This window comes from Schistocerca cancellata, chromosome 2 (assembly GCF_023864275.1).
Source record: "Schistocerca cancellata isolate TAMUIC-IGC-003103 chromosome 2, iqSchCanc2.1, whole genome shotgun sequence".
Taxonomy (NCBI): domain Eukaryota; kingdom Metazoa; phylum Arthropoda; class Insecta; order Orthoptera; family Acrididae; genus Schistocerca; species Schistocerca cancellata.
The window spans coordinates 846,943,675-847,079,658 of NC_064627.1; the positions used below are offsets into that span (position 1 = coordinate 846,943,675).

Here is a 135,984-nt window from a genome sequence, read left to right on the forward strand (position 1 = left end):
GAAGCGAGGTGTAGCAAAGCTAATGCAGTGAGCGCTCAGCTACGATCTACTCTCTTCTGCAAGAAGGAAGTCAGTACCAAGACTAAGTTATCTGTGCACCGTTCAATCTTTCGACCAACTTTGTTGTATGGGAGCGAAAGCTGGGTGGATTCAGGTTACTTATCAACAAGGTTGAGGTTACGGATATGAAAGTAGCTAGGATGATTGCAGGTACTAGTAGATGGGAACAATGGCAGGAGGGTGTCCACAATGAGGAAATCAAAGAAAAACTGGGAATGAACTCAATAGATGTAGCAGTCAGGGCGAACAGGCTTAGATGATGGGGTCATGTTACACACATGGGAGAAGCAAGGTTACCCAAGAGACTCATGGATTCAGCAGCAGAGGGTAGGAGGAGTCGGGGCAGACCGAGGAGAAGGTACCTGGATTCGGTTAAGAATGATTTTGAAGTAATACGTTTAACATCAGAAGAGGCACCAATGTTAACACTGAATAGGGGATCATGGAGGAACTGTATAAGGGGGGCTATGCTCCAGACTGAACCCTGAAAGGCATAATCAGTCTTAAATGATGATGATGATGATGATGATGATGATGATTGTAAATACTTTGACATGTCCTATATCCTTGTAAAAAGAGATCTACAGATGAATAAAGCTACTACTACTACTACTACTACTACTACTAACTACAGCTGTAGTTACTTGACACCTTGAGACAACAGCACCTTCTGACAGAGTTATTATGAAACACATTAAATTGCAAAGCACAGCACAGAAAATCTGGAGCAAAATCATAAACCACCCCATAGACAATCAAACAATTTGTCAAACTGCACAGGCATGAATGCTCCAAATTTCGGTGACCAATAGCGTAGATATGAAGATAGGTAGCAAGAGAGACAGCTGTGTCACCTGTTGGACAATGAACACATGCACAGGGCCTGTCAATCATACTGTGCACTGCCGTCAGCTGCCCCTGCGCCCTCTGCCGGGAACCACCTGCTGAAATACGTCTGCGCTTGCATGTGCCCATCTTTGCCATTGTCAACCAAATACCTATGTCGCCACTGCAGCATTATTCTGTGTAGAACCAACAGTTCTTCTTTGTATTTGCTGTGATTTTAACTAGCCAGCACTGGATCCTATGTTATACTGAGTGGGTATCCTGTGACTCTGTTAAGCAAATCTGTCAAGCTTCAAATTTCAACTGCTGCTTTAATAATGCTGTCATAGTACAAAGACATCAATGACAGAAATTTGGTGCTGATGAAATACTGTAGAATCTTCACAGTGACATCTGACATCTCGCTCGAGAACCACATTTACAAGACAACCTTTATTTGATTCACTCTACCAGTATCAACAGTTTAAAGTACCATCCTGAGAACTGAAACAGGTTCATATCATTGGTAAACTAAAGTCAAAATAAGATTCGGATGGTAGTGTTCTACAAAGGATTGGAAAAAAGTAGAGCAGGTATGTTAAGAACAAATATACAAGTAAGATGAAAGTCAATCAACGTACTGGTGCCATGAAGGGCCTTGAACACACCTATATACAAAATGGGAGCACTGGTGTATATATAATATATATGAACTGTAATAAAGCCTACAACAGCTGAAGCACAAGCATTAATTAAACCTTATAAAACCACATAAAATGACCGACAACAGCATTTAAATGGACATTATCCATGGACCAAGGTTAGGCAGAAAGACATATAAAAGATAACATCATTGCTATGTAAAGGGAGCTAAACAAAGGAAGATGAACTGTTCAAATTTTATTATTCTTAACAATAAATATGACCTCAGTGTGGCATTTACCATGAATAATGTCATTAAGCATATTTTTATATTTAACACGACAAATATCTCACATCTGGGAAGCATAAAAATCAGTGCAATGTGTGCTTGAGCTTTTATGTAGGACTAACAGGGAGGGCTTTTAAAACTCACTTTCACAAACACTTACTCAACAAAGACGGTGAGAATTTTTATACAGAAACTTTTACAGAACATCTTAAAATTGAAAAACGGACTACCCACTCGATATGGAAATTTTACATATAGTCAACAAAGGGTTCAAAATGAACCTTCTAGAAGATGTTGAAAGTAATAAACATTCCCACTTTCACTCCAAGGATTTGCTGAGTGATCAGCTCACACTGAAAAACTGTTTTGTGATTGTATAGCTCTTCTGTTAAATGATTTACAGTGACCTACTTCATGTTCAACTATTCTTGTATCTGATTACACATTCATTCGAAGCTGGCTTGCTCACAGATTTTAAAGTAATTTTATTTTATCATTTCTATCCGATAGGTATTAATGTCTTTTATGAAGCACAGAATTAATTCCCCCCCCCCCCCCCCCAGCCGTGAACTACTACTTATATTTAATGTGTAACTGTCACATGCTGACTTGTTAAAACACCTACCAAGGTGTATTAGCTGTCACGCAGTAGCTTTTACTTAGTGTCTAGATAAGCTACAGGCATGTTTCCACATCCCAAGTCAACTTGTAGACATGTGCTGAGGTTTGTGGCATCTCTGCTATTGAAGCTTGATTGCAGCTCCCTTATTTGTATTTTCTGCTAACACACATCTAGTGTGCCCAGTGGCCAGCATCGTCTCCAGGATACTGAACTATTCAATGTATCGTTGCTGTTCCAGTGGCCCAAGGCATCACCATAAACTGATAATGAAATTTGAACAGTTTACATTCCTTTGTTTAGCTCCCTTCACAAAGTAATGATGTTATATTATTGTATGTCTGTTTGCTTAACTTTTGGTCCTTGGTTTATTGTCTTTCTAAATGATTTTGTTAATAATTTTATATGACTGAATAGGGTTTAATACATACTTGTGTCAACTGTTGCAGGCTCTATTACAGTTTATATGTTCAATGCCATTCATGTCACCAGTATTTTAGTTGACTTTTGTTGCACATATTATTTATGAATTGTTTTGACAGTTCACTGTTTCACTGTTTGCCTCTCACCATGCATATCACACATTTTTAGTGATGTCACACTGTTTTATTGATTCTGTAGCAAAGGTAAATTGTGTCTCTCAAGCTTAGCTATTTTATATTTGTTTTAACAAGCCTGTTTTACTTCTGCTGTTCAATCTTTGTACATTTCTTTTTAACATACTTGTTTTACGTGTATATATTTTTAGCCAATCATTTGTAGGGTACTACCATCTGATTCTTATTTTGACATCAGCTTACCAATGATTTGAGCCTATTTCACTTCTGAAGATGAGAGTTTAAGCTGTTGAGACTCATAAAGTGAATCAAATAAAAATTGTCTTGTGCAGCTGATGACTGGCTTTTTAGCTTTGTTGAAATATTCTGCAGCTGCTGAACCTACAGCTATGAACAAAATCATGAATTTATTGTTCCTGTAAGCTTGAATAACTTTGGCATGGACACAGTCTGTCAAACGGCTCAATGATTGTCACATTAGAGGTACTAGATAAAGAAGATATTGACAGGTCATATAATGACCAGAGCCACAAGCAAACTGTTGATGCAGCAGCGTTACATGAAAAAGAGGGTCCCCTGCAAGATAGTGATTGGCAGGCAATGGAAGCTTTCCTACTATGTTTTACACACAACACTGGTTACCCACCACTGTATAACTATAGCTAATAATGCACCAGTTTACAGAAAGCTATACTACATAGTGAAGCATCATCAACCCGTATAATGCACCAGTTTACAGAAAGCCATACTGCATAGCGAAGCATCATCAACCCATTATGGAGGAGTTTACAGAGCAATAATTAGCAGAAGGTATAATAGAGTACAATGATAACCCATGGGGTGCAAATGTTGTTATCATTCCAAAAAAGTCATCACTGGTACTAAGAAGTATAGATCCTGTTATGATTACTGCTATCTGAATGTAAAGAACATGATGGATGCGTATGCAATCCCCAATTTTATGGAAACTTTACATAATCTAGGAGAGGGCCATTGTTTTTCAACAACAGATCTAAGAAGTGGGTTATACCACAGAGCTAGTCCCAGAAGATAGAACAAAACCCGGCTTCACAGTCCATTGGGACATTACCAGTATAAAAGTATGAAGTTTGGCCTGAAAAGCACACCAACCACATTGTAGAAGTTATTGGATGGGATCTTACATGGTTTAAAATCAAAAACTAATGCTAAACAGACTAGTGCCAGTTTGTGCAAATCCAGGTAAACTAAAAAAAAGTTTCTAGTTTCTCACTGACATATGACACTAACACTTTTTTTTTTACCTAGTTTACTAAACACACAAATCTTTCTACTTGTTTTAGTTGCCTTTTTACTTGGGTAATCATTGTTGCTACAACTGTCTCTTGGTCACTGGTACCTGTGTCAATGATAACATCCTCAAAGAGATCAGGGCTATTTGTTGCCATTACTTCTAATATATTTCATCATGAGTGGGGTTCAGAACCATCTGTTCTAACACGGGAAACTCCTCTACACACCTCTTCAGATTTAGTGTAAAATGGCTCAATGGATAGCCCATCAAAAGGCGAACACAGATCAAGCATGAAAACAGGATGAATGGGTACTAAACTGTGAAAAAAGAAGCAAAATCAAAACAGTAAACAGTTCAAGCTGAAGATGTGCAAAACTAAGTGAATCTGAATAGCCACGGCATAGTGGTTATGTGGTCACGGTGTTCGACTGCAAAGGAGGAGATCCATGCCTAATTTTTTTTAAACTTTTTTCACAAAATTATGAACTGTCCATCTGGTCATTGATGTGTCTGTTCACTGTATTCAAATTTGTGTTTGTGTCATGGTGTAACTTCCATTTTGCAACAGCATGGTTAAGGAAGGGACCTCCAAATGTACGTACTTCTTATTGGTTCTACACAAATACCTCATGTTATTACTCTTGTATTATGTAATGGAAGATTTGACTCTTCAATTCCTTTGTGTAACATAGTTCACACCTGTATATTTGTTGTTTTCATTTCAGTGAGAGGTCTATGCAACATCTCACCTGCTCTCACTATTTACTTCCAACAGTAATATATTCTTACCATATGGCTCATATTCTATAACCAATGTATAGTATGACAATTGCCAAGGCTACTGAAGAAGAACAGACATGTCAATGACTGGAGAGAAAAAGAGTGTGTGTGTGATGGGGGGGAGGGGGGAGGGGGGACGGCACAGTGGAGAGTTGAACACAGATCTCCCACTCTGCAGTCCAGCACCGTGACCACACAGCTATGACGTCATGATTCTTGCAACTCGCTCAGTGTTGCACACCTTGAGCTTGGACCGTTCACTGTCTATTTTGCTTCTTTTTTCACAGTTCAGTACACCTTCTTCCTGTTTTCATGCTTTTTGACGGACTATCCACTGGGCCATTTTACCACTAAATCTGAGGTGGGGGGGGGGGGGGGGGGTGCAATGGGGAGTTTCCTTTGTAAGTAGTTTCCATCACAGAAGACATTAAGTAAAGTTTCACAGGATGTCTTGGTACACCCACCACTAACAAAACTGTAAATTTTCCAGTTGATTGTTAGGTGAATAAAGTCTCCATCAATGATTACTGTATGACTGGAAAGCTTATGTACAAGCAAACTGAGGTTCTCTCTCACATTTTAGATTACATCAGGAGATGAGTCTGGTGGTTCATAGATTGAACTCCTGCCAATTACTATAAAAAGTGGTCTTTCTAACAAGAAATCACAGATCCAGTCATACAACTGAGATGATACTTTACGAACATGTAACTTTATTAGAAGCTGCTTGGGAGGAACAATGTCAAAAGCCTTCTGTAAATCTAGAAATATTGAATCAAGTTGAGATCCCTTATCAGTAGCACTCATTACTTCATGTGAATAAAGACCCAGCTGAGTATTTCAAGAATGATAACTGTGAACATAGTTATATACCAGCTACAATTTAATTTTTGCACAGCCTTTTACATAGGCATTACCTCACATCAGCTATCCACCTAAATAAATGATCAGTGCCAATCTGTGGCCAAGAACAGAGTTGACCAACTGGTAGCAGAACATCCCTCTGAGCACAATAGGCTTGACTTAAATGACTGCTTCATAATGACTGAAACTTCCTGGCAGATTAAAACTATGTGCCAGACTTAGACCCGAACTCGAGACCTTTGCCTTTCGCAGGCAATTGCTGTACCATCTGAGCTACTCACGCACGACTCACGCCCTGTCCTCATAGCTTCACTTCTGCCAGTACCTTGTCTCCTACCTTCCAAACTTCACAGAAGCTCTCTTGCTTGGGTAGCTCAGATGGCTGAGCACTTGCCCACGAAAGGCAAAAAAGGAAAGATCCCAAGTTTGAGTCTCAGTTCGGAACACAGTCTTAATCTGGCAGGAAGTTTCATTTCAGCGCACACTCTGGTGCAGAGTGAAAATCTCATTCCAGAATCATTCTGTCTGAACTGCCAGAGTTAGTGGTCATGTGTGTGTGAAGTGTGCCTGCTTGTGTGACTGAATGGTGTGTGCTTCACTTTCTGATGAAGTCTGTGGCCGAAATATTATGTGTGCCTTTTAATCTGCAATGTACAAGTCAGTGATCAGTTCAAGACATGCAATCAGCCTAATGAACTTACATGGAAAAACAACTTGTGTTCTTTGACTCTAAGTGGGGCTTTTAATGGGCTATGCATAAATAATCCACATAGTTGCCCAATAGTCAGATATTTTTGTTCATTGTTTCGAAGTCTTTTTAAAGCTTTTTAGATTTATTTAAACATTAAGTACACCAAACACAAACATGAATTTTAGAAAGTTTTATTTTCCTCTTTGTCCAGAGTCAAACCATTAGTACCTTCATGTAAGTGAAGATGTGTCGCAGTGTGCACATACATATACACACAAGAGGAAAAGCATAATTTTTATAAAATGATGGAAAATCTGGGATACAATAAAAACAATATGGAATAGAATAGACCAATAACTCCCACCTCCAATTCTTTAAGGAATCAGTCTGTCATGTATAAAACAGCTAGTTTCAAATGCATCTCAATGTTTATGGTGTCATACCTTCTGAACTATGTGCCATACAATGACAAAATTTTGCAGCTACATTCAGTGATATACGTTGATACTGTTTGCAAAATGTGTTGCAAATAGCATTAATATTAAAGTAGTAATACATTGAAACATCATGCCTGATGCTGAAGTGAAAATGTAGTAAATTTTTTTCCCTTTCATTATTCCACGGAGGGGAGAGGGGGTTGTATTAGTGATAAAAAGTTTTTAAAAAGTTTGAAATTATGCGCAAAGTTTGCTGTAAGTCAGTAATTGCTCCTATTTTCAAATACTGGATAAATACAATATGGGTAAGTTGTGCACCATATACTTGTATATGTAAGTATGGGTGAGTTGTGCACCATATACTTAACTTAACAGTGATAAATGTAAGATAGTAGCTCTTAAAGAGAAGATTATGACAATATTTTAAATGTGATCGATAATTATATGACATAACAAAAATCTAATTTTTATTGCCCTTGGAAGCCATTAGATACGCAATTTTCAACTGGCCCGGATGACCGTTATACTATTTAGTAATACAGATTGTTACTCACCACTTGGAGAAGGCTCTGAACAGCAGACTGGTGCACTGAAAGAGGACTGTTAGATATTACAAGCAACTCGATAGAGTTCAAAGACCTTCCTCAGATGCCGACAAATGTGCACGCAACCCAATTTAGACCTCAGTGCATGGAGACAACAGTAGCATGGTTGTATGAGGTGTGTGTGTGTGTGTGTGTGTAATTAACTGCCTGCAGCACAGCCTCATCCAACAGGAATCATCAACCCTTCAAGGACCTTTTTAAGGGACTGAAGGCATGATAATTGCTTGGGGAGAGGGCAGGACTAATCACATCATCAACTGCTCACTTGTTGTTGTCCATAATGGATGAGGCTGGCCTCCCAAACTGACCAGCATCTTCTGTTGAATCACAACCAACACTTCAACTTCATGCACCATTCTACAATGGCAGTTTTTATCAGACATGCTGTCCCACACACATTCTTCTTTGTCTGATGGATGTCTACCGGTGCTTGTCCTTGGCAACCAAGAAAAGAATAACAGCATGTTGGCACTGTTTGGACGCATTTGGTAATGATGTCGCCACAGTTCACGTTCCCACATTTAGCACACATATGCCGGAAAGACATGACTTCCACACTAATTCCTTGTCTACATGATGGTGCTTATATATCCACAACAGAGGCACATTATGTTGCATATAAGCTGTGGCAACACCCTCAAACAGAAACTTTCTAGTTGCACCTTATATGTAGGAACTTCAGAAGGTAAGTTACACGTCTTCCCTCATTAAGACCATTGCGTGACAGTAGTGGCACACTGTCAGAGGAGAATAAATGTTCCAGATTTTCCACAGACACAATTCAAAAAAATGGTTCAAATGGCTCTGAGCACTATGGGACTCAACATCTTAGGTCATAAGTCCCCTAGAACTTAGAACTACTTAAACCTAACTAACCTAAGGACATCACACACACCCATGCCCGAGGCAGGATTCGAACCTGCGACCGTAGCAGTCCCGCGGTTCTGGACTGCAGCGCCAGAACCGCACGGCCACTGCGGCTGGCAGACACAATTCTGCTGTGGTATGGATAACAGACGTGTCACAGTGTGGAAGCAAAATAGCACAGAAATTTGAAACATACTTCAAAGTTGAAGTATGCAGGACAGTATGATTCTTGCAGCTAAAATGTCTAAATTGCACACAGATACACCGTGAAATTCTTGTGATCAAATACTATGTCAGGTCCAGTCGTAGTGAAATGGTGCCAACAATTTGACCAGGGCCAGACAGATGTGGGTGAAGCTGATGCGAAAGGTCAGATCTTGTGCTATGCGATTTCCATCTTTTTGGCCAGCTGAAAGAACATCTGGGGTGAAAGAGATTTTCCTATGATGACAGTGTCAACACAGTGCTTCTTGAACTGCTCTGTGGCCTAGGAATAAATTTCTATTTTCAACGAACTGAACAACTGCTAACATTCTGACTTTTTTTGCAGACTTGGTGACTATGCTGAAAAATAGTGTGATGCATTTGTGTCAGTTTGAAATGTAGTGCGGGATTCAGTAAAAAGGTACTTTTCCTAGCTTAATAATGTGTAGTGTGCTTTTTAAAGTCCCCTCATCTTCAACAGTCTTCTTTCACTAAACCAGTCTGCTGCTCAAAGCATCCTCTATGTAGTGAGTAGGAATCTACCCTATTTCATATCATTAATACTTTTTATAATTTTGGTTTCCATCTGCTCTGACTATAAACACAATACTTATGTGCAATACACTTTGAATCTCATCTGTTAGTAAATTATTACTTATAATCCTTGATTCAGCTGTTCCTATTGATAAATTGATAGTCTTCTTCTGGCAGAAATACTCACATAATCCAAAACAAGTTTACATGCAGTATTTTCTAACACATCCACATACATCACTATATGTGTACTGGCTATACAGGATGTGGTAAAATTTGCTCTGCAAGGACAACAGTGTACATATAAAAATTAAAATCAAACAATGGAAAATTGTGGATGGAATGTAACAATATTGTGAAAAGGGAAGTTGCAACTCACCATATAGTGGAGATCCTGAGTCACAAATAGGCCCAACAAAAAGACTGTCACAAATATAGTTTTTGGGCAGTACAGCCTTCATCAAAATTAGACAACATACACACATACAGGCAAATGCAACTCACACACACACACACACACACCTGAGTTTACAATTTTGGTTTCCATCTGCTCTGACTATAAACACAGTAATAATGTGCAATATACTTTGAATCTCAACTGTTAGTCAATTCTTACTCATAATCCTTGCTTCAGCTGTTCCTGTTGATAAATTGATGGTCTTCTTCTGACCAAAATACTGACATCATCATGAACATTTGTGTGTGTGAATTGTGTTTGTGTGAGTGTTGTCTAATTTTGATGAAGGCCGTACTGGCCAGAAACTATATTTGTGACAGTCTTTTTGTTGGGCCTATTTGCGACTCAGCATCTCCGCTGTATGGTGAGTAACAAATTTCCTCTTCACAATATTGTATGAAAATTAAAACTTATTTAACTGTGAAGGGTGCACTGAAATAAAGAGCAAATACATTTCACCATTCATTTTTGACAAAATATGTATATTTTCATTTTGTATGTTCAGTCTGTTGAAAAGTGATCACAATTTCCAACACACACACACACACACACACACACACACACACACACACACACAGTGATCTCAACAATGATCACAATACTAGCTGTAGAATCATTTTTCTTCAGGGGTGACTTCTGTGATTCCATAAACATCAGTGAGAAGGCGCCCATAGTTAAGTGGAACTGGTTCCTTTGGTGCAAGGTATGGCCCCTGGTCACCAACATACACATATCTGGCAGCAGTCAAGAATCAATACATAATTAACAACAGCAGTCTGCAGAAAACATGGTAGTGTTTAATGCATAGTTTTACAGTCTTAGAGCTTTGGGTCTAAACTGCAAAATATAAAACACTTTGGATAAGAATATTAATTTCCATTTTCAAATTATGAAGAAATTTCAGGCACATAAATAAAGATTTTATTGCTTTGGAATACACAATGGTAAGGTTAGTTATTTGTTATTATCCAGGCAATGACATCTACATCTCAATAACTAAACTAATTTACAGGGTAATGGAAAGCCCTGGTGGAACATAAATAATTTTAGAAGTACTGCTGAAAACTCAATGAATAGTAGAGGTGCTGATTTGTCGTCAAGAAGCACTTATAAAAGACTGAAAACTTCGCTTGCTTCCAGATGAACCTCATTCAGAGCAACACAAATGCGCACACATACATGTGTGAAACAAACACAAACACAAACACACACCCACACACACACACACACACACACACACACACACACACACAAAGGCTACAATGTCCCAGCATTAGAGCTGCAAAAATGTAGCCATACAGGTGTGTGTTGGTGGATGTACATTAATACTCTGAAAAAGAATTCCTCTAAAAGCTAGCAGAGTTCTCAGTCTCTTTTTATGTGCTAATCCGTTTATGTTAATATTTCCAGTTTTAAATTAATCAACTGAAACATACGCCCAGTCTTAATGTACCCTAAATTCCGCTGCAGCTATTCAGTTAGATATAGCTGCTGTTTCAAGAGTGTGCACTTCTGTCAAATTGCCTGTTGAAGTAATTTGGTATAAATGATGGATAACATCACACATTGTACTGGACATTGAAGACGGTTGGGCAACATGTGCATTATCATTGAATTAGATCATGACCAGATCTTGAGTGCTCATTGCAAGTGACACTCCCTTACTGAAGTACATACTGGGCTCTGCATCTATGGCCCAATCAAGAATGTACCTCAAGTACCCACATTAGGTGAGATCCACCACTGCCACAATCAATCTTCAATTTATTTTATAGGCTTCCTGTTTCAGTGATATTATACATCATCATTAGGCCCTTCAATGATGCATTTCCTGTTGTATTCAATGGCTGCCATTGTCTTCATAAGATGTATTTTGTCATAATAGAAGGAAACATTCCACGTAGGAAAAATATACCTAAAAACAAAGATGATGTGACTTACCAAATGAAAGTGCTGGCAGGTTGACAGACACACAAACGAACACAAACATACACACAAAATTCAAGCTTTCGCAACAAACTGTTGCCTCATCAGGAAAGAGGGAAGGAGAGGGAAAGACAAACGGATGTGGGTTTTAAAGGAGAGGGTAAGGAGTCATTCCAGTCCCGGGAGCGGAAAGACTTACCTTAGGGGGAAAAAAGGACGGGTATACACTCGCACACACACACATATCCATCCACACATATACAGACACAAGCAGACATATTTAAAGACAAAGAGTTTGGGCAGAGATGTCAGTCGAGGCAGAAGTGCAGAGGCAAAGATGTTGTTGAAAGACAGGTGAGGTATGAGTGGCGGCAACTTGAAATTAGCGGAGATTGAGGCCTGGTGGATAACGGGAAGAGAGGATATATTGAAGAGCAAGTTCCCATCTCCGGAGTTTGGATAGGTTGGTGTTAGTGGGAAGTATCCAGATAACCCGGACAGTGTAACACTGCGCCAAGATGTGCTGGCTGTGCACCAAGACATGTTTAGCCAGAGGGTGATCCTCATTACCAACAAACACTGTCTGCCTGTGTCCATTCATGCGAATGGACAGTTTGTTGCTGGTCATTCCCACATAGAATGCATCACAGTGTAGGCAGGTCAGTTGGTAGATCACGTGGGTGCTTTCACACGTGGCTCTGCCTTTGATTGTGTACACCTTCCGGGTTACAGGACTGGAGTAGGTGGTGGTGGGAGGGTGCATGGGACAGGTTTTACACCGGGGGCGGTTACAAGGGTAGGAGCCAGAGGGTAGGGAAGGTGGTTTGGGGATTTCATAGGGATGAACTAAGAGGTTACGAAGGTTAGGTGGACGGTGGAAAGACACTCTTGGTGGAGTGGGGAGGATTTCATGAAGGATGGATCTCATTTCAGGGCAGGATTTGAGGAAATCGTATCCCTGCTGGAGAGCCACATTCAGAATAGGATCCAGTCCCGGAAAGTATCCTGTCACAAGTGGGGCACTTTTGTGGTTCTTCTGTGGGAGGTTCTGGGTTGGAGAGGATGAGGAAGTGGCTCTGGTTATTTGCTTCTGTACCAGGTCGGGAGGGTAGTTGCAGGATGCAAAAGCTGTTGTCAGGTTGTTGGTGTAATGCTTCAGGGATTCTGGACTGGAGCAGATTCGTTTGCCACGAAGACCTAGGCTGTAGGGAAGGGGCTGTTTGATGTGGAATGGGTGGCAGCTGTCGTAATGGAGGTACTGTTGCTTGTTGGTGGGTTTGATGTGGACGGACGTGTGAAGCTGGCCATTGGACAGGTGAAGGTCAACATCAAGGAAAGTGGCATGGGATTTCGAGTAGGACCAGGTGAATCTGATGGAACCAAAGGAGTTGAGGTTGGAGAGGAAATTCTGGAGTTCTTCTTCACTGTGAGTCCAGATCATGAAGATGTCATCAATAAATCTGTACCAAACTTTGGGTTGGCAGGCCTGGGTAACCAAGAAGGCTTCCTCTAAGCGACCCATGAATAGGTTGGCGTACGAGGGGGCCATCCTGGTACCCATGGCTGTTCCCTTTAATTGTTGGTATGTCTGGTCTTCAAAAGTGAAGAAGTTGTGGGTCAGGATGAAGCTGGCTAAGGTAATGAGGAAAGAGGTTTTAGGTAGAGTGGCAGGTGATCGGCGTGAAAGGAAGTGCTCCATCGCAGCGAGGCCCTGGACGTGCGGGATATTTGTGTATAAGGAAGTGGCATCAATGGTTACAAGGATGGTATCTGGGGGTAACGGATTGGGTAAGGATTCCAAGCGTTCGAGAAAGTGGTTGGTGTCTTTGATGAAGGATGGGAGACTGCATGTAATGGGTTGAAGGTGTTGATCTACGTAGGCAGAGATACGTTCTGTGGGGGCTTGGTAACCAACTACAATGGGGCGGCCGGGATGATTGGGTTTGTGAATTTTAGGAAGAAGGTAGAAGGTAGGGGTGCGGGGTGTCGGTGGGGTCAGGAGGTTGATGGAGTCAGGTGATAGGTTTTGTAGGGAGCCTAAGGTTCTGAGGATTCCTTGAAGCTCTGCCTGGACATCAGGAATGGGATTACCTTGGCAAACTTTGTATGTGGTGTTGTCTGAAAGCTGACGCAGTCCCTCAGCCACATACTCCCGACGATCAAGTACCACGGTCGTGGAACCCTTGTCCGCCGGAAGAATGACGATGGACCGGTCAGCCTTCAGATCACGGATAGCCTGGGCTTCAGCAGTGGTGATGTTGGGAGTAGGATTAAGGTTTTTTAAGAAGGATTGAGAGGCAAGGCTGGAAGTCAGAAATTCCTGGAAGGTTTGGAGAGGGTGATTTTGAGGAAGAGGAGGTGGGTCCCGCTGTGACGGAGGACAGAACTATTCCAGGCAGGGTTCAATTTGGATAGTGTCTTGGGGAGTTGGATCATTAGGGGTAGGATTAGGATCATTTTTCTTCGTGGCAAAGTGATACTTCCAGCAGAGAGTACGAGTGTAGACAGTAAATCTTTGACGAGGGCTGTTTGGTTTAATCTGGGAGTGGGGCTGAAGGTGAGGCCTTTGGATAGGACAGAGGTTTCGGATTGGGAGAGAGGTTTGGAGGAAAGGTTAACTACTGAATTAGTGTGTTGTGGTACCAGATTGTGGGTTCCACGACCGTGGTACTTGATCGTCGGGAGTATGTGGCTGAGGGACTGCGTCAGCTTTCAGACAACACCACATACAAAGTTTGCCAAGGTAATCCCATTCCTGATGTCCAGGCAGAGCTTCAAGGAATCCTCAGAACCTTAGGCCCCCTACAAAACCTTTCACCTGAGGCCATCAACCTCCTGACCCCACCGACACCCCGCACCCCTACCTTCTACCATCTTCCTAAAATTCACAAACCCAATCATCCCAGCCGCCCCATTGTAGCTGGTTACCAAGCCCCCACAGAACGTATCTCTGCCTACGTAGATCAACACCTTCAACCCATTACATGCAGTCTCCCATCCTTCATCAAAGACACCAACCACTTTCTCGAACGCCTGGAATCCTTACCCAATCCGTTACCCCCAGATACCATCCTTGTAACCATTGATGCCACTTCCTTATACACAAATATCCCGCACGTCCAGGGCCTCGCTGCGATGGAGCACTTCCTTTCACGCCGATCACCTGCCACCCTACCTAAAACCTCTTTCCTCATTACCTTAGCCAGCTTCATCCTGACCCACAACTTCTTCACTTTTGAAAACCAGACATACCAACAATTAAAGGGAACGGCCATGGGCACCAGGATGGCCCCCTCGTACGCCAACCTATTCATGGGTCGCTTAGAGGAAGCCTTCTTGGTTACCCAGGCCTGCCAACCCAAAGTTTGGTACAGATTTATTGATGACATCTTCATGATCTGGACTCACAGTGAAGAAGAACTCCAGAATTTCCTCTCCAACCTCAACTCCTTTGGTTCCATCAGATTCACCTGGTCCTACTCCAAATCCCATGCCACTTTCCTTGATGTTGACCTTCACCTGTCCAATGGCCAGCTTCACACGTCCGTCCACATCAAAACCACCAACAAGCAACAGTACCTCCATTACGACAGCTGCCACCCATTCCACATCAAACGGTCCCTTTCCTACAGCCTAGGTCTTCGTGGCAAACGAATCTGCTCCAGTCCGGAATCCCTGAAGCATTACACCAACAACCTGACAACAGCTTTCGCATCCCGCAACTACCCTCCCGACCTGGTACAGAAGCAAATAACCAGAGCCACTTCCTCATCCTCTCAAACCCAGAACCTCCCACAGAAGAACCACAAAAGTGCCCCACGTGTGACAGGATACTTTCCGGGACTGGATCCTATTCTGAATGTGGCTCTCCAGCAGGGATACAACTTCCTCAAATCCTGCCCTGAAATGAGATCCATCCTTCATGAAATCCTCCCCACTCCACCAAGAGTGTCTTTCCGCCGTCCACCTAACCTTCGTAACCTCTTAGTTCATCCCTATGAAATCCCCAAACCACCTTCCCTACCCTCTGGCTCCTACCCTTGTAACCGCCCCCGGTGTAAAACCTGTCCCATGCACCCTCCCACCACCACCTACTCCAGTCCTGTAACCCGGAAGGTGTACACAATCAAAGGCAGAGCCACGTGTGAAAGCACCCACGTGATCTACCAACTGACCTGCCTACACTGTGATGCATTCTATGTGGGAATGACCAGCAACAAACTGTCCATTCGCATGAATGGACACAGGCAGACAGTGTTTGTTGGTAATGAGGATCACCCTGTGGCTAAACATGTCTTGGTGCACAGCCAGCACATCTTGGCGCAGTGTTACACCGTCCGGGTTATCTGGATACTTCCCACTAACACCAACCTATCCAAACTCCGGAGATGGGAACTTGCTCTTCAATATATCCTCTCTTCCCGTTATCCACCAGGCCTCAATCTCCGCTAATTTCAAGTTGCCGCCACTCATACCTCACCTGTCTTTCAACAACATCTTTGCCTCTGCACTTCTGCCTCGACTGACATCTCTGCCCAAACTCTTTGTCTTTAAATATGTCTGCTTGTGTCTGTATATGTGTGGATGGATATGTGTGTGTGTGCGAGTGTATACCCGTCCTTTTTTCCCCCTAAGGTAAGTCTTTCCGCTCCCGGGACTGGAATGACTCCTTACCACTCTCCTTTAAAACCCACATCCCACATCCTTTCATCTTTCCCTCTCCTTCCCTCTTTCCTGATGAGGCAACAGTTTTTGCGAAAGCTTGAATTTTGTGTGTATGTTTGTGTTCGTTTGTGTGTCTGTCGACCTGCCAGCACTTTCATTTGATGTATTTTGTCATGAATATAGGTTCAGGTTTGTCTAATTACCTGGTACAACATGTCAAACATAGGTTCATCCATCCTTGTTCAATGTTCAATGTATAGACTGAGTAACAATGATAACAAGTTGTAAATGGCCTTTCGCTCCCTGTATTTTATGCCTGCTACCTTCAGAATTTTAAAGAGAGTATTCCAGTCAACACTGTTAAAATCTTTCTCTAAGTCTACATATGTTATGAATGTAAGTTTGGCTGTCCTTATCTTCTAAGACAAAATGTAGGGTCCGTACTGCCTCGTGTGTTCGTAGCTTTCTCCAGAATCCAAACTGATCTTCCCCAAGGACAGCTACTACCAGTTTTTTCATTCTTTTGTAAATAATTTGTGTTAGTACTTTGTAACCATAACTTATTAAACTGATTGTTCAGTATTTTTCACACCTATTGGAAACTGCTTTATTTGGAATTGGAATTATTATATTCTTCTTGTAGTCTGTCTCGTACACCTTGCACACCAGATGGAAGAGTTTTGTCATGGCTGGCTTTCCCAAGGTTATTAGTAGTTCTGACAGAATGTTGTCTACCCAGGGTTCTTGTTTCGAATAGGTCTTTCAGTGCACTGTCAAATTCTTTTTGCAGTATTGTACCCCCTCTCATTTTCATCTATGTCTTCTTCCACGTTACCTTTAAATTCATCTCCCTTGTATATACCTTCTATATTTTTCTTCCACCTCTCAGCTTTTCCTTCTTTCCTTAAGATTGGTTTTCCATCTGAGCTTTTGACATTCATACAGCTGCTTCTCTTTTCTCCAAACACCTCTTTAATTTTCCTGCAGGCAGTATCTATCTTTCCCCTAGTGAAATATGTTTCTACATACTTTCATCTGGCATCTAGCCATCCTGCTTAGCCATTTTGCACTTCCTGTCAATCTTATTTTTAGGCATTTATATTCCCTTTTGCTGCTTCATTCGCTGCATTTTTCATATTTTCTCCTTTCATCGATTAAATTCAATATCTCTTACGTTATCCAGTGATTTCTATTATCTCTGCATTTCACAAAATCTTTGTCTATCATTTATAAGCCTAACTGAAAATGATTTTGTGTTTCAGCTGTCATTGTTTTTAATGAAAACTGATTTTTAAATGATTTAATACATTTTTATGCATATTTTCTCAGGCAGAGCGAGCATTTTCTCTGTAAATTCAGTCTGTTTCCAGTCTGGCATCCAATATTTTAAAGTTTGTGTCATATTAAAATTGATATTTATTTCATCACAAATGAAACAAAATGAAAATGTATCAGCATTACACCTCTCTCTATCATCTTGACTTTCCAAGACTGCTTGTAAAAGATGTTACCAACACGCATTTCGAAATAAAGGTTTGGACACACCCTTGTAAAATTTTACCCAGTAACTTAGAATACTGAACTGGATTTTTCACCCTTATGTTTTACCACTTTAGGTGACTGTTGTCGTGAGGTTATTGTGACAGTCCATTTTAAGTGATGGTTGGCAATTAGTCAAAACAGTCTGTTGACAATGGCATTCTTGTTGGATTTCTGTGAAATAAGAGTTTCTTTTTTCATATTCTTACATCCTCCACCATCTCTTCTGAATTACACACTTGAAAACACTGTTATGAGACGAAAGAGAGGTTTCCCACTGCACATTACATATATAAAACAGCATGATTATAATTAAATAGTTTTCTTTAAATACTTAAAGGAATCAGACATAATTTTTCCTTACTCCACATTAGATATCCTATTACAAAAAAAGTCCTCTGTTTGTGACAGGATAAAAAATGAAACTAGAAAAACCAACAAATAACTAAAATGTGTATACAGAAAATTATCTCCTGATAGAAACTACAGTCAAGACAGGAAAGATGTACCATGTAACAGGTAACTGCAGGTGCAGACAAAAACACATGGTGACAAAAACCCTAACTTCCAGAACCAAATATTCTCACCTAGACCTGCTGCCACCCTTTGGCCACTTGACATCCCATGCAATACCTGAAAATTGCAGTTTCTGTCAACTTTTTCTCTATTTTTGGCAGACAAAGCAGCCTATATATTCTACTAATTGTGTCCACACCTGATGTCTCTGCCAGTTAAAACTACTTCCTTTAAAATACTACATCAGTAACAGAAATATGACCACATGAGATATTTATAAAAGGATACGGTAATCGGAGAACCCAATATGCACTTTGCGAAAGCCTCAGTGGTTGATCACAACCAGTTACAAATATAGGACATGGAGGTGGTGCTGGCTGGACACGTGGATTCAGAGTGACATGTACTGGTGCCTTTGGTGTCACTACATGCACTCGCATCAGTTGTGCTACTAAAGGTTTCGTTGTCCTGAAATAAACACACAGTATGTTGAAAGCTGATTATAATGACATCACAAGCTAAAGGGCATATATCAATGTGTAAACAAAACATTTTTAACATACCTGCATGGACAAGGAAAATACAGTGGCATATCACTGCCTGTCACTTTGTTGCCATTATCTTTGACTAGACCAGAACCTGTAGTCTTTAAAACTTTATCTGGAGCTGCACACATAAAACGGTGACCCCTTGGGCATTCATACTCCACTCCCACAAAGATTTTTACGACAAATTCAGAAAGATCTGCAAATTCATAATATATTATAAATCCATATCTAGTTTTAAGATTTTAAAAATATGATGGGAAGCAATAAATAAGTCCTGTTGATTATGTCACATTATTACTATTTTTCACTACATGAAGCCAGAGAGAAACAGACAATGATAATGTTCTATATACCAGCAAAAGTGAGCATGGTTTCTCAGAAATACCGAAGAAGTCACTCTGAGAACATAACTTTTCAATCTGAATGGAAATGAACTGGAAATTAACAGTTCTTATTAATTTGGAGACAAGACTCCTGCCCTTCTATGACCTTCTGCAGAGTGTGCAAGAATATCACATAATTTTCAGTGTGATAAGGTCTGCAGCTGTGGTGAATTTTTTGAATGATTTTCTGATACCTTCAGCTGCCATTCTCTTTATTTTATGTATGATTGTACAATTTTGGCATAGACCATTTTCAGGTATCTAAAACAGAAGCATTATATGGCTCTGAGCACTATGGGACTTAACATCTGTGGTCATCAGTCCGAAGCATTATACGTTGGATACATTAGTGTCACTTGTGATTTTAACATAGGAACATGTCAAGTCGCTAGATATACTAGGCACTGTATAACTTACTTTATGGACAGTGCCTTAGTGGTATATTATGCCATATACATTCTTGCTCACTTAACTGCATGTAATTGTCACAACATAAATTAGAGAAGGTTGTTTAAGTATGTTAAACCACTGACCTTATACATGAGAGCTTTGCAACAAAGCCTCGAAAGTAACGTACTTCTAAAATAGCAAAATATCTTTTCTAATTTATTTTAAGTAAATTACCTGCAGTCTTAGGAGCAAGGACATACACAGCTTAGTATACCATTAAAGAATTGTCCGTAAAATAAGTTATAGGATGCATAGTATACCTAAGAGATATGACTTGTTCCTATGTTAAAATACAAGTGACACTAATATATCCAGTGAATAATGCTTCTGTCTTAGGTACTTGAAAATGGCCAAAAGCCGAAACTGTACAATTGTACATAAAGAGGATGGCTGCTGGAGACATCATGAAACTGAGGAATCATGAAAGCATTAAAAAATCACATAATGTAACTGTATGCAACTTATAATGGTGACATTGTGTGGTTTTTCACAGTTTGTACAATTTATTGTTCATTTACACACAAAGCAGAAAATGGGGAAAATGAGAAAAAATGCAAAGTTATAACACGTAACTGTGTCAAAAACAAATACAATAATTCTTAATGAGAAGAAATGGGGGAGGGGGAGGGGGTGGGGGGTTTCTACTGAGGAAAAATTAGAACAACACGTGCTGTTCCAACAAAAGGGATTATGACTGCAGAAACATAAAGCAAAATAATACAGACCTGTGTTATTTTATTCCTTGAGGAAATACTACTGAGTGGTGCATAAATATGCATCTGTATCTATAAACACTGTAAACATTCGTCGTTACTGAGTATACACTGTGTGAGTGTGATTTGGCCCTCAGTACTTTGTACCATCGCCATGCTTCCATTTTACGAGCATGGTCTTATTCTATGCTACTAAAAATGATGACTCATGTCACATGAAGTACTCTGATTGACGATGCCCTATTGGGTGAAACATGTCATTTTTTTAACCAATCAAGACCATTATGCAACTATTTTTTATGTTAAGATGCAGTACAGTCACCAAGGATCCATGCTCCTTTTTCTGCTCTCCATTTTTAATACTTTGCGCTCTACAGTCTATGAGACTATGGTTACTTATCAGCAATGTCTGCACAGGCGGCTGTTGGAAGGGCATGACATTCACCTTATCCCTTCTAATGTAATACAAATTTAAAAAACCTGTATTTCCCCTGGCCTTCCCAGGGTACCATAAGGGAAAAAATATGTAAGTATCACTTCAACTGATGTATAAACTCTATGGTGTACATTCTCTACTACCACAATCAAGTATGGAAGTAATCCCAATTTACTTTGTCTTTCATTTGCACTATACGCTACATAGAATTTATGTTCAGATCACCTATTACAAGAGAAAATTATATTCTAACTAGATAATATTTTAGAAAGGCTAAAATAATTTTTCCTTGGGGCCATTCTAATAAAATGAAAGATTAATCAGGGTTGTGAAGCCAACAGTTTGATGAGGTGCTCCTGAAATTAAGCTCACAGATAACACTGAGGCATATGCAGTACAACTGAAGCAGTTCACTTTTTATAACTATAATGAAATGTCTTAACAATATAATCCAAACTAGTGAAGGTAGGAAAAATTAAAATCACCTTTGTTTCCCCCTTTTGATTTGCGTCCACGTAGAAGGTTGCTGGACATATGAGGACTGGAACATGGATGCTTCCCTCTGTATGAGTCACCAACAGCTGGCCAACCACTGTTGCGATCTCTGAAGGAAAAAATTGGAACAGAATTCCTCTGATACTGCTATATTGCTACTTAAAACTACTAAATGTGTAAAATTTCTTTTGCTCTTTTAATGCCTCAGATACACACTTTTTCTTACTGACACTTTTATAATTTACACTGATGCAAAATCTTTGCTTCAAGACAACTAGATATATGAGGATAGATCACTAATCACCAAATCAGAAGGTGTCAACAACAGGAAGGCAGACAGTACTAACAAAATTATTATTATTTTTTTTATAAGTAGTAACAGTAGTAGTAGTAGTAGTAGTAGTAGTAGTAGGATCATTACTTGCTAAATTTTTAGACAAAAAACACAACACAACACAACACACACACACACACACACACACACACACACAGGCGCACATGCGCGAAAAACTGTTCTCATCCAGTAATGCAGCTCAACTTTGACAAACAGAATGATACTCTTTAAAAGAGTTGTATTTCACACAGTTTAAAGTTAGTAAGTTTTTTTCATATAATTGTTAATATTTCCACTGATATATTTTACTTGTGTCATCTTTCAAACTCGTGCACCAGAAAACAAGTAAACAGACATTTGTTACATTTTCTTTAGTGCAGTTATGTCATGTTTGACTGTCAAGAAAAAAAAAAGGTTTGACACTATTTCAGTACAAAATTCTTGATGCTTTTTTTCATGGCAATTTGTTGCCATATTGTCTGTTAACTTCTGTCTTGAGTTCTTCAGCTGATATTTAACAATTTCACTGATGTTTCATCAGCAATTGAGGGTGAACTGTTGTAATGCCAGCCACTTCTGCTGGCAAAATGTCAGGAAAATCATGAAACAAATGTCAGCCATGTACCGGTAGACAGAAGTCAACAGGCAATACTATTTCAGTCATTTGCATGTCACTATGATTAATGTAGCTCCCCTCAAAATGCTGAATGGATATTGCTTAACTATTCCAAATAATTCAGTGTAATCACTAGAGATTGAATGTTTTATAAATCTTTCGTGCTAACCGCTAAGATCACTTTCCTTCTTCCCTCACATATTCCTTATGGCATCTTCACATTTGGTAGTTTATCTTTTTAAATATTTTAACATCATTCTAAAGCACCAAATTCAAATGCTTTCAGTTCCTTTCCCAAATTTCCATTTTTCATGTTTATTCCATACAGTGCATGGCTGAAGATGTAGATTTCTAGAAACTTGTTTCTCAGTTCTAAATCAGTATTTGAAACCAGCAGAATTCTTTTGCTGGAAAAATCTTGGTATCTTCCTTTCTTCAACCATCTTATATAATTTTGCCCTCTACCTATCAGAATGCAACTAAAAATATAAATTACTATAATCCATCACAATCATGATAATAATTTGTATTTTCAATTGATGTTCATTATGGTCATGGTCAAGCCCACTCTACCAATTAAAGTATGTAAGAATTGTTTTCTTTCTTCTACCACTCTCTCTTCTCTAGTTTAATAAGTCTACATGCTTTATTCTATTCATCGTCAGTTTAGTATTATCTTTGTTTAGCCTTAACTCAAATTTTGTGCTAAGTAATATGTCCCCCTCATTCAACAGATGCCTTACTTTTAACCCAAAGAGCCATCATATGCAAACCTTAGCACTGGAGCTATTCCTCCTGCATTTTGATTTCTCTTGTGAAATACTTGTTTCACACACTTATGAGCTTATTTTACACACAAGTTACAAAGCAGTGGCAATTACTACAAGCCTAACTTAATCCACTTCTTATTATGTCAACTGTCAGATATGGTATACAGCCCTATACAAAGACAGCGCCACATGCAGTGCCAGTTTCCAGTGTGGTGCCATGTAGTTATGGTCAGCCACCAGAGAGGACACACCTAACAGGGACCATATTACGCCTCCACCGTAAATAATACAAATACTCTGACACATCCACCATAGTTATGCTCTGATGCCACAGAGGGCACTGATAACTAGGACTACATCCTGCCTCGCCTGATGTCAGACAAATACTGAGCACACGAACATCCATCCACCAATCATGGATAAAAGTGAACACACAACTCCATTTGGCCAGCTGTCGCAGTTGCCATCAGTTGCCAGCAGCCACTGGACAGTTACCAGTTGCCTTCAGTGCTATTGCATCACCACTTGCTGCAGTCATCGCAAAGTGTTGAAACATCTGCCGAGTATCACAGTGTGCATTATTAACTGTCACTGACATAACAGCTGGACTGGAACTACTCTTAGTCAGTAAGTTCGTTGTCTCAGTTAAGTTTAGACCAGACATTGTGGTACCAATATTATTTTTGTTATCGTTCATTTTTTTTCCCTGTCACAACACTAACTGCAATGTGTAAGCACACCACCTCAATACAGCAATTACTTCAGAGAGAGAGAGAGAGAGAGAGACAGAGAGAGAGAGAGAGATTGGAGAGTGGGGAGGGGAGATGGTGAGACAGTTGAAAATATGCTACACTTCGTATGTCGAGAGAGGAGCTCTGACAGCTGGCATCGTAGTTGCCAGTATTCAACATGGACGGGCAGCGAGCCAGTAGCAGTCGTCCAGCACTAGGCAACAATGGGGCATTACCACAGTGACATAAACAAAAGCTCACGATCTGATTGGCCGTCATGGATGTGCGAAGCACGTGCACTAGGGCTGCGTCAACTATCAGAGCTCTTCTCTCACCGTATGTACTGTGAACGAATTATGTCCAAGAGATGCAGTGTTTACTTTCTGATTCAACATACGCAAAGTCAAAGCTAACCCCACAAAAAGTGTTGAGAGAAAGACTAACAGCATCGTGAAGAAAAGTTCATTGTCACAGGAGGCTATCGGGAGCCTTAATTCTTACTGTGCTGGCCCCTCTCAGGTTGTATGCCCTTGAAGATCCATGAGGAAGGAGTTCCTCTTAGACCAATTTTGAATAACATTGGTTCTCCAATACACTATGTAGCAATACACCTTGCTGCTCTCTTGCCCCCAATAGTAGGTCAGTATGAGCATCACATTAAGAACTTGGTGGATTTCTTATGTCGATTAGAGGGAATGTGTTTGAATGATTCTGACATTCCGGTAAGTTTCAATTTGGTCTCTTTCTTCACCCATGTTCCTCTGTCTGATTCATTACTTTTAATTGAAGTCAGGTTTGGTGTTGAATTTATGAACCTATTTCGACATGTGTTGACTTCCACTTACTTTTTATTCAATGACCAGTGCTATATGTAGAGAGATGGAGTTGCAATGAGAAGCCCATTGTCACCTATTATTGACAATTCATTTAGGGAACACTTCAAGGAATGTGCCTTGGAGTCAGTGGCTTTCAAATCTGCGTGTTTCTTCAGATAAGTAGATGATACTCTTATTCTTTGGTCTCATGGCAATGAGCATTTGAATGAGTTTTTAGAACATCTGAATTCAATCCATCCGAATAACTGTTTCAGGATGGTGGTGGAAAAGAATGACTCACCCCTTCCTTGATGTGTTGGTCTGGAGAAAGGCTGATCGTATGTTGGGAAATTCCATTTATAGAAAGCCTGCTCATGCTGACTTGTTATCTGTAGGCTGAACTTACCATCATCTGGGTCAGCATGAAGGGGTACTTCATACTTGGTTCACAGGGCTCATGTCATATCAGAACCTGAGAGTTTCTCAGTTGATTTAGCCTGTCTTGAGGTCACCTTTTATCAGAATGGTTATAGTGAAAGAGAGATCAGACATGTGTTGCACTGTCAACCAAACATGCACCACGTATGTAACGATAATACCAAGGTGGCACCAAAGTTTATGACCTTTTTGTCTTAAGCAGAGAGCATTTCCAACAGGAATGTTCGTATTTTGTGGAAATATTACGTGAAACGTATTTTTCGACCACCGTCTTAAGATTAGGGTACTTTTAGGTTCCATAAAGGATTATCTTGGTTTGCATACAGTGGGTGTCTACCATATTCCCTGAGGCTGTGGCATTTCATACCTTGGTCACATTATCAGGACAGTGTACCGAGCATAAAAATCACACGTTTACAACAGCTGTGCAACTCTGCTATTGCAGAACACTATCTTGGTACCAGTCATCGTACAGAATATAACAACATGGAGATTCTGGTATGCACTTCCAGCTATGGGGATAGTGTTATTAAGAAAGCAGTTAAAATGAAATTAGCAAGTGACCTTATAAGTAGAGATGGAAGTTTTTGCCAAAATTCATCATGGAATCCTGGTTCTCCCCATTAATTTTCACTATGAGCAGCTTCTGATGCTGGTCATCTTTATTGTGTAATGATGTGCTAGTGTTTACAGTGTGTGTGTGTGTGTGTGTGTGTGTGTGTGTGTGTGTGTGTGTGTGTGAGCACCTACATCCTTCTGAATCTCCTTAGTGTATTCATCTCTTGGTCTCCCTCTACGATTTTTACCCCCCACGCTGCCCTCCAATACTAAATCGGTGATCCCTTGATGCCTCAGAACATGCCCTACCAACCGGTCCATTCTTCTTGTCAAGTTGTGCCACAAACTCCTCTTTTCCCCAATTCTATTCAATACCTCCTCATTAGTTATATCATCTACCCATCTAATCTTCAGCATTCTTCTGTAGCACCACATTTTGAAAGCTTCTGTTCTCTTCTTGTCCAAACTATTTATCGTCCATGTTTCACTTCCATACATGGCTACACTCCATACAAATACTTTCAGAAACGACTTCCTGACACTTAAATCTATACTCGATGTTAACAAATTTCTCTTCTTCAGGGACACTTTCCTTGCCATTGCCAGTCTACATTTTATATCCTCTCTACTTCGACCATCATCAGTTATTTTGCTCCCCAAATAGCAAAACTCCTTAACTGCTTTAAGTGCCTCATTTCCTAATCTAATTCCCTCAGCATCACCCAACTTAATTCGACTTCATTCCATGATCCTCGTTTTGCATTTGTTGATGTTCATCTTATATCCTCCTTTCAAGACACTGTCCATTCCGTTCAACTGCTCTTCCAAGTCCTTTGCTTTCTCTGACAGAATTGCAATGTCATCGGCGAACCTCAAAGTTTTTTATTTCTTCTCAATGGATTTTAATACCTACTCCGAATTTTTCTTTTGTTTCCTTTACTGCTTGCTCAATATACAGATTGAATAACATTGGGGAGAGGCTACATCCCTGTCTCACTCCCTTCCCAACCACTGCTTCCCTTTCATGCCCCTCGACTCTTTATAACTGCCATCTGGTTTCTGTACAAATTGTAAATAGCCTTTCACTCCCTGTATTTTACCCCTGCCACCTTCAGAATTTGAAGGAAAGTATTCCAGTCAACATTGTCAAAAGCTTTCTCTAAGTCTACAAATGCTAGAAACGTAGGTTTGCCTTTCCTTACTCTTTCTTCTAACATAAGTCGTAAGTTCAGTATTGCCTCACGTGTTCCAACATTTTTACGGAATCCAAACTGATCTTCCCCGAGGTTGGCTTCTACCAGTTTTCCCATTCGTCTGTAAAGAATTCGCATTAGTATTTTGCAGCTGTGACTTATTAAACTGATAGTTCGGTAATTTTCACTTCTCTCAACACTTGCTTTCTTTGGGATTGGAATTATTATATTCTTCTTGAAGTCTGAGGGTCTTTCGCTTGTCTCATACATCTTGCTCGCCAGATGGTAGAGTTTTGTCAGGACTGACTCTCCCAAGGCCATCAGTAGTTCTAATGGAATGTTGTCTACTCCGGGGGCCTTGTTTAGACTCAGGTCTTTCAGTGCTCTGTCAAACTCTTCACGCAGTATTGTATCTCCCATTTCATCTTCACCTACATCCTCTTCCATTTCCATAATATTGTCCTCAAGTACATAGCCCTTGTATAGACCCTCTATATACTCCTTCCACCTTTCTGCTTTCCCCTCTTTGCTTAGAACTGGGTTTCCATCTGAGCTCTTGATATTCGTACAAGTAGCTCTCTTTTCTCCAAAGATCTCTTTAATTTTCCTGTAGGCAGTATCTATCTTACCCCTAGTGAGATAAGCCTCTACATCCTTACATTTGTCCTCTAGCCATCCCTGCTTAGCCATTTTGCACTTCCTGTCGATCTCATTTTTGAGACATTTGTATTCCTTTTTGCCTGCTTCATTCACTGCATTTTTATATTTTCTCCTTTCATCAATGAAATTCAATATTTCTTCTGTTACCCAAGGATTTCTATTAGCCCTCGTCTTTTTACCTACTTGATCCTCTGCTGCCTTTACTACTTCATCCCTCACAGCTACCCATTCTTCTTCTGCTGTATTTCTTTCCCCCATTCCTGTCAATTGCCCACTTCTTCAGTTTTAATCTATGGTTCATAACCAATAGATTGTGGTCAGAGTCCACATCTGCCCCTGGAAATGTCTTACAATTTAAAACTTGGTTCCTAAATGTCTGTCTTACCATTATATAATCTATCTGATACCTTCTAGTATCTCCAGGATTCTTCCATGTATACAACCTTCTTTTATGATTCTTGAACCAAAGTGTCAGCTATGATTAAGTTATGCTCTGTGCAAAATTCTACCAGACGGCTTCCTCTTTCATTTCTTACCCCCAATCCATATTCATCTACTATGTTTGTGGCCTTACTTAAGTAATGCAAATAATGTGTTAACTATTAAGGAGGACTATTTTATATAGACGTCTTTTGTAGACAAGCATATCCTTAAGTGTCAATCCATAAACCTTCTTACAGCATAAAATGGATAACCATAACAATGTGGTGTTTTTAACCTCATGCCTCAAAAACACAATCATGAAATTTGTCAGCACTGAAATTCAGTTGCCATCAATACAATCATCATAAAAACTAATTTCACTGCATTAAGTCAGTATATACATCTCTTAACAGTATGGAGACAACGTCAGTTTCAGCATGAAGACTATCTATTTTTTTTTTTTTTTTTTTTTTTTTTTTTTTTCCCCCCCTGTGAAGGAACTGGTTGGGCTGGAGTTGTGGTTCCCTAGGTAATTAATATTATGTAACTAACATTTTTATGTGAAATGCAGTGATCACCAATGTCACCTGTGATTTCAGCTCTCTGGGAAAAGATGTTGCTAAATAAAATCAAGTAGTGATTGGGGGTGATGGGAACAGTTTGGACCAGAACCTCCACTACGAAATTTAGGAGGACATCAGGGAGATCGCTGGGAATGCTATTCACATTACTGTGTCAATAGGACAACTCCTGGATGAAGTTTTCCGCTGAACATGTAAAAGCAAAGCATTAGGAGCTGCTCAGCAGAGTGGCATGATCACATCTGAATGTGTCTGATGTGTTGTCCCTCACACAGCATGTCCTGTGTCTGAATATTTCTGGTAAGAGGTTACTTGTATATCTAATTTCCAAAAGCCTTCAGTGCAACCAGGGCACTACCTGCCCAATCTTTGTGATTTTCAATAATTTCAGTTGACCTTTTTTAGGGTTAATGTTTTTCAAAGATAGAGTTGTCAATTTTACAATCTCCACACACAATTCTTTCCAAAAAGGCAGAAAAACAAAAATGGCAACATGGATGAGACAATTGGTAACAATCATAATAAATTTATACTTTTCTATCAAAATGCAATAAGTCTTCCTCATATCACTACAGAAAACTTAAAGATCTCAAAATATTTCTACAGATGTTGCAACTTAGCACAAATAAGTCAGAAATGATTGTATGTGGAGATTTTAAAATTGTTTTCATAAAGGATGGTTTTGATGAAGAGCATCTAGAGCTACTGATGTCCATACTCTTGTTTCATCCCACTGAAACATCCCAACAAGAATAAGAGCACAGTGCAACAGCGACTGATAATTTATTTATATCTCTCATGAAATATTGTGAATCCTATAATAGATGGTTTATATAACCATAATGGTCAAATGGCAGCAATATAGAACCCCATCAATCAGGTTTAACTGACAAGGGAACAGTACTATTCCACAGAATCATAAATGCTGATTCAAGTACACTATTAAGAAAGTATTTACAGGATGAACAAGGGAAGTTTCCCACGGACACAAGTGCTTATGAAAATCAGTGAAGCTCACGTATACTAGCTACAGAAAGCTGGTTGAAACCTGAAATTGATAGCAGTGAGATTTTTGGGGAAAATATAAATGTATATCAAAAGGATAGGCAAATGAGAAATGGAGATGGCATATTTGTCACAGCAGACAAACTCAAATCCATCAAGATAGAAATTGAAGCTGTATCTGAGACTTTTTGGGCAAGACTCAGTATCAGGGGTGGGCATAAAATGGTAATTGGAGCCTTCTATCACCCAGCAGACTCATCTCTTCATGTAACCAAAAATTTCAGAGAAATCTCAGTTCACTTGAATAAAAAATTCTTGGGTTTCCAACTGTGTCAAGTAATTAAAATTACACAGGCTTTCGGCCAAGCATTCCTTGGCCACTGTCAAGGGGTATGACTACCAGTGGGCTGTTGGTACACCCCTTACATACACTACTTGAAGGACTGTAACGTCACTGGTGCCTGCAGCATTGCCATACGTGGGCAAATGTTGATGCATCATTCAAAACACCTGCTTCAACCGTGTGATCACAGGATCCCACATCACACTGCACCATCTCTATTTAGGGTTTTATTGGTGATTTTTATTTCAATGCCTTCTTTAATTACACAATCCCAGAAGCCACCTGTGTGAGCCATGATGGATGTTTCGTCAGACTTTATCCGGTGTCCGTTTTCTAACATGTACTCAGCTAAAGCAGGTTTCTCAGGATAGCATAGGCAATAAAAAGTCTCATGCTTCTTCCTGCATTGTTCCAGTGCTTACTGTTTGTCCAATATAAGACTGGCCACATTCACAAAGTATCTTGTAGACCCAAGGCATTCTGAGACCTGTTGCGTCTTTAACTTGTCTCAGTAACTGACTGATTTTGGTCGGAGGCCTGAAGATTGATTTGACCATGTGTTGTTTCAGCAGTCAGCTTATCTTACCTGACACAGAGCCACAGAAAGACAATACAGCAAGTTTCTTCTCCTGGTCCTCGTCAGTGGCCTTATGAGTCTTGCTTGAAATCACTTCATTTATTTGATTGACATTATAGCCACTGTTCCTGAAGACCTTGTGTAGGTGGCTCAGTTCATGCAGCAGGTCATCAGCATCTGATATCATTCTTGCACAATGCACCGATGTTTGTAAAGCAGTGTGGTTCTGTACCAGGTGATGAAGGCTGATGGTAAACAAGTAAAGATCAGTGTGGGTGGGCTTTCTGTAGACGCTGTGGCCAAGGCATCCATTTCGTTTGTGGCAAGTGAGAACGTAGAGAAGATGGTGGTGCACTGCGTTTCCTTGATGCTCTGAGTATTACAATTATCATTTATCCCTATGTAGGCAAACATCAACAAAATATTTTCATATTCAGAAGAAAAATGGTAGTGATTGAAACTTCATAAGAAGGTCCTGTGGCAATGACAACATCTTAATTTTAATGATTGCCACCCAACTCGCATACCACACCTTTGACAGTCTCTCCCCTATTTTGTGATAACACAAAATGAACTTCCCTTCTTTGAACTTTTTTGATGTCCTCTGTCAATCCTATCTGATGTGCAGCAATACTCCACAAGAGGAAGGACAAGCACAGTGTAGGCAGTCTCTTTAGTAGACGTGTTGCATCTTTTAAGTGTTTAGCCAATAAAACACAGTCTTTGGTTTGCTTTCCTTACAACATTATCTTTGTGATGGTTCCAATGTAAGTTATCAGTAACTGTAATCCCTAAGTATTTAGTTGAATTCACAGCCTTTAGATTTGAGTGATTTATCGTATAACCGAAATTTTGCAGATTTCTTTTAGTACTCATGTGGATGACTTTTCATTATTCAGAGTCAACTGCAGCTTTTCACACTTTACATATATCTTGTCTAAATCATACTGCAGTTGATTTTGATCAGTAGACCATTTTTAAAAGATTGTAAATGACAGCATCATCTGCAAACGATCTGTGAGGGCTACTTGGATTTTATCCTTAATCATTTATATAGATTAGGAACAGCAGACAGCCTCCAACACTTCCTTGGAGAACACCAGATATCACTTCTGTCTTACTCAATGACTTTTCACCAGTTTCTATGACCTGTGAACATTATGGCAGAAAATTGTGAATCCAGTTGGACAACTGGGGTGATATTCCATGGGCGTGCAATTTAATTAGCAGTCAGTTGTGGTGAATGGTGTCCAGAAATATGGAATCAACTTGAGATCCCCTGTTAATCGCACTCATTACTTGGTGTGTGTAAAGAACTAGTTGTGTTTCACAAGAATGATATTTGGTGAATCTAGGGTGACCTTTTCTCAATAAATAATTTTCTTTGAGATTATTTGTAATGTTTTGTATGTATTTGTACATTTTAGTACCAGCCAACATTTCAGTACTAAAATGTTGAAAATGCTTTCCTTAGATTATGTGGTAAGTTTACAGTGTTCATTTTCCACTATTTGGCACATATTTTCTGTGTTCGACTTATGAAATTCATAACCTAACATTAAACCCTTTCGTGACAGGAATATGCATTTCACCTCATTCAGGAGAAGAAATAAAACATGTATTAAAACAAAGTACACTTGACAATGGACCCACAGGGTCCGAAATGCATTGTGTAGTTAATAAAACATGAAAAAGTTGTGACTGAAGGCGTTGTTTAATTCATACCTCCAATGTTGTGAATACAGTCACATTTTAAGCTGCAAAATATGGATAAAATTAAACTGTCCATTTTGTTCAACTGCTCTTCCAATTCCTTTGCTGTCCCTCACAGAATTATAATGTCATCAGCAAACCTCAAAGTTTTTATTTCTTCTCCCTGGATTTTAATTCCTATTCCAAATTTTTCTTTTGTTTCCTTTACTGCTTGGTCAATATACAGATTGAATAACATCAGGGATTGGCTACAACCCTGTCTCACTCCCTTCTCAACCACTACTACCTTTTCATGCCCCTTGACTCTTACAACTGCCATCTTGTTTCTGTACAAATCATAAATAGCCTTCTGCTCACTTCATTTTAGCCCTGCCACCTTTAGAATGTGAAACAAAGCATTCCAGTCAACATTGTCAAAAGCTTTCTCTACATCTATAAATGCTATAAACATATGTTTGCTGTTCCTTAAACCATCTTCTATGAGAAGGCTTAGGGTCAGTATCGCTTCCTGTTTTTCTACACTTCTCCTGAATCCAAACTGTTCTTCTTGGAGGTTGGCTTCTACCAGTTTTTCCATTCTTCTGTAAAGAATTCGTGGTAGTATTTTGTAACCATGATTTATTAAACAGATAATTTGGTAATTTTCACATCTGTTAGCACTTGCTTTCTTTGGAATTGGAATTTTTATATTCTTCTTAAAGTCTGAAGGTATTTAACCTGCCTCATACATCTTGCTCATCAGATGGAAGAGTTTTGTCATAGTTGGCTCTTCATGGTTCCAAGCATGTGAAGGTTGGCTTTACTGGTGGAAAAATTGTCACAGAGTTAGCCAAGTTGCTAATTCATGTGAAAAACTTTCCATTGCAGGTGTGGAGTTTGTTCACAAATTTGAAAAAAAAAAACAGTCTCAAAAAATTAACTGGTAGCTGATCAATTATACAACATTGAAAAGACTGGGCTACACTAAAAAATACTCCCTCAAAAAACTCTTGCCTGAAAGAATGAAACAGTCACAGACATGAAACTAGCAAAGGACAGGCTGACCACTGCAACATACAGCAACACAAGTGTTGACCATAAATTGCTGTTGTTTGAAATTGGCAAATCTAAGAAACTATAAGCCTTCAAAAACATAAACACATCAGCACTTCTCATTTATTACAAAGCTAAAAAAAGTGCTTAGATGAAATGTAATTCGTTTAAAGAGTGGTTTTTTGGTGGATTTGGTCCAGCTTTTAAAAACACTTGAAACCTACTATCCCATGCAACTGTATTGCTAGACAATGCCCCTAGCCACCCCACCAAGTCTGATTTTCAATGAGATTACAAAAAAGCTAAATTACTGCCCCACTTCCCTGCCCCCCCCCCCCCCCCCCCGCTCCCAAAGTGACTTCAATAATGCAACTAATGGAGCAGACTTACTGAGTGGTTAAAATGACAAACACAAGAGAGCTGAGATCTTTTTGGAGCAATGAAAAGCCTTGACATAAAAGACGGAATTCACACAGTTGCTCATGCTTGGGAAGAACTCAAAAAAACCACTTTACAAAAAGCATGGAAGAAAGGTTGTAATATCCTCAACCAAAAGTAAGAACTTCCAGCACTAATGAGTCAGACACTGCTGGTTTAGTCACTGATTTTCAAAGTCTTCAGAATTATATCCAGTATGCTGATGTGGGGGAAAGGCTCGAAAGGGCGGCAACATTGGTGCTGTTTGAAGAATCTGAAGATGATCAGATCACCGATTTTGTTTCGCAACAGAAAAGTGTTGGAGATCATCCACTCTGCAGCAAAGGATGCATTTGAAACTGACCTCAAATATTTGGAACAACAGCCAACCACTACAGCTATGGACATATTGTGGGCAAAAAAGTGGCATGATGCAGCCCCCCCCCCCCCCCCAAAAAAAAAAATTATACACACACACACACACACACACACACACACACTCTTTTTAAAATAGATTTTCAGTGTCTAAAATTTTCTGTTTTCATTTCTCCTTATTAGGGATGTAATTTTTTACTTTGATTTATTACATAATTTTGAGCTCTACTTTCATTCTCCTCTGAATATCCGACCTTTTTAGCATTCCAACCACCACCTGGTCCCAAAAGCGGCCATTAATCTAGGTTCTACTGCAGTTTATTTGTTGAATACTATGGAAATGCAGTCAATCTACAAGGAAGATTGGTTGTAAATGACATACAGTCCACCCCAGAATGTGGCTCATGTGTGTGGGACCTTTACCAAACAGAACTAACAATGATATTGAACATACACAGAGTAAAGCAGCACTAATAGTCACAGGTTTGTTTAAGCCATGGGAGAATGTTGTAAAGATGCTGAAGAAACTGAACTGGCATGCTTGAAGGTAGACAAAATCTATAACGAGATGGCTACTTACAAAGTTTCAATAACCAGCTTTAAATTATGACTCTAGGGACCTACTACCGTCCCCTACAAAACACTCCCGTAGGAGTGGTGATGACAAGGTTAGATTAATTACACCACACACAAAGGCGTTTCAATCTTCCCATGTTCCACACGGGAATGGAATGAGAAAAAAGCCCTAATAACTGGTACAATAGGACATATCATCTGCCATGCACTTCACAGTGTTTTGCAGAGTGTAGATGTACGTGCACAAAATGAAATCTTAATTTACACATAGATCCCTTGCAGTGTTCAGACATTCACACAACTTTTCTGTTGGTTTAAACACTGTATCAATACACAGATAGATACCCATACAGAAATTCTAATCACCATCTAAAGCAGACAAGAGGAGTTATCAAAAGATCTGTTGCGTTTTCTGCTCCCAGGAATAACTAAAATGTTTTCACTTTTTCAATCTATATCTAATACAGAATGGAATCTATATCTAATTTAGATGGAAATAAAAGAAAGGTTCACGAGTGGGATTAAAATTCAAGGCAAAAGGATATCAATGATAAGGTTCGCTGATGACATTGCTGTCCTCATTGAAAATGAAGAATAATTACAGGAACCACTGAATGGAATGGACAGTGTAATGAGTACAGAATATGGATTGAGAGTAAATTGAAGAAAGATGAAACTAATGAGAAGTAGCAGAAACAAGATCAGAGAGAAACTTTACGTCAGAATTGCAGGTCACGAAGTAGACGAAGATAAGAAATTTTGCCACCTAGGCAGCACAATAACCCAGGATGGATGGAACAAGGAGGACATAAAAAGCAGACTAGCACTGGCAAGAGATGCATTCCTGGCCAAGAGAAGTCTGCTAATATCAAACACAGCCCTTAACTTGAAGAAGAAATTTCTAAGAAGGTGCATTATTGTATGGCAATGAAAAGGCAAAATTTCATTTAACCTTATATTTCAACTGTTTAATCCTGATTACAATGATGCAGTTTGTTTTGCTAGAATTCAGAGCAATTAAAACTTATAGCTAATTGAAGTTATGACATCATCATACAATTAAAAACATTTTGAGCTAATTGGTAGCATAGGAGGACTGTTACCACACGTCCAGAAGCAGACAATCCCAACTTTCTGAGAACATAGCTTAAATTATCAGATGTAACTTAATTTGCATTATAAAATACATTAAAAGTCCAGATCCTCAAAATTTCAATTGCCTATTTCATTTTAATGCACACAAGATTCGGAACTTCGATGATATATTTTTGTTGCTATATTTTTTCTGAATCAGACAACTCCTCTCACTAATTAATTCTGTCATTAACTAAGATTTTGAATAATTTGGGATCATAAAAGATTTATTTCAAATGGAAGCCATACTCATAAATAGGTGGTTTTAGGTGACAAAAGAATAATAATGTTCTATATACTTTTACAATTTACGAAGTTAATCTGATACATTTGTTCATAAACCAAATAATAATGAAATCTTAGAGTCCATACAGAAGAGTAAAATCTAACCTAACTGATTTTCAAAGCATTAAGTAGTTTCAGAAATCGCATCATACTCTTACACCTGTCTTTAAATAGCAAACCTTTCCCAAAAATAGTTAATCTGCGACTGGTGAGTAACTGAGTGTCACATCCATGATGGATCACATTACAATTTGGCAAGCAATGATGTAACATCTCTCTGTTAGTTCATGAGAGTCTGCAGCCAGGAAGTAACTGGAAAACATCTCTGTATCTTAGAGTCTGTGGCCAGCCAGCACACAGACATCAAATCACATATTAAGTTCGTGATAGTTAATCACATGAGTGATATCTATGTACAAAAGGTCCACCACCGGTATTCAGATTTGTCACAAATATGTCAATTAATGTACAGAGTCTACAGCCATGAAAGTTCTTTTAACTGTAGCATCTTGTGGGAAATAATAGACTTGTAACTTCAAAGTGCTAACATTCCACAAACACTATTTACTGGGCAGTGTTATTATTTCTGGTAGACACACTGCAAACTATATTGTTTGCACCATTAATTTCATGTTCCTGTCACTTTGTATTACACTGCTGTGAAATTCAACAAGTACCTTGGATCTGATTAATGAGTGGGAGAGTTCTCTTCCGGAGGTGTGTGTGAAGGAAGAGATGTGTGTCTATTTACCTGTATGAACTGTTATTTGTAAAACCGTAACTGGCCACCAACAATGTTATGGTGCAGAAAAAGTGGAATGAACCACTTTTAAAATTCATCTATCGTGTGCTGTACATCATTTGGCACTATCCTTCATTGTACCAGTTTCCAAAATACCTTTTCAGTACATCAAGACATGAGACTTCAAGATACGAAAAACTGAGTGCATCGTCAACTACAGGCAAGGGGAGTGTCGCAACCGGGTGAAATGAATCTGTGAACCACAGTACTTGAAAGATGAGCCTGATCATTTAAGAAATGCCTTCAGAAGAAATGCCTACTCTGAGAAAGAGATAAATAAAACACTACATCCTATAAGGTCTCTACTGAAAAGGAACCAATTAAAGAGAAAATTTTCCTTCCACTGGTAAAAACTAACTGACCGCATCAGCAGAGTACTCCAAAAACATAGATTTGATACAATGTTTAAATGAACAAGAAAGGTGTGCGAATATTTGAACATTGCAATGGACCTATGTCTCCTGCTTGCCACAGCAGAAGTATATAAAATCCTGTCGACTTACAGTCAGGTGTACATAGAAAATACAAAAAGAAGCATTAGAACCTGCTTAACGAACAGAAAAGAAATTCTTGCTTGGACCATATGGGTATATCAGCAGTATCAGTTTATACATTGGGATGAGGGAACCACCAAATTTGTTTCTCTGATACTGTGATTTTAGCAAGCTCTAATCAGTACTGCACTATGATGTACACAGAGGTCATATATTGTAAATTTGAAAACCCAAAAACGGCTTTAACAAAAAAGAATGATTGAAATTCGAAAATTTGTGGGCCTTGTTGCAAAATAAAACAAACAGCAGTAACTCCTGCCCATTACAAGCTCAATAACTTATGTCGGCATGACTAAGTGATCTTAGGCAGCAGTCTGATGACATCACAATCCAACCATTGCATGGATACACACAAAACGTTCAGCTTGCTCAGTTTGTCTGAGACTGTAACTACTTTCCAAGTCATTAAAGATTGTGACAATGTCTCTAGCACTGGAAGATGAAATGTTAGGCAAAGAATCATGCCTTGAACCACAGTCTAATGGCCATAACATAAAAATCAGCAATAAAAGCATTTCTTCGAAGATAGCACACAACATAGGTATTATCTCATATTATCCATCTTGCAATGGACACAAAAACTGGTGATAAAATTTCTAACAGTAATTTCCTTAGAAAGTAGTAATATATTATATGAGCTTTCTGTATACTGGGTCAACCAGAACTCTATCAACAAACGTTCAGAGCTTGTACAGGGTTACTTTGTGAGCATTTTGGTGTAAGAAACCCCAAGCATTTGGTGGCTCTTTACAGAATAGTAATGTAGTTTGTTACGACTGTTACCATTGTTTCTGACAAGAAACCTTCACAACAGTGAAAAAGCATGTAATATGTAATCACCAAAATACACAACACAAACATCAGGATTTCGTTTCACATAGCTATGTATAGCTGATGTGACTGGTGTTGCTGTTGTGACAGCTCAGTATAATGTCACCATATTGCTCTTCCAATGCATTCAGTGAACCCACACTCTTCATAGGAAACATGTCCATAGTACTGCTGTGTATCAATGTTAATGCACAGTTAACATTGATGGAAAACAAAACCCTAGACAGAAAAAGCAGTACTGAACACAAACTTGGGTACAATGAGGTAAAGGGAGCATTAATACTGTCAACAGCAGGTGCTGCCAGTGAATGGAAACAAGACACACAGTGCATATCATCGACATTTGCACTGTCATGGGATATTTTCAGTGCAATGCAGTTATTTAGCTAAGTGGGCCAAGGAACCAAACAAAATGAAATAATTCTATAACGAGCCACCAGAAACTGTGGGTCCCTTACAGCAAAATACTCAGAAGATATCCCTGAACAACCTCTGAAAGTTTTTTTGGTGGAATTCCAGTTCATCCTGTATATAATCAATAACCCATATTGGTGGCAATACCTATGATGCTCCAGGCGCACAGTAACATCCCATGGAAGTAGATATGCAGAACCTCCGAGCAGCCCAGCTTGCTGTTGATCCTGCAGACCTAGGTTGTGAGAGTACAAGCTGCTTGGTCCCAAGCATGTCAGGGCCCAAGATGGGAACTGTGGCAACAAACCAGCTGGTGACTCAGTATGTAACATGCCCGGCAGGTATTCTGTTGTTGAAGGCTGCCGTACCAGAGATTTATCTGCAGAGATGAATCATTGTATCAATGCATCAGCTTAATTTATGATCACAGTTTTCATTGTTTCACACCAGAGTATCACATATCAAATTTGGAAAGTAAGAAGAAAGAGTGAAAACCATGATGCCCCACTTCTTTGTTGACAGCTACAAAGGAACAAAACATTACATATACAAAACAAAAAATAAATTGACAGAAAAATAAGACTGACTCTTTTTTTATTATTATTTTTTAAATAAACTGGACCCTCTCTTTTCTTCTTTTCTTTAGAGCAAAGAATAGAATACTACAAGACATTTTAACAACTTCTGTCAGAGTAAAACCTCGTAATATAAGTATGTTACTTCAGTGTTTAAAATTGTTAAAGGCGATGTGAGAGATTTTCAGTGAAGAGAATTTTTTTATTATTAAATTAAATCATCTTATAGATAGTTTAAAAATTTGTGTGGGTAACTAGACACTCCTGTGAAATATTTACAGAAAAGCATTTTTATTTGCCATCAACTGTATACATTAGATTTATTCTTGAATGGCTTTGATTATTTCAACAGTCGTAAACTGGAAGAAAAGTATAACACCCGTTGGTTTAAAAATGGATATTTCCCAAAGAAGAAACTTTAATATACACTTTGGTACACAGACATGCCTTCTAAGAGAAATATGCATTTTTAAACCAGCAGATGTTATAATTTTTCTTCCAGTTGATGATGGATGAAGTAAACAAAATTGGTCCAGAATAAATGTAACATATACAGTTTATGGCAAATAAAAATGCTTTTGTATATTATAAACAATTATTTGGCTAACTGAATATATTTTTGAGAGATTGTGTTTAAAGATGTAGTGTTATTTCGCATATCAAGAAAATGTAAGTTAATTTTTAGCTTACGGTAGTGGCCAATCCAAAGTCATATTTCTACCATATCATTTATCATAAAAAAAACTCTTAACAGCATTGTTAAAATATAAGAACATTTATTCCACTCTGCACAAACATGCACCAATTTTATCTTAGCACTGTGCTCATATGCTGTAATACAAACAACTTCAGCTTCCATATCAACATACTCGGACTCCCACTTAAGAACTAAAGATCTCTATGCCAAAGCGAAAACATTGCCCTGTTTAATTCTCATTCTTGGTGAACCTAACCAGAACTCCTTTCAAGGTACTCGATATACACTTGGATGCACATTGCTACCAATGAATTTCTTCCTGCTTTCCAGCCAAACATGTAATCACTCCTTCATTTACCAGTTATTACTTATCTAATGAACCATCTCCAGCCATTAGAGACATTTTCCGTACACTGCTGTGTATCCCTGTATAATGGTTCTCTAGGTTCTAGGTCTGGAGTACAGTAATTTTGCTGATACTTCCTAGTTTCTGGTTAAATTTGTGCATTCCAAATTATATGCTCTCAATTTTGTACATTTAGAAATTCTTGTAAAACCTGCAACTTTTTAGAGTTGGCATTCACTGTTTAAACATTAGCATGCATTATTCAGTGATAATATTATGGAGTGAAAAGCTAATACTTATATGAAAGAGCAGGCCTAATAATGAACAATAACATGAAAATGCAGGCAAAGTACTATGAACAGCAAGTGAATGGGTTACCACAGCCAAGGCAAACACAAAGCAATGTCCCATGACAGTAGCAACAGTATGCATGTCTACTTGTGTCACAGAAGAAGATGATGTTAGAAAAAATATATACATAGAGATAAAACAAAGTATTCTTCAAATTGAAAGAGATAAAAATTTAATGTTGGGAGACTGGAATTTCATAGATACGACATAAGAGAAGGAAAATTAGTAGAAAATGTGGACTTGGGGGAGGGGGAAACAAAATAGGAAGCTGTTCAGTGGAATCTTGAATGTAAATCACTGCAAGCCATGAAGGCTAACCTGTATTTGTAGCCCTTGCAGACATTTAAAAAAAAAGAGCTAAGGAAAATATTGAGTGGAATACATTCTTTGTTATCAGGGATAAAATATAGGGAATGAAAGCTTACCTACAATGTATACATGAATCAGACTGCATTTCTAAGAGTGGAGGGACACAAAAGGAAGCAATAACTGAGAAGAAAGTGAGAAAGGGCTTTAGCCCAACCTCCTTTTTTCAGTTGAGTAAGCAGTAAAAAAAACTAAAGTGGTACACGAAAAACAAGTTCAGAGAGAAGAAATAAAAGCTTTAAGGATTGCCCTGAGATTGTAATTCTATCAAAGGCAGTAAAAAACTTGGATGATTATTTAAACAGAATGGATAGAGCCTTGAAAAGACATTATCAAGAGAACCATAAATAAAAATGAATCATGGCTAATACAACATAATCAAATTACGTCAGGTGATGCTGAGCAAATAAGTTTAGCAACTGAGACACTAAAAACAGCAGAGGAGTTTTGTTACGTGAGCAATAAATTAACCGATGCAAGTATGAGTAATAAATGAATAAAAAAACCAGATTGGCAACAGCAACAAAATATGTTCTGAAAAAGAGAAATACTTTAACACTGAATATAAATTTAAGTGTTAGGAAGTATTTTTCTGGACATTGTTTTAATAAATTTAAATGCCTTTTACTTGCTTTACTCTATATTTAGTTATGTTTGAGGCTTGTTTTGCTTTTTACTTTAAGGTGTCTTCAGTGAATTTAATAGTTCTTCATTAGCCTGGCTGAAATCTTTGTTTTCGCTCAACTGGTCAGAGGTTAGAGGTCACACCACAACTTCACTTATAAAACAGCAACACATTTTCACGTCACAACCTTTTGTTTTTTAATTTTCATACTTCATAAGCTAATTGCTATGAAACACCACTACTGATATGGCGATAACTGTGCAACTCTTTTATGACAGAAGCTGCTCACAGTTCCTTTAACAAAAATCTTCAGCTCTTGCTAGATCAGTAGTGGTATTCCATAGAAATTTTCTGAAGAAATATTAAAATTACAAAACAAAAAGATTTTGACATGAAAATGTGTCGATGTTTTATAAGTGAAGTGACAGTGTGATATCTACCTTTGACCAGATGAGGAGAAACACAGATTTCAGCCAGATAAACTGTAGCACACCTAGGGCTGGACCACTGTATATTCGGCCACCACACTCACGGATATGCTTTGTGAGCAGGGTATGGCCCCTGCTTCACCATGGGAGGTTGTTTGTCAACAGAAGATTTGAAGGGCTGTTTATCACCAACCCTGCAGGCTGCCATAACATCTGGGGGCACAAGTCACACTGATATAGGACACTCAGGTCGCAGGAATCTATTTGTGTCTGTGTGGTCACATGTTCCGTGCCTATTATTCCTCTGATGATCGATACTTAGGTCGGCACTCAGCCCCTTGACAGTGAGTTCCACTTGGTTCCATACCAACCGTCAGCCACCCCGAGTCTATGCTTCGGACCAAAATGCCTGCTGCTGCTGCTACCAATCAGACAGTGCCATCTTATGCATTTACCGAGGTCATCAGCCACTGAACCTTTATCAGTTGCGGCTGAATATTGGATTTGCATCTTGATAGTCCATGAGCACACAGCCACATGGTACATGACAGTCATTATCCTCAGCATCTCCTGGCTCATCACCATTACTGACAATTACAGACTTTGTCACTGTAGGCACCCACTACACATCTTCAAGCTGGACTTTTCAGTTGTGCTTGAGTGTGGATTGTTGTCCTCTAAAGCTGTCCTGAGTTGAGTTCATGATTAATAAACAAAGAGTAGTTGTTTCAACATATAAATTCCATCACTGCCTGTTACACCACTTGACCAAGGTTACACCACAAATGAAGAATCATTCACTCCACTGAAGATACCTTAATTTAAAAGGTGAAACATGTCTGAAATATAAATAAATACAGATTGTAGCAAAAAAAAATGCATTTGTATTTATAAAATAAATATTTACATACCTGCTGTGGAAGATAGTCACACAAACAAACTTGTTATTCTTTTTGAATGTAGCCATACATGGAAGAGAAATGCAGATGCTAAATGGTACAGACAAGGAGAGAATTGAAGCTTTTGAAATATCCTTTCACCACAGAAGAATGCTGAAATTACATGGATAGATCAAGTAACTAATGAAAAGTTACAGACCTAAACTGGAGAGAAAAAAGTTTTATGGAATGATTTGACTAAAAGACGGAATATATTGATAAGACATATCTGAGGTATCAAGGAATAATTAACTTAGTAACAGAGAAACACGGGGAGGGGGAGGAGGGCAGAGAGACTTTAGTTGAAAACCGAATATAGTAAGCAGGTTCAAATGGGAAAAAAAGGTAGTTACGTAGATATGAAAAGATTTGCACAAGATAGGCCAGTATGGAGAGCTGCACCAAAGCAGTCTTCAGACAGGTGGCAGCAACACCAAGACCAAGACCAAGACCAAGAACAAGAACAAGAACAAGAACAACATCAACAACAACACATGCAGCAGCAAGAAAAATTGTAGTTTTCATGCATGAAATGGACAAATGGAGGTTGCATATCCAAACATAAAAACTGGAACTGGAATACTTTTACACAACGAATTTGTGTTTCTGGGCAAATAGAAAAATAAATGTCTTCTTATCAGTTTTCAGATGAATCTTTTAGGGCAACTAGAATTTTCTCAGCTGATGAACATGCATGTTTTCTTTAGTTTAGATATGAATACAGCAAATAAATTACCTTTATTAGGATCATTATCAGCATCTGAGACTTGTATTACAATCTCGTGTCCGTCACTAGGGCTCTGCTCACGTGGTGGATTTGGATGAGGACTAAGACGGCTGCTGACAATCTCTTCCTGGATCAAATCACTGCCTGCGGACTGACCTGATACAAATCCGGCTGCATGCACAATCAAATTGCCTATACTGGAACAGCTTCTCTAACACTTAGCACACCCAAAATGTGAAAAACAAATTTAATGATTCGAGTGGAAACACAATTGTATCTTATTCTAATCCACTTGATTATCGGTTATAGTTTATTTTTATAAGTTACAGACTGAAATTACATCACTGATGAATCTTGAAAAGACCACTGACATAAAGAGTAAGTTTCCATTCAAACTAAATTAACATTACCTCTCAAATAATAAATGAAAAGACAATAAACAATGCAATGCATCATAAACCTATCCAAAGTGTTAAATTCTAAATCCTTGAGAATTACATATTAGAAGACAATTATCTTAATCATAATCTCCTTCAACTCCAGTTTCCCAAATGTGTGCATATCATTCTGCCATATATCAGTTTCTTCTTCAATCCGCTCTCTATTTCTTTCTTCAGAGACTCCATGCATCATTTTCCCTATCGAAATGTTGCCCTTGCCCCTTTAATATCGGCACACAGGCATTTTATAGCGTTTCTAGCATTTTTCATTTTGATTATGTCGCCAATTAACAAAAGGCTACAGAATCAACAAGTATTTTATGGTTAAAGCAATTAATAATAAGAAGAAATTACCTCCAGTCACTGTTGACTGACTGATTTTTCAATATCCAATGAATTTCACACAAAAAAACTGCATTCTCATACACAAAATTCCCTTTTTTAGTATTATACCTGCTTATGCTTTTCATTTTCTTTCAGTCATCGAATACTTCCAACGTCCAACAATAAAAAAACCTCAGTACTTACACTTACACTTTTTGTACATAGAGGATTTGACTGATGAAAATGACCATTACACAATGGCTCCAAACAGTGACAAAGAAAACAGATTAACCACTAACAGAAAATAATCAACATCAAAACTGATAACAATATTCACATAGTGAGGAGGAACTGTAAGATTTTTTTAGTGTAAGACCTATTTCATTCCTGGAGTACACAGTAATCCATTTAATTTCCTTGGACCACTTTTTTTCCTCCTGTATTTCTTAATTTAAAGCAACATTTAAGAACATACGTGCAAAAGACTAGAAACAGATCTTCTTTGAGTTTATCATTTGATTCTTCACTATGATGAATAGAAATGTGAAATGCTTAGGTGATTTTCTTTTCCTCATGCCACCCTGACTCAAGTCCAAATCTGGATTCTACTGTAAATCATTAGTAAATCACCTTTGCTTTAAAGACTCCTCAAATTCTTTCAGGTTAATGGTCTCCAAGAATTCACTTTCTTTCTTATGAGGCTGTTGCAGGCCTCTTTTACTTCACCTGGTTGAAATGCATGTCAACTACTTTTCTTATGACAAATCAGGAAACACACAGAACCATTACCATCTTTCCCCTTCTCCTCATGTAGAATCAGTTGAAAAACTGTCCCTCTAATATTTATAAATACTTTGACACAATATATTAACAAGGTAATACCTCATAGTTCTCTGCTCTTCTGACTGTTTCCATTCTTTGAGATAAGAAAAGCTTTTGTTAGACTTGTTAACTGAGAGTACTTTGGAAAGGTGTGGTTTACATACAAAATAAATAACCTGAATGTGTGGTTTACATACAAAATAAATAACCTTAGAGACATTTATGCAGTCCATCCTCCAATAGTGCTCAATTGCTCTGGATACATATAATGTCAGAATGAGTGATGTAATTGAAAATGTTTGGAGAAAAATTGTCTAATTTGTGACTTATTTATATTATGAGCATTAAAGTATTATAGAGAAGCTCAACAGACTTATATGGAGACTTTACAAGGAAGGATTCTAAAAACGCTATTATTCAAATGCTATGAATATGTTTTTACAGAAAATACCATAGTCATACCACCCCCATTGTTCATTAAAGAGGTCCATCCAAAAAATTCCAGAACTTTCAAAAATTCACCCACAAAATTTTTATATGCTTACCTTTTACTGGTTTTGCATGGTATCCTTGGAAATATTCTCCTCCACAATTGATACACATCTCCCAATGCTGTTTCCACTTCCAGAAGCAGTCTCAATACGGCTCTTGCTGGATTGCACGAAGGGCCATCTGCAAATTTTCTTTTATCTCATCTATCGTAGCCAATCTTCTTCCTTTCAATGGGGTTTTCATATTTGGAAATAAAAAAAAAAAAATGTCTGCAGGGGCCATGTCTGGAGAGTATGGAGGATGAGGCAGCACAGTGCTTTTGTTTTTTGTGCAACAGTAATGCACCACCATGGATGGAGGTGCAGATGGGTTATTGTGTTGCGCGAGAGCTATGAATTGTCTTGTCACACTTCATGCCATTTCCTTCTCACATTTTCTAGCAGGCGTCGGCGTCGCAACATGACCCGATAATATCATCAATTAACAGTTTGTCCCTGAGGCATGAATTCATGATGAACTAATGCCACAAAGTCAAAGAAAACTATCAGCACAGCTTTGACATTTGACATGACCTTATGAAGTTTTTTTTTTTTTTTGAGGTGAAGGTGTTTCTGGTCCTGACTCATGAGCCATGGGACATACTTCGCAGCAACACAATGTATTCCAAAATATTGTATCAAGATTTCATGACATGATCCAACTGAAATGTTACATTCTTCTGCAATCTCTTGTGCAGTCACTCTTCAATTGGTATGCTCAATTTCATGACATTTCTGACATGAGTGTCATTGGTAGACATCGAAGGGCATCCTAAACGAGGGTCATCTTTCGATGAGGTTTTGGGATTGCAGTAGGATCATATTGTTTTACCTCAATATTTTGGCTGGCAACTGGAGAGGGCTGGACAATAGCCAGCTGAAATATTGTGGCAAGAAGTCAACATGATCTGGCTGCAATCCCTAAACTTCATAGAATATTCAGTATGTTGGGAAAATTCAAGAATCATGAGGATCATCTTTAACTTCTGTCTGGCCATTTTTAAACCATGTGAACCATTCGTAACACTGAGTACGGCTTAAGCATTTATCACCATAGGCTTCCTGCATCATTTGGTGTGTCTCTGTAAAGGTTTTCTTGAGTTTCACGCAAAATTTAATGCAGACACTTTGCTCCTCTAACTCTGCCATCTCGAAATTCACAAACTGTGTGACACAATGATCTACTCAATATGTTACTGAACAATATCTAACAGACAAACAACAATAAAGCTTCTGGTAGTTATACATTAAACACAGGCTTGTGCAGTGATGCCAACCGCATTTCACTCCAACATACCATTGGCGGGAAATTCCGAATGTTCCGGATTTTTTGAACAGACCTCGTACATAGCATGTGAGAACACCATTAATAAAATTAAGGAGATTCTTGCACATACAGAAAAGTAGAAGATCTCTTCCTAAGTGCACTGCACCTGCATCTGCAAATCGGACAGAAAACAGATAACTACTAGTACTAAAACATACACTCCCCATCCATACATAGGTGGGTACATAATTCAATATGTTCAGTCACCTGGAACCTACTTTGATTCCTAATACAAAGAATAATCCCAGTAAACACTGCTTTAATGATGACTTATGTTTTTCGTTTCCTATACTCTGTAGTTTCCTGTGTACCTCCAACAACGCATTTCTGACATTATTCATGACCTGTGTCCACTTTGAAGTCAATGTTACTGGTAGTTCTGCAGTTGATGTTGCAAGTATTCCCAAATAGCTAATGGCTGAAATTGTTTCCTATTTCTTTACTGATTTCTTCCTAGGGTCTCATCAATTTTCTACTGTTTATGAGAAGTTCAGGGGTGTTTCCATATTCAGTCATTCCATCTGTTATTTCGTTATTATTTAATTATGTACAGCAGTTATTTTTTATACTTTAATTTGATAGCATAGTACCCCAACATTTACTCTATATTGCCATAACTTTAACATAGATCCTTATTCTTCACTTCTTGTAACAAGAATGGTTTTGCAGATCTAGTCTTTTTAACATTTCATACATTCTTCTTCTCTTAAAAATTTGAAAACACCTCATTTCATAGTGTAACTTTTTTGTCTACGTAAAGATACATCTTTTGATTTAATTTATTATGATTTTTTCCCCTCCTGACAATACAAAAATTTCTCAGAATTATTCAACATTATACTTAACAATAAGTTTGAGACAGAACTGCTGGTGAGGAGGCAAAATGTGTAGTACTGCCAAAACATACATAGAAAAGTAAATGTGACACACTACCTAGTTTTCGAAACTAATAATGCCTTCCATGCAGAGAAGAGGGAGATAGTTGGGGAAGGTTAAAAATGAAGGACAGGTCATCCAGGTTGCAGGATGAGGGGGACTCACCTGTGGAAGGAATAATTAGTTCCAAAATCTGAATAACAATAACACTAAGAATAATAATAACTTTTACTTTTACATGTGTCTGTCAGCAGTACCACACATTTCACCTCCTACTGGCAAGCAATTCTAAATCAAATTTATTAATTTCCTCCATTGAATTTTCCTTTGTATGTTGAACACTGTATTTTCCATTCTGTGGCAGTAAGTAGTTTTTTTCCATAATATGTATATAATAAAGTGATCTCTTTTATTATTTAATTTTTACATGAAAGCTTATTCCATTTTTGCAGACACTTGACTTTTTACCAGACACCTCTAACAATAACCAACCATTTCCTTTAAACACCCTATTTTAATACAAGGAAGGAAAAGATTATGTTCCCCAAATGAATTTATCACTTTGAGGCCATGTGTGCATTGCTGTGGAACTTCCTGACAGAACAAAACTGTGTGGCACACCTAGACTCAAATCTAAAACCATGCCTGTGAGTGCAACGCCTGTACTAACTGAGCAATCCAAGCTTGAAACTGTGAAGGCAAGTTGCTGGAGAGTCATTCAGTAAGAGCAATGACCACATAAATCAAGGGTTTGGCTTTTTAAGTTGACAGAGACTCAGTTTTCTTCTGTCAGAAAGTGCCACAGCAATATATACTCTGTCCTGTATTGTGGAAACCACCCTTACACTGTGAAAAAGCCATTTTTATCCATGCCTTTTTTTTAAAACCAGGAATGCTAGTGTAGCAAGGTGGCAGGAGAGATACTATGAACTTTGGAAAGAACAAATGAGGTACTGACAGAATTGAAGCTATGAAGATAGTTCATAGTCGAAGCTAGGCCAGAGTCCTTGTTTGGGGTACAATCACAGACACACTTTTTATCTGCCAGGAAGGCTCATGGAAACAAAAATTAAAACACAAGCATCATTTACTTGTGGACAAGAAAATATGCAGAAATTTCTTTGATTCATTCTCATAATAATTTGCCTCTACGCCAGATTTCATTATCTTTTACTTCTCTGAACACTGTTCTTCCATCAAAATTGTGATTGTTCCCATCATCTCTGTCTTGCCATTTATGTTCACTAATCATGTATGTCAACACTGTATGAAAAGATAGATCCCTACTTACTGTAAAGAAGACACGTCAAGTTGCAGACAGGTGTGACTAAAAAGACACTCACATGCAGCTTTCGACCACAGCCTTTGTCAGTAGACAGACAGAGACACACATACACACACACACACACACACACACACACACACACACACACACACACAAGAAAGAAAATGAGATGTGCTTGCCCCCCTCCCCCTTTTGTGTGTGTGTGTGTGTGTGTGTGTGTGTGTGTGTGTGTGTGTGTGTGTGTGTGGGTGGGTGGGTGTTTTTCTTTACTGGCAAAGGATATAGCTGAAAGCTACATGTAAGTAAGTAGCAATCTATCCCATCCCATTGTTTAATCATGTGTGCCAGTCATTTGTTTCCCCTTGTCCAATCAATCTCATCTATTCTTTCTCTGTTTTATGATGTAACCTTCTCACTTTGATTTTCTTCCTTTCACTTTCATTTCCTACTTTGTTTCCTCATTTTCTTTTTCTGCAAAACTCATAACCTCATACACTTTCACTCCCACAAGAAACAAATTAACTTATCTTCTCAGTGTATCCATGTCTGAATTATCAAAACTGTCAGAAAAAAATTAAGTTAACGTGTTCAATACACAACAGAGACATCATTTAGATTATAGGCAATTATAATGTCATTTCTAATATCATAATAATATCTTGTTGTAATAAAGAGTTTTAGTAGCTAAGAGGAATACTACAGCAGCCAAATTTTATGATAATATGAGTAATTGTTCCCTTCCGATTTGTATTTCTTAAATTAGCTTACCTAAGCTGAAAACTTGGGTATTTCCTTGGGGTGTATTAACTGTAAGTTCCTTGCCCTCCACACATTTTGCTGAACTATCTTTCCTTTTGCTGTTAGCACCATTTGAGAACAGTTGTGCAGCCCTGATGACATAAAGATAAATATATAACTAAATAAATAAATCAATCAAATAAAAGAACATCAAATACTTTCTTACAATATCGTTTAACAAATGTGAGGCATTATTACAAAATTCAATTCTGAAATATGCATTGTGTATCTTTCAAATGGGATGCACACATAACAATGCCAACAAAAAATCACATTATTAAGTTCACCTGTAATTTTGAGTGCTTGGCTGAAATACTGGAAAATGAAAACTCTCTAGTTTGTTACACCCACACTCTTCTCCCAGCAACCTGTAGAAGTCATAGTTGGCAGTTCGTACAGTGAAAGGATCTTCTCTTGGTCCTTGCTTACGGCCACAATTGCAGGCAGACACATAACGTACTCCACTTGAGTGTTCCATCAGAGGTAACTGTGATGGATCTCTTCTGGAGATAAGAAACACTATTTTAAGAACCTTAACATTTATCATGACCATTCACTTTCTTAAGTGTATCAAATATATATCATTTTGAGAATATCTGCAATGTATTTATCCTCTTCATTTAGTTTTAAAATAAACATTAAATTCATATGGCAGAAAAATTTGTGTGAATATTATACACATGAGTTTCTGAACAAAAATCACGAACTATTAATAAACACATGTTGTACAGTTTTCTTAATTTTTTTGGAATCAAACAGAAAAACTAGCTTACATCTAACAAATGAAAAAAGTGTAAGTTGTATAATAAATATTTATGGAAATTTATTTGCAGAACAGTTAGCCCATCAAAAATGATTCACAAAAGAAGGTAAAATATAGCAGTTTCCTCAATGGCAAGAGAAGGTCACTGATGAATACTGCAAACTGAAGGTGCTGCCAGTGTGATGAAAGCTTTGTAGTACATACCTATGTTCCAAGAACAATATCTGCATTAAGTTTTAAGATTTGGAAAACTATTGGTCTTACAGTCCTATTGTGGTACCTTCGTATCCCTACAGCAACAGTCTCTAGTAACAACTTCAGTTCACTTGAGTGACTGTCAGATACAGGAAAATCCCACAAATATTCTCAAGCTTTGATAGTCAGTAGGACAAGAGCATCATGAACTGCTATCATCATTTCTGCATCATTGTTAAGTCATTGCAGGTGTTAGTATAGGCCTTCAACAGCAATTAAACAGTTAACCAATCTATGTTGGCCACAGTCTAATGTGATGGATGCAAATGGCACTTTGATGCCATTTCATATTGTCTTCCAAGTAACTGGCCTCTTCTGTCTATCTAGATCTATAAAAGCCCAAGAAGTATAACTACAGCAGTTTACATTACCATTCAGCTTAGCCTGCATTTTATCATACCATCTAATTTTTCCCTTCAGGTTCATTATCCTCAAACTATGACTTCAAATTATTCCATCTTGTCTGACTCCAAGGGGAATCAAATTGATTATCAGAGATGCTCTCTCTCTCTCTCTCTCTCTCTCTCTCTCTCTCTCTCTCTCTCTCTCTCTCTCTCTGTGTGTGTGTGTGTGTGTGTGTGTGTGTGTGTGTGTGTGTGTGTGCGCACACTACTGCTCGGACCAAAATTGCCATACAACACTACTGCACCACATGACTGGCCTGGTGAGACCATGTGATCGATAGCATAGTGTCATATTATTAAAAAATGCAATGTCTGAAGGACAAAAGAACAGCAGCCAGAATGAATAAGTTATCTAGACAGCACTCGGAGTGCAAAGAGCATGGCACAAGAAGGTTGTTGGTTTGAGAGTGGGCTAGAAATGTTATATAGACTCTCAAGGTATGATGTGAGCACACATGGAGAGTTGGTAGGCATGGCAGTGCACTGACAGTGACCATGTATGGTCACACAAGGCCCCACTGGGCAGTGACCAGAAGTGCCAATGTGGAAGGGGCGACACAGCCTGCCACACAGACGAAAGGCGGAGTGGCGTAGCCTGGGAGGGAGTTCAGTACAGACAATGGTCCAGGAGGGATGTCTATGTAGGTCAGGCCTGGGGCCTGGACTTGTAGTATTCACTCTGGCTGTGCTCATGCTCATACTTAGGCACATACATCCCTCCATGGGATTTTGCAATCAGTAGTAGTGTACTTTCACTCAAGTCATTATCCAATTCTTGCTCAAACATACAATTAAAGATTGTAGTTATTTGAGTCTTGTCTTTGCCATTTATTTCCTGAGTGAGTTCCATAACTCTTTCAAACTTCCAGTTAGCTATCTTGACATTAACTGATGCACCCATCAGTTAATGTCAAGATAGCTAACTGGAAGTTTGAAAGACCTTCTCCAGTCTCCAATGACCTTGAGTATCTAGATCACTCACTGGATGTGACAACACCACAAAAGTGTGTCAGCACCAGCAACTGGTCTCATTTGTGCAGGATCATAATTTTAATAAAATTTTCTTTGAGCACCATGCCTTGAAGCCAGAAAATTTGCTTGAATGTCATCATCTTCCCAAACACTACGAATTTAAATCAAAATTTTGTACACCACCATTTGGACATGTTTCAGGATGAACCCATAATCAACTGTCAGAATACCTGCAGAATCTTAACAGGTTGCTTGAAATCTACTCCATTCGAATGGCTTTACCACCACCTCACAGGAATAGCATCACTTCTTGTTCCAAGATAAATAGCTGCATATAGGGAAAGAAAGACAGTGGAGTATGAGAAACTCTTCCTCTGTATAGGCATGATCCACAGCCACAAGACTAAAATCAGGGAGGTGTTTCCTTAAAACACCGAATGTACTCAGAACCACAGCTGAAAAAGCCAGGCTGCAACTATGGGGTAGCTAGGCTGCAACTATGGAGGGCTATGACCTGTCTTCTCATTGGCTGGAAGAGTTTCTGAAACTTTACATTCTGGTTACGATGAGAAATGGATGACTTGGAAGTCACTGTATAGACTAAGATCTGGAGATGGCATAGCAGAGGTAATGTTGCAGGATGGGGTTCCACTGATAAAGATGATATTCAGTGTGACTGATGAGAAAACCAGGCTATTCATCATATACTTCAATGCTAACTGTGTCCAGCCTTCTAGAGAGAAGATGAACTTCATCAAGGAACAGAAAATCCATTATAAAAGGTCAATTTTGGGCAAAAGTAATACAGACATAACCGTGTATAATATGTAACATTTACAAGTACTTCTTGGGTGTCATGAAAGAAAAACTGCTGTAATTCTTACTGCAGGAGATGTTAACTAAAATCAGGTGCAGACATACTGAACTTACATGCCAGTCAGCACACTTCAGTATAGAGCAACATATAAACGTTGATAATTTTCCACATTTGCATGTTTGACTGTTAATAGGTATTGGTAAACATTTATTGTAACTTTCTATTGTGCACTCTATGTGCAGCAACTGTAATTTCTGACTTTGGACTTTTAGGGAATTACCTGGACTATCTGTTTACTTACACATTTTTTATTGTTGTGGTGTTCAGTCCTAAGACTGACTTGGTGCACCTCTCCTCCAAGCTAGTATATCCTGTGCAAGTTTCTTCATCTCTGTACAACTACTGCAACCTACATCCATTTGAACATGCTTACTATTGGTCTCCCCATTCAATTTTTTCTACCAACATTTCCTTCTATTGCCAAACAGAGGATTCCTTGGTGTCTCAGGAAGTGTCGTGTCCATGTATCCATCTTTTAGTCAAATTGTATGATAAATTTCCTTCCTATCTAATGTGAGTCAGTATTTCTTCATTAGTTATCCAACTTCTCACCTAATCTTCAGCACCAAATTTCAAAAGCTTCTATTCTATTCTCTTCTTGGTTGTACACTTAATCATCCACATTTCCTCTTTACTCAAGGCTACACTTCAAAAAAACACTTTCAGAAAAAAAAAACTACCTAATTCAGTTCTCAACCTTCAGATTCACCTTTAACTTACAAAGGGAAGGCCTGAGATACCGTCACCCAATTCATCTCATATTTGGCACATTCCGTACAACATAAACTGAAAGACTGTAAGATATTTTGGCTCAATACCGTATTTACTCGAATCTAAGCCCACTCGAATCTAAGCTGCACCTGAAAAATGAGACTCAAAATCAAGGAAAAAAAAATTTATCAAATCTAAGCCGCACCTGAAATTTGAGACTCGAAATTCAAGGGGAGAGAAAAGTTTTAGGCCGCACCTCCAAATCGATACAAAGTTGGTCCATTGTAATATGAGAGACAATTTAGGTTGAATGAATGACGATACAGCTACAGTAGTTTGGTCCGAGTCGTGAGCTTAGCAGTTAAGCTTTACCAGCTAGCCATTGCTGTGAGTCAGGTGCTCCGTCCGTATTTATATGGGTACCATTCCTTTTTCATGTGCTTCGTCTGGTTTGAATTGATTGCTTATTTTTCTTTGATCTGATAAGTGCCGTTCTCTTTGTTATAGGTGTTTAGGTCACTCTAAGCTGAAAATGCATTACTGTACTGTGCCATGCGTTGTTTGTTGCATTCTGATAATGAGTGTTTATGATCTGTCGCCGCTCGCGGCATGGCTTGCTTTTGTGCACGCTACCGCCGCTTACAATTTAAAAAAAAAAAAAAAAAAAAAGAAGAGAGGAATCTTCTCATTAGTGGAACAATGGCAAAAGACTGCTATTCGTTGTTACTTAAACTGGTGCTTCCTTTGATAATGAACAACAAGAACCAAATAATAGACTGCGTATGATAGAAGATGTTCTGAGCGAGAGTTTAGCGAAAAATTTTCTCCGTTTGAAAATCTTTGCAGGCACCTCTTTAGTACATTACATTCTGCACAGAAATTAGAGTCATCTTAGATTTAAAAATCTAGTCAATTGTCGTGCTTCATTTCTGACTGTATCACTATTAGGCATAAGAATAATGCAAATATAAACATGACATGATATGTATATTCTTCCACGTTTGCTGTTGTCTCACTCTAGTTTCGCAGTTTATTAGGCAGACAGGATTTAAATGAGATAGCAGCAAACACGAAACAATACATGGCAAAATGTTTATATTCGTATTATTCTTATGGTGAAGAGAATAATGTATGTGATTCACAATTCATAAAAGTTCCTATTAGCAACCATCTTTTCTCACAGTTGGCCATATTGACAAACAGTCTTGCCAGTTGGATTTTCATAGTACATTGAAATGCTGCTACATTCGAAAATGAACAATATGAAATTGGTATTTACTTCTATGGATAATGTATGAAAATGCAGTGGTCGAAACTTGGGGCGGAGAAAAATACTGGTCTTCCACCCTTCTTTTAAATTTATTTACTGACGCAGAGGTTTTGGTACCAGTATTTATCTTTGTGCCTGCAAAGCATGCCTGTGTAGCACTACATACATCTAAGTTAGTTGTGGCGGCACTACCAACATTTTTCAGAACTTCCGCTTGCATTGCACACGATTCTAAGCTGCAGGCGGTTTTTTGGACTACAAAAACCGGAAAAAAAGTGCGGCTTAGATTCGAGTAAATACGGTAACCCCGATATGTTGGCTCAGTACACCCGTTTTTAAGGAAACCACCGTTAAAGTTCATGTTGAGCAATCAACTCAAAATTTATGGAATCAATGGATAATTGGAAACTGAGCATTTTTATGGGGCCTACAAATGCACATTTTCCTAGAAACTGTGGAAAAACTTTGACAACTGTCATTTATGTTCCGACAAGGTAAATTCTGATCTTCGAAAGCACTGGGAGCGTAATGGCCGAGCAATCAGCTGGAGAGCAGAGAACCTGTGTTCAATTCATAAATGCATTCCACAGTTTCTCTTCATTTGTATTTTTTTCTGTAACAAAATTGGTAGGAATAGGAGTGTTAATCCGATAGCTCTACAATAGATGTACAATACTGTACATCCTCAAACTTCAGAACGTGTCCAAGATGGATAATATGTGTGACAGTCTCATGCATTGTTGTTAATTATTGGAATGAATTTGTATATTAACAATTGCTTCACAACCTGTTTACTCCCTTACGGAGTCCAAGATTTGCAATAAGACACAATTCTGATAGTCATTATTTTCGAAAAAAATTGAAATCTAGTTAAGATTCTTCTGTTACCAGATATTGAAAAGTTTTCTCAGTTGATGGTGAAGATAACATGAGTTACATGGATACTGTGAGCAGAAGACAGTGGATCAAGTAGTACAGGAAATACAAAAACAATCAAGACGCACAATGAGAGCCTCCATCATGACAGACATTGCTTTTATTGGGGAGAAGCTGCAAGCTGATTGTACTATTGATAAAGTGTTTTAGTCACTGTAGTAGCAAAGATGTGGTAATCTATGTTCAAATGAAAGTGGTGTACATTATCTAATGAGGGGAGGGCCTCAGACAGAGCCAACTGATTTGGATCATATTTGGCAGTAACTTGTGTAAAATCTAAAATGAAAGATGCTTAAGATATTTTGGGTCAATACCTCAGTTTTTGAGAAAACAGGCCCTGAAATTCATGATGCGCAGTTGTCTCAAAATTAAAATTGACAGGATCAATAGACAATTGAAAACTGATCATTTTTCATCATCATTTTTGCTGTATATATATTATGCAATTAATGCTTTTCTCATAAGTGCAGAATGCAACTGGAATATTATTTCATATGATATATATGAACAAAACTCACAAAAATAAGATATTTTCATCATCAATGTAAGCAAGGAGCTACAGAGAAGAAGTTATTCAATGTAATCCTTTTGTAACGAATATAATAGAGGGAAACATTCCACGTGGGAAATGCCTTTACAAATGTCTGCTTGTGTCTGTGTATATGCGGATGGATATGTGTGTGTGTGCGAGTGTATACCTGTCCTTTTTTCCCCCTAAGGTAAGTCTTTCCGCTCCCGGGATTGGAATGACTCCTTACCCTCTCCCTTAAAACCCAAATCCTTTTGTCTTTCCCTCTACTTCCCTCTTTCCTGATGAGGCAACCGTTGGTTGCGAAAGCTAGAATTTTGTGTGTATGTTTGTGTTTGTTTGTGTGTCTATCGACCTGCCAGCGCTTTTGTTTGGTAAGTCTCATCATCTTTCTATATATATAATCCTTTTGTAATATGTATTTGAAATTGTCAATGCAATATACAATTAAAAATTTTCAACATTCTTTACAATGAGGCTGCTGTGATGCTAAGAGAATGTATCCCAATTCACTAAGTTCTACTCCCAGAAGTGAAGTCTACTTACTGAAATTTTGAGTTTCATATATCATCCTTATACAATTGCTTTAGTAAAACAATGTGAAGAATAAAATCATTCATATTTTCACTGATAAATAAGTGAAGAACAATGGATAAACTAAGGAATAGTAATGACAGATACCACCTTTCTATTCATATAAGCCTGCCTTGTAGCCAGGGTTATGATACAGTTATAATTTTTGTGCTGAAAATCTCTTACGTGTCAGTTACTTCGGAATCTGCTGCTTCTGTGTTAAGTTCTCCACCACCTGCACCTTCCCCACCACCTCTGTGTAGTGGGTTTGTGCAAGGATGGCCTGTCAGGCTTAAAACTTCACACATTTGCCGTCCAGATCTCCAGTGACGTTCACATTCTCTTTCTAACTGGGTTGTGTATTCTTCCACTAAGGGGCCACGTGCTTGGGCCATAAACAATGAGAGAGCATGGCCAAGCTGAACCACAAGAGAAAGAAAAATTATGTGAAGGTAATAAAACACCAAAATATTAATAATCAAACAAATTGTGAGTTTCACATTTGAATAAATAGCTCATGATAAACTGTAAAGTGCAACATTACGAAATAATGCTTGTGTGCTACACTGAACAATAAATAATGTAAGTTTCAAAAATATAGCTAGAAGTAAAAGAGCAACTAGAAAAGTAACAACTGCTATTTCATTTCTGAATATTCTCACCCGTTCTTCATGGTAGTCACGAGTATAATGAGGTGGCAGGTTCTCCTGGTATGCTGCTATAGCCAATGGTAGAACTTTGCCACAACGCCCCTCACTGAAACGTACATCAGTGTCAAGCATTGTGCACAATGTTGTGAATACTTGTTGTCTTGAAGACTTATCAGGTACAGCATCTGACCCAGGCAAAAACAATGCTATCAATTTGTTTGCTAGTTCAAACCATACACTTGCAGTTGCTACCTGAAAACAATGGAATAATTAGACTCATTAGAAGCAAATATACACAAACTTATTATTCCACTTTATAATGGAGCTATTCATACCAGTTTCTCTTGTCAAAAAAGACTACAATAATTTTGTTACTAACAGAATCTTTTAGTTATTTTCTTTCTGGAAAATTAAGAAAAATTAAATACAACTAAATTTTATGTTGATTGTATTTGTATTTCAAAAGAATCCACTGTTATGATGTCACATTTATCTATTAAACAGCATAATTCAGAAATAATGAATGCGACTGGAATGAAATGGCATCATATCGGCATATTTTAAACATCAATGGACACAAAATTTCAAACAGTCTAGGAACATTCTTCAACAGACTATAATTCAGATGTGAAGTTATGTAACTGTTGTTAAGTTGAGTAGTTTACAGTTTTTTGTCTTATATCCACTAAAATGTTAGAAATTTAAAAATGTCGGTGTAAGACTAGGAAAGCCACTCATATATTTATTTGGTACAGTGATGTGTGATGTATACCACACAACATTTTTATATAGTATTAAAATAAAACCGTGTATGTACTTAGCTGTTATGATAAATCTGTTTACTAGATATGTGTGTAACATTCTGCTGTGACACAAGAAAGACACCAAGCTCTTACCTCAAAGTAACTTGGTAATGCATGTTTTCCAACATTGTCATCAAAACCTTTTCCAAGGGCAAGGTCAATATGCTGATGCAGGAAACTTTTAAAGGAGTGACGTGAACCTACAATACAGAAACAAATGTCGCAAGAAACTCAGTTGTAGTGTATACACATATGCATATGTGCATTCCATTTCTTATATCTCAATTAGAGGAAGAAAAATGAAACAATACCAATAGTAAATAGACGAATAATTTAAGCATTAAATACAGCATGGTGTTTAGTTAACACATAAGTGTAACACTGCTTAGTAATAACAATCTTCTGGTTGCATAAATACAATCTTAATTATGATAATCATAACTGCAAGCTACAAGCGTAATAAATTAAAACTGAAGTTTGTCAATCATGATGGAAATATTAGTGTTTGAAATAAGGAGTCATGTTTTCTCTGTTTATGTAACATGATAATGGAATCATGTCTTCCTAAAACATGTTAAAAAAAATGAATAAATTATAAATTTGAACAACTCTTGCATCCTAATCTCCATACTGATAGTAGAGGAAATATTGGAAGCAGCCTAATGAGTATGCCATTTCGGTATGTATTTGGTATTTCGAGAGGTTGAGGAGGATGGGGGGGGGGGGGGGGGGGGGGGGGGACAGTGTAAAATTGTATATTTGAAAAAACTTAATGTCTTATGACTACAGTGTCAATGGTCACAATGTGATCAGGCAAATCATATCAATACATGAGCATAACAACTGGTTGGGAGATGAAATTGAATTATCACATATGCTCCATTGTCAGTACAGAAAGTGATCAAATTTTATTCAAGGGCAGGATTGTTGGTAAATGCAATCAGTATTCAAAGGAGACTGTCTACAAAACAATCTTAAGACTCAGCTTAATATACTGTTCAAATTTGTGGGACCTACACCAAATAGAATCAACACACAATACTGAATGATACAAGGAAGGATAGCATGAATGGTCACAGGTTGTTCTGACTGATGAGACAGCATCATGGAAATGCTCAAAAACCTAAACTGGTAGATGCTTGAAGATAAATGGCAACTATCATGCAAATGACTATTTACATAATGTAAAGAACCAGTAATAAGTGGAGAATCTAGGAATACTGTACAGCCTCTTATGCATTGCTCCCACAAGCACAAAATCAAGCTTCATCTAATTACCGTGTGCGCAGAGTCATTCTTTCTAAACTCCATTCATGGTTGGAATGGGAAGAAACCTTAATATGTGGTACAATGGGAAGTACTCTCAGACATTGCCTTCATGGTTGTAGACATTGATCTCTATCATTTCTCCATTTTGTTTCTTTACCTCCTTTACATCCATAAGCCAACAAATTATATCTAAACTTCTGACAAAAACAATGCCTTGGCAGTAGCAGGCCATTTTTGCACAGAAATCCTGGAAAGTTCACCTCAGATGACCGCACATCCAATACACAGCTAGCTATAATATATATTCTACTGTACTGTGTATTTCTTATTTCTCCATAAAAGGCAACATTAGAACACACTGCGTATTGGTAATCAATTATCTTCTCAAAGGATGAACATGCTGAACCAGAAGTTGGTGATAAAGTAAAGCAATAATATTAACACTAACTGTCCTTTTTGTATTGTTTGAACCATCATCCATATTTCACTCAATTTTCATTTTTCAAATTTTCATTTCAGTATATGACTTTAATTCACTGCCACAATTGCTTAAATGCTTCTAGTCTAATCTTGTCATCATGTTCTATTTGGGAGTGTAATGTATGGGTTTGTAGTATGTTTTTAGATTGCCTGGTTCCTGGAACTTTGTAATTAGGCTTTCCTATGATAATAAGTGTCTATCTTCAAAAATCTGCCAATTCAGAATTTTCAGCATTTCCAACCTGTGACCAATCATGTTGCCCTTCTCTGCATATGTTCAATATCCCCTGTTAGTACTCTTGGGTATGGATCCTACACACTTAAGCGATATTTTAGGATGGGTTGTACACAATGTACTTTGTAAACTGCCTGCATTTTCCCAGCACCCTGCCAATGAACTGAAGTCCACCATTTTCAGCTATTGTACTAAGGCGACAAAAGTCATAGGATAGCGAGATACACATATACAGATGGCGGTATTATCGTGTACACAAGGTATGATGGGCAGTGGGTTGGTGGAGCAGTCATTTGTACTCAGGTGATTTATTTTAAAAGGTTTCCGAGGCGACTATGGCCACATGACAGGATTTAACAGGCTTTGAACATGGAATGGTAGTTAGTCTGGCCTCAGCAGCCAAAAACAGCAGTCATGTGTGTTACAGTTGCAATTGCGTGAATGTGCATGCATGTGTTTTTTACTTCAGAACAAGGCTTTTTGGCCAAAAGATTACTTGTTTGGCAGTGTTTTCGTGTGTCTGTCTGCGACTGAACATTTTCACTATATGGTGAGATCAATCTATCCTTTTCATTATATTGTTTTGAATGGTAGTTGGACTTGGACACATGGGGCATTCCATTTTGGAAACCATTAGAGAATTCAATATTCTGAGATCTACAGTGTCAAGAGTCTGATGAGAATACCAAATTTCAGGCATTACCACTCACCACGGGTAACGCTGTGGTCAGTGGCCTTCGTTTCATAATCAAATGCAGCAGCGTTTGAGCATAGTTGTCACTGCTAAACACAAGCAACACTGCATGCAATAATACAGAAATCACTGTGGGACATACGCTGAACATATCTGTTAGGACAGTGCTGTGAAATTTGATGTTAATGGGCTATGACAGCAGACTGATGCGAGGGCCTTTCCTAACAGCACGCTAATGCCAGCAGTGCTTCTCCTGAACTTGTGGCCGTATCAGTTGGATCCTAGACAACTGGAAAACCATGGCCTGGTCCAGATTTCAGTTGGTAACAGCTGACGATATGGTTCAAGTGTGGTGCAGAGCCCACAAGGCCATGGACCCAAGTTGTCAACAAGGCACTGTGCAAGCTGCTGGTGGCTCCACAATGGTGTGGGCTGTGCTTACACTGAATGGACTGGATCCTCTTGTCCAACTGAACTGATCATTGACTGCAAATGGTTATGTTCAACTACTTGGAGACCATTTGCAGCCATTTATGGACTTCAATTTTTATGGATGAAAATGTGTCATGTCACTGGGCCACAATTGTTCATGATTGATTTGAATAACATTCTGGACAATTAAAGTGAATGATTTGGTCACCCAGACTGTCCGACATGAATCCCAGTGAACATTTATGGGATATAATCGAGAGGTCAGTTCATGCACAAAATCTTACAATGACAACACTTTTGCAATTATGGACAGCTGTAGAGGCAGCATGACTCGTTATTTCTGCAGGGGCCTTCCAAAAAATTGTTGAGTCTATGCTACATCGAGCTGCTGCACTGCACAGGGCAAAAGGAGACCTGACACAATGTTAGGAGATATTCCATGACTTTTGTCGCCTCAGTGTAGTGAGCATATGTTATTTTCCATTTCACATCCTCACAAATTTTTACACCTAGGTTACACCAACTGCAAATCACTTATATGAAGTGAACAATTTTATATTCCTGAACATCTGAAGCAAATCCCCAGTTTTTGAACAACCTTTAAATTGTATAAATATTTAACATGACATTTGTGCAGTTTTTTTATCAGTAGTACATCACTGTAGGTAACTGCATCATCTATGAAAAACCTGAGGTTACCATTAATATTATCTCCTGAGTGATACATACATAACATGAAAGCGTGGGTCACAATACATTTTGCTGGTGGCACACTTGAAGTACTTCTGTTGATGGCTCTCCATCCTAGATGTATCCTCACCACCAAGAAATACTTAGTCTAGTCACAAATTTAGTTTGCTACTCCTTATGGGCTTACATTTGTTAAAATGCTGGTGTGATACTGAGACAGGTGCTTTTTGTAAATCAAAAAATAGGGTATCCACCAAATTGTCTTGTTTCATGGCTATTGGGATGTCGTGTGAAAAGCATGAGGTGAGTTCTACATGTCCTGAGTTCTAGAAATCCACATTAGTTGGTATGGAGGACGTCATTCTGTTCAAAGAAGCTAATTAAACTTTTTTAAGAGTTTAAGTTAAGTAAATGGATGATAGCCACTTGATCTGTTCTGTTTTAGCGACTGGATTATCTTTGACAGTCCTGTTGTATAAAACGACAATGAAGAATCAAAAAAATTTTGTCCTGCTCAAAAAGAATAATTAGTTTCTCTACTTTAATGTTATATACTGTTTTTCTTTCTATAAATATTAATGTGTGCAATATACCGTTTATTCTATTCCAACAATGGTTATGGACCCAGGTATGCTAGCAAAAAATAGCAAACTGCATTAGTGTCAATTAGCCAATGTAAAACTCATATAGTGGCAAAGATGAAATATTAGCCAATACCAAAAGAGTATTTTTCTGCTAAGCATTTTGACAACATAGATTTATGCCAAGATGTGTTCATGAGTTTCATGGGAAATATAATGTGTTCTTTTAACAACATGATTTGTGAAATATACAGAGGTAACAGAGAACAGACACAGCAGTGAGAAACCGAGTGGAGTGCATTATGCCTACTGGGTTGTACTAAATGAAAATGAATCTAACAGATTCTGATTTGTGTCTATAACTGAGTATGGTGAGACTGATTCTGGTGAAGATGCATCAGTTGCCAATAAAAAGGCAAATATATCATGTCAAGGTAAGGTCCAGAAAAAATGCAATGAACAGAAAATGCACAATGTAGTTTGGCAAATCCAAAAACAGTGTAGAAAGATCTTCAAAAATTATTTGCCCCAAATGATAGCAAATTCTGCAGTGATGCAAATAAGATTGAAATAAAATTTGCTGTAAAAGAAGAATTGTGAATCTATGAAGCATTACCTAGGACTGATAAACAAAATTGTAGAAGATCTCATGAACATTAGTGATGAAATTGAAGATGGAGATCTAGCAACAATTGTTCTACATGGAATTCCAGATGAATGAGATGCAGTAATTACAGCTTTGAGTGATTTGTCAGATTATGATTAGAAGCACACTACTATTAAAAGACATCCACTCACTGAAGATATAGATGTCACGAATGTAATGAAGTTAAACATTCTGCAATGTCCTTTAAAGCTAATACCAGTAACCAAAGATACAAAAATGTTATTTACACAACAACAGGTCAAAGAATAGGAATAAACAAAGAAAGAAGCAACACAATAAGGTAATTTTACTTTTTACAACAGTCACAAAGTCGATCACCTATCCAGAAACTGCCCTGAAATGGAAGAATTTAAATGAGAGCAAAAGAAGTAACAAGGTGGTGTCAGTAAGAGGGCTTCCTGTGACAAAGTTACTTTGATTAGTGACAACTGCACAGTGTATTCCAGGACAACTTATCTCACGTTTCCAAATGGAAAATTATTTCCTAGCTGTTGATAAAAATATTTTATTTGAAAACATAACTTTAGCTGACGGCAGAAAAAGAGAAGCCAAGGGTAAAGGTACAATAAGGGAGAAGATAATTAAAAATTAGAAGATAATTAAAAATTAGAAGATAATTAAAAATTAAGGTTTGACTACAGTATTTGTAGATAAAAATACACTACTTGTTCCTGAGATCGACCACGCAATCTTATCAATGAATCAGCTCACTGAAAATGACAGAAAGGTCATTTCTGATAAGAAGGTTTGCAAAATCTATGATGAATTTGGAAGACTACTCAGTAATACTCAATAGGAAGGTTGTTTTATCATATCCAGTTTTGTTTTAGGAATCCTTGACTGTTCCAGTTCCAAGTAGACTGCAGATGATTTTACCATCTCATTTTAGGATGCCCAACATTTATTTTTTCTTGAGGTGTATGTTTGTACACTAATTTAGGTATTCATTCATCTGACATTCACTTAATGTGTCCACGTCTTTTCCTTCTGTATTCCTCTATTTTCTGACCTGTGCCTATGGTGACCAGTTCATTCTTAATTCCACTAATCTTTATGCACTCTACGAGTTTGTAACCAGCTAGTGGTCTTAGGAGTCTCAAACTGCAAAGCTGTGTGTAGATGATAGAAGATCAATAAAATACTGAGAAATAATAAATTTAACACAAAATCCCTAGACTTGTAGCACGTCAAATTGTACACATCAGTAAGAGTACAGTCAACAACATGATAAGACAGGAAGTCGCCCTGAGATTAAACTGCAAAAAAGGCAAAATACTGTGATGATGGTGGGTAAATTGACACACAGATCCTTTCCAAAAACTGTACCACACAATTCAAAGGAATGAAAAGCCATATTAGAACTTGTTCGTAGTGATCTCATGGGACCTACTGATGTTCCAAGGTTGGGAGGCAATGGATATTTAATACCATCATGGATGATGCAAGGAGATACAAAAAGCAGTAAATACTTGAATACTTAAAGAGAATCTGCACTGATGATGGCCTAGAATTCTATTCAAGCACATGGTTGCAGTTCTCTGAATATGAAGGTCTTCAGCAGGAAGTAACTATGACTTGTACATGCCAGCAACATGTTGTAGCTGAATGCCTGAATAGAACATTAACAGATATGGGTAAGTTCACAGTTGCTAGGGAGCAACTTTCCATGAGTATTTTAAGCTGAACTGATGTTCACTGTGGCATACATAAGTAATCATATTACAAACAGCCACAACAATGAAAAGTAACCTTATGAAGCGCAGACAGGTAGAAAGCCTAGTGTATGACATATACGTGTGATAGGATGCAAAGTTTTAATTCACATAACCAAAGATGTCATACAGATTTATCAACAAGGGGAGAAAAATGCTTTATTATTGGATAGTATTTTGATAGCTATAGATACAGAATCTGAATGCCAGAAATGAAACAGGTTGTGGAATCTAGGAACTATATTCAAAGAATTTTTGAACGACTAATGCTCAACTGAAAATAGAGAACAGAATGAGTTTATTAAATTGTACAATGAAGGAGCAAGACCTAATTATAAGATCCAAAACAAATCAATATGCTTGATGTACCATATGGATTTGCCACTGGGTGGGCAGTAGTGGCATACCAGATTACCTCAAAGAGGCTGGGTACAGGGCTGGCTTTGCAGATCCATACATAAGCAGGGCTGCTTTAAAACCTTATGAAACTGGAGTATACAAGCTTTGTACACTCTCCAGGACCCATCATTAGTATTTGTAGTGTCTTACAGTCCTTGATTTTAAGCCAGTTTACTATCAAACACAAGGCTCCAGAACCTCATTGATGCCATCACAACCAAAACAACATCCATAAACTTATTTCCTTCACTATGGACTCTGCTGCAATTACTCATGAAACAAACAAACTGAAACAAACTCTACATATCTCTTTGGATAGAAGATAGTATTCTCAAAAACAGCTTTATACAGACCTGCAGCCTCATCTTGCTTGCTGACAGTAACATTTTTCATTCCCTCAGATAAACGGTCAACAGATACTGGATTCTGGCAGAAGTTGATAAGGGATTTTATCATATGGCTCATGAAGTCCTTTGTAGGGTCCGGTTTCGTCCGCACATACACAAATTCTTGATTTGCTGGTATAGCAAAAAGTGAATTGGTGCTGGAATTACAATTACCACTTAATAGATATATAATGCTGCTGAAAATTCACAGTAGATCTTAACATGAGAGGTGTTGGCTAATTTAATGCTGTGGACTAATTCTAAGATATGAATAACATCTGCCATTAGTAATGACTCACAAACATAGTCAAACTAAGTTAATTATTGTCAACTACTACCGTCAGGTAACAATAATCTGTAGGTGGTTAACAAAGTTTTCTTTTGATAGAAACTGTATATTTTTCTTTTTGGGAAGAGTTAAAACAAATAAATATTGTACACAACTCTATTCCAACTAAAGAATGGTCATAAAAATTCCATGTTAACAATGAAATAATGTGATAAGATTTTAAGTGAACTTCAAAACAGAACTATTATAAACTACACACCTCCTACATCAGATCTTGGACACCAAATATTTCCCACATTTATAGATATATCTATGCTGCAAAAGCAATCATCTAGTTTATGAGAGTCTTTGACTTGTAAAATCCAGAGTCTTGATTTCTGCTTTCTATTTAGAGCACCAGAATGTAAGCACACACCATTGAATTAGAAATACGAGGATTGTAACTTTAATAGTGGCAACTCTAAGCTGGTCGTAGATTGTGTTCCAAAAATGAACAGCACAGAGACAGAAGTGATGACACTTTCTGCAGGACCTGACCATCATTTTGCAGGACAGTGCTCAAGCATGTCCAGTGCAAGCTGTTACTGATCTGTTTGACTGATGGGGCTGCTTAAGTGCTATACCACCTACTGCACTTCCCTGACTTAAGCCCTTGTGAGTTCAGCTCTATTTCTAAACTGAAGGAAACACTTCACGGCATTTGCTTCAGAACTACTACAAATTCACCAGGCAATACACCGCGCCACTTGAACTGTCAACACAACTGGGACTGCTAAGAGTATCTTACAACTTCCACTTCGCTGGCAATGGGTTATACACAAAGCTGCAGACTACTTTGAAGGTCAGTAAAACTCTGAAACATGTATCTATTTTGTACAAGCTGTAAATAAATAGTTGCCACTATTAAAGTTCCAACCCTCTTATTAACCATTTCTTCCTTCTTCTTGTTGAGTTCTGTTAATAACTACCACATATTCTATCAGTTTCACAATGATGTATCAAATGAATGACTCTCCTTTCATTTTTGAAAATTATCTTTGTTCCCTGATGTTGATACTAAAATTAGCATTTCAGTATAATATTATTTTTGGTGATGGGCTTTCTAAAAATGTTTGTCATGTTAGACTGTCTACAGGAGAGGTAGTAAACCTAATGTCTGTGGACACTCATGAGGATCTGTATGGTGTTTGCAATTACACCTAGAAATGACAACACATTGTTCTTAAGCACGTATTTACTGACAAATTTATGAACAAATATATTAACATGTTTGATTTCTACTTAGATCTGCTAATTGTTAGTGCTGCTTGTAATGCTCAACGAAGGGGAGTTTTCAAACATTCTAGTCAGTATTTGGAGGGTTTTGTTTGTATACCAGTTCTTCCAATAGTACTCTCCAGATAAAATGTTGGAGTATGAAACAAAAGCTGTGTTGGGTTTTTTGTCCTAAGGGTTGCAGCTAACCCTGTGAGATACGGATTCTGAGAGGAAAACTCTCTGTATGATGGAGTTCTGTAATTTCGATAGGCCTGGGACTGGATACAACCTCATAGGTTCACCCCAGTTTGTTGGAATGGACATACGCATGCATTTTTTGGAAATCAATAGATTTTCTGCAAGAGGGAAGGGAAGGTCAGTTGGCTGGTTTAAGAGCTTTAAAAGGCAAGATGGTGAGAAAACCAAAATTCATACATTTTTACCAGTTTTGAAAGTGAGTTGTAATCATGGAGATGTTTGACTGTTTTCTGAAGCACCAGCCAAGGGCTTGTGGTTTAGCAATTTTGTAATTGGCTGATGTAAAGTACAATTAGTATTTCAAATAAAATAATCCATGATCAATATACAAAAGCATTTCCTTTTTTAACAGCTGCTAACTCATTCTCCTTGTCCCCTTCAACCAGGAATTAGAGTACAGAGGTTATATTGGCAGAGCTTGCAAATGGAACCATGTTATCAGTTTAAAAAGTACAGCAAAAGTGCTGTGGACAAATTTTATCCTTGGGCAGTGCTAATGATCACTGCTGCTGAGACCTGGAACCAATGTAAAAAGTGTCATAATGCTGAGATGTTGCAAATAAGGATACATAATGTAATCCATTTGATAATCATGAATACAAACATGAACTTTGACAATATCAGAATTTAACACACCATAATTTGGAATTAGGTTACGAAATGTGCTAAAGCACTTCAAAAACCTTTGCTTGCTGAAATTAATAGTGGACTGTACTGGACATCACACTCCTTTTAGACATCTGGTGAAAATGTTGTCATTTTATAAATGCAATGTGACTGTGGTGCTAACAAAAGGGGGAAAAATGGCTGTGTATTGTAGTGTCACAAACTCAGCTATAACATGCTTTTTCCGCAGCAGCCAACCAAATGTACGTACTATGAGTTTTAACAAGAGTTATTAAGTTTTAAAATAGTCATATGTTTCTTTTGTAACAACAACAAATCATGTTGTTTCTTTTTCATCACCAGGACAATATATCATTCCTCCAAAGACTGAGCTGTGTTGAGTGCCTGCTCACGAGCTACAAATGTGCCAAAAACCATTGCTGTTTGAGGAAGCATGTGAATATTATCTTCAGAAATTGTACTTGTTATAAAAACTTGAATCATTAGTTTCCAATGATAAGGTTATACATACTTTATTGTTCTTGAAGGTAGAGAAGTTATGCAGTTATTACTGTGATCAAGATGAGTTACAATCAGACTTACTTCAAGGATAATATAAAGTATACGTTGACCATAACTTGGCGATACTTACATCTGTGCAGTTAGAGGATATCTGAGAGAAACAGACAGATTCTCCAACATTACTAAGGATATTTGCAAGTGAGGAAAGAATTTTATTATTGTAAGAAGAACTCCAGAATTTCCTCTCCAACCTCAACTCCTTTGATTCCATCAGATTCACCTGGTCCTACTCCAAATCCCATGCCACTGTCCTTGATGTTGACCTTCACCTGTCCAATGGCCAGCTTCACATGTCCGTCCACATCAAACCCACCAACAAGCAACAGTACCTCCATTACGACAGCTGCCACCCATTCCACATCAAACGGTCCCTTCCCTACAGCCTAGGTCTTCGTGGCAAACGAATCTGCTCCAGTCCGGAATCCCTGAAGCATTACACCAACAACCTGACAACAGCTTTCGCATCCTGCAACTACCCTCCCGACCTGGTACAGAAGCAAATAACCAGAGCCTCCCACAGAAGAACCACAAAAGTGCCCCACTTGTGACAGGATACTTTCCGGGACTGGATCACATTCTGAATGTGGCTCTCCAGCAGGGATACGACTTCCTCAAATCCTGCCCTGAAATGAGATCCATCCTTCACGAAATCCTCCCCACTCCACCGAGAGTGTCTTTCCGCCATCCACCTAACCTTCGTAACCTCTTAGTTCATCCCTATGAAATCCCCAAACCACCTTCCCTACCCTCTGGCTCCTACCCTTGTAATCGCCCCCGGTGTAAAACCTGTCCCATGCACCCTCCCACCACCACCTACTCCAGTCCTGTAACCCGGAAGGTGTACACAATCAAAGGCAGAGCCACGTGTGAAAGCACCCACGTGATCTACCAACTGACCTGCCTACACTGTGATGCATTCTATGTGGGAATGACCAGCAACAAACTGTCCATTCGCATGAATGGACACAGGCAGACAGTGTTTGTTGGTAATGAGGATCACCCTGTGGCTAAACATGCCTTGGTGCACGGCCAGCACATCTTGGCGCAGTGTTACACCGTCCGGGTTATCTGGATACTTCCCACCAACACCAACCTATCCGAACTCCGGAGATGGGAACTTGCTCTTCAATATATCCTCTCTTCTCGTTATCCACCAGGCCTCAATCTCCGCTAATTTCAAGTTGCCGCCACTCATACCTCACCTGTCGTTCAACAACATCTTTGCCTCTGCACTTCTGCCTCGACTGACATCTCTGCCCAAACTCTTTGTCTTTAAATATGTCTGCTTGTGTCTGTATATGTGTGGATGGATATGTGTGTGTGTGCGAGTGTATACCCGTCCTTTTTTCCCCCTAAGGTAAGTCTTTCCGCTCCCGGGACTGGAATGACTCCTTACCCTCTCCCTTAAAACCCACATCCTTTCGTCTTTCCCTCTCCTTCCCTCTTTCCTGATGAGGTAACAGTTTGTTGCGAAAGCTTGAATTTTGTGTGTATGTTTGTGTTCATTTGTGTGTCTGTCGACCTGCCAGCACTTTCATTTGGTAAGTCACATCATCTTTGTTTTTAGGTATATTTTTCCTACGTGGAATGTTTCCTTCTATTATAACCATACACACACACACACACACACACACACACACACACACACACACACATTCTTCACCAATCTGAGGCACATATTTGGGTTAACTGACTGTAGCATATGTTGAAGAATATATTGTGTAAATTGAAGGTGGAGAGGCAGGGAGAAAGGAAAAGAAAGGAAAGGAAAGGAACTACTGATGTCAGATACATCAGGACTTTATGCAGAATCAGAAGTGATGAGTGGAAATGTGTGCCGGACCAGGATTCGAACCCGGGACCTCCCACTCACTAGGCAGTTGTGTTAACCACTGCGTCACCTGGACATGGTGTGTATCTCAATTGCGTGGACTATCTGGGTACGCCTTCCAGCCTTAATTGTGCATCTGCACTGAAGGTGGTGGATTCCTTGTTCATTGATGCAAATCAATTATATGAATGTGTGATGTCTGTTCTTTCAGACATGTCTCCCGTCTCCACCTTCAATTTACACAACATGTATCACAGCTGTGGATTCTGCAAGGTGTCTGTTCTTTTGGACATGACCAAAAGAAAAGACACCACACATCCATACAATTTAAGAACTTAATCAATGGCAAAAGAACAGACACCAAGAATTTAAGCAACAGCATCATCCCTGCTTTTCTCCTACTAGCTTTGCAGTAGCCACCAGAAATATCGCGGGAGGCACACATCGGCACGGCGCGTCACGGACGGTAGTTGCCGCAAGTAGAGTCCCGTCCACCAGTGGGCACACGAGAATTCGGATGCGACCTCTGCCGGCGTAACAACAACAACAACTCAGGCAGCACGGGCCGTGCCCAGTCAGTCAACATCGGGCCTGCCTAGGACTCAGTCCCGGTCTATGCTAAGTGAAGTGCTACGTAAACGTGAACCGTGTTACTACACAATTGGTGACGAGTAGGGTCGTTCTTTCGCGTGTTGCGTCGTTGTTCCGGTTTCGCAGCTTATCCGCGGCATGGAGGATTTAGTGCAGGTTTTGGTTGAGCAGCAGATGGAGCTCATTGCCACCATGAAGCAGGTGCTTCCGGCGTTGCTCTTGTAATGGAACTGACAAATAGACGTCATTTTATTTCATTATTCATTTCATTATTTATTTCATTATATACTAAAGTCGTATTAAAAAAAAAGGTTTCACTTAAGATAATACTAAATTAGGTGTTGCGATCGATATTGGAATAGTATTGTATTGTATTGTATGTTCTTTGTACTTTATGACTGTGATCTTTGGTCGACAACGGTTTTTCGGTCACTTGTGTGTTAGCCGCGGTTGAGTGTGGTTGTGCATATAGTTCTTGCAATAAATGTGTTTGATACAAAGAAACCGTGGAATTCTGCATCATTTTTCGATAGTCCAGTAATAATTAAAAAACCCGCACCTTTTTCTTGGACCCAAGGCAGCCAAGGAATCATCGCCTAGACAACAAGAAGCCACAAGGACAACGCAGACACAGCAGCATCAACAAAGGAGACATCATGGCCAGCTCTACTAAATTACTTTACAGCCATTAGCCACACCGTAACGGTGTCCTTATGGAGTTAACTTTCCCTGAAAGTAGAGACGGTTCGTGACAACTGGGGGCTCGTCCGGGATCAAGACATTGATATGTACTGGATTGACGAAATCTGTTTTGCAGAAGTCTAATGACCACGTGGTACGAAGAAGTGCTATACATGGAAGTAAAGGGAGACGAAACGAAACAGTAAAGTGGACTAACCACGTGAGTGAGGACCCAGACTGAAAAGATAAGTACATTTGTTTAGTGCTGTTTATTCCTTTTATTGTTTTGTGTGTGAAATTTCACGAAAATGACCATTGTGAAAGAGGAAAGTGGTGCTGAATCCGAACAGGATTGTGAAAATTTGTTAGTGTTTGGGGTCGTAGACATGCCGGTAAAAACGGAAGATGAGTCAGTCAAAGAAGCGGATCAGAGTCTTAATTCATCAAAACGTGAGACGTCGGACATTAAATCACTATTACAAATGATGGAACAATCGTTAGCTTTAAATCAGACTGTTGCAGCCCGCTTACAAGCTAATGAAGAACAATTGCAAAGCATGAATCAGACGGTCGCGGACAGTTTTCGGGTTATAAATCAGAAAGTGTCGCGCCTAGAGGGAGCTATGAACAAAAAATTTGATAATGTCTTACTTTGGGGTAATAAACTTCGCAACGATATTTTAAAGATAGACAAGAAACTTAGCAAGGCAGAAACAAAGATTTTGGCGGTAGAATCTAAAGTGGGAGAAGTAAAATCTAGTCTGAGTAACAAAATTCAGTCTGTAAAAAATGAACTGGTCACAGACAGAGAGAAAAATGCAAAATGTTTTGTTAATGTTAATAATCAAATAGATACAGTTTGTGTAAATGTAAGAGCTATGGCAGTAGATCTTGAAAGTAGAGTAGATTCTAAACTAAATGTTGTGAATGATAAAGTGGAAACAGTCAGTAACACAGTAAAACTCCATGAGATTGAAACTAAGACAGACGTTAGTGAATTAAAAAGTACAGTATCAGAGTTAAACCAAAAGTTTGAAATATTTAGCAATGATGTAGCTAACAAAAATTTTTCTATGAACACATGTACCTTAGTATCCAATATTCCAGTTAAAAACTTTTCTAATGAGTGTAGTTTGCATCCTGTTGACTTTCTGCAGAGTTGTAGAGACAATTTTTTGCCCAATATGAGTGAAAGTGTCAAAATTAAGTTTGTTAAAAAATTTTTGGAGGGAGAATCTTTGTCATGGGCCAATCAAAATTTTTCTATGGACATGTCTTATACAGAATTTGAAATTGAGTTCTTAAAACGGTTCTGGTCTGAAACTGAACAAGCCAGGATAAAGAGTGAGTTCCTGAATGGGCCAAATTATAGAGAAACACAGGGGACTATGAAACAGTTTTGTAAGAATCAACTGAAGAAACTTGTACATTTGAGCAAACCCTTCGATGAGCTCACACAGATAGATGCTTTAAAGAGAAGGTTGCCAGCAGATGTGCAATGGGACCTAGCGTATGGACCAGATGACAACATTGAACAATTTCTAAACTATGTGGATAAACTTGACAGGATTATAGACAAAGTGGGGAAACCAAAAAACTATTTCAATCATGCACAAAGAGGTGGGGATCATAGTTGGGGAAACACTAGTTTTAACAGGAGGGAAAACAGTAGGCCCAACAACCATAGTTTTCATCATAGGGAACAAAATAGTCAGAATATTAATAATAATTTCCATTCAAGGGAAAACTATAATTTCCATTCAAGAGGACAATCTGGGAACAATTGGAACAGAAGTAATTACAGGGATTCTGAAAACAGGAATTGGCGTGAACATAGTGACACCAGGAGTCAAAATGCTATGGGAAGTCATGAAGTAAAAAACTAGCATGCGCTCCATTGTCGGTCCAAAAGGTAGGGGCGAAAAGCATAGATAATAGATGGACCAATAACAGTGACTACGTTGCACCAAGAGATACGTCTCAAGTAATGAGTAGTTATCTTAGGAACGTGTACTACCCTCTAAACACAGTACCCGTTAAGGATGAACACATTGGTTGTAATAAAGAGCCAGAGAAAATAATTGACTTAGTTGAATTTTATGAATGGGCAGAGGCTTGTAGTTTCTCAGAGGACCAGCAGATTAATGATTTAAATGATTTAGGAATTGATGCACTGATGAGGAAACCAAGTGAGCAAATTGTTGACACTGATTTAACGAGCAAAGAATCAAAAACACTTGGGTGTGAAAGCAACGTTTTAAGTTTTCAGAAGAGAGAGGTTGATGATTGTAGTATTTGGGAAAATGAAGATTCAATGATACATGATGATGGTGAAAAATATTTTGTTTGCTTGAAAGAGGAAATGGAGGCATTGGGTGTTGTGGGAGATACTGGTATGCATGTTGTAGATGTACCCAAGGATGTTATTAACAGTTTAAGTGGTGTTAATGCCAGTGTCACAACCAATAGGCTCTGTAATCCAACATCTTATGAAGGAACCTGGGCAGTTGATAAAGATTCCCTGAACAGTAAAACTGACTGTGCAAGTAGGCTACCATTTGCAATGAACAAAGGTGAATTATTTCTTTATAATATGTGGCTAAATAGTGATGCAATTAAAAATGATAGCAATTTTAGAAAAATGATTCTTAATATGTCTCAAATTTTATATCCTGATTGGTGGAAAAACACTAAACAGATTATTGTTGAGCAACTGAAGGATAAATACCTTAGTGGTGAACAATGTTATATGGATGAAAATATTTGGATTGAGGAAATTATAAATGCAAGTGACAGTGCTAATGATGTGTGTGTTAATGTAATGACCGTAGATCATAAAGGTGACAGGAATATAGGTACTTGTAAGTCAGAAAGTCATTGTTTCAGTGAAATTCAAAATGATTTATTGTATGAATACGTTCAGCCTGAAAAAGGTGGTGACATAGGTAGTCCGTTCATTAGAGCAAAAGTTGGTACCTGGGAAGGCAAGTGCCTTATAGACACAGGGAGTCAGGTGTCAGGAATATCTGAAGTTCTAAGCAAAAAGCTGAAGTGCGAGAAAGATTACATTGAAATGCCAGTCATTGGGGTGAAAATAAGAGGGGCTACAGGAAAACACAGTAAAACTGTGAAAAGACAAACTTTGTTATCTTTTACAATTGAGGGAGTCACATTTACACATGGATGCCTAATTATACCAGGCCTCGGTGAGGACTGTATTCTCGGGATGTCATGGATTCGGAGTGTAGATGCAAGATTTGACTGGGGAGGACAAAAAGTTATAATAACAACACCAAATGGGGGGTGTATCTCCACCAAATTTGTCAGATCAAATACAGTTTTGTGTAATGATAAATTTAACACTATAAATCTTGTAAAGGAGAAAAGATATGTTGACAAACACAAAACGGAGCTAGATTTAAGTGAAGTAGATTTCAACACTCTGGTAAACACTAAGATTTCAGAAGCTAGCGGCCTAAATGATGAGCAAAAACAGGAACTAGAGTCTTTGTTATGGGAATACAGTGATGTCTTTAGCAATATTCCAGGGAAAGTTAGGGGTTACGAATGTACTTTGCTAGTAAGACCACATGACCCATTTTTCATAAAACCGTATGGTGTGCCCATAGCAAAACGTACAGCAGTTGAGAAAGAATTACATAAGATGGAAGCGTGTGGCATTATTGAAAGGAGTATCAGTGCTTATAATAACCCACTGGTAGTTGTGTCAAAAAGGGATGGCGGAGTGAGAATAGTTCTTGACTCAAGGCCTTTAAACAAGATCTTATACAGAGAAACAGACCACCCTGAAAACATTGATGAGCTGTTGCACAAGTTCAAGGACATAAAATTAATGTCAAGTCTAGACTTAACCTCAGGCTTCCACCAAGTACCCCTGGCACCCAAATCTAGGAAATACACTGCGTTTCTTTACAATGGCCGTTGCTATCAGTATTGTGTAGTCCCATTTGGCTTGAACTCATCAGTAGCAGAATTCATTAGAGCTTTAGACCATGTGCTTGGGCAGGAACTTGTGTCCAAATTAGTGATTTATGTAGATGACATTTTAGTAACGGGACAAGATTGGAATGAGCATGTTGGGCTTTTAAGACAGGCTTGTGAGAAACTTAGAAGAGGGGGAATGACACTAAGACTAGAAAAGTGCAAATTTGCAGTACCTGAATTAAAATTTTTGGGACATGTCATAACAGAAAAAGGAATTTTGGCTGATCCAGACAAAATTAAAGCTATTGCAGAGTTTCCTATACCCCGTAACAAAAAACAACTGAAATCATTTTATGGGCTATGTGGTTTCTACAGAAAATTTGTAAGTAAACAAAGCTTAAACACACCCTGTCTAAGTAACTTGTTAAAGAAGGACACTGTTTGGATATGGAGTAAAGATTGTCAAGAGGCTTTCGACATAATAAAAAAGGAACTGAATAACCAGAACCTGTTACACAGACCAGATTTCAATTTACCTTTCTGTTTACATACTGACAGCAGTGATTATGGTCTAGGTGCTGAATTATTTCAAGTAAAAGAAATCAATGGGGAGACAGTTCATGCTACAATTGCATTTGCAAGCAGAATGTCACTGAAGCATGAAAAGAACTATACAGTAACAGAAAAAGAGCTATTAGCCATACAGTGGTCATTTTCAAAATTCAGGAACTATTTACTTGGACATAAGGTAATAGTGTACTCTGATCATAAAGCCTTAAGCTATATACAGGAATGCAAGCTCTATCATGATAGGCTTACAAGATGGGCATTGTATTTACAACAATTCAACTTTGAAATTAAGTATATTAAAGGCACTGACAACATAGTTGCGGATGCTCTATCAAGGCTACCAGTAGGAGGGGAAACAGAAATTTTTGATCAGAATGAAGAAAAACAGTTTAAAATGAGGTATATTAAAGGGGTCACAGATGAAAAAGTTGTTAGATCATTGTGTGATAGAATCAGGAGGAACCAGAACCGTGATGCAAATTGGAAATTAGTAAAGAGCTGTTTAGGGAAAAAGAACTATGAAAAATTAGATAAGTACTATAAGGTGTTTAAAGGTACTCTGTTTAGGAGAACTGACGAAGACTCGGACAATTGGAAACTATGCTGGCCTGAGGAGGAAGCTGAGAGGTTAATTAGATATACTCATGAGAGCTATGGTCATTGTGGCATACAGAAGTGTATGCAGAAATTACAAGAAAACGTATACTTCTACAATATGGCCAAGAAAGTTAGAAAAGAATTGTCAACTTGTGATAAGTGCCAACAAGTCAAAGTAAGTAACAGAAAATGTCAAGGTGAAATGCAAAACATTATTCCTGCACAACCTCTAGACTTAGTCGCTGTTGATTTCTATGGGCCACTTCCAAGGAGTAGGAGTGGGCACTGCTACATTTTTGTCATGGTGGATGTATTTTCTAAACTAATCAAGTTGTATCCCGTCAGAAAAGCCACAGGTAAAGAGATAGTTACAAAAGTTGAAAAAGACTATTTCTTAAATGTTGGGAAACCAAAAGCAATCTTGTCAGATAACGGTTCTCAGTTTTTGTCAAAAGTTTGGAAAGCCTTTGTAGATAAATCAGGAATCAAACATGTTCAAATATCTGTATATAATCCATCGTCAAACCCAGCTGAGAGGTATATGCGCGAGATTGGTCATTTATGTCGTACATATTGCAGTCATAAACATCCTACATGGTACGACCACGTACGAGACTTTGAAGATGTTATGAACAGCTTGCAGCACACTTCCACAGGATTTTCACCTTATGAAATTATGTTTCATCTAAAACCAGACAACATTATAACTGAACTCGTAGAATTTCCACCATGCACAATGATGACTATGCATGAACGTGAAACCATAGTCAAAGAAACAATGATAAAACAGGGGGAAATTAGAAAAAGACGACATGATGGCAAGATCAAAGCAACCAAGTTTAAAGTAGGAGATTATGTTTTAGTAAAATCACATGAGAAATCAAAAGTTCTAACTTCTGAAATAAAGAAATTCTTTGATATATACATGGGTCCATTCGAGATTGTAGAGAATCCACACCCAAATGCATACCGGTTGGTGTATCCTAAATCCAGGAAAGTTCTCGGACTAAGGAATATTGTTTCATTGAAATTGTATAAACAAAAGGGGTAAGACTATTCTGAGAAAGTTAAAAGGTGACTCAACAAAAGTTTTTAACTTGAAATTTTATCTATAAAAAATTGTCTGATTTTGATATAGTTTCGTGCCCTTGAAAATGTTTATTATTTGTTTAATATGTATTCACTGTATGAAGTGGTTGCAATGAATTTTCTGTGTAATATGCTAGCCATGTTAGTTTTTGATATTTCTGTATGTTTATGCAATTTGATTGATGTTTGATAATTTGTGTAATTTTAGTTTGTGTAACTCTCACACCACACTTGTTGAGACGTCATTTAAAATGCGAAGTTTTTTAAATGTTTTACTCTTAAAGGCAGAATCCTAATTACTACACACCTAAGTGCTTGAAATGTCCAACTCTACAAGGAGACAATCATTTTCAGTAAACTACATGAATTACTGTATATTTCTCTCTCAACCACTGCAAATGCATAATATTTTTTAATTTTGATAGATACATACCATTCCAAAACTTTCATTCATGATTCTACCTTTGCATTTTTACTGTGAAAATGAACCCCTGTAACAAGCTGCCTGTAACTTTACTTTTGAAAAGCAATTTATTTTTTTACCCTTGGAGTAATGTCTTTGCGACAAGATATTTTACACCCAATATGTTAATGCATTTGTATTACATGTTTATTGAATTTATTATGATTTGAAGAATCTTTTTTTTTTTTTTTGGACCAGTTCATATCTGTGTGGTATTACTCAGACACATACTGTAAACTTCTCCCACTAGATAAACATTACCAGAAGATTAACTATGTATCCTAACCATGTACTTACATATAAACATTATGTAACCAAAAGGTGATCTCTGTATGTGATTTTTAGATAACATGGCATTATAGTCAATGAAGCGATACTGACAGCTAAGCTTTGGAAACAGACGCACTGCAGGACAAGCAGAAATCAGACCTTTTAACGGAAGTCACCTATGTGCAGATGGACAATGTGGGACAGACTGTGAGTAATGTGAAAAGTGGGCAACAAAAGAAATTAAAACAAGCCAGCAGTTAAAAGTTACAGTCTTTCAATGGTTTCATGTGAAGTACTAAAACATTATGGACTCTTCTAAGTGAAAATTGTGAATCTTCTTTCGTATTTCATTTGCTCTAAGGTTAAAAAATTGTAGGTTTTCCTTTACTAAGTATAACAATTTCAGTGTTAGCATAACTCAAAGGAAACAGTCCTATTAAAAATTTTAATGTATTTAAAAACATAATCTTGGCAGTTCCATTATTCTGTTGTCAGAATTTTGTTCGCATTGTCATACTTACAAAATTCTTGGGGGGGCTATTGTAATGGAACTGACAAATAGACGTCATTTTATTTCATTATTCATTTCATTATTTATTTCATTATATACTAAAGTCGTATTAAAAAAAAAGGTTTCACTTAAGATATTGGAATAGTATTGTATTGTATTGTATGTTCTTTGTACTTTATGACTGTGATCTTTGGTCGACAACGGTTTTTCGGTCACTTGTGTGTTAGCCGCGGTTGAGTGTGGTTGTGCATATAGTTCTTGCAATAAATGTGTTTGATACAAAGAAACCGTGGAATTCTGCATCATTTTTCGATAGTCCAGTAATAATTAAAAAACCCGCACCTTTTTCTTGGACCCAAGGCAGCCAAGGAATCATCGCCTAGACAACAAGAAGCCACAAGGACAACACAGACACAGCAGCATCAACAAAGGAGACATCATGGCCAGCTCTACTAAATTACTTTACAGCCATTAGCCACACCGTAACGGTGTCCTTATGGAGTTAACTTTCCCTGAAAGTAGAGACGGTTCGTGACACTCTCCACGCCGTCTGCTCCAGCGCCGTTCCCTCCTCCCTTTCCCCCGTATGACGAGACGGCGGAGGATTGGGACGCGTATGAACATCGCCTTCGGCAGCATTTCCAGGTGTTTCATGTTGCCAATGCGGAGGTATGTCGTGCTCTTTTCTTGTCTTGGATATCTCCCTCGCTGTATCAAGTTTTGCGGCAGCTAGCGCCGTTGCAGGAACCCACGTCCTTGTCTTTTGACGCATTGTGTTCCTTACTGTTTTCATATTATCACTGCCGCACGCATGTTGTGGCGGCTAGGGTCGAGTTCTATCAATGCAAGAAACAGCCCCATCAGTCTTACCGGGCGTGGGCCGCAACCCTGCACTGTCTTAGTCGCAAGTGTCATTTTGTCACGGAGCAGTCGCGAGAGTCGTATGCCCACGTTATGGTGCGCGACGTCATTGTTCGTTCGGCCCCTGATAGGGAGGTCCAGCAACGGGCCCTGCAGTTAGAAGACCGTTCCCTCGAGGAAGTCCTGTCCATTGCTCAATCGTATGAAGTCTCTCATGCCGCCGGTCAACAGTTGGAAGCGTGGTGCAACGTCGCGGCGGTTCAGGGCGGCGCGGCCGCGTCCACTGCATCCGGGGTGGACGACGTGCGAGCCATACAATCCGGCCGTTACGGCCGCTCCCGCACGGCGCGTAAACAGAGTTCCGGCCGCCGGGCCCTGTTACCGTCCTGTGCGACGTGCTATATACATCACGATCGGTCGGAGTGCCCCCAGCGTTGGGCCGTTTGTCGCAAATGTAATAAAAAAGGACACATTGCTAAAGTTTGCCGCTCAGCCTCGAAAGAATTGAAGGAAGCAGTTACAGAGGACATGGACGTTGACATTCAGGAAGTTTCATTGGGCCAGGCTCCCGACGCATCGGCCCACAAACTCTTTATCGAGGTGTCGGTCTGGTCGCGCCGATTACAACTGCAAGTAGATACGGGCGCGGCGGTTTCTTTGTTGAATGCACAAACTTACTCTGACCTTGGGTCGTCCCCGTTGGCGCCAGTTTACCGGTGTCTACGCGGTTATGGTCAACAGTTCATTGCCCTACTGGGTCAATTCACTACCGATGTAACTTACAAATCAGTCACTCGGCATATTACTTTTATTGTTGTCAGTGATGCGAGCTCCGCTAACCTTTTTGGCTTGGATGCCTTTCAAGCTTTCGGGTTTTCTATCACTGACACCATACAGTTGGTCTCCGAAGACATTCCCTATCAATCATTAGAATCTTTGATCTCTGACTTTCCGGATATCTTTGAGGAGGGCCTGGGGCGTGTTTCAGACTTTGAAGTTCACTTAACGTTGAAGGCGTCGGCTCGCCCGCGTTTTCTACGCACGAGGCAGATCCCCTTGGCTCTCCGCCCTCAGGTAAAAGAAGAGCTCGACCGGCTGACAGCCCTAGGGGTCGTTCTTCCCATTTCTTCTAGTGAGTGGGCTTCGCCCCTCGTTATTGTCAGGAAACCCTCGGGAAAATTACGTCTTTGTGGCGATTTCAAGGCCACCATTAATTCCCAATTGGTGGTGGACACCTATCCTTTGCCTCGTGCTGATGAATTGTTCTCCGCCGCGGTAGGAGGCCAACATTTTTCGAAAATCGATCTTTCGGAGGCTTATCATCAGATACCTCTTGATGAGGACTCCCAACGGCTGGCGGTTGTCAACACCCCGTTTGGGCTTTACCAATACCAGCGGTTGGCCTTCGGAATCTCCAGTGCCCCGGCGATATTCCAGCGTTATCTTGAGCATGTCGCGTCAACAATCCCTCATTGTATTAATTACCTGGACTACATAATTGTCACGCGCCGCAGCACGAAGGAACACTTGCACAACCTTCGCACCCTCTTTCTCAAATTCAGGTCCGTGGGCTTGTGTTGCAACCTGCGTAAGTCAAACTTCTTCCAACCGTCCATTGAGTATGTGGGCTACACAATCTCTCGGCACGGCGTCCAGCCACTAGGAAGTTTGGTCCAAGGTATCGTCGACCTTCCGCGGCCCGCTTTGCTGAAGGAGTTACAAGCTTTTTTAGGCAAGATTGCATATTACCACCGGTTCATTCCCAGGGCTTCCACCATCGTCCGCCCCCTGTACTGCCTTCTGCGCAAGGGTGTTCCTTTCGATTGGTCGCCTGCATGCGAGCGAGCGTTCACCTCCTTGAAAGGCCTCCTCATGTCAGCGCCGTGTTTGGCTACTTTTGACCCCCATAAGCCGTTGGTCTTGGCTACAGATGCTTCGCAGTATGGGGTACGGGCGGTCCTGGCCCATCGCAACTCCGATGGTTCCGAGCAGCCACTGGCGTTTGCGTCTAAAACTCTTAGTCCCGCACAGGCCCATTACTCCCAGGTGGAAAAAGAGGCTTTGGCCATTGTCTATGCTGTTACCAAGTTTCACCCTTTCTTGTATGGCACGAAGTTTCAGTTAATCACTGACCGTAAGCCATTAGTATCGTTATTTGGCCCCGCCTCTCAGATTCCAGATAGGGCAGCCCACAGACTACAGCGCTGGGCCTTGTTCCTCTCTAAGTACCATTATGACATTCATTTTCGCCCTACTGGACAGCATGCCAACGCAGACGCTCTTTCCCGTCTTCCGGTGGGCCCGGATCCTAAGTTCGATCGAGAGGAGATTATGTGTTTTCATTTGGATGTGGCGTCCCGCCAAGTGGTTGATGGCTTCCCGATCACTAGTTCTAGAGTCGCCAGGGAAACGGCAGCTGACCTGGTTCTCCGGCAAGTGGTTCACCTCATTCAGCAGGGGTGGTCATCCCGACCTCCAGGCCGGGCCTCGGACCCTCTTCGTAATTATTTTGTTCTACGAGACTGCCTCTCCGTCTTGGAAGGAGTTCTCCTTCTGGCTACCGATGATACAGCTCCTCGCGTGGTTGTTCCTGCCAGTTTACGACGGGAGGTCCTCAAGTTATTACATGCGGGGCACTGGGGTGTTTCCCGTACTAAAACCTTGGCTCGCCGACATGTGTACTGGCCCGGTATTGACAGAGAAATTGAGCACTTGGTGGCCGCCTGTTCCCAGTGTGCGAGCCAACAGGCATCTCCCAGGTCAGCGTTCTCTTCCTGGCCGCCTGCAACCCACGCATGGGAACGTGTTCACATCGATTCTGTGGACCCGTTTCTCAATGGCTTTTGGTTCATTGTCATTGATGTTTATTCCCGATTTCCATATGTGGTTCGCTGCTCCTCAACCACTTCAGAGGTTGTAATCCAGGCACTAGCAAAAATCTTTTCTGTGGAAGATCTGCCAGTCACCCTGGTCTCAGACAATGGACCTCAGTTTATGTCGCAGACCTTCCAGGATTTTTGTAGGCGCTTCGGCATTCGGCATGTTTGCTCTCCCCCCTTTCATCCACAATCGAATGGGGAAGCCGAGCGCATGGTGCGCACGTTTAAGACACAGATGAAAAAGTATGTGCACGAATTTCCTGCGGAGGAGACGTTGGCGTTTTTCCTGACGGCATACCGGACCACACCTATGGGAGAATGCAGCCCCGCAGAGCTCCTCCACGGGCGCCAACCTAGGACTCTGCTGCACCTCCTTAGGCCCGGTCCTCGCCAGTCTTCGCAAAACGGAGTACCCGGCTTTCCACCGGGTATGTCGGTCTGGGCACGTGGGTTTGGTCGCAATCCACGTTGGATACCGGCGGTGGTCCTGCGCCGAAATGGCCGCCGGCTCTATACCTTGCAGACGGAGGATCGGGAGGTACGTCATCACCAAAATCAGCTTCGTCCCCGTTTGGGCCCCCACCCTCTGACCCCTCCGGCACCGGCTTCCCCATTGCCGGCACCTGTGTTGGTTTCTCAGGGGACGCTACCACCCCTCCCCCCTGTGATTCCGCCGCACTGCGATGGCTCTCAGCCTTGGCAGCCTCCAGTCACTCCAGCACCAGCATCGCCATCATTAGTGATGCCCCAGCTAGAGCCTGCCCCCCTCGCCAGCCCGGTTGTTCAGCAGGCTGGTTCACCTGTGGTCATCCCTTCCCCTTCGTCCCCGCCACTGGGTCTTGCCCCTCCTGGGGTGGACCAGGATCCAGAGTTTGACGGCCTGTCTCCCGTTCTGTCCCGGGTTCCAGTGGTGGGACGACGGGGGCCTCTTCGTGTGGGTCACTTCCAGCCGTATTCGAAGGTTCCGGCTTGAGGGTTGGCAGATCCCCTCGACTCCAACCTTCCGATGGACGTGGAGGTAGTCACTCCTGCACGACACTCCACCTTCCGACGCAGTGGATCACAGTGGCTTCACCCCCCGAAGGAAGAGGAGTGCAGTAGCCACCAGAAATATCGCGGGAGGCACACATCGGCACGGCGCGTCACGGACGGTAGTTGCCGCAAGTAGAGTCCCGTCCACCAGAGGGCACGCGAGAATTCGGACGCGACCTCTGCCGGCGTAACAACAACAACAACTCAGGCAGCACGGGCCGTGCCCAGTCAGTCAACATCGGGCCTGCCTAGGACTCAGTCCCGGTCTATGCTAAGTGAAATGCTACGTAAATGTGAAACGTGTTACTACAAGCTTCTCGCTTCTCTCTCTCTCTCTCTCTCTCTCTCTCTCTCTCTCTCTCTATCATGTTGGTAAAAGAACACACCTGCACCAACATTTTTTTTAAATTAATTTAAAAACAAACTTGGATAGATGCAGAGTGAGAGTACATATAATAAAATTATTGAGTTTCCTTGAAGGATGTAGATGATTTTTATAAGGGTTACAAAAACACAATAATTAAATAATGTGTACCACCACAGAATGTATCTCTGTGTGATTAAATTTTCTGTTCTGATGAAAGAGAGTTAACTAGTTCACAAGTCTGCACACAAAGACATTTCTGCTACTCAGAATCTCACATTAAAGGTGACTGGCATCTGCTCATTAAATCATTGTTCCCATTATCATAACAATGTAGTTGTATTTAATGGTGCAGACATGTAGCTCTGTGCAATTGCCCTCTAACCTTTCTTTAAAAATAGAGGACTAGCATTCACTGTCTTTCACATACAAATGTCATTAGTGCCCCTGTAATTATTGGTGAAGTGCTGACAGAAAATTGCCAGTTTTTTGCACGTGATTTCAAACAGAACAGTGATTCAGACAGGTTCAATGGCTTTTGTTTTCATTAAACGATTCTTTTGAACTCTATAATTTCTACATAAAATATTTTTTTGCACCTTCACGATAATCAAAGGAAGGGTTTGTAAACTATTTTGTGAGAGACTTCTGAAATTGGAATTATGAATGTTGGGTCTTGTTTTGTCATTCATATATCATTTCATTATTGCAATAAGTTGTTGTTTCTGAGTCATTATCTAAAATTATAGAGGGCAAAAATTTCTGACCTTGACGTTCAATTAATGAGAATTTTCTCTCAAAAATTTTGATGGCTTCTTTAAGAGACATCCTATCCTGACAATGGCTTTGATTTAGTTCAAGGCTTATTTTTCAGTAAGGCTGTAGTTTCTGAAGTCAACTGTTTAAAGGACATCACTTTCCACTCATAAGTGTAAATGTTTCAAGTAACTGTCATTCAGTGTCCATGTGGGAAAAATGACAAAAGAAGCGGGTCAGTAAGGAGATGCGTAATCCTTTAGGTTGGTGCATAAGTTCATAACATTTTTGTTTTGCATGTTGGTATTCTGGTTGCTATGGGCTCATCTAATCGACTGTCATTTTTCATTTGTAGTTCACTGTTGCTATTTGAGTTTACATATTGTCATTCACAGGTAGTGAGTGGAACTGCAGATGGTAGAAAATGGAGTTCCAAGTGGAGAAATAAGAATATTTCAGACATATTCCTTTGTTTGAGTTCAACAGTTGGGTGACAGCAGTAGTGGCAATCAGAAAATTTTGCGCAACATGTTGGGATAATGCCATTGGAGGGATAATGCCCTTGGACAGAGCACAGCAAGAAAAGGATTTTCATGTTTTAAGGAGGATTGTTTTGACATTAGTGACTGTCCATGTTCAGGAAGAGCATCGGGGTTTGATGAAGATCATTTGAACGCATTAATCCACAATGATCCACGTCAGTGTGCTTGAGAACTGCCAAGTGTGATGAACTGTGATCATTCCACCATCATGCGGCATTTGCATGCAAAGAGAAAGGTTCAAAAGTCAGGTGTATGGATACCACATGCTCTAAGCCAAAATCATAAAACCAGTGAGTGGACATATGTGCATCTCTGCTTGCTCATCTTCAATTGACTCATGAACAACACTGACCATTCCTATCCTGTATCATTAATGGGGATGACAAATTGTGTCTTTATGCTAATATAAAGAAAAAAAGGAATGGTTGAGTCCCAACAAAGTAGCAACTCCCTGTATAAAGACCTACGCTTATCCACAAAAGATAATGTTGTGTACCTGGTGGAACAGCGATGCATGGTAAATAATGAACTGTTTCCTGAGTTGTAACCACTGCTACTGACATTTATTGCCAATGACTGAGATATCTTGCTGACATAGCCCAAGAACAGTGACTAGGAAGACTGCTTGAAGTGATGCTACTCCATGATAATGCCAGCCTACATTCTGCTAGACTCACAAAAAGCACTATACCTAGTGCCTCAGATTTTCACCTTTTCCACTTTCTAGTGAACAACCTCCAAGGGACTTCCTTTCCAGATGAAAATGCATTCTGACCATGGCTCGATGAGTTCTTTGCTTCGAAACATCATGATTTCTATAGATGAAGAATTGAAAAGTTAGACCTGTTGCAACACATGACTATTATATTTTAAAGGTATAGTGTGTTATTCTACATAACAACCTTTAACAAATAACATAACTTTCCTAACTTTGAAATTGAACACTAGAGTGTACAACCACAAGCAAACCACCTGGTATGAAGCACTTCTTCTCACACACTATATGTTAAATACATATCTCAAATAAACACGATGTCACACACCACAACAGCATTATGTTACAGATCAAAGCAGATGCCCAGTACCAATCACTTTCATTTCTCTGTACAAGACAATACATCAATAAATGATTTTAAATCAAATATAAACAGGATTTTTGTTCCTGAGCATATTTGACTGAGGACAGGGCCTGCACTTCTAATATGCTTGGGAGGGTGTCATTAGAAATGTGGAGAGTTGGCCACTCCACACTCCCAACCAATTTGTCAGAACTGCTCTTGATGGTGGTCCAAAAGGTGATCCCTCTATTGCACAACTCATAATTATAAATTTTCTTGCTCATAAATGAGCTCAAGCTACTGAAATTTGTCATTATGGATGAAAACATTTGCATGGTGAAAAACATTCTTGAAGATGATTGATGGGTGAATGTATCTGAAGCTCCAGAACAGCCTGGAATATGTTATGGAGGCTGTCAAATGGTCATCACAAACAACCTAAAGTACCATAAAGTATGTGCCAGACGAGTCTCTCACCTTTTGACTGTAGATCAGAAGTTGAGACAACTGGAGATCTGTGAGACACTTACAGCAAGATCTGCGAAAGAAGGTGATGTATTTTTGAGTCTGATCATCACCTGCAATAAAACATGGATCCACCAACACAGTCCCAAGATGAACAAAGTGAGTTTGGAGTGCCAGAGGAAGGAGAAGGCAGCCCCAGTGTCAGTTGACAAGGTTCTTCAACCACTTTCTTCAATGTGTGAGGCATTTTGCTCATTGGTTCTTTGCATGAGTGATGCACAAACAATATAGCTTACTACAGAGAGATACTGAATGAGATAAAGGCAACATATTGCCCCAAAAAATGAGAGCAACAGATTTGAGAGGCCATCCTCCTCCACAATAATGCCAGGCCCCATACTGAAGATCTATCGGTCTCAAAACCTAAAGAACTGCACTGGACTCAACTTGATCATTGTCCCTATGGCCTGGACATTTTGCTCTCAATTTTCATTTGTGTTGACCATTTACAGAAGTTTTAGGAGGGCAACATTCTACAGATGTCAACTTTGATTCCATACAGAACTATTGCGCACAGCTAACGAACATTATTATAAGAAAGAATAGAAATACAGTAATCAATCACAAAGCCACTGGTATTCTTGCACATTAATTCCTGCCATCTTCAGTGCAATTGAGCAAGTTACAATCCAATGAACTCCCAGCAGTACTTGTCACCATATGTGTACCAGTAAAGTCATAAGGTGACATGCACTTCTGGAAGTTTGTTGGATTATAACTCACTCAAATGCAGTGAGGCTGGTAGTCTATAGCTGAAATCTGGATTTAAAAAAAGGTATTGAGACTGACTGCTGTGCTCCTATCCTTCCTTATAGTTTGAAGATGACAAGGGTGTGGAGGGACTTGGTTCTTGACACAACCAGCTTCAGTCTAATATGCTGGGATTAAAATACCTCCCTTCTCGCTGGGAGAATTTACTACTAAAGCAGGAAACTATTTAGAAAAAATACACTACATATGTCTTTTATGTTTCAATAATTTTTTAAATAAAATCCTATTTACATTTGATTTACCCTCACATTATGAATGTTTTCATTTCAGAATATGTGAAACAGTAATGCTGTAGACACTTGGTGTCATATTAATGAGCAGCTATGACGTGACCTACCTCACATTTGTGATGACACGGCTCTTCCTCAGAATATGGTAGATCTGGTCTTCAAGAGCATGTTCCAGCTTCTTTATACTGAGTTTCGCACTCTTGCTTTGTTCTCCAGCTCCTGCACTGGGCCCGATTCCTGCACCAGCTGTTCCATCCACTTTGAAAATAGATGGGCAAGAGTTGAAAAGAAATAACACACGTGGGGAGCATGGCCGTGCATTGTTAATCCACTCCTTAGGCACACCAGTCACTGATCGTAATATTTCACTAACTGTGCCTTGCATTTTCTGTCTGAGTAAAAAGACATTGAGTAAATTAAACTCCTTGTAAGTCTTATACACAGAAATAAACAATATATGAACTAAATACAAAACCAAATCAGCTGCATGAGAGTTAATATATTCAGACCACAGAATAATTAGTAACCTTTGTAAAACTGTGTAGAAGTAATAAATATCTTTTGAGAATGACAGTTTTACATCCTCTCCATCCCCCTCCAGCCCCTGCTGGAAGTTGGTTAGATATTTGTCCCATGTTCCATCTATCATAATTATGACCCCTCTTGCTATGATATGAAACAAATCAGTTTCACATTCAAAATTCGTCTCCTCAGTGGAAAATATGGCAACATGCTGATTGTTTATAGGATTTCTTAAGTATTTTACCACATACATACATTGTTTTATACCTAACTATGTTCAATAAATCACTATATCCGTCTCCTCTGTGTGTGTGTGTGTGTGTGTGTGTGTGTGTGTGTGTGTGTGTGTGTGTGTGGGTCCATGTTGCACACGCAAGTATGCAAGCACACACTTACACACACACGTGCACCCCCCCCCCCCCTACACACACACAGAAATTCTTATATGGAGTAGAAAACCAGAATTATTATGTTTTAAGACAAGTGTGTTGTCTTTATTTACAAGACTTACACCTCCTGAGAGTACATCGTATGCCCAATTATTCATGCCAATCTGGCTTACAGATTATTCATGCACTAAAAACAAAAAAAAGCAGCACAAGCATCATGAATGCAGGGACTAGCAGTGAAGGTTGCCAGATGCTAGGGGTAGCAGCGGGTGCTAAGATAGACCAGCAATGGAAGACAACTGTGTCGAGTCATGCCTGAGCACATGCAGGCATCAGCAGCTGATGCTGCTGCTCCTATCCATCCGTTAGACATTGTCTAAACTACATGTTTAAAAAAATATCTCAGTTATTCATATTTTTCGATTATGCATATGTCTTTTCTCCCACATTACCACGCATAATCAGGAGTATACTGTATATCCTGGTCAGTCAATCTGTCTCTTTGCAAATTCAATGAAGTTTTGACTGCATATTTATTTTTATATTATGAAGAACATAGTCACTTAGAACATCTGTATTTAATTATACAATAAATGTTGTAGGAAAGCTCTTGTAGAATGTTAACATTTTTGGATTAAAGAGACCACTCACTAATAAGCAGACACATTCAGCTGTCAATAGGCACATGCAAAAGAAAGAAAACTTGCTAGTTTTCAGAGTTATCCTTAAACAAGCTATAATAAAATAAATACTTCTTCAGGGATCCACATCTACTGAGTATGTGACTGGTGACCACAGGGTCCCAAGCTGAGCCTGGTATGGCTCACACTTACATATACCAGGCTCCTCTCTTTTTATCTTTTCTATCTGGACATCCACAGCCTCCTCTTGTTCTTTCCTGACCCCGATGCCCTTAGGTCTCAAAGGCTAGGGTGTCTTTCATGTTCCTACCTCTACCTCTCAGGCTGGATGGTTAATGACTTGGAAGATGGAAGGGCAGATGAACTATCTTTTCACCAAAATAGAAGTTCTACATGGCAACTACAGCAAGATGGAGATCACTGGTATCGTGCAGTTGCAAGATAACTAAAATTTCAAAAAGAAGGTAGCATCTGTTCTCCAGTGGAGCGGCTGCAAAAGGCATCCATTCTACACCTGAGGAGTGGCTTCATGCTGGCGGCAGCTTCTAAAATGCTTGGCAACAGGCTTTGTGACAAGCTGGCTGTAACACCACTGTCACATCTTTATGGAAATGCTGGCCCAAGCATTTGATACCATGGTTAGGGTGTCCCCCAAAAGCAACACCTGTTGGCAGGGCCCAGTTAGCATGGCAAGTACGCGAGGGTTACTGTCACATGGGCAGCGACAGCTAGACAAGAGAGGCCACACATTCTGTCTCACATCACTGAATGTTGTGACAATGACTGGCCAATGCAACAAACTAGCTAAGGCACTGGAAAAGAGGCATATCGACATTTGTGCAGCTCAAGAAACAAGGTGGAGTGGGCAAAAGTCATATGAGACTGGTTGTGGTTACAAACTGATATACAATGGAACACACAAACAACCAAGATGTCAGCATTTTCATATCAGCAAAATTCAGTGGTTCTGTCTCTGAGTTGTGGTGTTATGATGATCACCTTATGAAAATTGTCTATATTGCAAACAGACGAAAAGTCCACTTCTTCAGTGCCTATGTCCCAAAACCGACCTGAATGCAGAAACCGAAGATGTCTTTGGGACAGTACTTTATGAGAAGCTGGCTGAAGTCCTAGCACAAGACTACCTCATCATTGCTGAAGACCTGAATGGACATATCACGCAAAGGAAAGAAGATGATGATGCCCATGCTGAACATGGATATGGAGAGAAGAGTGATGGTGGACAGCAAATCCTTGATTGTCCAGAAACTCATGACCTGGTCACCATGAACACTTGGTTCAAAAAACATGAAACTCACCTAATCAAGTACTACAGTGGATCAAATGCAAGTCAGACTGACTATGTCGGTGTAAGATGTCAGTATCTCAAAGTTGTTCCATATGAAACTGTTGCAATGTAACACTGCCAATCATCTGTAAGCTTGGAATAAAACCACCAAGATCTGGGTACTCTGCCAGAAATGGACCATTAAGAATCACATGGTGGCACTTCAGAGAGAAAGAGGCTGACATTATGACAGAAATTACAGTGCCACCAATTACCACAGCAGAAGATAGCTGAACTAAATTGAAGATCTCTGTTCATGAAGCTGCATGCTTTATTCTCGGAAAAACGAAACCGGGATGATGAAGGGATCACAAAGACATGTGGCCTTGGAATAATGATGTTAAGGATGCAATACACAAGAAGAAAAAGTCGTACCACGAGTTTCTAGCAGACAAAACACTATTCTGTTGGAATACTTTCAAATAAACCCATAGAGAGGCGAAGATCACTGTAATCGCAAAAGCAAATGAGTACTCAGATCTCTACACAAAACTAGATACACACGAAGGAGAATGCCACATTTATTGACTTTAGTGGCATCAAAAATGAAACGGGTGAGCTCCTGGTCAACAGGAGGAAAGCAAAGGAATGCTGGCGGAACTACTTTGAGAGAATTTATACCAAGGAATTTCCCCATCCACCAACACCAACCATGTCACCTGTTGAAGGACCAATTAAGGAAATTAACATTGCTGAAGTTGAGGCTGCTGCAACGGAGATGAAGAGAGGGAAAGCCACTGGCCTCGATAACTTCCCAGGATAGTTATGGCGTTCTTAACAGTCAAATGTGGCAAGCTGACTAATGGATGTTTTCAACCATATTGTCAAAGAAGCTAGGATAACAACAGACTGGCAGCAGAGCATCTTCATAAGGAAAGGAAGTCCTGCTGAGTGTTCTAATTACCACCCAATCAGATTACTGAGCCACGGAGTGAAGATCCTTCAACATATTTTTGACAAAAGGACATGTGAAATAGCTCAAATCAGTAGGAACCAAGCTGGAATTGTGAAAAATTGTGGCGCAACTGACACAATGCATGCTACATGGGTGCCTATTGAAAAATATCACAAAAAGAACAAGGTATTGCACCTTGTATTTCGAGACCTTGAGAAGGCTTTCGATAAGGTACCACATGATCTAATTTGGTTAGCACTTTGAGACCACAGTGTTTCGAAGTACCTTGCTGACTGGGCTCGGGTATGTCCAAGTGGCAGCAGGGGCATCAAACAACTTTTGCATCACACTACGAGTCCACCAAGGCTTGGTCTTATCACCATTCTTGTGATGGATACTGTCACTTCAGACCTACACATGTCACTCCCATGAACACTTCTCTGTGCTGAAGATGTCATGCTAGCTGCAGAGAATAAGTTTTATCTCCAACATCAAACACAAGAGTGGAATGCCCAACTCGTGCGATATAGTCTGCAACTCAACACAAAGAAAACTGATTACATGACATCAGATTGATGAGAAATTCGGCACTGATGGAGAAAACCTATAAAGAGAAGAAAAATTTAAGTATCTCGGTTCTACATTCTCCAGCAATGGCCACCTTACAGATGAGATCAGCACAAGTTCACAGGCAGTCTGGATAAAGCAGTGAACGACATCAGGCATCACCTGTGATCATTGGGTTAAGGATCGTCTGAAGTCGAAGATCTACTGGACTCTCACCCATCTTGTTGCTCTCAATAGCACCGTGTGTTGGTCAGCTGCAAAATAGGTAGAACAATGATTGGGGGTCATGGAGACTATGATGATCAGATGGACAGGTGGCATCACTCGGCTGGATCACTTCCCAAGTGACACTATCAAGGAACATTTTGGGGTCACACCAATCCAGAAGAAGATGCGAGAAAGCCATCAGCAGTTGTTTGGATGTGCTGCATGCAAAGCATGATACCGTTGCAAAGGCAGCATACACAGTGGAAGTCAGGGGTAAGACACCCGAGGGATGACCTAGACAATGATGGGCCAACACTCTGCATAATGAACTGAAGGCTGCAAATTTTCATCCCGACATGGGCCACAATCGAACAAAATGGAAATAGCGAATCCACTCAGCACACCCTATTGCCAGGTGGGACAAATGTTAAAGAAGAAGAACGAGAAGAAGAGCTAGAACACACACACACACACACACACACACACACACACACACACACACAGTGCCCCTACATGTTGCAGCTGAATTAAAGGTGCCAGTGCTATTTTTTGGCAGGCTGACTGGTAGTGTGGGTAGGGGAAAACAGAGATAGAGGGGAATGGGAGCATGAGGGTTAAGGGGAGAGGCAGGAGGATGGGGAGGGGAAGGGGGAGAAGAGGGGCAGGGGAGGAGAGGGGACAGCAAGGGAGAAGAGAGGAAGAGGGAGAACAGGGGAAGAGGGGTGAGGGAGAAGGAGGATGGGGAGGGGAGAGGGGAGGGGACAGGGGAGAGGGAGATGGAGAGGGAGGAGGGGAGATGGAGAGGGAGGGGAAGGGGGAGAGGAAGGGGAGGAGGGAGGGAGTGGGAGAGGGAGAGGGAGAGGGAGAGGGAGAGGGAGAGGGAGAGGGAGAGGGAGAGGGAGAGGGAGAGGGAGAGGGAGAGGGAGAGGGAGAGGGATATGGGGCGGGTGGCTAGTGGCTTGGAGAGAAGTGGCTGATTTGCTGACCAGGAATGCAGGAGGGAGGGTGACAGATATAGGAATTGAAATGTGTGTGTGGCTAGGGCCTCCCTTTGAGTACACCAGTTACCTGGTGCAAGTCTTTTTAGTTGGCACCACTTCGGCAACTTGTGTGTCAATGAGGATAAAATGATAATGAAGACAATGCAACACCCAGTCCCCCTGCAGAAAAAAATCTCCGACCCTGCCAAACCCACTCCCCTTTGTGACATTTTGTTGCATGGACCACTTAGCTATGGAGATGTATGGTAGGTATCTGGGCTGGTAAGATTGTAGTGGGCAGTGGGAAATGGCACACACTGAAGGGTGATGAGGGGAAGTGAAATGGGAGGTGGTGACAAGATGGATGAAGGGGAAATCATTGAGTGAAGGGTGCAGGTTACCTGAGATTGAGGCCAGGACAGTTACAGGAACTCCCAACTTCATAGTTCAGAGAAGCTGGTGGGGGAGGGAAGGATCCATATGGCTCTGGTTGTGAAGGAGACACTGACATTGAGCATGCTGTGCTCAGCTGCATGTTGTGCCCCCAAGATGGTCAACTTTGTTCTTGACAATGGTTTGGCAGTGGCCATTCATCTTGGTGGACAGCTGGTCGTACTAACATAAAAAGCTGTGTAGTGTTTGCAGCAAAATTGGTAATATGCCATGGTTGCTTTCACAGGTGGCCCAGCCTCTAAAGGGGTAAGATAAGCCTGTGACAGGATCTCCCCCCCTCCCCCCCCCCCCCAAACACCACCACCACCTTCTCTGAGCTACGAAGATGGGTGTTATCCTTACAAGACACATTCCATTCCAGTTATCAGTCTGGCCTAAATCTCAGGTAAGGTACTGTCCGCACACCCTCTACTCAACAGTTTACCTTTCTTCCATCCTGTCATCCCCCCCAACTCATGTGACCATATTGCCTTCAGCATATGCCGCTTCCCACCGGTTGCTACAGTCCTGCCAATCCATATACCTGACACCCCTCCCTCCTCCATTTCTGACCAACAAACCAGCCACTACTCTCCGAGCTGCTAGCCATCCACCTCCAGTCCCTCTCCCTGCCTCCCTCTCCCTCGCTACCCACCCCACTGACACTACCATCACCCCAACCAGTCTACCTGATGAAAAATAGCTTTGACACTTTTAGTTCATCTAGTGTCGTGTGTGTGTGTGTGTGTGTGTGTGTGTGTGTGTGTGTGTTTGTGTGTGTGTGTGTGTGTGTGTGTGTTTTATTCTAGCTCATCAAAAGATAACTCCAAAAGTTAACAAGTTTTCCTTCTTTGGTGTGTGCCTATTGACAACTCAACACTTCTGCTTTAACCATACTACAAAATTTAAATTCTTCCTCATAGTTTTAACAACATGCTCATAAACTGCAACAACACTGCCTCTGTGAATACTTCTGTCCTTTTCAAGAAATGCAGTGGTATGACACTATCCAAATTGTGCTCAGAGTGAAGATATTAATTGGAAACTTCATTTTCAATAAAAAAAAAAAAAAACATTGATGCCGCAAATAGACGTTCACCATTGCACCTTCTCAGACAGTAGCCATGGTGTTCCCAAACTCTGGTATTTTAGAAAGTGACAAGTTAGCAAGATTATTCTTGTAAAATGCTAGCCATCACAACACAGTGAGTACACAAGATGTGACCTTTTGTGACCTGAAAAATGGAGGCCACATTCATATCCAATGGTTGAAAAGTACAATGTCTATATTTCAGGTCGTAAATGAAGTATAGCACAAATTGTATAAGTCATTCTCATTAGGAGAGTCCAGTGCCATATCAGGTGAGGAATAATTAAAATATAATAAATGTTTAGCAAAGGCAGGGACACACTAACAAGAATACATTTTAAAAATTAAATAGTGATAACCAGATGTGGCATTAAAAATAGCTTTAACATTAGATTAAGGAAAAGCTACCACCCAAATTAATGACAGTTTCTATGCTTCTAACATCATGATAGCAATTTTGAGAAATGGTTCAAGTCTCGAATACTTACCTCACAACATCCAAAGCACGAAACAAATGGACATAGCTGATGTCAAATGTGTGAGTTGGGTGATAAACCACAAGAATATGAGACACAGCAAAAAGAAAAAGCAACGCTCTAGCATAATGATATTTCAGTTCAGCCCACACTGAAAGATAACCCTGTTAAAAAAAGAAATAGTTGTTAGGTGCACTTATTACCAAACCATACACACAAAAGAGCTGTGTATTAATTACATACCTTTTGTTCCATATCTCTTGAGAAAGTATCATACATTTTAACCAAAGAATGAACATCAAAGACTCCTCGTAAGTGAAGATATATAACTCTCTGATTCGTGTCATAATAGCCCTCAATATCACACTGTAATATTTTTAAAAAACACAATGTTCACAGGATATAAATAATAATGATAAAAATAAATACAAATATTGATAAGTTATTACTAACAGTAAAAAACTGCAGTAACAAAACTATGACATTTAATGTACAGGTGACTTTTTTATAGCCTTTCTGAGCAGTATGTGTTTATTAAGAATCTATATTATGAAAAGGACAGATTGCTACTCACCATATAGTGGAGATATTGAGTCACCGATAGGAACAATAAAAATACTGCTAAACAAGTACATTTTTGGCCATAAGCCCTTCTTCTAAAGTACACAGCTTACACACAACATAGATGCAAGCACAACTCACACACATATGACCACTGCCTCTGGCTGCCAAGGCCAGACTGTGAGTAACTGTGCATGATGGTAGAAGCAACATGGGTGCTGGGGGTAAGGAGGAGGCTGAGGTGGGTAGGGGGAAGGATAGCACGGTACCGGTGTGGGATAGTTAAGTGTTGCTTGTGGGGGCATACAGGGATGATGTATGGAGAGGAGAGGTTAGGGCAGCTAGGTATGGTCAGGATGTTAGATGGCTGCCAGAGAGGGGGCGTGGGGGGGGGGGGGGAGGTGCTGGAAAAGATGACAAATAAAATGACTGTGGACTGTGGGTGCATTGATGGAATAGAATGATTTGTAATGCTGGAATGGGAAAAGGGAAGGGAATGATGGGTGAAGGATAATGACTAACAAAGGTGGAGGCCAGGGGGCTTACAGGAATGTAGGATATACTGCTGGGAGATTTCCCGCCTGCAAAGTTCAGAAAAGCTGGTGTTGGTATGAAGGATCCAGATGGCACAGGCTGTGAAGCAGTTCATGAAGTGAAGAACGTTGTATTGGACAGCATGCTCAGAAGCTGGGTTGTCCAGCTGTTTCTTGGGCACAGTTTGTTGCTAATCATTCATGTGGACAGACAGCTTGTGCCTTGTAATTCCCCTGTAAAATGCACCACAGTGGTTGCGGCTTAGCTTGTAGACCACATGGCTGTTTTCACAGGTAGCTGTGCCTTTGATTCTTGTAACCAGAATGGAGTGGATGATGGTGGGAGGATGTATGGAACAATTCTTGCATCTAGGTCTATTACAGGTTTATGAGCCTTCAGGCAAAGGTTTGGGAGCAAGGTTAACAGGGATGGACAGGGATATTCTTTGGTTTCAGTGGGGGCAGAATACCACTGTGAGAGAGGTGGGAAGGGTAGTGGGTGGGATATTCCTCATTTCAGGACACGACAAGAGGTAGTCAAAATCCTGGCAGAGAATGTGATTCAGTTGCTCCTGTCCTCAGTGGTACCGAGTCAACAGATGGATGCTCTTCTGCAGTTGGACAGTGGGACTTTGGGAGGTTGTGGGGGACTGGAGAGATAAGGCACGGAACTGTTCTGTGCAAGTTTGGTAGGGTAATTTCAGTCTGTGGAGGCTTCAGTGACACCAGTGAGACTCTTGGTACACTTTGAGAGGGACTGTTCATCACTACAGTTGCAATGGCCACTTGTGGCCAGGCTGTATGGATGGGACTTCTTGGTATGAAATAGGTCAAGGCAGTTGAAATGGAGGTGTTGTTGGTAGTTGATAGGTTTGATATGGATGTACTGATGTAGCCATCTTTGAGGTGGAGGTCAACAACTAGGAAGGTGTTCTGTTGGGTTGAGGGGACTAGCTGAAGCAAAAGCAGGAGAAGGTGCAAAAAGTTTTGGAGGAATAAAACACAGTCAAGAATCTTTCCTCCAAAAGCCGTAGTCTCACTGAAGTATCAATTCTTTACAAGGGCCCTACCTTTTGCCCCACTCCCAAATTCAGTTGTGCTGAACTTGTTAACGACCTTCTCTCCTTCTCTCAGACACTTTTTTGCCATCAACTCTACCAATCAGTTTCAACCCAAAACCAATGTTGACTCTGCCTGACTTAGTTCACTCCTCCGTCCAACCATGATCTGCCCCCACCCTAAAATCACCCGCTGTTAACTTCCCAGGGTTTCTTAACCATGAACCTTGCCTCACCATCATTCCCCAAATTCCTCATCATGAAAACTAAACTTACATCCACAGGAAGAACCACAGTTCACCACTTAAAACTGATTCTGACCTTATAATTCTACTTGGTGGCAAAGGTTCTACCACTATGGTTCTGAACCACAAGTATTACCTGGCAGAAGGACAACACCAGCTGTCAGATTTGTCCTGCCACACAGTATCCCTATTCCAGAAATTCAGCAGGATCTCCACTCTCTTCAAATCTTTAGGCCTATCCAAGAATCTCTCCCCAGAGTATACCTCTCTCCTCACCTCTACCACTCCCCACACTCCTACATGCATCCTAATGTTCATAAATCCAACCACCAGGTCATCCCCAGTGGCCAGTTTCTGTGCCCCCACTGAGAGTGTCTCTCCCCTCGTAGACCAACACCTTCAGCCTATTACACGCAACCTACCCTGCTATATAAAAGATACCAGCTGTTTCCTCCACCAACTCTTCATGTTCCTCGTCCTTTACCATACAATGCCCTGCTCATAACTACTGACTCCACCCCCCTTTACACTAACATCTCTAACGTCCATGGCCTTGTCGCTACTGAACACTACCTGGACAACCCAGCTGCTGAGCTTGCCGTCCAACACAACATTCTTCATTTCATGGACTGCTTCACAGCCTGTGCCATCAGGATCCTTCCTACCAACACCAGCTTTTCTGAACTTTGCAGGCAGGAAATCTCCCTGAAGTATATCCTACATTCCTGTAAGCCCCCTTGCCTCAATCTTTGTTAGTCACTGTCCTTCACTCACCACTCCCTTTCCTTTTCCCATTCCAGCACTACACATCCTTCTATTCCACCACTGCACCCACCCACCCACGCCCACACACACACACACACACACACACACACACACACACACACACACACACACAAAATAGAAACATTCCACATGGGAAAAATATATTAAAAAAAGGTGCTGTGACTTACCAAACAGGAAAGTGCTGGTAGAGAGACACAATAATAATCATACAAACACACACACAACCCACGGTTGCTTCATCAGGAAAGAGGGAAGGAGAGGGAAAGACGAAAGGATGTGGGTTTTAAGAGAGAGGGTAAGGAGTCATTCCAATCCCGGGAGCGGAAAGACTTACCTTAGGGGGAAAAATGTACAGGTATACACTCGCGCACACATACACATATCCGTCTGCACATATACAGACACAAGCAGACATATGTAAAGGCAAAGAGTTTGGGCAGAGATGTCAGTCAAGGCGGAAGTACAGAGGCAAAGATGTTGTTGAGTGACAAGACATGTACGAGGGGCGGCAACTTGAAATTAGCAGAATGGATGAAATAATTGGTGGCAAAGAAGTGTTTCTGCTGAAGGGATCAGCAGAAGGAGAGTAGGTCTTTGACAAGTGAAACATGGTTAAATGCGAGTGTAAGGCTGAAAGCGAGGCCTTTGGATAGAAATGAAATTCTGTGGGGCAGAAGATTTAGGTGGAAATCTTAACAACAGTGTTCCAGGATTGTTTCAGATCTGGATGCGATGGAGTGTTAGTAGAAAGTTTTGGAGGATGTGGCACGTTGAAAAGTCAGCCAGGTAGTGTCTTGGTGTTATGAGGGATTGACGATGAGGAACACCGGGGGTAGGAGAGAGGTTGGATAGTAATGGTCTGAGACCACAGCAGGATGTCAGCAGGTTGGATAACTTTTGGAGATGGTGTCTCAAATGCTCTTCCATGTGCTGGAGAGCAAGGAATTCTATTTCAGAGATGTGGCGTTTGTAGTAGGTATTGCACAGTAGCAATATCTTGTGGTGGGAGCGGAGGTGTTTCTGGGATGCCTGTGACATGGAGATGTGATTTTGCAGTACCAGCTTTGTGAGAGGCAGGGACTGACAGAATCTGAAAAGGTGAGGGTCATTGTGAAAGGAGGGGTGGGATCCAGAGGAATTTTTGTTGTTAGGAAGGAACAGGAAATATGCACTAATACATGAAAATAGGCAAAAATATGTGCAAACAAATATGTAAAAAAATGTACAAAAATGTGGGAAAAAAGGACAGAATGGATGAGGTATGGGAATATGCATGTGTTGGGATATGGGAAGAGAGGGAGGGGGGGGGGGGGGGAGAGGTGATTGGTTAGATAAGAAGTCTGGGGCAAATACGAGGGCTATTCATAGAAAGTAGGGAACGTTTTGGCATAAAAAAAAGCTAAGTACAAGAAATACATTTTATTATATACATCTGAAAGAGTGTCTGACATACTACTTTTCCACATAGTCACCAAACACATTGAGGCACTTATCATAGTGGTGGACAAGATTTGAAATACCTTCGTCGTAAAATTCTGCCACCTGAGATTTCAGCCAGTGAGTCACGCCGACCTGGAGTTCCATGTCATCATCAAAGTGCTGCATTGCAAGCCAGTTCTTCATCTTGGGAAACAAGTGGAGGTCACTTGGTGCAAGATTGGGGCTGTAGGGCTGATGAGGGAAAATTTCCCATTTGAATGAATTAAGGAATTCTTTAGTGCAGTTTGCCATGTGAGGTTGGGCATTGTCGAGCAAACACAAAATTTTGAACGTCAGCTTTCCTTGGCACTTATTTTGAACTGCTCTTCTAAGGCTGTGCAAAGTTTGACAGTACCGGGCAAAATTTATGGTTGCTCCATGTTCGAGATAATAAATAAGAAGCATGCCTTGCCTATCCCAATACAGTGTTGCTATCAACTTCCTTGATGACAAGGTTTGCAAACATTTTCTTGGTTTTTGAGGGGACCCTGTGTGCCCCCACACCATGGACTGTAATTTTGTCTCGCAATTGACGTGTTTCACCCAAGTCTCATCACCGGTTATGATTCGATCCAGTAATGGATCACCATGTTTGTGGCAGGCCTCCAGAAACGGCAACGTTGCCCCCATTCACTGTTCTTTATGGTGCCCTGTAAACATTTTGGGCACCCATTGTGCACAAAATTTGTGGTAGCCTTGCTTTTGAGTGACAATTTCAAACAACAAAGTCCATGAAACTTGTGGAAAAGAAAGAGAAAGATCCATTATTGTGAAGCAATGTTTTTCACAAATCGTTTCATCAGCTGTAGCGACAAGATCGTCAGTCACAATGCTCGGGTGTCCACTCTTCTCTTCATCATGAACATTGGTTCGGCCATTTTTAAACCAAATGCACCATTTCTGGATGGAACATTCACTCATTACATTGTTTCCATACACTTCACACAGTTTATGATAAATTTCTATAGGTTTTGGGTTTTTTGCCAACAAAAACCGTATCACAGACTGCACCTCACAACTGGCAGGATTTTCGATTGCAGCGCACATTTCAAATTCGAATATCGAAAAAACCAGACGTGCAGAGACATTCCCGGTGTCATGGATGGATGCCGACTGGGCTGCCGAGCACGCACATACCAAAATATACAGGATGGGCGCGTGCCTAGCAGCGTCAGACGGAAACGTTCCCTACTTTCTGAATAGCCCCACTGTGACAGTTCCAATTTTGTTTCAATCCCATACCCCAGTGTATTTTTCATAATGAATAGCCAGAATTGAAACCTGCCAAAAGAATTTCACTTCTGCAGCTCGATATTCTGACAAATTTGAAAACAATTTGCAGCACATAGTGTACCGTCCCTTACTTCCTATCTCCAATTAGAGTGCTTACATTTTCATCTCAAATTTCTTTTGTATGTTAAAGACATAATCCATTTTTATCATCCGCCACAACAGCTATGGACATGACAGGTTGTCTACACTATATGACGTGGAAGTTACAAACTTTAAACTAAAGCCTTTTTAATATTTCACTGTGCTTGATGAACCTGAGTGATTTATAGGGCAAAATTTAGTACATAATCAGAAACAATACTTTATTGGGATCAGGAGTACTACTATTATATTTTATGCTAGGAAAACAGGTAAAGATTGTGGAGGAAAATTGTCATATAATCACTGCAGTCTACAAAACTATATCAAACTGTTTGCATGATGATCATAAAATATATTGTGATGATGCCTGAAATCACTCTCTAGGTTTACATGTTTGTAATTACAGCAATAACAAGAGTCATAACCACACTAACACTTGTATCTCAAGGGAATAACTATTGCTTTTTATAACATTATAAGCATTATAACATTACATGTGAACACTTACCAAATTATTCTTGTCAACATCAGGATCCTCAAGCAATGACTTGTGAAAAATTTGTTTACCTAATATCTCATCAATTAGACCTGCTTTGCAGCCACGAGCAGAGATTGGGGATTTACCAAAAAATGACACTACAGCAACTTTCTTATCATTCAGTAGTATTTGTCTGAAATAAACACATTTCATCGGTGTAAATAAGAAACAGTCTTTTCTGTCAAATGTTTAGTTTCTAATATAAGGTGCTATATAAACATGCAAGCATAACTCTTGGTTGTACAGTATGTCATATGGCAGCTCATCCCTATCAGATGTAGATTTATCTTCTCCAGATGGTGCTATAACTATTTATGGCATCCCCAACCTCGACAATGACATATTAATATCATTCCCTTTCTGACTGGTAGTCTGAGATGCCATTGATAAGGAATGAGTGACAATGGAACTTAAAGTAATGAAGCCACACAATCATGGGATGAGTTCTGTCAGGAGAGAGAAGAAATAAAATCTTTGAGGTTTCATGATGACATTGTAATTCTGTCGGAGACAGCAAAGGACCTGGAAGAGCAGTTGAACAGAATGTACAGTGTCTTGAAAGGAGGATATAAGATGAACATCAACAAAAACAAAACGAGGATAATGGAAAGTGGTCACATTAAATCAGGTGATGCTGAGGGAATTAGATTAGGAAATGAGACACTTAAAGTAGTAGACGAATTTTGATATTTGGGGAGCAAAATAACTGACGATGGTCGAAGTAGAGAGGATATAAAATGTAGAATGGCAATGGCAAAAAAAGCGTTTCTAAAGAAGAGAAATTTGTTAGCAGCGAATATAGATTTAAGTGTCAGGAAGTCCTTTCTGAAAGTTTTTGTATGGATTATAGCCATGTATGGAAGTGAAACATAGATATAAATAGTTTAGACAAGAAGAGAATAGAAGCTTTCAAAATGTGGTGCTACAGAAGAATGCTGAAGATTATATAGGTAGATCACGTACCTAATGAGGAGGTACTGAACAGAATTGGGGAGAAGAGAAATTTGTGGCATAGACTAGAAGAAGGGATCGGTTGGTAGGACACATTCTGAGGTATCAAGGGATCACCAATTTGGTATTGGAGGGAAGCGTGGAGGGTAAAAACTGTAGCGGGAGACCAAGAGATGAATACACTAAGCAGAGTCAGAAGGATGTAGGTTGCAGTAGTTACTCAGAGACGAGTAACCTTGCACGGGATAGGGTAGCATGGAGAGCTGCATCAAACCAGTCTCTGGACTGAAGATCATAACAACAACAACGTGGACCATGAATGCAGTATCAGGCTAATTACTGCATGCGCCAACACATTTAAGCAGTCATAAGAGTAGGAACAAATCCAAACGCGTGATACAACAGGATGTACCATTTGCCATGCATCTCCGAGAAGTTCACAGAGTATGGATATACATGTAGATTGTACGCTGTTTTGTAACTGCCTGGTGGATTAAAACTCTGTGCATTATATAAAATTGTACTTCATTGCATTCATTCAAATTCCAGAATTAGTGAATAAAACAGAAATCACAACAGGCAACATTCACCTGCAAATGAAAATCTAAATGAAATGTGACACGTAATTGTATTATTAATGTATTTGAGTATAATATAATGTATATTTCTTTATTTATTCATTTATTTCACCTGTCATGATGATGATGAAGATGATGATGATGATGATAAAATAATGATAATAAATTTATTGTGCACATTACGCCCTATTATCTAGAAAACATAAATCCACCTTTTTGTGGACAGTAATAAATTTAGGTATTAATTATTCATTCCTGGTGCATAGAAACATAAAAAGTGTTAATTCTTCAAAAATGCTGCTACTACAACTACTTTCTATGTCATCAAACTACAATACAAAAACCGCTTAACCAATTATACAATTATTACTACTACTTTTAGTGCTACAAATTCTGTTTGGTTTCTGTTCATTTATTAGGGTGCATCTATACTGTTGACATTTGTTTCTGCAGCTAGATCCAACATCATACCACACTGGCTAACAGCATTGTCTGCTGTATTCCTTGGGCGTGAGACAGCAAGTCAGCAGCATTTCTACATTACACACAATTCCATGATTCACTGTAAACTCTTAGAATCCACACTTCCACAGTCACTTGCACCAACACAGAATAGATTCTTGAAAAACCATTTCGCTCAGTTCTCTCCATCTGAAGAGTATCTCATTTAGTTGGGATGGCATCATGCTACCATGTGGTTGTATGCCTTGTGATGTCTTTCTTGGCCTCCCTGGATACTGCAGCTGTAGTATGGTCCAAGATGCAATAGGTTGACTGCTTTGTGATCCTGCACCCTTAACACCTGTTGGCTATTACCTGCTGCATCTTCGTAGAACATTCAGTCCAACAAAATGTGCTCTGGAGTTCCTACACTGCCACATGTGCAACTATCATTAATTTTTTGCAGGCATGTAGCGCACAGACCATGATCAGACAGGTAATGTATCAGTTTACTCAACAGCTGAAGAAATGTCATTTTCAATCTCTCCCTGATGTTAGGAAGAAATTTATATGTCCTCCTGCCTGTGCCTAAAGAGTCCTATTCATTTTGTCACAGTTCCAATTATTATTTGTACTTCCATTTCATTGCCTTTCTTTAACCCTTAACATGCTCTGCTTTTCCTAATTAACAAGTCCGGTGGGTATAATCCTAGAATTACTAACAATGCATTATTCAGTGTAGTGCAGTAGGTGTCCACTAATCTTAGTAGCACTCCTTGTTGAACTCTTATGACTAATAAAGCTGGCTTCAGAAGCTGCAAGCTATGATCCCAAATGCTTACTGCCATATCCTATGACTGATGCTATGGATTGACAGTATGTTCTCATTATTTTCAAGGGATGTTGGAATTGCCATTTGTGATGATTAAGATTTTGTTCATCATGTATGTATCTTTTCTGTTTACTTCGCCTATATGATGTGCAAAATTATGACATCCTTCCAGGAAAACCCATAGATATCTTGTTACTGTACGTCTTCTAACACTTACTATGTTTAATTTTACAATCTGTATAGGTTAATTGTTATCTTTTCAAATGTAATGAATGTCTTATTAAGTCCAAATGTGTTAAGCTTAATTCTAAAGCATCTTATGTGGTCTGGTTTTTTTTGTCATTTATTTCATTCTTCTGGTTCTTCCACATTTCTCCGTAGGATTTCAGCACACAGCACTTTACTAGGCTAAATATATCTACATTTCTGTGTTGAGAAGAACCACTTTCATCTGATCATTTCATGTGTTTTGGAAATGAGAGATGACTTGTCCTATATCATGTGTACTTTGTACAATATGTGATCCACAGGATAAATAAATAAATACAAATACAAATAGTGGTTCTTCTCAACACAGAAACATAAATATATTTAGTGCAGTAAAGTGCTGTGTGCTAAAACCCAACACACACTTGTGGACGAACCAGAAGAATGATGTAAACAACAAAAAAAGCTGGACCACACAAGATGGTTTAGTATAAAGCAAAACACATTTGGTCTTAATAAGACTTTCATAACATTTGAAAAGATTGTAAAATTAAACACAGTAAACATGGCATGGTAATTAACGAACACAACATGTACATCTGCACCTGCAGAAAAAAAAGAAACCAAAATAACAAAGAAGATAACATGTTCAATTTTAGCTTAGGGTTTCTTGCTAGATTCCCTTTCCGCAGGAGGTAAATGATTTTGTGAGATGCTAGTGACCATCCTTCAAGTTCATGGAGTGCTGCATTACATCTGTCTTCTGTAATTCTAATAATAATAATAATAATAATAATTTGGAAGGAAAAACTGAAAACATCCAAAATATTGAAACTAAAACTGGAGGAGCAGAGGAGGATGTCTACAGAAGGCCTTCATCCGAGTGTGTTCCTTACGGAAAAGCCATAAGACTTCTGTGTGAACAAAACTTCCAATAATTGAACAGCAACATAAAATCAGTGTTGCCGTATGGGTGTGAAACCTGGAAGGTGACCTAATAAGTCACTAAGTAAATACAGACTTTTACAAATCAGGATAATGAGAAATTCTGAGAGTATTTTGGCTGAAAATAATATTCTATGAAGAGCTTTGGCACAATCAGCGCAAAAATCAGACAGCAATATAGAGACAAGCCCTGATTGGAATCTTCAGGGCCATCACAGAAGAGGAAGACCAAGGATAATGTGGAGAAGGATAATGCAGAGAGAGGCAACAGAAGCATGAAGAATGTGGAGAGAGGTGAAGGCAATGGCACCAAACTTGAGTCCACGAGCAATGCTTCGTTAAAGCCCTATGTTCCAACAAATTGAACGAAATGATGTAAATCATGTCAGAAAATTGAAGTAATGAAAAGAAGTAATGACAAAATTTATCAGAACATATATTAAAAAAAAAATAAAATAAAAAATAAAAAAGCAGAGACAATAAGGAATAGAAAATTATTATTTTTGAACATATTTACAGAATGGATGATAATCAACTGACTAAGCAGATCTTACAATATCTTAGAGAAAATAAATGAACAACCACCTGGATTTATGAGGTTATAAAAGATTGGTAAGGAATAACTCAAAAGAAAAATTTTGGTAAGAGAGATTTTTGGGGGAACTTTTAAAACTGGAAGGATTCCAAGGCAAGAGGGAAAAGAAAACTAGCACAAAGTGGTTTGAAGACAACAAAAAGAAACATAGTGACATAATGAAGGAATACTGGAAGAAAAGGAAAGAACAACAAAGAAAACTGAAACATGGTCCTTAGAAAGCCTTAATCCAAGAATAAGAAGAAAATTACAATACAATTTTATATAATAATGAATACATAAAATTTAAGAAATGTCACTCTTTCTAATATTGCACTAAGCTATCCTTATATTGTGTTCTTGCCAAATGTGAGTAAAAGGTGGTGGCAGCAATAAGAAAGGAAGCAATGTGACCAACAACTTATCTACTCAGAAGAAGAACAAGAAAAAATAGGCTAAGAGTAGCAGATGAGAATGAAGGAGGAAAACAGATATAGAAATGTGTCAGGAAAATATTAAGTAGGAAAACACTTAAGAAGAGTAGTTTGTTTCACAGTAGTATACCTGAAATGGAAAAGTAGATCAAGAGATTGTTAGTGCTATGCAAATGTTGAGCCAAGATGTTGGATACATCCAATCTCGTATTGCAGTTATGAGATGATAAGGGATATTTGATATGTGATGACAGGTGTTTAAGATGCCAGTGATCAAGAAGCCAATTAAGTACACGGAACACATGAAAATCACAGTATCCATCCAGTCACATCCAGCCTAAACTGATCACAGAAAGGATTGATGTGTTCGAACAACCAAATGTTGTACGCATATCTTACTGAAGCAGTCTTACTGAAGCAGTCTTTTGGAGTTTTCACTGCGTCTTGTTGAACTATGTTACATCAGTTAAGATCTGGAAGAACTTAAGATTGGACTAAATTTTATTTAATTTGAGGTGCAAATATTTTTCTAAATTTTTGGATTGTGTGTATACAGGAGTGAGATTTCCTGCATGCTGCAACAGTATGTTCTTACCTATTTAGATATTCCTCCAAGATTATATCAAGCTCTTAACAGTTTTTGATAAGGTAATTAAATACCATACCAGAGGAACAGTTTCATGAAAATGTCCACTAATCAAGTTTTGGCACAATATGAGGATGATTTGTGACTTCTTAGGGTTTAATTTACGGTCCAGATTGTGATATTAAACAAAGACTGTCATTCCTACTTGTTACAATAGCAACAACTTTTTAGGGCTGGCATTTAGACATAACTGGATGTCACCAACATATAAGTGGTACCAGAGGTTGAAAATACCGCTACGGTTGTAATGTCCTTTTATTATCACATGACCAGTTTCAGGCTCTTATACAACCATCTTCAGGGGCCATAACTTGGTGCTGTGACCCCAGAGTGCAGCAGTGGACATGTACGAGGCGCGGTGTGCTACCTACAAGCAGCGGGCATGGACTCCACCCCAGCGCTCAGGGGTCAGAGCACCAAGTTACGACACCTGAAGATGGGCGTATAAGAATCCAAAACCGGTCATGTGATAATAAAAGAACTTTACAATCGTACCGGTATTTCCAACCTTTTGTATAATGCTCAGTTGCAGATGTTTCTCCAACAGGATCATTTGTATATAAGTGGTAGTTATAAAAATGGAGCACAGATGAAATATCATTGATATACAGCAAGAAATGCAATAGACCCAGGTCTACACTCCAGGACTCTCCAGAGAGTACATGTTTCTATGATGACTTCTCCAGCCTACAAGTGACTCATCAAAACACAGTATTGACTGTTTGAGAAATTAAGCTGTTTCATTTTCATAAGATAAACACTACCTCACAAAAATGGGAAGTATCCAAGAGATATGGTTGGATGTAGATGTAATTTTGAACATGTACACACCATCAGCAGGTAGGTACAGGATAAGAGTTACAATTCTCTGTGACAAGTAGAACAGCCACTAGAATGTGTTAGTATTATGAGTGATATATGTTATATACTGGGAAAAAAAAAACACACACACACACACAAATAAGCCATCATATTGCATTAGTCATTACTTAAAATGTGTTGTGCATGTCATGAATGTAAATATATGACACAGGACTTTAAAAGCAAACATCCAAATACTAAATGCATACATTTTGTACTTTATACACTTTTGTTACAGTTACAAATAATGGTCTATAACCTATATTACTTGTATAAGTGTGACTGCAGAAAAAAGGATGTCTCAAAACAAAAAAGACATATGCATATGGTTGTTTGTGTTTAGTGTTGTTATCAGGTCTGGTGAGATATATAAGGATCATGAGCAGCATCAGATGTTGAGTGATTACTGCCCGGACACACATAAGCCATGTCCTCATGTGAGATACCATTATCAGCACCTAACACAGACTGAAAGAGGCCTCATAGCAAATCTCCATTTGGCCAGCTAGTCAAATCTTGCAATACCCAGATTTGTGGGGCATTTTGATCTGGCCATTGTAGCACTGCATGAGAACATATCTTTGCACTCCCTGTAGCCTGGAAGATTCAGGGGGGAAGAATGACATAAAGCCATTGTATCCTCTCCTGTGCAACCAGGCCCATAACTGTACATTAGTAATCAAAGACCCAATCGAACACATCTGACCACAACAAGGGAGGATCGCCATATTATGCACCAATCACATTGTAACACCCTCACATCTGTGTCTGCTATCCAAAAATAAATAATGGACTCCCTACAACATTCTGTGTAATCACACACTATTGGTCAGCGACAAGCGGCAGCCGGACTAGAGAATTAATATCCTAAGCATAGACAGATGTTAACACTATATCACAAAGAGCTGTGGTTGAATGGCATCACACTGTATTTAGTATGAACCGCAGCTCTACACTACACTGGATGACCATCGTCAGCGATTATGGTGGTGGCCTGGCCATTCTTTCAATGTTTGGAGAGGCACAGAGGTGTTACTCCTGGTGTAACAGTGTGGGGAGCCATTTGATATGACTTCAGATCATGGCTGGATGTGATTGAGGGAACACTGAAGGCAGAATGATACTTCACGGACATACTCCATCCCTATGTATTACTTCTCATTAGAAATTATTGTAGTTCCATTTTTCAACAGGACACTGCTCAAGTACTCACGTTGCCAGCACGATTCCCAGATCTATCTTTGATAGAACAGAAGTGGGACTAGCCCAGGCATCAACTCCATCCCATCCAAGACGTCAAAAACCACTTACAACAGTTGTGGGCCAGGTTGCATCAGGAGAGGATACAATGGCTGCATGACACTCTTCCGCACCGAATCAGTGCCTGCATACAAGATAGAGGAGGTGCAAAGTCATACTGGTAGGCGGCCTCATAGTGCCAAGCTGTTTGTAAATTTGACTCAGTGTTGTTATCACAGAAGTGACATTGTATACCCTTACCACCCATTAAGTTTTATTTCATTTCAGCTTTCCCTTCTGGGCAACTTCACCTTTTTGGTCACATAGTGTGTATCAAAATCAACAGTATCAAAATACTTGCTGATATCAAGCAGTGTTAAAATGGTCAGTTCACACTTGTCATTGCATGTTTGATATCAAATGTCGCTCTGATTAATGCAGTTGCTACGCTATGGTGTTTTTGAAATGACAACGGCTGAATGAAAAGTTAAGGTCTTGAATCTGATTCACAAATGTATTAAATCTAAGCCTGAACGAAAATGTAGTCACAAATTAGAATGTTAATCGTTAATTCATTACAAATTTAAATCTGTTAACTGAAGCATACGCACAAAGGTGATTACGTCGTTTTACTTCCATTCCTAAGCACTGTTATCGTATCTACATAACACATGTTCTTGCTTATAGTCCACAAACAATAAATATTATATTTTCTTTACGCTATATCATTTTGGGATAACGAGCTCAATTCTTCAAAACCATTGTATTTCATCAGGATCATGAAATGTCCTGTCTGGTAACTTGTTTAGAACGAAGTTTGTTTCAATATGTTATGAAATAAATTCGGAGTCCTGTACTTACTCTTCAGGGGGCGTATATGGTAAATAAAACTTTGCAGTCCCCATTTTTCACAGCTTAATTTTCGTTACACAGAACCTATTTGTTTCTTCTAAACCATGTCTAAACTTATCAGTATGAATTATAACGATTCATAACGGAAATCAATGTTGTGCAACGTCTACACTTATACATATGCTTTTTTCCAGAATAACGTAACACTTGCAAACTTTTAGACAATTGTCTTGCTATGCCACACGCTTCTGCTACACATGTAAACATAAACATACAGAATACACACACATCTTTGCCTTGTTGATAGTGAAAGACTTTGAAGTTTCAATGTCTTATACTAGGCAAAGGTACTGTACATCAGAGTTCAGAGATGTGGTCGAGATCGAAAGAGTTGTTTGGTGTTGTGAGTGTTGTGTTATTTTTGCCGGGAATTAGAGGTATGGCTGGAACGAACGCTTCTAGTGCATATTCTGCCGTTTTTGTCACAACACCAAATGAAGAGGTAGCGAAGAAACTGGCTCACGGACTTGTCAACAAAAGAATGGCAGCATGTGTGAACATTATTCCTAAAATAACCTCTGTGTACTTGTGGGAGGGTAAAGTGAATGAAGACAGTGAAGTATTAATGATGATCAAAACGAAAACATCAAGAGTGGAGGACCTAACAAGCTTCGTTAAGGAGAACCATCCGTATGACGTGTGTGAAGTAATAGCGTTACCCATTGAAAAGGGTAACGCTCCCTACTTGGACTGGATAAATGACACTGTGACCGAAAAATAAATGTAATGTCATGTCACCTAATATCATTGATATTCTTCCTCATTCTGGGAGTTGTGATGATCTACTGAAACAGTGGGAAGTGTTTTTGCATTTCATATTGTAACAAATTCTTGATTCGTTGTTACAGTACAGAACAAGTCACATTTTCTTGTATTCCTTATAGTGTTTTACATATTCTTATTAATAACTATTGTAGCCACGTTTGCAGAAAGTAAAATATATCTAATAAGTGACCTCATGAATGGTTAATGTTTCAACTGGTAAACTCGAGTATTGCCATCACTGTTCTAGGTTCGTAATTGTGTTTCACACCTTTTTAAACCTGAGAGACATTATTTGAGTGTATACTGTCATATAGAAGTCACCCTCCATATCAAGACCTGTCAGCGGATTAACAGACACAAATGAAAACACTAACTGTTATTGTAAGACATTTAAAGAATGGGTTGAGAATCCTGCATGTGTATACAAAGGAAAAAATTCTGTAGTTCGAGTGGACCTTCCCACTGATGATGAGAATTATGTCAGAATTTTAACAAGGTAGTGACATATAACGAAGGTTATTTACCATGGGTAGTGATCACCTAGGGGTGGTGTCGACCTCATTGTTGACAAGTTAACGAAAATTTTAAAACCTCACCTCCCAAAAGTAAGATAATGTTATGGGGAAATAAAATGCAGATATCACTCGACTCATCATTGGTTGACGAGTCTTGCACATTCACAGCTCTCGTAAAGATAACTGTTTAATTGAGTAATGACAATTAAGGCAAAGTTACATCATAATTAAGTAAATAAGTACCTATTGTAAGCTATCAATTGAAGGTTTCACATTTTTTGCGTATTTTCTGGATAAAAAGAAAACATTTCACAGGCGGGAATTTTGGATTAGGATTTGTTTACTTTGTGATATACTGTAAGTTACGTTATTATTTTACTAAAGTAAAGTTTATGTTGTTAGCGTATTCTTATACACTATCCATTTGATTCTCTAGTAAGTAGCCGAAACAAAAAGTTCCGAAATGAGTGAAGAGTTTATGTATTGTAGGCTCAGTTCGTTTTTTACTTTTGTTTCCTCACGTAAACAATACAGGTTAAATCGTTATTGTTTCTCCAGAAGTTCCGAATTAATATCCGAAATTTGGGCCTAAACTTTCTAAGAAATTTGATATATTAATTTAGTAGTCTAGAAAGTTATTCTTGTTTTAACTTAGACTAAAGCTAACATTTGTTTGCCACGAGTGAGAAGTGTATGACTTGCCATAGGATTGATAGTTGTGGGGTGTGGTTTGAGGGTTGTTGCAGTTCCTTTCATGCGGGTGACTGTAGTGACGTGGGAATTGGGGAAATAAACAAGGCTCACTGGTTGTGTAGGATTTGCTGTAGAGATAGGAAGATAGTGGAACAGGAGGAGAAAATTGCTGCCCTTCAGGCAGAACTAGATAAAGCAAACCAATATCTGGAAAGGTCAAGGGGGGAGAAGGGAAAAAAGAGGTGGGAAGTGACAACAGGTCAAAGAAGAAATGGGAATAGGATGTTCACAGACAGTGTGGTTGTGAATGTGGAAAACATGTTTGATATGTTGTCACTGTTGGAAACTGATGAGCCACAAATAGGTGTAGGAGTAGACAGGACACAACAAACTTTCAAAAAGTGTTTGAGAAGTATGAAGTCAGAAAATATGGAGAAGAAGACAGTTTTGTTTGTGTAGTTCACATGGTAGAGGTGTTGGCCAACTATTGCAGGATGAACTAGGGTCAGGTTACCAGGTCACAAGTTTTTTTAAACCTAGTGAATGCCTGGGTCTGGTGATAGAGAATGTAGGTTCACTTTGTAAAGACTTCACAAAGGAAGACACTGTGGTAATAGTCAAAGGGATGGGCAACAGCATAGATAGGAACCCTAATTATTCAATTGAGAGTGGCTTGGTAAAGATAGCTTCAACTACGAGACTTGGACTTGTGTCTGTCCTTAGGTGCCATGGCCGGACTCATTTAAACTATTCTATTGAGAGAGTTAATTTAGAGGTGGAATGGCTGCTTGGCTCAGATATGGGGTCTCATATCAGTGTGGTTCCTGTTGACTCTATCAGCAGGTGGGACTATACTAGGCATGGCCTTAACCTCAACAGGAAAGGAAAGAGAAAACTGTCTGGGCTAATAGCAAATAACTTTGGGGGGGGGGGGGGGGCACTGTCACAAATGTGACATTGCCCCCCCCCCCCCATATTGGCAGGAACATTAGGTTCATCCAGTTGTAATTCAGCCAGTGCACAAAATCAGTTGTCATTATTGCATCAGAATATCTGAGGACTACGGGGTAAGCTTAAAAGTCGTTTATTTATGTTGAAGAATTAAGAGTTGAGCAAACCAGTTGATATAATCCGCCTCTCTGAACATCATGTGACAGTTGGTATAGATATGTTAAATGTTACAGGATTCAAGTTAGATTCTTACGTCTGTAGAGAAAATGTGGAGAAAGGAGGAGTTGTCACATTTGTCAGAAACTGTTTTGATTTCAAGATTATTGGTATTAATAAATTTTGTTCAGAGCAGCACTTAGAAACTTGTGCAACAGAAGTAGTCTTTTATAAGAAGTCCTTTATAATAGCAGGTATATACAGATCACCTTCAGGAAATTTTAACTGCTTCATAAAAAATCTGGAAGCTCTGCTGTCCCATCTAGCCTAATGGTAAAAGACAAGGAAATAGTGGTTGTTGGTGATTTTAACATGGATGTATTGAAAAGCTCTGTCAGTGAACAATTATTGCAGTCAGTAACACAATCATTCAATTTAGTTCCTACTGTGAACTTTGCTACTAAGATATGTAAATGCTCTGAGACTGCTATTGATAATATGTTTGTAGACAAATCTAGGGGAAAAGTCGTATCACAAAACCAATAGAAAATGGGCAATCTGATCATGACATGCAGCATCTCGTGTAAAATGTTGAAACTTGTCAAATATTAAATCTGAGTACAGGAGAGTAATAAATAAGTCAAAAATTGAGAAAGTCAGAAAAAAGCTGAAAGACATTAACTGGATAGATGTTTACAATACTTCTGACTCAAATGGAAAATACAAAGCATTCATTAATAAAGTTACCTCCACTTTTGAAAATTGTTTTCCGCTAAAGGTAACTCAAATCACACAGAAATCAAAAAATAAACTGTGGATTACACAAGTAATAAAGATATAATGTAGGACAAAAAGGAGACTGTATCTACTTTCTGGGAACACCTCTGATGTTAGAATTGTAATGCATTGCAAAGAATACAGAAAAATATAGAAGCAAGTAATCCACCAAATTGAAGCAGCTCTAGGGCCTATTATGAGAAAGAGATAATTATATCTGGCAACAAAATAAAAACTGTGTGGGATATAGTGAAGACAGAGTTGTGGCCGAAAAAGAAAAGGAACAGGTAGCTCTAAAAACAAATGAGACTTTGGTAACAAGTGCATGTAGTGTTGCAAATCTCTTAAACAAATACTTCATTCCAGAATGAGATTTTCACTCTGCAGCGGAGTGTGCGCTGATATGAAACTTCCTGGCAGATTAAAACTGTGTGCCCGACCGAGACTCGAACTCGGGACCTTTGCCTTTCGCGGGCAAGTGCTCTACCAACTGAGCTACCGAAGCACGACTCACGCCCGGTACTCACAGCTTTACTTCTGCCAGTACCGCGTCTCCTACCTTCCAAATTTCACAGAAGCTCTCCTGCGAACCTTGCAGAACTAGCACTCCTGAAAGAAAGGATATTGCGGAGACATGGCTTAGCCACAGCCTGGGGGATGTTTCCAGAATGAGATTTTCACTCTGCAGCGGAGTGTGCGCTGATATGAAACTTCCTGGCAGATTAAAACTGTGTGCCCGACCGAGACTCGAACTCGGGACCTTTGCCTTTCGCGGGCAAGTGCTCTACCAACTGAGCTACCGAAGCACGACTCACGCCCGGTACTCACAGCTTTACTTCTGCCAGTACCGCGTCTCCTACCTTCCAAATTTCACAGAAGCTCTCCTGCGAACCTTGCAGAACTAGCACTCCTGAAAGAAAGGATATTGCGGAGACATGGCTTAGCCACAGCCTGGGGGATGTTTCCAGAATGAGATTTTCACTCTGCAGCGGAGTGTGCGCTGATATGAAACTTCCTGGCAGATTAAAACTGTGTGCCCGACCGAGACTCGAACTCGGGACCTTTGCCTTTCGCGGGCAAGTGCTCTACCAACTGAGCTACCGAAGCACGACTCACGCCCGGTACTCACAGCTTTACTTCTGCCAGTACCGCGTCTCCTACCTTCCAAACTTCACAGAAGCTCTCCTGCGAACCTTGCAGAACTAGCACTCCTGAAAGAAAGGATATTGCGGAGACATGGCTTAGCCACAGCCTGGGGGATGTTTCCAGAATGAGATTTTCACTCTGCAGCGGAGTGTGCGCTGATATGAAACTTCCTGGCAGATTAAAACTGTGTGCCCGACCGAGACTCGAACTCGGGACCTTTGCCTTTCGCGGGCAAGTGCTCTACCAACTGAGCTACCGAAGCACGACTCACGCCCGGTACTCACAGCTTTACTTCTGCCAGTACCGCGTCTCCTACCTTCCAAACTTCATTTCTGTTACTGACAGCTTGCCCTTACTGACAGCTTGCCCACCAGGGTTATCATGTTCGGTTAACAGTGCAATGGAGTGTCTGAGACTAAGCTTTAAAAATAACACAAGTAAAATGGAAATGACTCTCACGTCTCCCAAAGACGTAGCATCCATCATAAAATCCTTAAAATCTAAGTATTCCAATGGGTATATCAACGAAGTTAATGAAAGAGTTTTACAAATGTCTGCTTGTGTCTGTGTATGTGTGGATGGATATGTGTGTGTGCAAGTGTATACCTGTCCTTTTTTCCCCCTAAGGTAAGTCTTTCCACTCCCGGGATTGGAATGACTCCTTACCCTCTCCCTTAAAACCCATATCCTTTTGTCTTTCCTTCTCCTTCCCTCTTTCCTGACGAGGCAACCGTTGGTTGCGAAAGCTAGAATTTTGTGTGTATGTTTGTGTTTGTTTGTGTGTCTATCGACCTGCCAGCGCTTTTGTTTGGTAAGTCTCATCATCTTTCTTTTTAAATATAAGTTCTATCAATAAGTTATTTGTGTAATCAATTTCTTATCAGCTGAGCATTTCCAGACTGGCTAAAATATGCTGAAGTTAAGCCTCTTTACAAGAAGGGGGATAAACAGATACCATCAAACTATCGAACAATTTCACTTTTGCCATCTTTCTCAAAAATATTTGAAAAGGTTCTCCTTAAGCAACTGACCACGAATAATATACTGTCCAAGTCACAGTTTGGATTTCTTAAGGGTTCCGATATAGAGAAAGCTATTTAAACTTACAGTGAGAATGTACTTAATTCATTAGATAATAAATTAGAGACTGCTGGCATTTTCTGTGACCTGTCAAAAGCCTTTGAGTGTGTGAACCACAGCATTTTCTTAAGTAAATTAGAATATTAAGGTGTCACCGGCAATGCTGTGAAATGGTTTGAGTCTTATCAATATTACAGGAAACAAAGGGTGTCAGATTGTGAAATACCTGTGCAGTAAGCAGTCAGTCTTCATCTGACTGGGAATTAATTACATGTGGTGGTCCTCAAGGTTCCATCTTGGGTCCATTGCTTTTTCTTGTGTATATTAATGACCTCTCATCTGTTACATTGCCAGATGCCAATTTTGTTTTGTTTGCAGATGATACAAACATTGCAATAAGTGGCAAGTCAAGTACAGATTTAGAAATAGCTGCTAATCAGATTTTCACAGACATTAATAAATGGTTTAAGGCTAATTCACTGTCATTAAACTTTGAGGAGACCCATTGGATGCAGCTCAGAACCTGTAAGAGATTTCCTTCCAGTATGTGTATAACATATGAAGACATGTAGATCAAAGAGGTTGACACTGCAGAATTGATAAAGTGTCTAACAAGTCTGTATTTGCAGTGAGTACTTTGCTTACCTTCATTGTATTATGTCATATGGGATCATATTGTGGGGCAACTAATCAAACTGAGCAAAAGTTTTTAGGGTGCAAAAAATAGTGATAAGAATAAATTGTGATGTAAAGTCAAGAACATCATGTAGAAACCTGTTCAAGGAACTTAGTATTCTAACCACTGCTTCTCATTATATTTATTCCTTAATGAAATTTGTTGCAAGTAATTCATCTCTTATTTCCAACCAATATCTCAATACATAGTATCAATACTAGGAATAAAAACAATCTACATAAAGACCTAAAATCATTTACCTTGGTCCAAAAAGGCGTCCAATATTCAGGAACACACATTTTCAATAAATTGCCAGCAACCATTAAAAACTTAGTTTCAGGTGAAGCACAGTTTAAACAGAATTTGAAAAAAGTTTTGATAGGCAACTCATTCTACTCTACAGAGACTGTTAAGCCAGCTTAAATAAAAATGTCTTTTAGATTTCAGTTTTGACAACACTTGGTCACAACAGTCAAGATTTTGTATATGATACATTTATTAATAGTGCATAACAATGTTTCATTCTGACAATGTGTTAATTCTGTAAATATTAGCTGTTCCAATTTACTGCAGTGTAATCACGTACTTCGACAATCTCGTGACAAATGATCACAGTGGTAAGTATTATATTCTAATGTTTTATGTTATACTTTCTGACATGTTCCACACCCACAAGAATCATCTCATTTTTTGGGTCTATGGAACAAAAACTGAATCTAATCTAATCTAATAGAACATCCACTTACAGACTACTCTTCTAGGGTTGCCATCTGTGGCAAGCAAAACTTCTGGACTCTTCGAACGTAAGATAGTGCTTAATATATTAAATGTGTAATGCTTACTAGTGTTCATCAGTTTTTGTTTACCCACCAAAACTAAATTGAAAGTACTGTACATGACACTAAATATTTAAAAGTTCAGTGTTTACCGTGTACATTGGCTAAAATCAGTGGGGCTGGAACTTGCAGTCATATTTGTCTGATGTAGTGGCCTGTAGAAGTTTTTTTCTCATCAAGAACATCCTGACAGAACTCAGAGCAGCTTATATAGGGTGGAGAAAAATTGTGTCACTAAATTTTAACCCTGGATAGCTGATGCCAGTAGGAACCAAAATTACTTATGTTGTGTAGGTCGACAACGCACCATTTTTAAACTATGGAAACTTGGTGCCATGCACTCTGATTGGTCTTGGGATTGCTTTGTTACCGTTCATCGGTTGACAGGCAGCCCTATGGTTGCCAGTTCACACGTACAAATGTATCACGTTGGGGCAGTGACAAGGCAATCCCATGACTAATCGGAGTGCATGGCACAGAGTTTCTGTATTTAAAAATGGTGCGTTGTTGACCTACACAACTTTAGTAATTTTGGTTCCTGCTGGCATCAGTCTATCCAGGGTTAAAGTTTCGTGACACAATTTTTCTCCACCCTGTATAGTTTTACAAGATTACCTTCCACAGATTTCATCTTACATTTCTCTCACCAGTCCACAAGTTTTTCATCAGTGAAAACACTCAATCTACTTGTGTGAGCTTGTATGACTAGAAAACACAAATTTCACAATCTTGTAATAATTTCGGGTCTACAATTTTGCTAAAGAAATAAACCCATATTTGCTCTGTTTGTAAATCTGAGGTTTTAAAAGTTTCAGTGAAACTTCTTAACACAGCAAATTCACTGTACAATTTTTCATTGTTTATTTTTATGCTGCGGTCATCTTCATCCACACCTTTCACTTAAGTCCATATTAAAGAGTTGGTTTCAGCACCTCCTTGAGAGAGAAAATACGATTGAATAGCTTCCAAGTGTCTTAGTACGGACAAAAACAACTACTGTACAGGAATATAGTGTAAAATTGTTGAGTATTGTTTTTCAACAAAGTCAAACTTTTTTTGTTCATGAGTGTTTTTTGCCAAAAGATAGAACTTGTTAACTTTAGTACTAGACTGTTGATGTCAAATTAAATCATTTTGCATGCAATCTTGGCCATATTATGAATAGCCTGACTCACAATTAGCTTCAATTATATTAATTACCATTTAAAATTTTGAAAACTGAGTTGTCATGTCCATAGTTCACTGCTGCATTGCTTGCAGCAAGGCTTGGCATATTATAAACTACCACACAGCATTCATCTAAAATAAACTAAGTTTTCCTGAAAAAAAAAAAAAAAAAAAAAAAAAAAAAAAAAAAAAAAAAAAAGTTTCATTAGTATTGTCATAGCAGCATAGTAATTTTGCTTTCACCCCAAATACCTCAGAAAATGTTTTATAACATACATTTTATTCACCCACAGTGAAGTTTTGGACTTTGAGTCTGAAAATTGTGTTCCTAGCTTGAAACCAAAATCAGTAGAAACATAACTACGGTTGTGCATAACTTCATGATATACAAGTGACAGTTTGGCTGCTGAAACTTCATAGTCAATAGAAGAATGTTTTACACTAAAAGTAATTGGCAGTTTCTTTACTTTTGGAATTTGTTGCTAGAGAAAATATCTGTTTCTCTTTTTATGAATGCTTTTGCGTTGCCCAAAACCCTCACTTTTTATTGAGAAGGTAGCGGGTCACACTGTCTATTTTGCTGTCTCTTCATTATGGTCTTTAGCCAACCAACATTGGAGCTGTTTATCTTCTAACAATTCATTACAAAATGAACACATTCTTTTCACTTTTTTCTTTCAGTTTTCATTCTGACTTTCATAACTGTTATCACTACACTCACCACTACTGTCATGTGTATTTTCATGTAATCTACTGAGCAGTTTAAATGTGAATTGGGTTTTGGAAAATCACTGCAGTGGCAATAGTGTTTTGCTCTTACTGAACACTGAAGGTATAAACTGTCAATACTCTTTCACTTGGTCACTCCATTAATACAACTGCCTTTTCAGTACTAACTATTATGAAAATGACAGCAAAACAGTTGACACTTTGGATTTGGCTAACAAGAAGAAGATAATAAACTTAAGAATATGAATGGATGAGATCTGTACAAAATTGGAAAGGGTGGCAACCCTATACACTTCACAGCTCTGGAATGTCACAGTTGGTCAGTAGGAAACAATGGTAGGGCCAAACTGAAACTTGAACACCAGTAATTTATCTATTTATTCATTCCGGGATCATCTAATAATGATATTGGCGTAATCCATATCACTTCAGGAGGATTACGTAACCACTGTCTAGACGATAAGCGGGCAGTCTGGCGGCTGGAGGCCCAGCATGGGGAACTATGTTTTATAATTTTTCAAACTGTTGCGTCCTTGAGCCCCCGGGTCGAGATGTACCCTTGTCCAGTTAGTGGCTGACGCCACAGATCTTTATTTATGAAAATATACGGTACAATCACCAACAAATTTTACATATTCACATACACCTTTTCCTTTTATCCAAATAAATACAGATTCGTTAGGATTGAGTTTTCTTTTGTTACGAGTATACAATACAAGTGGAGATGTAGAATCATAAGCAGATTTACCAAAGTCTTTATTAGCAAGTTCAAACATATGGTAGGTACGAGAGGCAATTACATCTCTATCATTAAAACGAAAAAGTCCAGGTATACTAGTAACTCCACTACCACCTCTTACTATGGCAACAGTAAACCATCACATTTCCATGTGAGAATGTATCATTTATGTCCAAGCTAAAATTAAGTGAACATCCAAACAATACACAAGGTCCATCGACGAGAGCGTGGGCTGCAACACTCTTCACTGGAATGCGATTCTTCTTGTCTCCTGATGTTGTAGTAAGTTCTATGTTTTCTATATTTTTGTAAACTGTTGTACAACAATGACATCGGTATCTCCTGTAAGGGCGTGCGTACACTAGAACATCCAGTATGCGCGTCCAGGATAATGCTCTCACTGGCCACTGTGAAAAGCTAAGTCCACGCACAGTATATAAGTGAGTGCGCTCTCACGCTACGCACAGTCTGTGTCTAGCTGCTGCACAGGCAACTGCATTGAACACCACCAACATGCCGTGCAGGAGATACCGACGTTGTTGTTGTACAACAGTTTACAAAAATATAGAAAGAGTTTTTCTTATTTGAAAGATAATTACTTTATGGCTACAATGGTGTCCTCCATTTGGACATATCCATCACAGCTCTTTTACTGACACCTTTTGAATTTTTTAAATAATTTACAGATTTCTTTTTTTTTCCCCAAAAATGCCAATACAGAAAAGTTAGATTTTGTTCTGTTGATGAGTACCATGTAGTACTATATTCTCTGTAAAGGAGAGCTTACACTTTTAAGTTGGATGGGTTTTATTTTAAAAAATCTTTTTTCTTTTTTTTACTTTCAAGGGTCATGTATGTCTTCACTGAAGTTGTTTCTTACTAATTTCTTTGTTACAATGTTTATTTCTATTGTCTTTGTTGCAGCTATTTCTTATCGCTTTCTTTGTTGCAGTTATTTCTTTTCACTTTCATTGTTGCAGATATTTCTTACACTTTGTTGTAGTTCCTTGTCATTTCTTTGTTGTGGTTGTTCATTGCAGGTTTCTGCATTGTAGTTGTTCAGTGTTAATTTTCTAATAAAACTGAGACCATCCAGTGAGGTCTGTGTTTTCGTGAGGAATTTCCAGTAGACACAGTTTCTGTGTGTTTGTGAAAAGGACTCTTTGAAAATGTCTTCTGACTGGGGACACAGGAGAGTGGAGTGTGCTGATTATCTGCATATCCATAAAAGAGTGATATATAGACAAACAAAAACACAGACTTTGTACAGGTTGGGAATAAGTGTTCTCATTTGAAGACTCTGTTTCAATGTGAATATGTTTCCAGTGACAAATTTTTGTTTTTTTGAGAGAATAACATCAATGATAGTATCTGAACAAGGTGAAGCCTCCCATGGTGCGTATGATGCAGATTTTGCACCAGTAGAGAAAGAATTAAATACCCTGAATCAGTCAACTACAGAGGCAGGTGTTAGTCCTGTTAAGAAACCATGGTCAGTGAAATCGAGTCATAAGTTCTATGCATAAAGAACATGCAGAGAAATTACTAAAGCTATGGATGAATACACTACAGCAAAACTGACCACACTCTTCAAAGTAGAAATTCCATCTCCAGAAGAAAATGAACTTTCTCTTGCCAGGAATTTTTCACAAATATCAATTTAGATACTGAATTTAATTGATGAAAGGAGAATATATAAAAATGCAGTAAATGAAGCAGGCAAAAAGGAATACAAACGTCTCAAAAATGAGATCGACAGGAAGTGCAAAATGGCTAAGCAGGGATGGCTAGAGAACAAATGTAAGGATGTAGAGGCTGATCTCACTGGGGGTAAGATAGATACTGCCTACAGGAAAATTAAAGAGATCTTTGGAGAAAAGAGAACCACTTGTATGAATATCAAGAGCTCAGATGGAAACCCAGTTCTAAGCAAAGAAGGGAAAGCAGAAAGGTGGAAGAAGTATATAGAGGGTCTATACAAGGGCTATGTACTGAGGACAATATTAGGAAATGGAAGAGGATGTAGATGAAGATGAAATGGGAGATATGATTCTGCATGAAGAGTATGACAGAGCACTGAAAAAACCTGAGTCTAAACAAGGCCCCTGGAGTAGACAACATTCCATTAGAACTATTGATGGCCTTGGGAGAGTCAGTCCTGACAAAACTCTACCATCTGGTGAGCAAGATGTATGAGACAAGCGAAATACCCTCAGACTTCAAGAAGAATATAATAATTCAAATCCCAAAGAAAGCAAGTGTTGAGAGAAGTGAAAATTACCGAACTATCAGTTTAATAAGTCACAGCTGCAAAATACTAATGCAAATTCTTTACAGACGAATGGAAAAACTGGTAGAATCTGACCTCGGGGAAGATCAGTTTGGATTCCATAAAAATGTTGGAACACGTGAGGCAATACTGACCTTACGACTTATTTTAGAAGAAAGAGTAAGGAAAGGCAAACCTATGTTTCTAGCATTTATAGACTTAGAGAAAGCTTTTGACAATGTTGACTGGAATAATCTCTTTCAAATTCTGAAGGTGGCAGGGGTAAAATACAGGGAGCGAAAGGCTATTTACAATTTGTACAGAAACCAGATAGCAGTTATAAGAGTCGAGGAACATGAAAGGGAAGCAGTGGTTGGGAAGGGAGTGAGACAGGGTTGTAGCCTCTCCCCGATGTTATTCAATCTGTATATTGAACAAGCAGTGAAGGAAACAAAAGAAATATTCGGAGTAGGAATCAAAATTCATGGAGAAGAAATAAAAACTTTGAGGTTTGCCGATGACATTGTAATTCTGTCAGAGACAGCAAAGGACTTGGAAGAGCAGTTGAACAGAATGGACAGTGTCTTGAAGGGAGGATATAAGATGAGCATCAACAAAAGCAAAATGAGAATAATGGAATGTAGTCGAATTAAGTCGGGTGATGCTGAGGGAATTAGATTACGAAATGAGACACTTAAAGTAGTAAAGGAGTTTTGCTATTTGGAGTGCAAAATAACTGATGATGGTCAAAGTAGAGGATATAAAATGTAGACTGGCAATGGCAAGGAAAGCCTTTCTGAAGAAGAGAAATTTGTTAATATCGAGTATAGATTTAAATGTCAGGAAGTCGTTTCTGAAAGTATTTGTATGGAGTGTAGCCATGTATGGAAGTGAAACATGGAGAATAAATAGTTTAGACAGGAAGAGAATAGAAGCTTTCGAAATGTGGTGCTACAGAAGAATGCTGAAGATTAGATGGGTAGATCACATAACTAATGAGGAGGTATTGAATAGAATTGGGGAGAAGAGGAGTTTGTGGCACAACTTGACTAGAAGAAGGGATTGGTAGGTAGGACATGTTCTGAGGCATGAAGTGATCACCAATTTAGTACTGGAGGGCAGCGTGGAGGGTAAAAATCGTAGAGGGAGACCAAGAGATGAATACACTAAGCAGATTCAGAAGGATGTAGGCTGCAGTAGGTACTGGGAGATGGAGAAGCTTGCACAGGATAGAGTAGCATGGAGAGCTGCATCAAACCAGCCTCAGGACTGAAGACCACAACAACAACAACATCAATTTAGCTGTTGAATATTGTGCATCCTACAGTGAAAAGGTGCAAGTTTTTTAACTATTATTCCAGAAACATTTTCAAAGAAAACAATTTTTAACCACATTCCATCAGTATTAAAGTACATGGTAGACAAATCAAGAAATGTAAGGTCTATAAAAGGAGTCTTTGGAAGACCAGATCCCTATTATGGTCATCCTGCAGAAGCAGCTCAAGTTCAAATAGTGCAGTCATTTTATCTGGAAGATAAATGGGACTGTTCTCGCCAGAGTGCCAACAAAAACGACACTATAACTGTAACAGTTGAAGGTAAAAAAGATGTGAAAGTAAAGTGGTACATGTCTCTCAATATTAAAGAAACTTTCACAATTTATAAGCGCAACTATACAACTTTACATATTGGAAGATCAAAAATTTATTCACTTTGACATAAGGGGGTAGTTCCACATCCGCCTAGAGGTGTCTGTGTATTGTGCAAATTTTGAACTTCGTGTGGTAAATGAAGAACGTACTGGAGCACATGACATATGACACCTTGCTTGGGCGTGTGAAGTCATTAGTAGTATGTGACGTAAAGTAAGAGACTTGTTTGTTTCAAGAATGTGGTGACTGCCCTGGAAACGGAGGGCTGTCTTTACAGACACTTGGCCTGGAAGATGTAGCAGGTAACTCTGCAGAAATTACATATGTGACGAGAGGAAAATAAGAAAACTATTGCCTTTGACAGTTTCATTGATGAACTTGGTAAATGATGAGTGAAAGCAGTACCACTCCAGCATCTGAAGAAATTGCAACAACAACACATTGCAGAAGTGAAAGGGTTTGTAATGGCTGAAAAACTATGTTTAGACAAGAAGTACAAGGGTCTCATTGGAGTAATGACCAGGTTTCAATTTTTATAGGAGTGACATATTTTCAAAACAAGACCATGAGTGTTGCAGTTATAAGTGATGACAGAGGACATGACCCAGCACTTGCTTTGCTAGCGATGCGCAAAATTCTTCAACTCCAAATGGGCAGAGAAGATCATCATTATTTCTGATGGTGCTCCTAGTCATTTTAAAAATCATTACCAGCTGTTTGAAATGAGTAAGTCGCTTGTGCCAACTGACTGGGTATACAGTGCTACTGGTCATGGGAAGGGGCCTTGTGATGATTTAGAAGGCCTGCTGAAGCACCATGCTACAAAACATAATCTTTCCAGACCAAATACAGCTGTGATTCAGAATGCTGAGGATTTTATGAGAGTCATGAAATCTTACACATCCACAACCCTCATTCTTTTGTCCAAAGGGGAAATTGAAGAATTCCATGAGCAGAAAAAAAAGACAAATGGTCCAAACAAACTACTCCTGTGAAAGGAATTCAGAAGACACATTTTTGGACCCAAAGTGTTGGGTGAACTCATATTGCACACACTTTAAAGAGCAAGAAAGAAGAAATTTCGTTCGTTCGGCTAACACCTCATAAAAAGCAGGATAATATTCAGATTCACAATCTGAGAAGGGGAATGTTTGTGGCATGTGTGTATGACTGTGACTGGTGGATAGGAGAGATTATGGACACCAATTATGAGTTAGACGAAATTGTAGTGAACTTTATGCTACCACATCGACCAGCTGCTGGATATAGGTTTCCAGCTGAATGACAGCAACAACACCATCAGTGCTCACTTCCTGTTCACAATGTTTTGAAGACTGGAAATGCTCCAGTTCCTATTGGTTCAGCAGGAAGGCATCACTCTGTATCAGAGGAAGATATTGAAGCAGTGGTACACATTTTTAGTTCATTGACTGGCTAATTTCAGTACAAAACAGAGTACACAGAAGTTGTATAAACTGAAACCTTTTAAGTCTTTGGACCTTTCACATACATTTTGGAACCACTAAAATGCTCGAAAAATGAGACACTTACTCATCTTTAAAAACTAAAGTTATGCTAAATAAGGCTAGGTTTTGATTTTTATGAGCCTGTTATGTGATGATAAAACAGGTTTTACGTATGGCAAAAATTTCAGTTGTTTATAAAACGTGTTCAACATAATAGTGGAAGCTCTCCTTTTCAGGGAATGTAGAACTGTATGGTACTAATCAAAAGAAGAAAAAAAAATCAAAATTTTATGGATTGGCATTTTTGAAAAAAAAAAAAATCCGTAAATTATAAGAAAATTTCAGAATTCAATAGTAAAAGAACTTTGATAGATAAGTCCAAATGAAGGATTTCTTTGTAATCATAAAGCAATTATCCTTCAAATAAAAAAACAACAAAATACCTAGAACTGTTCCATTTTTCTAAAATTCATGTCTTCAAAATGGTGAGTGCAGTGTCATCTTTGGAGGGCTGTATCTTGGAGCAGAATTTTTTTTGGAATAAACAAAAAAATATGGGTTCCTTAATTAGTCCTTCATTTTAACATATTCTAAATCCAAGAAAATCCGAGACTTTGAAGGTAAGATTTTTTCCTAGCCTGCCTGAATTGATATGGACTATGCCTGTAGGATTTGTCATCATAATACAGTGAAAATAAGTAGGTCAGTTATACACACACGGAATATATAAGCATGTGTTTAGAAAGGTAAGATAAGTGGTTGACCAAGGCCTTGCTAGAGGAACTATCCCAGCATTTGCCAAAAATGATTTAAGAAAACCAAAATCTGGATGGCCATACAGAACAAACTCCTGAATATGAGGTCAGTGTCTTAACAGCTGCTGTGCATGAATTTCAAGAATTTTATTCACCATAGATCATTTTACAATGATATTGGCTTTGTCATACAAGATGTACTAGTACATACAGAATAACAAAATAAACTTCTGTCAATACATTATAAATACATTTGAAGCATGGCAGTGTACCAAATTACAAAGGATAGCTTTTAAAAGCTAACGCAACGACCTATCTTATAATCCAATATAATATGGTATTTTATTGTTTATAGTATAAACTTTGTAATTACACACGATTAACCACAGCACAAAATAATATGTTTAACTACAGACAACTTTTACATGCTTATATTCTCCTCAGGCATCTCAAAGAATTCTTTAATGTCATAGAATGGATGATCTGACAGACAGCTGTACCACTTCATTTTAAAAGAATTTGTATCCCTATACTGAACATGAATTGGCAGTTTATTGAACATTTTGAGTGGGTTAACTTTGTGGGAATTTCCTGTTCTCGCTAATCTGTGGCGCGGTATGTCTAAATTGCCGTTCGCCCTGGTGTTGTGTTTGTGTATTTCGTTTCTGGCAATAAATTCTGAAATATTATTTTTAATATAGTGTACAGACACATAGATGTATAAATTTATAATTGTAAGTATTCTGAGTCTGGAGAAAAGAGGACGACAGTGCTCCCTATGACCTCTTTTACATATTATACGTACGACTTTTTTTTTGTAATTTCAATACGTTTTTGATGTGAGGGGAATGCCCCCATATAATAAGACCATATGAAATATGTGACTGGAATAGCCCAAAGTATGTCACCCTAAGGTACTCCAAGCTCACTACCTCCCTTAGTTTCAAGAGAAGGTATGCCACCCAAGATATTTTTTCACATACATGATTGACATGTTCCTCCCAATATAGTTTTGAGTCAATGTGAATACCTAAGAGTTTTGCTGACTTATTGCCTACTTCATTTGATGTTCCCATTAAAAGTTGTAGTGTTTTGTCAGGGTTGCATAGGAGCTTATTGGCTGCAAACCAGTCCAGGGCCTTATCTAGTGTTTCTTTTGTTAGGTTATTCAGATCTGAAATGTTCTGATGTGTGGTAAGTAGTGTTGTATCGTCAGCATAACACACAACAGGGTGAGCTATATTTTTAGGTAAATCATTAATAGCGACAATGAAGAAGAAGGGTCCAAGTATAGACCCTTGTGGTACACCTGTGCTGATTTCCATGATGGAAGAATTTAAATTTCTGACTGAAACGAATTGTTTTCGGTTACTTAAATAAGAATTTATCACAGATAAAGTGCTCCCTCTCACCCCATAAAACTCTAGTTTCCCCAGTAGTATGTCAACAGGAATGCAAGCGAAAGCTTTGCTTAGGTCACATAATTCCAGTGATACTATGTTATTATTTTCAAAAGCTGTTAAGGTTTGGTCAATGATTTCCAAGATGGCCCCTGTTGTGTTCTTCCCTTTTCGAAAGCCAAACTGATTGTTACATAGGATACTCTGATTTTCAAAGAAGTTGCTTATTTGTGTGTGTATCAGCGCCTCAAATACCTTTGAGAATATTGGAACAATGGAGACTGGTCTGTAGCTTTGGGGGAAATGTTTGTCTCCTTTTTTAAAAACTGGGACAACTTTTGATACCTTGAGTGCATCCGGAAAAACTCCAAATTCTACACATTTATTAAAAATATAAGCTAATGGTTTGGCGATTGAGTGTATTGTCTTTTTAATTATGTTATTTGATAACCAATAACAGTCCATACTTTTAGAACCTGAAAATTTGGATACAGCTTTTATAACATCAGCAGGTGTGACAGCCCTCCATTGAAATGCCAGGTTAACAGGCAGTGGTGTTCCAACAAGGTTCATTGCAGATGAATTTGTTGCTTTGATACTGTTACTTATTTCTTTAACTGAGTTTAAAAAGTACTCGTTTAATTCTTCAGGATCAAGCAGAGCTGTTTCTGTGTGTTTCGGTGTATTCTCTTGTTTTATTATTTGCCAGGCTGCCTTGCATTTATTGGGAGCTCTTTCTGTATAGTTCTCCACTGCTTGCTTTTTTGCCAGAAGAAGTTTAGCTTTATAGTATTTTTTGCATTTCAGATATGACCTATGAATGTTCACACTCTGTTCTACCCCTTGGTCAGAGGCTTGTTTATGCATCTGGTACAGCATATGCAAGTTTCCTCTCATTTCTACTAGCTCTTGTGTGAACCAGTTCAGACTTTTCTTTTTCATTTCATTTGGATATCTAATTTTTTTTACTGGTGAGCAAAAATACCATAAATCTGTGTACTTTTTAAAGAAGTTGCCAAAGCTAATTTCAGCTTCCCTTTTTCCAGATTGACAATTAAATATAAAGTCCCAATCTGCACTTCCTAATCTATCAACAAACATATTTATGTACTCTTCCTTCTGTCTTCGTACCACTACTACTTTAGATTCTTCAGTTTTAACTGGCTGCCTCTTACAGAGGGTAAGGAGTAGTGGCTCATGATCTGCAAGTCCACTTCCTGCAAGTCTAACTGTAAAATCCTCCCTATGGAAATTCACAATAATATTGTCTATACAGGCATTCTTACGTGTGGCACAGTTATTTGTACAATAGAGGTCTAATGATCTTAGCATATTCAAAAATGTCCTAGCAACTGGTCTCTGTGTGTTTACCATTTCTATGTTGAAATCACCACATATAGCAATTCTCGTTTTACTCTTCAATATTTTTTTAATTATTAATTCACATTTTTCAATAAACAAATTTACATCACCATCTGGTAACCTATATAGACTAACTACCACTATATTTTCATTCATTAGTTTTACACAACTAAACTCCCCATCTAGCTCTGAGGAGTATGTAGATACATCAATTATGGAAAACATTATTCCTTCTTTGACAAAAATTCCCGCCCCACCATTCTTTCTCTGTTTTCTACATATCATGTCTCCCACAACATACCCTTGGGGAATGAACATATTTACTTGTTCTTGTGTTAACCAGTGCTCAGATACACATATAACATCTACATGCTCAGTGTTACATAAATGTTCTAATTCTAAAATTTTATTTCTAATACAACGTATGTTAACTTGTAGAAAAGTAAGTAGTTTGTCTCTGTCTGTATTCCTCTGAGAGCAATTTGACTTTATATTTGAAGTTGTAGGTTCCGTTAATGTCTTTAATCTTGATGCACTGTGATCATGTGTGTTATGATAGTCACATACCTGTTCATCCACTTGATGACTCACTTTGTTAACTGCTTTAGTCTGTGAAACCACTGCTGATCCCACCAAAAATCCTGGTCCCTCGGTTGTGGTTTCTTTTTTTGGGTTGACTGCCGTACTCCACGTGTTGGTATTCTCATCCCTTGAGCTTGATTTGCTGTTCTTGATTCGGTTGGTCCAAATTTTACAGTGTTCTTTTCAGTATACACAATTTGCACATGAGAACTTATAATATCAAAAATAATTTTACACTGTTTCTTTTGAACATTCGGTTACAAGTACAGGTAGGGAACACTACTATGTATCTGTAAAAGATCTTGGCCTCAGATCAATACAGCCAAAGAATACAGTAAAATCTTGTATGAAAAAGAACAACAAACTGGAAATCTACAGAAGTTCTTTCTCAAAACAGAGGCCTTTTATTGGAAATTGTGAAACTGAGAATTGAAGGAAGTTCAGGCTTTTACAGAAAACAATGTAGCTGCCAAAGTTTCCCAATTATATACATTGTATAAACTTCATTTTTGCTTGACAACTCCAAAATAATTCACTTCTGCTGCAATGTCCAGAGAAATCTAGTACATCGTAATAAATTTTAGAAAGTGCTCTCAAACTTTAAAACATTCTTTCCCATAAAAAGGAGGGTCAAAGTGAGCAGGATACTTTTAAGACAATAATTTTTAATACCAAAACCAGGCAGGATGTGTAGCCAAGTAAATATATGGTAGATCAGAATGAAAAAATTCTTTGTTGGATTCCGACTGATGTGGGTAGACTGATACAACTGTTTAATAGATGACACTATAAAACATTCAAGGGTGATATCAATGCATATGTCTGATTATCCCAATGCACGGAAAAGCTTGAAGAGGTCTTTATCCAGTTGATGGCAATGAAAATGGCTCATAGCAAAAAGAGTCATATAATGATAAAATGGTATATATATACAGGGTGTATATGACCCAGGACAACTGGGAGATCCGGGAAAAACCCAGGAATTTTTTCATCCGGGAGAAAACTGGGAAAAACCCAGGAATTTTTTAGGATTCTGGGAATTTTTATTGTTTTAGTTTTCAGTTAAATTTTTGTAACTTTGACTGGTAAGAACCAATACTCTACCAAAGGATATTACTGTATCTCGCTACTGAAGAATAATACTGCAGCAATAAAACATGAACGGAAAAAAAACCTAATATAAAACTTAAATTGCAAAGGAAAAGCACCATATACAATTCATACAATCATCTGCCAACAGCAAATTGTGTCAAAGGCTTTAGGAAGACTAAACAATGCTTCATAACAACTAATTGCCTCCCATTAGTGTGACGTCACAACTGCAGTTGCGTTTGAGTAGTTGCGAGCAAGCTCATGCGCATGGGCTGTAGTGTCGCATATGAGTAGTATCTTCTCCTGCTTTTGGCTGTAGAAGTGTGGCAGTTAGCTGTATAAGCAATAGTAACAACCAGCCAGATGCTACCCGGAAAAATTTTACTGGCGTGTCAAAGCTGCCAGATTCACGCATGGGCAACAGGCCCGGATCTAGGGGGCGGGGGGCAAACCGGGGTATCTTCACTGGGCAGCAATTTCGGGGGAGGGGTGCCAAATTCATATTCTTGAGGAAAAAGACCTTGTTTCACAAAACGCTTAGCATTCAGTGCATGTCGGTCTATCAATTATTCATATTATTTTGAAATGCATCACTGTTAGTTTTTGAACATTTCTGAGCAAATTCTAAGTTGATTCCTGAATGAATTGTAAGCTGATGTTTGAATGCGTGTGTAGTGTATGTGATGTCTCTGCCAGGGGAATCCCTGTGGCATCTACCAATAAACTTTCCTGCAGACAAAAGGGGACGGAGCTATACAAGTTGAGCAGAATAAAGCCGAATGAGTGAAAGCCAAAGTGGTTGACTGGGTCATCAGCACTGTTATAATTACCTGCAAAATCCATAGATTTGGACTACCAGAGTGGAAATAAATGACTAACAGGAATAACAGGTAAGAAATGTTATGTATTATCCTCTCGGTGTATGTAAGAAAAGGAAATTTTGACAGAAAATATTTGGCCAGACAGCTACACTAGTAAAGGCCAGGTGTACAGTCCCCGGCTAGCAGTACCTAAGGTTCTATTCTGAGAGTAGCTTGGAAAACACTTTGTACGAACACGTAATAACGCCTAACCAAAGAATAAACGCGGGATAACTAAACTGGTGATTGTGGCAGGGTTAGTGAAGGTAACGGGAGAATAAGTTTTGACACTGGCAGGAATAGTTACAGAGTTAGTGATGAGAAAATTGTTCATTAGAAAGAGGATGGAGAAGAAACTGGGGCATCACACAAATTAAGGAAGAATAAGATGATTCCAAATTTATATAAAAATTTCGTACTACTATTCAATCTCATGCTTCAGAAACTAGAGTGTGTGAATGAAATGTGAAACTATTTCCTAATATAAAACTTTTTGCTTGTAGTAGGCCTAATTGGCATTTGATATTGGTACTTCGTGAATTATGTCGCGGTATAAAACTGACCATTTGTCTCGTTTATTTGGTGTGTGCTACAATTGCTGCAATATGTGGCAGGCTTGTTTCATTTTATTTAGCAGACAGTGAGAAAATACATGTAATCAGATCGAGAAACCGCACCAGTCTCGGATACTATTTGCTTTAACAGCTTTTTCAGTATTAGACAATGACATTTCATCTTTTCATGTAGCAAAACGTTTGATGAACTTTGTTGGGCTAATAGATCCTTTCCCATAAAGGAGATAATGCCATGTAAAGCTATAGCAAGATTAGAGAGAAAAAAATACTACGACTTGAGGATTGAAGAAATGTGTACTGCCGTGCTTGTCTTTACTGGTTTTATGTATCCTATATTTAATTTGATGTTACACAAAACAGCAAGTTATTAGTTCTTCAGAAAGATGTGCACTACAGAATGAACATATTTTTGAAAAGTCAATTTTTTAAAATTTTTGACGTCCTACCACAAACGCTCAAGGGAGGAGGAGGGGGGGGGGGGGGGTGCCACTATCTAGTATTGCCCCGGTTCGGAAATATCGCAGTCCGGGACTGATCCACAGAGCAGTATGAGTTGTATTGCGGAGGTGGGTAGTCTCCACGTGACCCGTGTTTACGTTTAGTGATTTTTCTGTTTCCTCTTCGTTTATTGTTGTCACGTCAAATGAAAACAAAATGGATTTCTATGGCCGGGAGTTATCAGGTGAATTAAAATACATTCACGTAATTACGGAAGGCTAAAATAAGTTATTAGTTTCAGATTTTATTTTATTTCCACCTTTCTGACAGTCGAGCATTAATCGCCTTCCAGAACACTGAAGTTATTTTTGTCGTTTTGCTAAAGAAATTTGGCTTTTATTAATCTTTTCCATTGAGGCAGTACATTTATTTGAAACAGTGTTTAATTCCCCACAATTGGGTAGTTTCAACTGTTTGCTGCATTTCAAGTGCACGTTTTCATCTTCTAGCACTTACTGCATTATGCCATAATAAAGAACCAAATATGAGATAATGCAGTACTGGTACTCCAAGAAAATTCACATCCGATTCTGGACATATGAATGTGCACTTTGAGCTGAATTATGCGTTTTTGTATGGTTCACGAAATTTCAATGCTCTTGGAGTATCCTCTGATGTCTTGTTTCTTTTATGACATAATGTAAGATCTTCTAATGTTTTACACATATGAACATACGGGCTTCCTGCATCATCATAGCTGCGCAAGCGCGGTGATGCCTATTATCTGGTGCTATCTGGCAACTGCTGAAACAAACCTATTTCTAACAGGTCGCAGGAAAATACTGCGAATGGTGGTTTGAAAAGCGTTACTTTCAAAGTAAATTTCCTTTTATGCAAGATGAACTATGTGCGAGAATGTACGATGAATTTCTTAAATCACAAAGTGTTTGACTCTCATTTAAAATCAACTCTTTGAGGATGACCATTTAGAATAATTTTGAGCCCAGAAGATAAGACATTTATGGTCATCATTAAAAATTTTGTGTGTCATGTATCTTTATTTATTTTTTTTATTTATTTATTCATCCGTAGACAACTTGTGTTGTATGGATGTCGTCAACTGTATACATGGAATGAGTATATACATAATAGTACTTCTGGTAGTACATATTTCTATGGTGGAACTTAATCGTTTGTACACAAAACAAATACACACCAATCTTAGTTACAAATAAATATAAATTTACAAATGTATTCTTGCATGGATTACAAAAAAAAAAAAAATACACACGAATCTTAATTACAGATAAATATAAATTTACAAAGGTACTCTTGCATGAATTGAGGTGAGCACATGTCATTTACAGTATTCTTTGACAGTATAGTAACATTTATCTGCTAAATAACTTTTTGCAGCTTTCCTAAAGGCATGTATTCCAGTTTCAGCTTTGATCTCCTCTGGAAGTCTATTATACATTTTTATTCCATTAAATAATAAACTATTTTGGGTTTTTGTTCTGTTTTTTTGTGTGAGATGCAAATGGTGGCAGGATCTAGTCCAGTGTTGGTGTATAGATCTGTTTTGTGTGTACTGGTCAATGTGTTTCTTTATATATATCACAGTCTGAAAGATGTATTCACATGGTACTGTCAAGATTCCCATGGTTTTGAATAAATCAGTACAGTGAGCTCTCTTGCTGCTTTTTGTT

The 135,984-nt window shown here is 39.0% G+C and overlaps 2 protein-coding genes across 4 annotated transcripts; one reads left to right on the forward strand and one right to left on the reverse strand.

The window, feature by feature from the left end:
* Nucleotides 1–10,174: 10,174 nt before the first annotated feature.
* On the reverse strand, nucleotides 10,175–111,840 carry LOC126162764 (nonsense-mediated mRNA decay factor SMG8). Of its 3 annotated transcripts, none has more exons than XM_049919455.1 (17): nucleotides 111,544–111,840; nucleotides 102,945–103,107; nucleotides 96,644–96,766; nucleotides 96,413–96,564; nucleotides 88,961–89,245; nucleotides 66,263–66,453; nucleotides 58,844–58,950; nucleotides 57,960–58,199; nucleotides 57,484–57,716; nucleotides 50,295–50,507; nucleotides 49,978–50,099; nucleotides 43,615–43,776; nucleotides 38,700–38,931; nucleotides 21,366–21,484; nucleotides 18,914–19,094; nucleotides 18,639–18,818; nucleotides 10,175–10,438 (listed from the first exon to the last, which is right to left on the reverse strand). In XM_049919455.1, exons 1-17 carry the CDS (start codon nucleotides 111,585–111,587, stop codon nucleotides 10,318–10,320), a joined length of 2,868 nt encoding a protein of 955 aa, XP_049775412.1. In that variant the 5' UTR covers nucleotides 111,588–111,840; the 3' UTR covers nucleotides 10,175–10,317. The 3 variants fall into 3 exon arrangements, with proteins under 3 accessions (XP_049775412.1, XP_049775411.1, XP_049775413.1); XM_049919454.1 differs by having other exon boundaries at nucleotides 10,176–10,438; nucleotides 50,295–50,510; XM_049919456.1 differs by having other exon boundaries at nucleotides 10,177–10,438; nucleotides 43,615–43,761; nucleotides 50,295–50,510.
* A 33-nt stretch (nucleotides 111,841–111,873) lies between these two features.
* On the forward strand, nucleotides 111,874–112,548 carry LOC126162765 (protein CutA homolog). Its single transcript, XM_049919457.1, has one exon. The coding sequence runs from the start codon at nucleotides 111,905–111,907 to the stop codon at nucleotides 112,313–112,315; it is 411 nt and encodes a 136-aa protein (XP_049775414.1). The 5' UTR covers nucleotides 111,874–111,904; the 3' UTR covers nucleotides 112,316–112,548.
* Nucleotides 112,549–135,984: the final 23,436 nt, after the last annotated feature.

Bases quoted from the DNA above. Each gene is read 5' to 3' on its own strand.
- LOC126162764 (XM_049919454.1), bottom strand. From the start codon at position 111,587: ATGGGGACTGCAAAGTTTTATTTACCATATACGCCCCCTGAAGA. The intron at 43,777-49,977 runs GTAAGCTAATTT...TTGTGCATGCAG, and splicing joins TACCCAAGTTTTCAGCTTAG to CCGGATTTGTATCAGGTCAG. The intron at 19,095-21,365 runs GTGATTTTAATT...ATGAATTTGCAG, and splicing joins ATCAAAAGGGGGAAACAAAG to ATCTTTCTGAATTTGTCGTA.
- LOC126162765 (XM_049919457.1), top strand. From the start codon at position 111,905: ATGTGGTCGAGATCGAAAGAGTTGTTTGGTGTTGTGAGTGTTGTGTTA.